At 37.6% G+C, this 144,179-nt stretch overlaps 1 protein-coding gene across 1 annotated transcript; it reads left to right on the top strand.

The window, feature by feature from the left end:
- Positions 1–32,480: 32,480 nt before the first annotated feature.
- Positions 32,481–140,875, top strand: LOC131052164 (protein root UVB sensitive 2, chloroplastic). The gene is made up of 9 exons (XM_057986771.2): positions 32,481–32,841; positions 75,291–75,379; positions 75,476–75,560; positions 75,736–75,795; positions 75,897–75,990; positions 135,115–135,212; positions 135,487–135,666; positions 139,909–140,031; positions 140,159–140,875. The coding sequence occupies exons 1-9, from the start codon at positions 32,716–32,718 to the stop codon at positions 140,618–140,620; spliced, it is 1,317 nt and encodes a 438-aa protein (XP_057842754.2). The 5' UTR covers positions 32,481–32,715; the 3' UTR covers positions 140,621–140,875.
- The last annotated feature ends 3,304 nt before the right edge of the window (positions 140,876–144,179 follow it).

The following is a 144,179-nucleotide window of genomic DNA, read 5'->3' as shown; positions in this document are numbered from 1 at the left end:
GTGGCTAATCAAGGGAATCAAGGAAAGGGTTCCAATAAGAAGCAGAAGCAGTTCACTCCAGAGACACAACAAAATGAAGCACGATCATCCTCTCCACAACAAGGAAATTATTCACCTTCTTCTAAGAAGGGAAATTCACCTAATAAGGAGAATCCAACTTGTTCGTATTGCAAGAAAGTTGGTCATGATGAGCATTGTTGCCACTCTAAGCAAATTGATGAGTTGAAATATATCATTAAGAAAAACAACATCAATTTGTCATCCACCTACAAGAAGAAGGATTCATCTCCTTCCACTTCATCGCAATCAAAAGGAAAAAGGAAATAATTTGTGGCAACAAGTTGTTCTCCATAGCAATGGATACTTGACTTGGGTGCCTCTCATCACATGGGTTCTACAAAGGAGTAGTTTTCTTCATTGGAGCCATCCAAGGTACTTGACATTTTCATTGGTGATGATACACAAGTTGAAGTTGAAGGGAAAGGTTCATTTGACATGGATGATGGAATATTTGAGAATGTTCTCTATGTTCCTATGTTCCTAACTTGAGCACCAACCTTCTTTCAATCTACCAAATCACTCACTATGAAATGGAAATAAATTTTTTACATCTAATTCAGTTGTTGTCAAAGAACTCGAGAATGATTTCTTGGTAGTGGTGGGACAAGCCAATCACAACACATGAATTTATTCATTCTTCCACTTTGTGCCTTGATCTCCTTCTACCTCCTTGCTCACTCATTCAAATTCAGAAAGTAAGCTATGGCATGAGTGATTTGGACATTTCAATTACCACTATCTTCAATAGCTATGCTCCAAGAACATGGTTATAGGTCTCTGTCAAACCATCTTTTCAAATGGTGCATGTTCAATATGTTCCATTGGAAAGTAACCCAAAGAGAAGTTTGATAAAGATAAGTCTTGGAGAGCTTTATAAGTTCTTCATTTGGTTCATTGTCATGTAGTGGGCCCATTTCCAATGGCAACATTTAGCAAGCCCCGCTACGTCCTCACCTTCATTGATGACTACTCTTTCTTCACTTGGGTTTACTTTCTTGTTCACAAGAGTGAAGTGTTTGATATATTTTTAGCCTTAAAGGCTCATGTTAAGAAGCAATTAAGGAAGCTAGTCAAGATTCTTTGCACAAACAATGGAAGGGAATATATGAAGAATAGACTTGAGGAATTTTGTACTCTTGACGGGATTGATCTTTAGCATTCAGTTGCCTACACTCCATAGCAAAATGGTGTTGTTGAGAAAAAGAATATAACCCTTAAGGAGATGGATAGTTGCATGATTCATGCTCACTCTCTTGGTCTCGCTCTTTGGGCATAAGCTATTAGTTGCACCACACACATCCCAAATTGGGTTCTCCACAAAGATTTGAAAGGTATGACTCCTTTTGGGGCTTGGTGTGGTAGAAAAATGATTGTGAGACACTTCAGGGTCTTTGGTTGTGTAATGGTGAAAAGTTAGGGTTTCCACAATAGAGGGATGGAAACCACTATTTTGCCATTACATTCAAAAGAGGGATGAATCCAATAGATCCAATCCTAAATCAAGAATGATAAGGATTGAATACTAATTGGATTTAAGGGTGGTGTGAATTTAATTTCCCTCTTTTGTAAGTTGAAATGCTAGATTAAGATAAAGTGTTGAAAAATGAAGGTAAATATGCGGAAATAGTGAGCTACAGATGCGGGATTTTCATGTGCACCCGGATCTGAGCAATATATGCAAATTTATATCTGATCCCCCAAAAAGCTCCAAAAAATTTGGGACCAGTGTGCCCATCGTCGTGGTCCTCCTATTTTTTCGCACACCAAAGAGGGTTGACTTGTCTCTATAAATAATCCCTATTCTGAAGAGTACAACTCCATACATGTTTCCTACACATAGAAAAGAAGGGAATAGGTTGGTAATAGGAGCTTGCCTTAGGTCAAACCCCTATTTTAGAATTAACAATGAATTTAAGATAAAGATAATTGAAATTATTGTAATGGAAGGTTCTCCTTTTAAGTGAGATGTTGAATAATGACTGAAAATCAAGTGATGTACCTCCTTGTGAAATTTTGTTTGTCTCCACGTGGAATTAGGGCTTGATGAAATATTCAATAAAATAGGATGAAAGATGTCTACTTCAATGCTTGAATCTTGACTTTATTGCTGCTCCAAGGCTTGAAGGAAGAATAATTAATGCTCAATTGCTTCATTGCTTGATTTCATATGTGTGCTTTATTTCATTTGATGATGCTTGTGGATGTTCAAATGAGACAATAAATCCTCCTTTTATACTTTCTCATTAGATAAATTGCTGATTTCCCAACATGAGCCAACATGGAGCAAGAAATCCCTCTCAAATTTAAAATAGGGCCAAGGGTTAAAAGGGGGCCCAAATAAGGGGAGACTCGACTGTGGCGCCCTAGTCCCACCCCTATTTAGGGCTAAGATAAGATGCCAAGTGAATAGAAAAAGAAAAAAATGATGCAATTCATGAGGGTTATGAGCATAATCAAGTCCCAATGAGGCCAAGGGGTGCAAACACTAAGGTAGGGACCCAATGCAGTCAAAATTGTACAAGGGTGTAATTTCAGGATACTACATTTAGTCCCCACTTTATTGGGAGTATGAACTCAATCATACTCTCGGTAAAGTAAAAAGGGTTTTGTAGACACATAAAAATTTCCATTAATTTGTCTGCATTTAATTTCAAATTTCTCTGAACATCGGGCGAGTCCTTATTATTACATTATTATTTCTCAATGATTCATTATTCATAATTCCCATCTTTTATTATATTATTATTAATATCATACCATTTATCCATTAAATTTATTAAATAAAACATTATATCATATTTATGCATTTACCTTATACATGTTTCTCTATTTATTTAATAAAACCCTTAAATATCCCCTCCTACCACTTACCATTTCCCATTTACCACTCATCTTCCCTATACCACTCATCTTGCATTATCCTACATTCATCCCACCACATGAACTCACCCAGAGAAATTCTATTTAAACAAGCCCCTCTCTCTTATTTGGGCATCTCATCTTTATGCGTCGAACTTATGTCAGTTTGTATTCTTCAACATCTTGGCACTTCATTTTCTTTAGCTTCCTTTGCATCAATATCTTGAATCTCCAAAAAACCATAGCTTCTTGTGTGTGCTTCTGAGAGCAATATTATCTACATAAGATCTTGGTTTAAGGAGTGCAATGGAGTGGATTATGTAACATACATGTGTGTTCTTAGTTCAGATTTAAAGTTGCATGTGTGTTTTTGACAGGAAAAACTTCATTGTTGGATGTTGGAAGATTGAATCTTGTGTTCAAATCCATTTCCTCCATCTACAATTGGCACGCCCGATGGGACATTCCCCATTATTTTGTTTTCACATAATGGAGTTTTTGATATTCTAATTTGCTCCATTGCAGATTTGCTTGCAAGCCATTAACATTTTCTTTTGCAGGGTGTTTGAAGGTTTTCTTTTATAATCTTGTTGGCAGGTTGTTTTATGGTTATGTTATTTCTCAAGTGTGTGGATTGTCTTCAGGTTCTCTGCATCTCCTTATAGCTTCTGCACCTTGCACACCTATGCTCCCATCCTTCAACACATTCCTTGCCTGGACACTTCTCTTTGTGCACTCCCTCTATGCAACCATCCCACACTTTCTGAGCCAAAAATCCACTTTCTAGGCAAGCTATCTTGTGTGTATCCTGCAATCATTGCCACACAGAGGTTTCTGTCAAATAATAAGGTGTCTATCTGTGCTTCCCATTTCACATGCCTTACTTGTGTGTTGCATTTGGCATTAAAAGTTTCTAAAACTCGTCACATTTGTCTGAGGCAATCTGTAAAAACCCGTATTTTCCATTGTTGGTATTGGCATCTCATGTTGAAATAGTTCCCACGTTTCTGCTATCCATGTTTTGGCATTAAAAAAAACAATCCATAGGCTTTGTCCATGCTGCAATAGACTACATTGTGTTCTGCCAAAACAGTGTTACGTGCTTTGCACGCACTTACAAAATGCACACTGTAAAAAAATAAAACAATGATAAAAATGGTTTAAGTTTTGTTGTCAAATAGCCTATGTGCCTTGCAAATGAATCCATATATACTTTCACATGCCTTGCTACCACATTTTCAGTTCATGCAATTTTGTCCATGCTTTCACATTTTGCATATACGTTTTGGACATACCTTGCAATCATTGCAGCCATATTACTATTATGTGTTGCCTTCTCCACATGTTAGTGTGCTTAATTTGTTGTCCAGGCTTCCATATTATCCACCCATAATTTGTCAATAAATCTGCTCTTTTTCCTTCTTTATGATTTCACATTTTGTAGGTGTATGTGCCACGTTTTACTTTTTGCATAGGAGTTAATACTTTTTCTCTTTTTAGCTTGTGGTGAGTTGTCTAGGTTTTTCTTATTTAAATTACATGTATTTCGTTTTAGCTTTAGGTTTTAGTTATTAGTTTTAACGTATTTCTTAAATTTTTTTAGTTTTAGTTTTTTTTTCAGTTTTTTTTTAGTATTTAGTTGTTATTAATTTAATATTTAGTTGTTATTAAATTAGTATTTTTAGTTTTAGCTTTTCTTTTCTCTGTTTTTTTTATAGTTTAGTTTTTAACTTAGTTTTTTTTGTTTTTTTTAAGTTTTAGTTTAGAATTTTTATTTTTTTTAATTTGTTAGTTAATTTCTAGATTTTATAATTTGTTAATCAGTTTAGAGTTTTTTATTTTGTTAATTAGTTTTAGATTTTTTTATTTTTTTATTTTTCATTTGTTAGTTAGTTTAGATTTTTATTTTTTTAAGTGGATTAAATTTTTAATTTTTATTAATTAGACTAATGTTTAGTTTGGTATTAGTTTGTTTTGATTTCTTTTGTGAACTAATCTTTGTTGCTTTGTGTGTTTGTGTAGGTTCTCTCTTGTGGAATCCAATCTTGTGTGTCGAAGGCAATATCTTGAAACTACTAATGTCATCTTGATGCAGGACGCATGTCGAAGAAATGGTGATTTGAAACTGATTGTCTGATTTTTACATTAGATCACATTTCGAAATGGAATGGTGATTTGAAACTGATTGTCTGATTTTTACATTAGATCACATTTCGAAATGGTGCTTTAAAATTAACCAGTGTCTTTCGTGTTTTGAGCATTAGGCTCTTTTGTGTTTACCTTTTTAGAGGGCCTGCCTCCCGAGAAGCCCTTAAGGCTCGGTGAGAGGGAACGACCCAAGTGGTAACGGGCTAAAGCCACTCAAATGGATGCCCTTACTAGACACCTTTTGTGTTAGAAGCCAAAAACCTTCTAGTTGTTGACACAGGAGGTCGGACCTCTGAAGCGGCTCACATTCTTACGGTTCTTAGTAGAGATACAAAGTTCGCCATAGGGAGTTTTCGTGGGGACTGATGCTTGGCTGCCCCGGAGAAGTGAGTGTCGAGGGTGGAGCCAGTGGGGTCAAGCATCTAAGTATCCTCTCTGAATTGCATAGCTCAGGGTAACCCCCCAAGTGAGATTCAACAACTATTGTCTTGGCCAGCCTTAGGATTGTGCTTGAATGTGTTTTTATTGCAAAATCAAACAAACATTTTATCTACCAATTTTTTCTGAATGTGTGCACAAACAAACAAGAACATTTCACAATCAACACCACGCTTGAAATTGAAACACTTTACAAAAAACCTTGGTCTAAGCTTTGAATTATCCATCCACATTGTAAAACAACATTGTCCTTGAAACATTGAACTTGTATTCTCAAAACAATCATTTCAAATCTCTTGAGAAATCGCTTTTGAAGTTCTGATCTTTTAGGTCCTCACATAGTCACATCATTCTAGTTTCCCATACCCTTTTAGATCCTTGCATAGTCTTCACCTAGTTGCACCTTTCATCCTTACATATCTTATTTAATCATACCTAGTCTTTACATATCCCCCCTAGATCAAACCCATGCATAATCCCCTTAGATCATACCCATAATCTTTGCATAGCCTTCCATCATTCCTTTAGGACATAACCTTAAACCCTGCACAAGTTCCTTAGGTCATTTCATCATTGGTCCTAGCATTTCATTATTATTTGCATACCAAAATCCAAAAAAAAATCAAAAATAAAAAAAAATCAAAAACATTGCTTGCACGTAGGATTTCTCATCTTAGGTCTGACATCAACTTTTGATCATCAATCCCCCTTATCACTTGAGGTGCATCTTCCTTGAGTGAGGGAATCTATCAATATCTTTGAGTTGGTATTCCGCTTGGAGTTCATAATCTCCTATCATAGCATGCCCTCTCTTTGATTGCTTATCCTTGTGTCTATCCATCATAGCACAAGTCAAACCTCACATTGCAAATATTTCCAGGCCTAGAGTATCCTTAGTCCTTTCATCAAACATCCTCATATCTCATTTAGGGTTTAGTTGCACATCACTTTCCTATCATATAGATCGCATTTTGCATCAATCCTTTAGCACATTCCCATCTCAATCATGTCACATAGATTACATTTTTACATTAATCCTTATCACATCCTAATCTCACTCATATCATATAGTCCCCCCTTTGCACTTTAGGGTTTGCATCATATCTAGAGTCTCATACATTGTCCTAGGTCAAAGATCAGAACTATCATAAATATCTATGGCTACCTTGGCTCAACAAATTCAAGATCTCAAGAGAGAAATATATGACATTCAAGTTCAACAAAATGAATCAATGACCCCTTTTGAGAAATAAATTCATGATATCAATAGTGACAAACTTCAAGGAATGCTAAAATGACTATATAAGGTGGAACAACAAATAATTGAAAATCAAAAGCCAAATCTCAAGAAAGATCACATGAATTCTTCACTAAGACAACAAGACATTTGTTCTAAGTATCCCCTAGATAGGCAGTTTACACCATTGGGGCAATCTATTGAGTCGGCTTTGAAAGAGCTTCTTGAGCACAATCTTATCATACTGCCTAACAAGACTACATGGGGATGTGAATTTTTGAGCAATTATTGTGAATATCATAGACATAACAAACACAAGACTTCAGATTGCATGGAACTAAAACATAAGATTCAAGACCTCTTTAATAATGGTATCATTGAAATTGAAGATCCTAATGACTCATCTATGGAGAAACAAGGCAGTACTCCTAAGAATGATCAAAATAATACACCTATGTCTAGCAAGGCTCCATATGTGGCCTCCATCTCTTCCATGATGCCCTCATCTCCTAAAACTTCTCAACAACAATCCATACCATCTCCTTCAAACAATGAACCTAATGGTGAAACTTCTCATGTTGAACCTCCAGGGCTATCAATAGTACAAATCCAAGCTAACCCATTATTTTATACAAATCCTTTATATGATTCAGATATCTTAGATCCTATGTCATCATGCACTCCAATTCCAATCATACCCACTCTAGAAGGCCCCATCCAAAATGCTTCACCATCATGCAAAAACATGAACACCTTCCAAGGATCCCCCATGCACATCGCAAACACTACCCCTTCCTTAGAAGTGGCTCCATGTCAAGAGGATAATCTGAAAAATGAAGAAATGAGTTCTATCATAAATCAAGATCAATACACCAAAACTCTCCAATCCCATCTGATTGTTAAAAAAGATCCTACCTCCCTAGAATCCCATGATGAACCCCTTATACCTTTCCATTTCTTCCAAGATGATCCCCTTCCATCTCAAGAGCAAAGCATCCTTCCAAATCCTATTCCTAATCCACTTCCTAAGCAAGATCATGATGCCTCTTCCACCTTTTCAAATGATCCTATTCAAAATGAAGTGTCAAACACCCTTCCTACGCTATCCAATGGTCCTCTTTCATGTCAAGATAAAAGTATCTCTATATTCCCTTGTTATAATTCTCCATGTTTTCCTCAAGAGTCCATCATGCCCATAAAGCCCTCACATGATCCTATCATTCCTTGCAAGCCACCTCCACCTCAAAATGGACTTGCCTCTAGCATCAAAAGTAAAAAGAAACCCTTTGTTAAAAAGATCTTCCAAAGCATGCATTATCAAAGAAAAGGGTTAGACATTCATAAACATGGTATATTAGAACCCCCTGATATAAAAGAAAATCTTGATTATACTAGCTACATGGCTCACTCTCAAGATGTTAGTATCCCTCATAAATCCTACATTTCTCCAGTTAAATCCAAATACATTCCTTCCCCTTCCCCCCTTCCATCTATTTTAGGTCCCTATATCCCTCCATCCCTTATGCGAGATCAACAAAGGCACACATCTTCGGGCACCTTCCATCCATCCAAAATACCTTCATATCATTCCTATCCATCTACGCATTCTTTTCCTTCTCCAAGAAATTTGGATGCCAAGCATAAAAGTCATGAGTCAAACAATCCACATGCATTTAAGGATCAACATGTCCCATCTAATCGACATGTAAAAACAATGGAAAATGTGATCCAAAAAGAAAAAGAGATATACAAAAGGCCACAAAGGCCCATTGAGAAAAAGAAAGAAATTTCAAAAATCATATGGGTTCCTAAGGTGCTTGTAGAAGCAATGCATTCCAAGGGACTACAAAAGAAAGAAATTTCCAAAATGCCACAAAGGCCCACAAAGAAAGAAGAAAAGTCAAGATGTGTATGGATTCCCAAGTCTTACATTGAGACAATGCATTCTAAAGTATCACAAAAAAATGAAAAATCAAGAACCATGTGGATTCCCAAGTCGCTCATACAGGACTTGCACACTAAAGAAAAATCAATATTGGCATTCAAGTTTGCTACCCCAGCTTCTCCCACATCCACTATCCTAAAACCTATTTCACCTCCTTCATCCATTTTGGCTCCTTGTGTCCTAAAATCCACCTCAACCTTTCCATCAAAATCACAAACTCTGAAATCCACTATTCCTCCACTAGCCTACCACCCCTCAAGGTGCGTGCCAATGTTGATCTTGCCAACATTTCCATCTAGCCATGCACAATTCTTCCAACATCCCATCCATTATCCAACACCTATGTTATATCCTTCCATCCCTCTTATCCAATCCTTTGCATAAATCCGTATAACCTTTCCATCTTATCATCCATTTCATCTCCCTTTACCATCATCCTATCGACATCTTTGAGCATACCTTCAATAGCCATGGATCGTTATAGAACATATTTCAAGGGTACTCAACTTGATTCCTGAGTCATATCTCCTATCATGTATCCATTATCTTTCAAAAGTTCAAAAAAGTCAAAAAAAAAAAAGAAAAAAAAAATGAAAGAAAGAAAAAAAAAATGAAAAAAATGAAAAAAAAAGAGAAAAAGAAGAAAAAAAAGAAAAGAAAAAAAAGTGAAAAATCAGAAAAAGTAAAGAGAAAAAAAATTCATCCACTGGTGAAAACTTGGCAAACAAGTAGCTTGGGTAAGTACCGTGATGAAAACCTGGCAAACAAGCAGCTTGGGTAAGTACCGTGATGAAAACCTGGCAAACAGGCGTCATGTGTAATCCATTATCTTCTTGCACTATTCACTGGGGGCAAGTTCCATCTCTGTGCATCCATCTATTATCTCTCATCCTCCATTATCCCTCATTCACTCTATATCCATCCATATCCCTTTTTCCACCTTTGATCTTGACAAGGTTAAGGATCTTTACAGGCTTTTGTGTGTCCTATCTATTGCACTTGATCCACAACGTTAAGCTCCTATCCATTATTTTGTCCATTGCTTTCTTCCATCCATCATTACCCTCTTTTGATCTTGCTTATCATATCTACCTCCTAGCCAAATCTATCCCTTGATCTTGATCTGAACTAAGGACATAAAATGTAACAAACCTCTTGACATGGTCCATATGACATTAGTTACACCATACCCTTGCTTTATATTGCTATATTTGGTCCTTGAGCTTGGATTAACATGCTACCCTATTCTGAGATAGTCCTTGACAATCACATAAGCTTTCTCCATCATTCGCTTATCCATTCATGTCCTAGTCATTCATTCATCCACTCAAAATCCCTTTTACCTTGCTAGACACTAGGGGTAAACATTCAAAAAAATCATAAAATGTCCTGAAAGAATCATTAAAAATCATAAAATGTCCTGAAAAAATCATTAAAAATCATAAAATGTCCTGAAAAAATCATTAAAAATCATAAAATGTCCTGAAAAAATCATTAAAAATCATAAAATGTCTTGAAAAAATCATTAAAAATCATAAAATGTCCTAAAAAAATCATTAAAAATCATAAAAGGTCTTGAAAAAATCATAAAAATCATAAAACTCCAAAAACATGCAATAAACATTGCGATGACACAAACACTCCAGACAAGCATGCAGCTTTGGAACTTCAATGAACTCATGATGGGACAAGATGTAAATTAAGCAAACAGGACAACATCTGATCAACTTATACACCCGAACCCATCAATTGTGAACAAAAAAATCATTCGACGTGAAACATATTATTTGCTTATTTTCTCTTGGTTGTTTCTAATTTTCCTTTTTGGTGACATGTCTTTTAGCTTTTCCAGGATGTCTTTGACTAGAAAGGTGAGGATGGGGCATGTTCACTTGTTTGCTACTTGCAGGATGTTCCTTAGGAATATGATGACACGTCTTAGGACATGATTGCTTAAGATCATCGAGGACATATTGGTCTGATACACACTAAGGCATTCCTTTACTGTCTGATATGGTTTCTTTCTCGCAATTTGTGTGACTGATCCATTTGGATCTAATTGATATCGAAATATTTTTTGCCTTTTGCTATAATAAGCTCGATGATGATACAAGCACTTAAAAAAGCACAAGAATTCTCATCCCCTTTCATATCCTCTTTCTTATCATTCTTCATAATCATCACTTTTCTCTTCTCATCCTCCTTTTCATCTATCTTTTTCATCATTTCTTTCATCATCTTCTTCATTCTTCTTATTGCAGTGAGATCGATCAAACACTTTATCCAACTGATGCATGTCTTTGAATCTCTAATCTCTTTTTCAACCAACGTGCTTTGTGCAATCTCAATACCCCTAGAGTCAATCAATCAATCAATCAATCATTGGATCACCTTATCTTGCGCTAGCATCAATCCCTATCAGCTTAATCAGCTCAATTAGCTCAATCAGCTTATCAACCTGGCTATACTATTCATTTCCATCAATTGTTCAGTTACACCTCATCAACTGTGCATTTCAATCAAATGTACATCTCAATCTAATTACTTGTGCAATATCAATCATCCAATCTTTCTCTCCCATGATCTATCGAGAGACCAATCTCCATCAATTTGTTCAATCAATCTCTCGAGGGGGCATAACCAATCAATCATCACCCTTACCAAGACACCTCTGGGGCATATATCAGTTGATCATTTTCTTTGAAACAACACGACAGGCTGCATTGTCTCAAAGAGGGGCAAAATGTAGACACATAAAAATTTCCATTAATTTGTCTGCATTTAATTTCAAATTTCTCTAAACATCGGGCGAGTCCTTGTTATTACATTATTATTTCTCAATAATTCATTATTCATAATTCCCATCTTTTATTATATTATTATTAATATCATACCATTTATCCATTAAATTTATTAAATAAAACATTATATCATATTTATGCATTTACCTTATACACATTTCTCTATTTATTTAATAAAACCCTTAAATATCCCCTCCTACCACTTACCATTTCCCACTTACCATTTCCCATTTACCACTCATCTTCCCTATACCACTCATCTTGCATTATCCCACATTCATCCCACAACATGAACTCACCTGGAGAAATTCTATTTAAACAAGCCCCTCTCTCTTATTTGGGCATCTCATCTTTATGCGTCGAACTTATGTCAATTTGTATTCTTCAACATCTTGGCACTTCATTTTCTTTAGCTTCCTTTGCATCAATATCTTGAATCTCCAAAAAACCATAGCTTCTTGTGTGTGCTTCTAAGAGCAATATTATCTACATAAGATCTTGGTTTAAGGAGTGCAATGGAGTGGATTATGTAACATGCATGTGTGTTCTTAGTTTAGATTTTAAGTTGCATGTGTGTTTTTTATAGGAAAAACTTCATTGTTGGATGTTGGAAGATTGAATCTTGTGTTCAAATCCATTTCCTCCATCTACAGGTTTATATTGAAAAACATTCACCAAGTCATAAAGGAGGCAAGATACACCAAGCCCCCAATGGAATTTAGGATCTCACAAGTTCGATAATAAGATAAAAGGAATATGGTGAAGGAAAGAGAAAGAGATAACCATGACTGCAAGCCTAGTAAGGTTCTCTTACTATGAGTCATGAAAGAAAAATACCCAAATTACAAAGCAAAAGACTGAGTTTGCTAAGTAACTTGAGTATCAAGATATGCAAGAGAGAATCATTACGAGGATTGTATGCCCCCATGTTAAAGAGATTGTGTATGCCTCATTGGGAACAATTGCTTTAAGGTAGGATACACCCCAAAAAGATAATCATGTTATCACAATAATAAACCCCCAAGAAAGGGCAAATCAAAGGATAATGATCACAAGACATAAAACACAAGTTAGTTTTGCTCAACTCTGGTGTTAGTATGCTTTTTATTATATATATGTGTGTGTGTGTGTGTGTGTGTGTGTGTGTGTGTGTGTGTGTGTGTGTGTGTGTGTGTGTGTGTGTGTGTGCATAGAATTGTCATTATGGAAGAAGGACACGTTTCTTTTGAGTCAACATGGGAGAGACTAAAAGAGATCTCAACACTTTTCATTGTCTTCAAGTAGACAACACTAGGGACAACAAATAGAAGAATTGAGAGACAAATAGAAGAAGATCACAAGCAAGCAAGAGAGGAGAGAGAGAGGGAGAGAATATATGACACAAATGAAGCTAATCAAGAAATTCATCCACCTCCCAATCTTGTTGATCATTATTTTGGGTAGGTGGATGACACACCAGAGGAGCAACTTCGATCATAGTAGATGGAGTCGTCACAAGTTCCAAACAAGGACCATGCTCTAATGATGAGTTACTTTGTCTATTATTTAGAGCTAGGATTAATAATTTTGAGAATTGTTTAGATAAATCATTGTCAACATCAACATAATCATATTCATCATCTGAAATATTAGGATCATTTTCATCATTAACAAGATTCTCACCTATTTCTTCGTCAAGATTAACATAAATAGGAGACCTAATTGGAATAGAACTTGAACCATCATTTGTCTTAATCATTTTGCATCTTGGAGAATTAGGTTGAACCTTTTGGTTAAGAGAAGGTTGAGCAAATGGTATTATGTCAACAGTTTGTGTCTTGGGCGAAGAAATGGTTTGGGAAGCAAGTTCCTGAGCTCTAGCATGGCGTTTGCGTTGGCGTTCTCTCACACAATAATTTCATTTAATTATAGCTGAAGGTTGTGAAGTTTTATGTTCATTAGGTGTAGGATTATTTTCATATTTTAAGGAAGGATACATAGGAGAAGGTCTTTTAGGTTGAAAAATAGGAGATGTTGAACACTTCCCTTTGTAAGACTTAGGAGGCGGAACCACACCATATAAAGGAGGAATAGGAGGCTTAGGAAAGATAATAGGTCCATCATGAGGAGGAGGAATTGTTCTATCCTTAAGAGGAGTAATATGTTTATCCTTATAAGGAGGAATAGATTGACACTTAGGAGGAAGATCTTTTCTATCACTGGGAGGAAGAATAGACTCATCCTTAAGAGAAGGAATAGATTCTTCCTTAGGAGAAAAAATATCTCTATCCTTAGGAGGAGGAATAGAGCTATCCATGAGAGGAGGCATATGATCATTAGTTGGAGGAAGACTAAGTGTTGGATTTATAGGTTTTCTCAAGGATAAGATCATCTTATTCTTCCATTTTTTATAAGATTGGAAAAGAGGATCACTTCTAGGTTTAAGAGGTTGGAATTGTTTGGACCAAAAATAATCAAGACAAACATCTCTTTGCATAATTGTGGGTTGGTACATGCTATGATTGACAGTAATGATCTTGTCATCAAAAGGGAATTTCAAGCATTTGTGCAGAGCAGAAGGGGTTGCATTCAAGGAAGAGAGCCAAGGATGTCCCAACATTACACGAAATTATTCCAATGTAGGAATTATAGCAAAGTTAACATCTAAAGCCTTAGTACCAACCTCAATGGGAAGAGAAATAGAACCAATGATGGGATAAGAGAAAGCATCAAATATTTTAATCACCACATCAACTTTCTCATATGTCACTTGATGCAATTGTAAGGTATAATGAAATTCTTTAGTTATCACATTAACCATACAAGCCGGATCAATGAGCACCCCTTGAGAGGGTATGGCTTTGATTCTCATGATGATATATAATGAGCCATTAGGTGCTTCAATGGTCTCACTAGGATCAAATGCAATGCATAGACCCTTAGGAGGTTCATTTTTATCAATAAGGTTCACCGCATTATTAAACTCAAGGCCAACGTCATTGGGAGAGAAGGCAAGACGATTAGTCTCAATCACATTAGTGGAATGGGAAGGTAAAGGATTAGTGAAAATTTAAAGATTTTTGACTTGGAGGAGCTCTTGATTTGTTTCCTTTATCGTTCACACCAACCACATATATGGTATTGTTATCAATCAAGTCTTGAATCTTACTCCTTAAGGAATAACACATTTTCAGTGTTATGACTGGGTTGACGATGATATTGGAAAAAGGCTTTGGAATCAAAGGTAGGTTTCAAAGGATTAGTTGTATCAATTGGTTTAATAGGGGGAAGTTGTTAGGAACCAGAAGGACAACTAAGAGGGGAGGGGGGGTGAATCAGTTGTCAATGAATTTCATCCCAATTTAAAATTAATTCAACTTAATACTTAATACCAGTAAACCAAACTTAATGTCAGTAAACAAATTAGCAGTTAATATCAATAACGATGAAACTTAATGCATGAAACAGAAAGAGAAACAACATCCACAATACATAATACATATATTTTTGATGTGGAAACCATGTAAGGGGAAAAACCATGGTTGGAAACCTTACCCACAATCAGATGATACTACTACAGATAGTATGTGTATACAAATGGGGTCTGCACATCTAGAAAGGCCAACCGCCTAGAGCACATTGCTCAATAATGGGAGTCGCACTGACTATAGTAGGATGGTTAAATCTTAGAATAATGTACTGCTTCAAAGTGCATCTGCAATGCTAGATTTAGTACCGGTTTAAGCTCTGATAAACACCTTTAAACCTTCCTTTAACCTTCAAATGATGTCTGCTTGATTCGCTCTATGATCTTCTCATATGATCTTAAATATTCACACATACCATGACCATGCCTTCATCTCACAAATGAGATCTTACATTTATACAAAACCTAAGACCAAATGTTTAGGTCGTCTAACTAAGAATATTACAACTAAATCAATTACAAACAAGTCTTGATGCGATACAACATGTTGGCTCAATACATTTACAACAATATCCAATCAATAAATCATCTCCATAACGTGTTGTGTTGATCTGGAATAGATAATGTATACTGGTCCATAACCTAGACCTATCTGTCGGTAACAACAAATATGTCAACCCGATTATACTAATAACCAAAATACCAAAACCAAACATCAAAACCATGTCTTTGACATAATCAAGTGATCTCTAGATGATAACAAGTCATCATCAGTACCAATGAACCATATAACCTGTCAGTGAGCATATACCAGTGGTTGTGCATAAGTCACTGACCCTGTCGGTGAACATAATGTGTCGGTTCAACAGTAAACCAATATAACCATAGTGCCAAATCAACAATGTAGATCTCCAGAAGGCTAAGTGTTGACATCAATTACAAAACCAATGCAACACATCCATAATACCAACAGAATTTTCAACACATTTCTTTGTAACAATTGTGACATAATACTATGCAAAGATTCATTAAGAGGAGTGAATTCTTTTCTAAAGTATTTAGACAAAGGAGGCACACTTGTTGCGACTGCTACTTGAGTGTTGTTGTTGTCATTGAATTTGATGAATCCCTTATTCAATTTGAACTTCCCAAAAGGTTGTTGAGCACTTTCACTTTTATCAATCAGATCCATTGAAGATGATTGTTCCAATTGATTCACAGTAAGGCAATAATTATGAAGTACTACACACAACTGCATAAAGGAAGTAAACTCAAAAAAGAGAAGTTTATCCCTAATATATTTTTGCAAATTAGAAATAAAAATCTTTGAATATCTTGATAAGACATGGGAAAATAAATTTGAGAATACAAATGTTTATATCTACCAATAAAATCAGTCACTTTTTCTTTATCAACTTGTTTAAAATGCATCAAATTAGTCAAAGTAATCTTAGGACCAATATTATTGTAAAATTGTTGAATGAAAGCATAAGGAAATTGTTGAAAAGAAGTAATAGAATAAGGAGGCAAATAAAAATACCATTGCAAATCTTTATCCCTTAATGTTCTAGTAAACAATTTAGCCAACAATCTTTGGTCATGAGCAAAGTCACTACACAAAGTTTGAAATGTTTTACCATGAACCAAAGGATCACCTTTTCCATTATAAATCTCCAATTAAGGGACTTTGACATGTTTAGGAGGGACAACTCAGACAATGTCATTGGATAATGGGCTTGCTACATCAAATGTGGGCACATTATACTTAGATTGATTCATAGAAGCGATTTGTTTTTGCAAGGAAGACACTGTTTGGGCTAGACTATTGATGGTAGCTTCGATGGAAGAGTTAAAATTGGACATGTTGGATGGGGAAGGAGGGGTAACATTGTTGAATGAAGAAGGAGCTTGATAATAAGGAGGGATATTGTTATATGAAGGTGGGGGTTGAGAATAAGGAGGTGGAACACTATGATAAGTAGGTATTGGAGAAGATTGGGTAACAAATGGAAGATTCATAGGAGGTATGAAGGAATTGTGATTAGAGGAATTCCCCCCTTGACTAACATTTGTAGGTTTGACATTTTGTGTAGAGGTAGCCATGATGTTGGATGTAAAATTAGGAACACTAGTCATAGGGGTAGTCATAGGAATGGAATGGTTAACTTGATTAGGAGGTTGTGTATAGCCAAAGGCATCAACACAACTCTTCATATGCATTATATTAGTATCAACAATATGAGAAATACCACACAAGATATCAACACCAAGTTTATCACTTTGAACCATTCTTTTTAATCCACAATCAATGGTAGAGCCTCACTTTCTAGGTATTGTTGACTCATCCATTGTTGAATATTTTCAAATTGATTGTCAATCTTCTACAATTGGTCAGTAGAAACCCTAGTTAGTGATTCATCCACATCATGAGAATTATGTAAAGAATGAGAATAAATGGCATCATTTGTAGGATTGGAAGAACCACCAACATCCTCACGGAACAAGTTATCCAAATTAGGCTCAATCTCCTCGTTAATTAAAGTTTGGGAAGCCTTAATTCTACACTTTCTTCTCATGGGGATATTATAGGTTGGACTAACAGTAGTAAAACTCCTACACTAAGGGAGGGAAATTGGAAATTTGAAGTTTGAGTTTTGAAATTTGAAATTTTAATTTTAAAAATTGAAAGATAATTGAATAATGCAAAATTCTAGAAAAAATGATTATTCAATTCAATAAACAAATTGATTTGTGATTTTGAGAAGATAAATTGTGAAAAATTATGCAATCCCCTAGGAAATTTAAATTTAAAATTAGGAAGGGTTTTGTAAAAAGAACCTCTTAATTATCTAAAATTAAAATTTAAAATTATCCAAAAGAAATTTACATTTAAAAGTAGGGCCTTGTAAAAAGAACCTCTTAGTTTTAAAATTTAAATTTAAGATTAGATCCAAGGTTGAAATTTTGAAATTGAAATAATTAATGCAAGATTAGATAATCTACAAGGTTAATTTAAATTTAAAAATTAGGGCTCTTTTAATTAACCACTTAGCTCTTTTAATTAACCACTTAATTTTAAAATTTAAATTTGAAACTTGATCCAAGATTGCAATTTTGAATTTGAGACAACTTTAAAATGATAAATTCAAAATTTAAACAACCCACAAGCTCAATTTTTGAAATTTTAAAAATTAGGGTTTTTGAAATTAACCACTTAATTTTAAAATTTAAATTTGAAATTAAACTTGCAAGTGAAAATTTGAATTTTGAAATTGGAAAACACCTAGATCTGAAATAATTAATCCAAATTAAGCAATTCATACCTCAATTTTTTAAATTTAAAAATTAGGGTTTTAGTGAAATTAACCTCTATTATTTTTAAAATTTGCAAGGAAATCAAATTTGTAAATGAAAACTTGAATTTTAAATTGCATACACACTCAAATATGAGGACATAAATCAGAATTAAAGGTGTAAGGAGTCGGGTTCATCAAAATCTAATGGTGAAAATATAGGGTTTCCACCATTAAAGGGATGAAAACCACTAATTTGTCATTACATTCAAAAGAGGGATGAATCCAATAGATCTAATCCCAAATCAAGAATGATAAGGACTGAATAATGATTAGATTTAAGGGTGGTGTGAATTTATTTGCCCTCTTTTGTGAGTTGAAATGTTGAATTAAGATAAAGTGCTGAAAAATGAAGGTAAATATGCGGAAATAGTGAGCTACATATGCGAGATTTTCATGTGCACTTGGATTTAAGCAATATATGTAGATTTGGATATGATCCTCGAAAAACTCCAAAAATATCAGGACCGTTGTGCTTGTCACCCAAGTCTTCCTACTTTTTTGCACGCCAAAGAGGGTTGATTTGTCTTTGTAAGTAATGCCTATTCTAAAGAGTACAACTCTGCACCTATTTCCTGCACACAAAAAGGAAGGGAATAGGGGATTGCCTTAGGTTGAACCCCTGGAATTAACCATGAATTTGAGATAAAGATCTAATTTAAATTGTTGTAATGGAAGGTTCTCCTTTTGAGGGAGATGTTGAATAATGACTAAAAATCAAGTGATGTACCTCCTTGTGAAATTTTGTTTGTCTCCATGTGGAATTAGGCCTTGATAAAAACTTCAACAAAATAGGATGAAAGATGTCACTTCAATGCTTGAATCTTAACTTTATTGTTGCTCCAAGGCTTGAAGGAAGATTGATTAATGCTCAATTTCTTGAATGCTTGATTGCTTGATCTCATATGTGTTCTTGATTTCATGTGATGATGCTTGTGGATGTTCAAATGAGAGAGGAAATCTTCCTTTTATACTTGCCCATCGGATAAATTGATAATTTTCCAACATGAGCTGACATGGAGCAAGAAATCCTGCTCAAATTTGAAATAGGGCCAAGAGTTAAAAGGGGGCCCAAATTAGGGGGGACTAGAGCATGGTGCCCTGGTCCAAATTAGGACCAGAGCATGACGCCCTTATCCCACCCCAATTTAGGGCTAGGATAAGATTCCAGGTGCATAGAAAAAGTAAAAAATAATGTAATTCATGAGGGGTATGAGCATAATCAGGTCCCAATTAGGCCAAGGGACGCAAACGCTAAGGTAGGGATCCAATGCGGTCAACATTGTACAAGGGTGCAATTTAAGGATGCTATAGGTTGTCCAACATGGGCTTGCACACATTCCTCTATAGAAGTGTAAGGAATTGGAACCTCGAAGTAGGCCTTGCATATTTGTTGGATATATTGAGGGTGTCAAGTCATATCAACTTGTGGATCCAAAGAAACATGAGGTGCTCATTGAGAGGAGTATTCACTTTGAGGAAATATCTCCTAGCTTGGCCTCTCATCCTCCTCATCCTTCCTCCATAGTAGAAAGTGATGATAGTGACTCAGATGATGATCCCACCTCACCTCTGACTGGCAAGATCATACCTTCGCAAGGTCCACTTGTAGCTGAGGAATCTCATCCTTCATCTCTTATGAGACCTCATTGTGCTTGACAAAATTTTTAGTCAACAGGTTCTCTTGTTAGGGATCCTTCAGACACTTGAAGGACTCAGTCACAACATCAACATCTTCCACATACTTACATTACTTCAGCTTTCCACAATCCTTTAAGTAAGCATTAGGGGTTCCCAAGTGGGATGCAACAATGGAAGAAGAGTATAGTTCCATGATGAGGAATAACACATGGGAGTTAGTCCCTTTCCCTAAGGGGAGAAAAATGGTTAGATGTAAGTAGATCTATTAGACTAAGTTTGCAGTGGATGGTATTATGGATAAGAACAAAGCTTAGCTTGTTGCAAAAGGTTTCTCAAAAGTTCCTAGTGTTGATTATACTGAGACCTTAGCATCCCTATTTAAGATGAACTCCATTCACTTGACACTTTCTATTGTTGTAGGTCATGGTTGGGATGTACATCAAATGGATGTGAAGAGTGTATTTCTTCATGAGGATCTAGAAGAGGAGATTTACATAGAGCAGCTACAGGTATTCATTCAGGATTCTTCTTTGGTTTTGAAGATCGAGTAAGTTTAATTATGGCCTCAAGCAGGCCCCTAGGGCTTGTTATGCCAAGATGGATTCCTTTCTTATCTCTGCAGGATTCACTAGGTGCCATTTAGATCCAAATGTTTACATTTTATAACAGGATGACTCTTATTTTAGCTACTTGTTCTCTATGTCGATGACTTGATCATTATGGGGAGTACCTCACACATTATTGGCAGTGTGAAATCTACTTTGCATGAGATATTTTATATGACTAACTTGGGCCTTTTGCACTAGTTTCTCGAGTTTGAGATCTCATAGTCTTCATATGGGATTACTCGTGCTCATCCCAAGTATGCTCTTGATCTTCTAGCATGGTTCCATATGGTTGATTGTAAGCCTACATCGAATCCCTTTCTTTTAGGATTCAAGATTGAGGCTAAGTGTTCCATTCCACTTGTTGATGTCACATTGTATTGTCAACTTGTTGAGATTCTCATCTACTTGACTCACACACACCCTGATATTTCCTTTGTGGTTGGCATGATTTCACGCTTTATGTAGGAACCACATGACTTCATTGGAAAGCTTCCAAACACATCTTATACTACACACAAGGTACACATCACTTTGGGATTCACTATGTTGTTGGTCCCAATTGGTGCTGAGAGGGGAGGGGTGAATCAACACTTTACCAATTTTACAGAATTAAAACCTTTTTACTCAAGTCTGCTCTAACTTAATATTCATCAATACAAACAGTTACTGCAGGAGAACATGCATGCATGAAAAGATACACAATAACACCAAGAATTATCTCGTGGAAACCCAAATGGGAGAAAACCACAGTGTGAGTAGAAACTCACAAAATCTGCACTCTTCTGGAGTATGTTCGATGAGGAGCCATCCCTGTTAGGAGATTACAAAGACACTATTAGGTGCCATCCGGTTAAGGGATTTTCTTTAAGGCCTATTAGTGCCTTTACCCTGTTAAAGGTAGACTTGTTAAAGGACTTAGGATCATCAATTAAGATGTCACCCGGTTAAGGGATTTTATAAAGGGACCTGTTAAAGTCCACTCGGTTAAGGGATTTTGAGTTGCAATGGTTAGAAAGCAACATGAAGTTGATATGCTAGAATAGCTACTAATAGCTTGATCAGATCACAATGAATCTCATACTCTGTTTGCACCGGTTGTGTCTACTCTGCACTACACCAGTTCTCTACTCATACCCTCAGCTCTGCACTTTATCAGTCCTTTGCTCATACCCTCGACTCTGCACTTTGCTGATCTACTACACACACACTTTGCTCTGCTAAATCACTTAGCACTTCCTCACTCTTCACTCTGCACATTGGATCGCCTCTCACAGGATTTGCACTTTGCAAATTTTATGATCAAAATGTTTTGCATGAACTCAAAACACTTTATACTTCCTCTGTTGTCACCTTTAGGTGTTTCCTTAATCAATGCAATTGGAGATCTCGGTAGATTTCAAATTCAAATCTTCCCGCTCTTTCTCTGCGCACCCTGCAATAATTCCACCAACTACTCATCCAAATCTACCACTGCATCCCCCCAAAATAGTGACTTTTGGGTCGAGTTCAGTCTTTTAAATGCGAACCAGAAAATCTGCAAGAAATCATGGCTTAATTGCATGATGATTGACGTTGACTTCACCAACCTTTAGTTTGTTGTTATCATAAACTAACCAACTCACCTTTTTCCATCACAACTTTGTAACCGATCGCTGCTCCTAGATTTATGGTGACCACCTATCTTCCTTCTACTTCACCATCCTACTAGTATTCCTCTGCACTCTTCACTACCGGTCCTTCTGCTTCATCAGCCTACCGGTATACCACTACGCTCTTCACTACTGGTTCATCCTTTGCTACCGGTTTGCAGTAATTCAATCAAGCCTCTTTTCCTATTTGCCAATGAGGTTCTGGTTTGTATAGGACCTCAAGCCTTCTTGCCTAAGTCACTTTCTATGACTAAATTATCATCAGAATCGCCAACTTGAAGATCTAAACTTAACACCAATCTTCTTGAATGACAAATTGGTTGGCTTATTCTGTCTTCCCTTGAACTGATTGAATCTTGATCATCTGTCTCTACTTCCATGTTGCTTCTAACATGTTATTTGCAAGCCATAACCTTTGCTACTGAGATACACCACTCCACCGATCAGTGTTAGTCATCAATGACAAATCTCAGCTAATATACCGGTTCACTGGATTAACCGATTATGTCAATATCAGTAATGCCAACATATATAGTAGGCACAAGAAATACCTTGGTTGGTTACATAAACTCCAATTGGGCTGACAATATTGATGACCGTAAGTCCACTTCAAGCTATACTTTCATCTTGGTTTCAACCCCATTTGTTGGCAAAGAAAGAGGAAACATGCTCTTGCTCTTCTTCAACTGATGCTGAGTATCGAGGGGTTGTTAGTGCAACTGTTGAGGCTATTTGACTTCAGAATATCCTATCCGAGTTTGGCTTCATCACTCCACAACCTACGATCCTTCATTGTGACAATCAAAGTAACATTCAAATATCGAAGAACCTAGTTCACATCAGAGGACCAAACACATTGATATCCATATGCACTACATCAAGGAGTTGATACAGGAGTAGGTAATTTATTTGAAGTATTGGATCCTACAACATAGTAGGTTGCAAACATCTTCACCAAACCCTTCACTATGAGTAAGTTTCATCTATTGCAAGCTCTCTTGGGGGTGTGAAATGTTTCATCAAGTGGGCCAGTTGACTTCTCTATTCTCTCTTGTGGGGGGAACTTTTTCCTCACATGAGGTTTTGTCTGTCTCATTCTCCTTTGAGAGTTATTTTGTGTATTCTTTTGGGGGAGAGCTTTTTCCCACTCATTTTTCTCCCTTTCTCCATTTGTGGGAGATTGCATTGTATTTGTACATGGGTACCTATCGTGGCCTAGTTGTTGGGACCCATCTTGCATTGTTAACTTGAGTCTACATTTCCCTAAGTTGCACTTAAAGGGGGGTGTTGGTGTAATCTATGTCTCATGTAATTAGACTTTACTTAAGCTAACTTAGGATAATGCATATCATAGTAATTTGTATATGAGACACTTAGGGAATTGCATATCTAGGGAATATGGTTGTAGGGGAAATTTTACTTTTGGTGGTGTTATCTTGTTATCACATTTTCATATCCACTTATAGTGCAATAATAATTCCACCTCAATGGGTGATCCACCTTTTGTGGAATTATCTATTGTTTCTCCTACCTAACCCTACCTACCCTTGCATCTAGTTGGGCCACATGTCATGATTGTGTGCTCTCTTTTCCCCGTGGCCTTTCCTTTATAAGCAGGCTCATGTACATTCTATGATTGATCAATTTTTGCATCTTGATGAGAATATAGTTTGTTCTTGTCTACTTTGTTCTCTCTTGCATTGTGCCATTTAATTAGCCTATAGATCTTGGGTTGCTATTCAATTCTTATAGAATAAATGATTGCTTTCTCACTTGAATTTGTTAGCATAGGAGATAAATTGATCGATTAGGTTTAAAATGAGAGGGGTAGACCTCCTTTTATATTTGACAATAAAAAATCAAGTTGAATTTCTACAACAGGCTTACATGGGATCCAAATTTTCTCTCATTCACGATGACCGTTAAGGGGGTGCATTTTGGGGCCCAGGGAGTGGTATGCCCTGGTCTTGATTTGGGACGAGGTTGTGGTACATCCTGGTCCTATAAATCATGACTTCAAATTGGGGGTTGAACTAGGAAATAAATTTGAAAAAATGGAATAGGTAAGTAGTGTGAGTAGAATCAATATTACAATCAGGCCTTGGAAGATGAAACACCAAAGTGAGGCCTAGGTGAGGAGAAAATTGTAGGTGAGTACAACTCAGGATGCTATAGGTACATGTACTTTAGAACCCAATGATTGAGAGATATTTATATAGTAGAAGTGTGTATTTAGAGAAATTAAACCTTCTTCTATTATATTGTTGTGAGAAGAGGAAGCTAAGAAAAATATAGTTCAATTAACCCCAAAGACTAGGAAGGTTGAACCAAAAGCTCATGAAAAACTTGAAGAGGATGAGAGCTTAGATAATTTAGCATGTATTCTTTTATGTAACTATTGTCACAAAAGTTTGCACCCTTGTCTGAGCCATCAACTCAAACGACCTTGTAAAACATAGAAACAACCTCCAAGTGTGGGACCTTGCATATATGAGGTTGAATAACTGGAGAAGGTTGACTTCCTTTCCAATCAAGGTGTAGTGTTGAACCAATCAAACACTTGCAAAACCTATTTTTAAGCCTGTTCTACTAACTTAGAGGGAAAAGGGGGGAAAGAGTACATAAAAAATGAAAGAGGTGATGCACCAAGATTAGAATTGGCCTTCCCCTTCTTATGGTTGCAAAAAATAAAAAAATAAAAACTACCCAAAACATACACAAATCTCTAACTTGTCTAGTCTCCTAAATATTCATATGAAGGTTACAATTCATAAGGTGTTAAAAGGAAAGAGCATCCACAATGTAACATCTATGAGCTAAATTAACACAATCATACAATATGGAAACAAATAAATGTATTCAAATATAGAGGCAGATCAATCTTACATAAGATATTTGAAAGAGACAAGTTAAAGTGATTAGCTTTATTAATGTGATGTAAGGGAAAATTATAGATACATAAAAACATTAATTCTATATGAGAATTGAAGGGAGAAGAACCCTCAAAATATGTTACTGAATTGCCTTTACAGTGCAGGCATAACTTAGATTGTGCATTGAATTTAGAAATCCTAACCAACTAGGGTTAGGTTACAGTAGGGACCGAATACATGGATCAAATTGAAGCTCTAATGTTGTGTGGTAGAGTGGATCCATTCCATTAGAGAAGGACAAAAAGAAGTATTGTTGGAGTCAATGAAGTTAGGAGGCATTAAAATATGGGTGGCTCTGTCACTGGGATAACATTTGATTGTGCTCTATTAGGACAAGAAAGTCTTCTATGAGCGATAAATGAGCATGGGTAGCATTGAGAAGAATCTATAAAAGTGGTTGAAGTCATCCTATGTCATTTGGAAATGGCTGGGATAGGAGCAGACCATATTTAGATTGCTAAAGAGGTCAAAATTGATGTCGACCTGCTAGTCGGTAACCACCCTACTATAGCCATTTGAATTCTAACGTTTAATCAGGTTTGAACATGGGTTGTCACATTTGGTCCTCAGATATAGATGGATGGCTAGGATCGAGTGAGGGGCCCCACCATTCACCTTTCAAGTTATCTTAATACATTGTCATGAGGTAGAGGGGGGCACTTATTCCCTTATTGTTTTACCCCTCTAGCCCACGAGGAAGATCCTTCTTCTTTTCCTTACCTGCAGGATAGAGGGGAAGAAATTCCTTTAACTAATTTCCCCCTCTTTCTCTCGTGCTATCTGCCCTTTGACTTTTCTCCCGCGAAGTAGAGTGAAACTTCATTCATCATTATGTCCTCACCCCTCCATCTTGTGGTAATTTTTGACTTTGAATTTACTGTGCGAGGATGAGGGGAACATCCTTTACGACATAAAATGCCTTCCCCACTACCCTGCAACACATACTTAACTACAACGACATCCTTGCGAGGCCATAGGATAACCTTCTACTAAAATTATCATATGTTACCCCTCCACCCTGCAGTGTGTTTGGGGTCTTGGAAAAGACTGCGTGGGAGGCGAGGGGTAAAATAAATCTTATCAATTTGGCTGAACCGATGAGTGAATAGGAAGAGGCTGATTGCAGAAACAATTAAGGGACCCTCCAACCGACCAACCTTAATGATCTAACTGATTGAGTAGGTCAATTTGAAATTAGAAAAGGCTGAAAATGACTAAGGCATGATGGCATGGGGGTTAGGGTTTATGTCCTTAGGTCAGATGCATAAGGGTTTAAGATATTGAGAATTTCTCATATCAACTGTAATTGATGGATTAAGGTTGACATAGAAATGTCAACAATAACATTAATTTTTTTTAACAATTAAAGTACACCAAATTTTGACGAGGTCAAAGATAACCGTCTTGTTTTTATAAGTATGAAAAGTAGAAAGATTAGGTAGGAGAAGAGAACCTGTTACCGCCCATGTTCCAATTATCGTTCACTCCTTGCTCACCCAATCCCCCAACGACTAACTTTAAAGAAACAAAAAAAAATGATAACTAAAAGCCCATTAACAAATTTCACATGTACAAATAGCCACCCATTCCCCTAGTAGTTAGAAATTTTGGACTTTAATTGGAGCAGTTGTACAACTTTATTGGTACCCATAACACACAACTACTGGGGTATTTGTGCATAAGTATTGACCATTTTTGAGATGGTTGCGATGCACAGGTATTGGGGCATGTATAAGTAGGTATCAAGCATTTGTAAGTAGGTGTCAGATGACACTTTGAAATGACCACTTTTTGACCCTTGCACACATAATGGATCCCATAGTGTGCATTGTTACTACCTAGAAGCCAAAACAATAGATATAAGTAATTAAGTTGCATACAAAGACAACCAAAAAAAGGGGGAAGAGTACCGGTTACTACCCATATTCCAATTACCATTCACTCCTTACTCACCCAACCCCTCAACTACTAACTTTAAAGAAACCAAAAAAATGACAACTAAAAGCACATTAATAAATTTCACATGTACCAATATCTACCCACTTTACCTTTAGTAGTTAGAATTTGTGCAACTTTATTGGTATCCATAGCACGTGACGATTGGGACATTTGTGTATAAGTATTGGCCACTTTTAGTGCATGGTTATTGGGGTATCTTTAGCTAGATATTGGGTGACACTTTGAAATGAGTACTTTTTGACCCTTATGCACAAAACAGGGCCCACAATGCATGTTGTTACTGCTCAGAAGCCAAAGCAATAGCTATAAGAAGTTAAGTCACATACATAGATAACAAATTTTTTTTGTCAAAATCCAATGTATCATTTAGGATCCACCGGTGCACAAAGTTAACTATAACAACTATGTTTCCCTTATAACAACCATTGATATTCATCTTTTAGCACAACTCATATACAAAGAAAGGTTGTGAAGGAAGATTGTGAGGGTGACTATAAGGGGTGGAGATAGTGGAGGAAGTTGTAAGGGTGGAGATAGTGCCTATTGCATATTTCGACTCTAAGTTTCAAGAGATTTTTGTGGGTGACCAAGGGTTTTGTTGGGTTGTATCAAAGAGGAGAACAATGTTGAGAAGAAAGGCAAATGGTTTGTAGGACCAATGTTTGGGTCACAGGGAACAATAGGCTTTCCAAAGATAGACACTTGAATAAATGTCTAGCTGCCAATTGAAGTGGGTCCTATGGCAAAGGTTTTGTGGGTTCCATGATAATGCTTGGGTAAAAGAGGTAAGCCAATATTGTTGCTTCCTTCAGTAACTGGTTAGACTTGTCTTTGTTTTTCAGAGTTGCCTCCTTTTGTTATTTTATTTTTTCTTTTCCTTGGAAATGAAAAAACTTTTAACATCACTCTTATAAAATGGACTCAAGGTCCCTAAGAACATTGAGCCAAACCATTTGGGGCAAGTAAAAATTGCATCATCTGTAAAAATAGGAAAATGGATCTGGGTTAATGCCAAACAATTTAGGGGTATATTAAAATGTAGAGTTGCCCATCTAAAGTGTGCACATGAAATTAAAACACTCTTAGAGGGTGAAAAATCAGAGCCTCAGTCACAAGGGTAACACTAAGAAGTCCCCTTAGCATGTGGGAAACAACAACATATCCAGAGGCAGTAGAAACTCTGAAGATTTTGCCATTTATAGTCCTAATTCCACTCCTGTCACTTGGTCCTCTAACTTATATGTACAAGGATCGTTGAATGCCAAGAGGAGGTTGGAGGTTTGGAGGTTAAAGAACAAGAAAGAGAGCTTAAAATGCATGTGTTGGTAGCAACAAATAAATCCCTAGTAGACAATAATAAAGTCTTAAAATAACAAGTGTTAGTATTGCAAGAAGAACTTGTTGTTGGGAAGTTTGAGTGGCAAAGCATGAAGGGCGAATGAAATTTTTTGAAATTTTTAGTAGCAACAAATAAAGACACGTTAAATGCTAAAGCATATCATGTTGAGGAGGAATCACTACACCAAGAATTCTTACATGGAGAGACATCAAAGGCAAAAGGTAAAAGAAGTTTCTCAAAAGTTACCAAGACCTAGGCCAACATCAACAAGGCGTCTACGAGCATGGGGGAGTAAGATAATACTTAGGTTTGATGAAACACTAGGTAAAGAGTTCAAGAAATGCAATGTAGAGAAACACATATAATTATCAAAGGAGTGAGAGATTATGTGACACACTCTCAATCTTGCAAGAGACTTCTTAAGGGACATGTTGCTTTGGCAGGCTCAAATTTTTCAAGTGTGGAGGGTTGGTAAGCTATGTGAGGAGAAAAATAGGCCTATAAAAGTTATCTTATCAAGTGTTTGTGACAGGAAAAATTTGTTAAGTAAGAAGCAACTCTTGAAGGGTTCTCATTTTTTCTCAAATGAAGATTTAACTATTAGGTAGAAAGAGGAGAGAAGGATTGAAGGGGCAAAAGTTAAAGGAGCTAGAGATGAGGGTAAGAGATCATGGTTTTTCAAAGGTAAAGTCGTTCTTGTTTATTTTGGTCCCCATTAAATGACAGAGTAGCAATGAGCAACAAATGTAGTTGGAAACAATGCAACAAGGTTCATATGGTCACACATGGATGAAGACTCAACTTTGAGTCTTGCATGCCAATATAAATAGCGATCAAGTTCTACTCAAGATTCCTTAAGTTTAGTTTGCTGGAATTATAGAGGTTATCCTTGAAGACATCGGTCTAGGTTATGGCCCATTGCAGAAGGAAGAGACATTATTTGTCTCATAGAGACTCATGAGCACAAAGTATTTTAGACTCCCATGTTTGAAGGGCATTTGCAAATGGTAGTGTGGAACAAAGCAATGAGTAATAGTAAAGGTCACGGGAGTATAATGGTGTTAGTGAAAGAAAAAGGTCATTTCATTTTACTTGAAAAAGAGGACTCCAATAAGAAGTTTCTATGGTTCAAAATATCTAAAAATAGTAGTCTCGTTAGGATTGCAACATGTTATTTCGCTTCGTAAGCCTCCAAAACATATAAGTGTGGCCTAGACCACAAAGACCCCTTTGCAGGCTTAAAAAAGGACATTGATGTGTTTCGTTAACATGGTGATGTCCTCCTTGTGGGGGATTTCAATGTTAGAACAAGTGAACAAGCTAGTATACTCAACTGTAGCTGATTGTAATCCTATTTGGCTCACAAAAGAGGGAAAGCATCATTGAGAAAGAATTTCAAAAGACACCAAAGGATGCAACCAGTTTGGGGAAGAATTGCTCTCTCTTTGTGGCACTTTTGATTTAATCATTCCAATGGTTTGATTAGATGGAGAAAGTTGGGTTGTTTCACTTGCAACACTTACAATGGGACAAGCATGGTTGACTATGCAATTTGCTTGTATAACCTATGTGAGAAAATTGAAGAAGTTGTTTTTGGTGAGTATCTATGTGATCTAAAATTCGGTCACAAACTAATTTATTTAAGTCTTTTGTAGATAGAAAATAAGTAGTATGAAGTGAAAACTCAATGCTCTTAGCAACCACATTAAAAGTGCAAAATATTTTTAACTCAAGAAAATGGGAGCATCTTCAAGGCTATGCTTGAGAGACTTTTTAAGGAGTAGAAAATTTCATTCATGGTTTCAATAGTCACAAGTTAACAAATCAGATCCATGGGGCTCTTACAAAGTGCAAAAGAACAAAAATTAAAAAATCCAAGACAAATTGTTTTCCAGCGAACACATGGTTTAATGAGGAATGCAAAATGGCTAGGAATTTTTTAAGAGAGTCAAATAAGGAAGAGATAGACATCAAAGCTTACAAGCAAATTCAAAAAGAAAAAAAACAAACTTATTTTATAATCACAAGGAGAGAAGAGCTAATTTTTCCTAGCAAAAATAACCCAAAGCTATTTTGGAAATAACTTCAACCAAGAAAGAAACAAACTGAAAATAATATCACAACTACTCAATGGTTTGACTACACAAGGCAACTTTATGAGCAAGATTGAGGTGGTCCCCCCACCCTTGGTCAAGATTACTACAAATCTTTTCACCATGCAAGAGATTGAGATGGGTATCAAGAAGTCAGGTGTTGGTAAAGCTAAGGACTTGGTTGAGCTTCATGTAGAGTATCTTGAGTGGGACATGAAAACCCTTTTACCTCACATTATGAAAATCTTCAACAACATCATCCATCAGGGGTTCCTTAAAGATTGGACAACTAGTCTAACTATACCTGTTTTTAAAAGTGGTGATGCCAATAACCCTTTTAATTATAGGACGATAATGATTAAACCTTTGTTTGCAAAATAATTTGACAGCAAATGGGCAGAAGAAAATCATAAACATGCAAATGATCAAGCTAGTTTTAGACCTAAACATTCCACAGTTGACCAGGGTATTACTTTTGATACATATGAGAGAAAAAAGAAAGAAGTCTTTTGTTGCTTTGTTGATTTCAAAAAGGCTTTTGACATGGTTCTTAGAGATAAGCTTTAGCATTCCTATACATCTCAGAGCAACTGTTCATAGGCCATATAAGGAGGTTAAATTCAAAATCAGAACTTCAGCTGGCATTTCAAATAGCTTTAAGAGCAATAATAGATTTAAACAAGGGTGCCCTCTATCTCCTACCTTGTTTGAGTTATATATTGACAAGCTTGAAGAGTGGTTAAATATGCAAAATGGTGAAGGTATTCAGGTGGATGAATTTGTGATAAGGTTGCTCCTTTATGCGAATGATCTCATTTTGATTGCTAAATGTGCCCTTGGTTTGCAAGAGCATTTATTTGCTCTTGAGCATGGCGGGAATGCAAGTTAACATCAACAAGACAAAGTCATGGTTTTTTCCAATAGAAGAAAACAAAATCAACATAAGTTTTACTTTGTAAGCAACATTCTTGAAGAAGTTACAAACTACAAATGTATTGGAGTTGATTTCAACAAAAATCTAAGTTGGGAAGGCTGCAGGAAGAAAAAAACTTTAGGAGGTTGGAAAACATTTTATACTCTTTAAAGTAGATGTAGAGAGGTAGATCTATGAGATTGGAAAACCATCCAAACTCTTATAAGGTGTTTAGTGCTACTGGTTGTTTTCTATGGGTGTGAAATTTGGGTCAGTAGTACCTCAATCTCATAATGGAATCAAATTGAGAGAATTAAAAAAACATTTAATCACAATCAAGTTCAAAATTAAAAGTATAGTCCCCTATGATACCATGTTAAGTGAAATGGGAGCTACCCCTATTGAAGCAATTGCTACGGTACACCTCATTAACTATTTAAAAGGAATTGAGCAAATGGGAGAAGGTGGATTGCCTAAGGTTGTTTTCAATGACATATTGTGCAAAAGAAAGAAGACCTGGATGCAACAAAACATCAAATAGATGAGTAAATGGAACATTATTTGAATATGTGCTCAACAAATAACAAAGAGGTAAAGACCTTCGTTATGAATAAGTTCTACAAGAGCATATGGATTATTGGGCTAGGAAGAAAGAAACAATACTATATCAATGAGTTCAATCTCACCTGTGATCATCTTCAAAAAGTTTACATAGGGGCTAATATCCCATGGACAGTTAAAATTCTTATTGTTCAACTTAGAACTAACTCTCATCAACTCCGTTGTGCGATCAAACGGTGAAAAAGGCAAAAACAAGTTTATGAAGAAAGAGTTTGCATTTTTTGCACCTTTGAGAAAGTAGAATCTGAAAAGCATTTTATCTTAAAGTATGATGTCCTTGAAGAAAGTAGAATAAGTTTATTATTAATATCTTAACTGCTAGCTCGTAGTGTAATTTATTCAAAAGAATATATTGAGAAGCTGAAAACACTTATTATCAACTTGTATAAACCAAAAACTGATTTGCAAAAAATGGTTTGATTGGAAAAGCTGACCATAGACGATACTTAGCCTCATAGAAATAAAGACTTCCTTTCATTTCATTGCTATTCTAAAAGTAAACGAGTGGCCGTATTCTATCGAAGTACACTCCTGAGATTCATAGAGAAGGGAGGATATTCTTTTACAGAAGATATTCTTTTACACAGGAATATTGTCACTAATTTATCAAGTAGATTTGGTGGAAAGAGTACAATTATTCCAGTTTCGTCCTATCTCCTTCAACCGCCATTGTTCAGAAATTTTCAAGAAAGAGGGTGAGGAGAAGAAGAAAATGGTATCATCCAATGAAAGCGATGAAGAACACTCGATTCAAACGGCAATGCATTCCAAGTTGTGGATTGAGAGTGGGGACGGTAGAACTAGACAATACTCATTTGATTCCAGTGGTGCTCTCACAGTAAGCATTACTGTTTTTCTGCTAGCTTTTCCTTCACGTGTTTTCCGTATTTGGGCTTTACATATTTCCTGGGCATTCATTCCTTTTTGGGCTTGTTTTTGTTTTTCTTGATAAAATTTGGCTCGGTTTATTTTGCTTATGGCGTGGTTATACGTGTCTAACCATTATAAACTTCCTCGCTGCATGCTTGGTGAAGTTACGGACCACCCTATTGCAGTGAGGGGTATTTGAAGAGGCCACACAGTTACCATTAAACTACAACTCTACACAGTTGAATCCAGAAGATTTACAAACATACAACTCCTTGTACTGTTTTGATAGTTTTGGTGCACAGGTCTGAGTCACTGCCTAACTCTCCAGTAAAGGTAGTCATTTTGGTTGGTTAATCCAAATTTTTAAAGGTTTCCGAGGTGTTTGTGTCTATATATATATATTGAGTCACCGCCTTACATCTTTAGTTGGGCACGCTTTTAATTTTATGGGATTTTTCTTCTGGCAGAATTTTCCGTGAACTTGTCTTTGCCGAGTGAGAATCACATTAACACCGGGAGCAACGCCCAGTATAGTTTGAACCCAAGATGTATTTTCAGCGATTTCTGGACCTTCCTGCTAAACCATGGCCCGATGAACAATTTTATAGACTTTTTCATTTTTTCTCTTGACAATTCTTAAAGTTAATGGAGTTCCTTTACCATGATGTGAGTTACGCTTGGATCAAGTTCTTTAAGCTTTGTAATTGTTTAAGGGAACCTCATTCTCATTACATGTTTCTGTGAGTTATGGGCTGCCTTATTGCAGTAGGAGAATTTAAACGTAGGAAACACTATTATAATCTTCCAGTTACCATTATATCACAACCCTCTGGACAATTTTATAGATATGCTAACGCGTTTTAGCTTTTTTTCTTTCTTTTAAAGTCTACAAATGACAAAACTTAAAAAAAAGAAAAAGAATTAGAACATTCGATTGGGAAACAAAAAAATTGCGTAAAGTTTTATCTGTTTAGGGCAGAGTAATCATTGGATAATAATCTACTTATATTGTACCACATCATTCTCAATAAGCTCTTTACATGCCAAAGAAACTCAATTATAGAAATATTAGCTATAGAAAACACTAAGAATATGACATTGTCAACCACTGGCATTCATCAGCAACTTTGAGCACTTGCTATGTTATTTAACAATGCAGCAACCACTGGACTGCGGCATTCATATTCAATTCTTGTTTGTATCCTAATCCTATGTGGCCTGTATCTTTGCCAATCCTGTAAATGTCGTTCCCTGATTTGGACTCACCTTGACAACAGAATTACTTAAACTAGAATTTGTTTGGTCTATAAGTCAAATGACTAAATTTCTTCACACGGCTCTGTGTTAACTTGGGTTTGCTGTTTTTTGTTTGTACACTTGTTTTTTAATGCATGGGTATTCAATTTCATGCAGTGTGTTCCATCAAGCAATATTAGGCATTATGTCACTATGGAAACTACTGTTGTTTTCTATCCTTTCGTGTCAGGTGTATATAAAGAAGTATGCAGGTTTGATTTTTTAAAATAAGTTTGCTGAAATCAGCCCACAGATTTGTTGCTTCCATGGTGGACAAATTAAAGTTCTGTAGTTGCATTATAAAGCATCTTATGAAATAAATAGAAATTAATCAATATGCAGTGTGGGCTTCCAACCTCATGTAGCATGTTCCATCACACAACATTAGACATTATGCCACTATGATCAAAATACGGCAGTATTTTATTCTTACAAAAATAAATGGAAGTTACATCAGGGAAAGCCGCTTGCTGAGGATTATTTTTCTCTGTTTATCAAATTTTCATAGGCTGAATTGTTGTGATATTAATTGGTGCCTAGCTCTATAAAAATTTAATATCAAAAAAGATCAACAAGGTTTTTTTATCTTTTTTCTGAAGGGATATAGACACTGGTTTCTAATATCTATTCCCCGATGACATCTGTTTATGTCTTTGTGGCAGTTTGTGCACGATAATCTGTTCACAAGTGGTAGCAGCATCCAAGAAAATTATGAACATATATGGGTGCAGTATAGAATATGGCCATGTGAATGTAATCACAAAGCAGAAATTTGAAGCATAATTGTTGATGGGTGTTTTGTGACACTATTTAACACAGAATAAAATTCTGTATTCTATCCTCTCTTGAATAAAGAAACCTCAAATGCTGAACAATGTGATCAATTAAGGTAACCCCAAGGTTCTTGTTGTCAGGTCGTTACATTGCAATGGATAGACTCAGTGAAATGATGTGATTTACTATTTACAAAGGGACTTACGCTTTTGACTTCTACAAAGCATTTGGAACTTGAACATCTGATATAGCAATATAAGTGATGCTTTCTTCCTAAACTAACATAATCTCCTACCACACAAAGATCAAAAGGATTGGGGTTAGGGAATCTAATCTAAGACCTATGAACAATGATAGTAATGGATAGTGCTCTAGATAAATGGAATCCTTATGTAACTACTTTCTACTTAACAAGAGATAGCTCACAATGCAATAGAAAGAGTGCAATCTTCTAAGGATGGTTAAAGATTTTCACATTGTAAACATCCATCCAAATACCCAATACTGGCACAATCCAAATCAACATCCACAATTGAACTATTATCAAAATGATGTTCAGACTAACTATGCATTGCAATTTGCAATCAACTAACTACAAATGGTATGAACCAATGAATTCATCGAATATCTTCACATTTCTCCATTACAATCAATGAACTTCAACTAAAACTTAAGAAGTAGAAACCATGCAAAACATTGAAACTTCATACAAAGATCCACCATATCTTCAATGAAAATTATATATTGATTTCAGCAGTCTTGGCAATAATTTCTAATCTCCTCCTCCTCCTACTACTATCACTATTCCTGCCACTATTCTTAACTTCTAACCCTTACAAATGAAAAGGCCAAGCCTTTTATAGACTTCTCAATTACAAAGCAAGGGCCCAAATCGATTATAAATCAATGGCCGAGATAATTCAATAAAATCCTAAGTGGATTTGGTTATAACTACCACCTCATACATTTAATGTCAACCAATGAGAAAATGAGATATGCTCCTTGGCACAATTTGTGTGGAGCAAGAGCAAATAAGAAAATTCCACGTTTTGTAGAATTGTGTGCCCATTGTCTTTTTTTTTTTGGATGAGTTAGGTTCAATGAATCTAGACATGATGTCTTTAATTATTTGATTGGTGGAGGTGAGTAGGCACCACCTCAGCTTGTGCATATATTGCAAACCTTATTTTCTCAATTCGTGACTTGTGTCTTTCAACATGTTTATCTCGTTCTTCATTCCAGATTCCCATCTTTGCACTTGATATCCTTCTTCTTCATTCTCCATAGGATGAGTTTCTAACTTTGATTAACTCTTTTGAAACTTCAAAATGCTTTCTTTACGCTTTTCATTTGCATTTCATCTTCATCTTTGGAATCCTCCATGATGTCCTTCTTTGTCATCTTCTTGAGTATCTTGATCTTGTCCTTCCTCACGCTCTTGAGTCCTCCTTTATTTGCCACCATTCCATGTAATCATTCCTAAAAAGAGAGAAAGAATTCTTGGATAAAAGTTGTAAATGAAATCCTATGTCAAATCCATAATTCCTTGAGTGGATTGCAAGAAATTCATGAAAAGAAAATGAGAGTTAAAATCTTGCATTCCTATTTCATCTTGAAGAATCTAAAATTTTCATGACAATCTTTCTTCAAGAGAAAGCTGTAAACGAATAGCAAACATCAATAGGTCACAATTTTTTTTTCTCAAGATGCTTCATAACTCCTTCCAATAATCTGTAAATGATGCTCCAAATCTGGAAAATGCATAAATGGTGAAGAAGTTTGCTCAGATCTGAATGTGGATTACTTGTATTTCCTTCACAAATTGCCTCCCTTGTTCCAGATCTGATCCTTACTAAATTTTGCCGTCTTCTTATTCAATGTTTGGGTTTGATTCTGATTTCTATTGATATTCACAAATTCGTCCTTATCTGCTGTAAAATTTGCTCCTTGTATCTGTTCTTTATTCGTTCTGCCTTTAAATTTGTTTTGAATGATATGAAAATGACTCTCCCAACTTGTATAAATAGGCACTCAAAAGGTAACAACAATCTCTTGCCGGGGTCGACTAGGCAAGGTTTTATTTTGTTCTTCCAATTACAAATCGCCCCTACTCCATCTCAAGTTGGCCCTCCCTCTCATGAATTTTGCATTTTAAATTGATTTTATGGAGGGAATTTCGTGAGTCTCAATCCAAGTTGGCCTCCTCCTTACATGTTTGCGTTTAATTTGAAGGGGTATATAAAGACAAGATTGAGCGCTCATTCTTCCAAGTGGATTTTTGACTTGTGCTCATGCTTTCCCAATTGAATTTCTGCCTTGTGCATGGATTCCTTGGTGGATTTCTGCCCTAGGTCTGGATTTTCCAGTGAAGATTGACCTTGCATATGGATTCCAAGGCAAATTTTCACCTTGCTAATGGAATTATCGGTGGGATTTTGACTTGTTCATGGAATTCCTAGCGGCATTTGACTTGGACAAGGATTCTTAGGTGGGATTTAGCGTTCGACGTGATTTTCTTAGTGGGATTTGACTTGGACAAGGATTCTTAGGTGGGATTTAGAGTTCGACGTGATTTTCTTAGCGGGATTTGACTTGGACAAGGATTCTTAGGTGGGATTTAGAGTTCGATGTGATTTTCCTAGCGGAAATCTACCTTGTGTTGGGATTTCCCCCCATCAAATTACATGAAAAATTAAGCCCTTTCCTTTGTTAAGTTTTGGAAAATCTCTTCTTCAAACTTTCATTCCTTGGAATTTTTCCAAATTTTATTCTTACATCAAGGATAATTTCCTACTTTCATTTTCATTCTAAGGATAAAATCCTCCTTACAACAATTTTCCTTAACTCCTTTCTCAAACCTTGGAATTTTCCCATGATCCCCATATCTCAACTTCGGAATTTTCAATCCTTGACAATCCTTCACTTATCCTTATCGAATTCCATGCCTTGTCAAGTAAGTTTCCACACGATCTTTCATTCTATTCCTCATTTTGAAGGTCCCTCATTCCTTGGATTTTAAACTTATCATGTTTTATTCTTGGATTCACCATTCATTCCCTGCTAAAATCCTGGATTCTCTTGTCTTCCTTAACGATTGATTGCACATTCATTGTTTGAATCTTGGATTTTCCTAATTTCTTTAAGGATTGATTATTCATTCCTCATCTTGGACTTGGAATTCTTGACACGACCTACCCATTCCTGACTTGAACATACCCTTTCCTGACTAAGTCGTTGCACTCTAGGGTCATTCACTCAACAAGGATTTTGGGACTCTCATTGATACTTAGGCAATTTTGACAAAGGAAAATGAAATTGCTTCCTTATTCCAAGGGTTGTCCTTGCTCACTTCCGGATTGACAGGGACCTTGCTACCTTCCTAAAGGCTAAGAGACCAAAACTATTGCTAAGCTAAGCAAACTAAGCAAAAACAACTAAGCTAACAAGTAGAAAAGAGGGGTCCCAATTTGGAATGGGGCGTGTGTGTTTACAACACAACAATATCCTTAATTATATATCTAATTCTTAGTGGTTTGCACTTCACTCTTAATGACAGGCTGAGAACCTTCAGAAAAAGATTGAATCTTCTCACGATTGATGGTCACCGTGGTCGAATTCAGTCAGTTGAGGAAGTTTCAAGTGAAAACAGTATTCTAACTTTTGAACCATCTGAAGTGATCTGATCCTCCATATTGGGTGGCAATCATAGGACCTTTTATAGATGAGCATCTAACAATCTCGTGATTCAGATTGCACAGTCAAATTTAAAATGCATGGCGATAAACATCTCATAAGCATTGCGAATTAATGAAATAGAAGCATTATACGTATGATGTAAATTTTTGAGCTGTCTAGCAGTTACAACATGTGATTTTATACAATAGAATACCCACAAAAAGTTACTTCAGATTTACAAGCATCCATTTACATGTCATTGGCATGAAGTGTAAGTGGAATTCAATTATGGGTTTAAAACAGGAAAAAATTCCAAACTAAAAAAAGACAAAATATTTGTGAAATAGAAAAATATAACTCCATAGCCATTATACCAAAATAGTAAATGGTAGTTTAAAAAAAAAAAAAAGTAGGAATAACTTGTGAATCTGAATCAGTCCTGACTCCAAGTTATTGAATAACTTGCTAGTTTTTCCCAGCATTCTAAAAAACGGTGAGTTTCAGGTTTGTCTGCAGAACAGTAAGGTGGTTTTAACTGGTATGGTAAAACTGGAGAGCTGCCATTACTCACAAGTTTTTACCAATTTGTGCTAAGATGCTCTAAATAATGAGCATATTTTAAGAATATAATTATATAAACTGTAGCATTTGGAAATATAGATGTGTTATTTTGGAATGATCACAATGAACAATGGACATATACACAATGTTATACTTAGCAAAAGAGACATCACAAATGGATTATAAGTTCTTTGCGAGATTAATTTTTCATGGGTTGATGATCATATCGTTCCTTGTTATTGAGTAAAATATCCATTAGAAATTCTCATATTTTTCTTAAACTGCAGTAGGTGATTCTCTGGTATGTAGTATATCTATGTATTCGTTTCCAAGCCCTAATGTTTCCTCTTGAACCCTCAATGAGTGTTCACTAGCCTCTAGCAGCCAACTATTAACCAGTGTTTCTTATTGCCCCATTTTCCAATCTCAGTGGAATGACATCATGGCCTTATGAATGACCATGCCTAGCCATTTCAGATCAGATGAAAGGCCCTGTTTCATTGTGCACATCTCTCATTGTTAAGCCTCTTGAAGGATAAGGTATGCAAATAGACCTAACAATCAGTTTTGAGAACTAACCCAAGATAAAAAATTAAGGATTAATCATACTACCCTTTTAAATTGTAGAAGGATAATAACTCCGTGTTAAACTTTGATTCTTTGGTTTTCTTTTTTTTACTGTGACCATGCAAAATGATCATAAAAAGTTGTTGACATCTATATCTTCCTCTAAAATCAGCTGGCATCCTTGGTAAATTTTGGTGGAAGGATGTGATGTGGTTGATAAAATTTTGTTCTTTGCTCATTTCTTGAAGATTTTCTTCACCTGGGCTTGCTGACCTGTTGGGTGGCATGCATCCCATGTACTTACCTTGTCATTTCTATTGGCCTTGCCCATTATGTAATGCCATTTTTTAGGTGATCCCTGAAACCAATCTATTACTCCTTGGATTGTGTCATTGTTTCTCTATTCATTAATTGTTGATGTTATGTCAAAAGTCTGTTTGATTGATGCAATCTGCAAATTTGTTATCTCTCTTATTGTTGGCAGCTATATATGCCTTTTGAATCATAGCCATCAAAATTTCAGCCACGGCTTGCCATTATTAAATATCTCAATCTCATCTGCGCTGTGTGTCCTGTGTGCATTTGGGACAACTGTGAATGTAATTGGGCCATTCCTTGAGCTTCCTCTTCTCCTCCCATGTAATAAGCTGATCCACAAGTGCAAATAAATGTCAAAGCATAGGTTCTTCTCTTTTGGTGGAATACGTTTTGAGAGGGCTATACTTGCTGATGGTGCATCTTTCGCAAAGTTATGAGTGGTGGTACTGTGTGCCTAAACAGTCACACTCAGAGCTGGAAATCACTGGAAAAGTATCTGATTGCATGATATGTAAATTTCATATTGTATTCTGATCTCCACAGATCCCTTCCTCAATTTCATCAGTTGAAGCACCATGGATATATTTTCTGGTCTGAGGTATTATGATTTTGCTGCCATTTTGCCAAAAAATCCCTTTCATCTTCATGGGTCTCCTCTTCTATAATATCCTGTTGGCTGTTGTGCAGGTTCTGCACTGCACTTCATTGTTCCAAATTAATCTTGGCTTCAACATTTATGCTGTTTAATTTCTTTGTTGTGGGGTTGTCTTTTTTTGCCCTTTGTGCCTCAACATTCTCTGAAGTATATCCCTCGCAGTTAGTCTAGGGAATTTCATTTTCCTTAGAAGGCACCATGATGGTTGTTTTTATTCTTGTATTATTTGCTTCCTCTCTTCTGTTGATTTTTTTTCTCTTGTATTAGGGTTTCAAATGATGTTACAGTTCCATTTTGATGAAATATAGCTTTGGTTAGTGTTGACGTGTTTTTTATGACAGCGTCGAACACAGAATAAAGTTACCAACGGTCATCTTAACCTCTCTTGATCAAAATTAATTCGTATGCTAAGATTGCACAAAAGTTCAAACGGCTAATTCCAAGGTTCCTCCAGTGCGTGGACATGACTCAGTTGATTGATGGGTTTGCTATTAACCCAAGGGGCCTTACGTATGTTCAATTGAAGAGGATAATAAACTCATGCAAGTTCAAGGATTTCTATATGAATGATTTGCAACGAAAGCCCTAATTTTGGATTTTCGAAATATGCTGAAAGTAAATGAGAGTAGGGTAGAGAGAACTATGCTAAAGCTAATCTAATCCTAAGAACAAGAGACAAGATTACTCATGCAAAATCAAACCACGCTTCGCTTCGCCAGCAGATCACAACTATGCGAAGGCGGTGCAATCTTCAAAGGGTGTGTAGAGGTTTTTCAGATCACCAGTGTGGACCATCGAATCGAACAATCTTCATTGATAATTGAAGTTAAGTGTACACACATAACAAAAGGCTCAGGCTAACTTTACACAGTATGCAACAATCAACTGCACACCAAAAGTATGAGCTCGGATTCTGCAACAAGTAATCCTATCAAATCCAGTTCTCCTAACAACATGTAAACAAATCTAATCTAAGAAGAGAGCAAGACCATGCAGATTGCTAAAATAGAACAAGAATACACCATCAAAATCGAACAATGTATTAAGTTGGCTACTTCAGCAATCCTGATGCAACAATCTCAGATAATAATCTCTCCTCCCTTACAAATGAGGGGGTCACCCCTTTATATAGGCCTCAGGCCATGCAAATCCTAATTAGGGTTTCACCCTAGAAGATTCCCCACTCAAGATGCAACAAGGTGGGAATCAGCAATAAATACCCCATAAAGCCCATATACAATTATTCCATGAGCCCAAAATGGCGCCCATAGTGCATTAAATGCACCCCATTACATCGAACATGCCCAAAATACAATAAACACTCCCATGCAAGAAATAAATGCCCATCATTCTTCATGCGACGACAACATGCACGGTGAATCTGTCATAGAATCATTAATAAGGCGGCTGCATGCAAGAAGATTCCTCATGCATTCAACATGCATTGACCGGACCACCACTTAGTCAAAAATATCAAGTAGTAAATACGCCACCACTATTCAACTAAAAGATTCTCGTTCAAGAATGGACGACCATTATCCCGTTCATTTATGGCGTATGTAAAGAATTTGTTGACGATTGCTTCTAGCTCTTCGATGGAGACACTTGGCACATTTTCAATAGCGAATTCCATCAAGGCAATTTCTTCCTCGCTCTTGGAAAAGAAGCTTTCCCATTCCAACATGATTTCCTGTGTCTTCTTCATTATACTGGAAAATGAAGAAACATTTGCAAAATGTTCTTTAGGGAATGAACCTACGAAGAAGAACTCGTGCAACTGAGATTTTGGTTCACTGTTATTCTACTGTCATTGAGTTTCCTTACGAATAGTGCCTCAATTGCACCCCTATGATTGAGTCTTTCAAAATTAAGGACTCCACGTTGAATTTGTTGAAGGTGTTCTTTCCTGAGCAAACGACGTAGAACCATCGGGGAAAGTCATAAGCTTCATTCTCCTGAATTACTTTCCCATCAATTAGAATTTGCCTTGGAATCTTTGTCAGAGCCCTGAGCCACGGAATGGTTAAGCCTTGGTATATGTACACATCTTCCCACAATCCTTCCGTTGTCTCCAATCTACTCAGGAGGGAAACGAACTTTGAATGAAGCTGAGCCAGGTCTTCGTTGAATTTTCCTGCTTCAGTGTAAACATCTTCTATCCATTCCCTGGAATTTTGTGCCATTGCTCTAATTACTTCCGCATCATCAACAACTTCCTTAGGAAGGGAAGGAGGAATGAATGAAGGACCTGCCTCCCTGAGTGGTCTTTTAAAACTTTTGATGTACTTGCATAGTGCTCTATTTTCTTCCCTCAGCCTCTTACACTTTGCCTTTGATTTCAGCATCTTTTCCTTCACGGCTAAGGAAGATTCTTCAAAGTCTCCCATTACTTGACCTGTGGAAGCATGACCAAGATCAATCTGTCTGATAACATAACCTTCCTGCCCGATTTCGTTCCTGTCTTTATCCACTGCAGGTTCAACAATGTGCAGGGTCCGGGATCCAAACTCATCCCTCACAACTTTGGAAAATTTCCAGGGAGCCTTCCTTTCTGCTGGCTGATCCATCTTTTTCAACAATTCTTCTAATTCCCGGGCTAGATCAATTTTTTTTTCTTGTTCCTTCCCCAGCCTTCCTATCAACGAATTTGGAGTGGGAATGGAGTGACTATGAACTTCCACGTGTTCCTGCTTCTGTGATTCTTCTTCCATTTCGCCAAGGATGACTTCCACAAAGCTATCCTGACGAATCTCTTCCTGGTGTGGGGGACTTTCTTGTCTTTGACTTCTTGGTTGATTGGGTCCATGCGAAGCATTAATGTTGAATATATCTGGTGTCGGAGTGTTTTTTGGAGGTGGATCTGCTGGATGTGCAAACATCTCTACTTCCTGTACACTCGAGGAACTCGTCGGTGAATGCTCCCTCTCTATCCTTGCTCTCTTTTGCGGAGGTTCTTCCTGTCGTACTTCTTGTTGAACCTCATGTGGAACTTCCTGCTGGATATCTTTCTTCCTTGCCGCCCTTGGTCTCTTTGGGGCACTTTTCCCTTTATCAATCTAGACTTCCCCTCCTGCCTAGGCCTGTGAAGAACCTTCGGTTGCTTCACTGTGGGAATCTAGACTTCCCATTAGCTGATATGTCAAATGAACATTTCCTTCTGCCAACTTCCTTATCTGCCGGTCAACCCAGTGCCTAGTGAATTTCAGCACTAGTTTGGCCAGGACAGTCAAATCATAGATGAAAAACTCGGATTTTGCAATAACTCGGCAAGGCCAAAAAATTTTAAAAACTCGGGACTCGCCAAAACTCGGCAAAAAACTCGGCAAAACTCGGCAACTTTATCGAACATTTGAAAATACATTTTTTTTTATATATAATTCAAAAACACACATTTACACCAAACTTGTATAACATATATGATTTGAAATGACTGTGTATTACACAGTCATTTGAAAATTGAAATGACTGTGACTGTGTAATACACAGTCATTTGAAATGACTGTGACTGTGTAATGATGACTGTGTAATACACAGTCATTTGAAAATTTGAAATGACTGTGTATTACACAGTCATTTGAAAATTGAAATGACTGTGATTGTGTAATGATGACTGTGTAATACACAGTCATTTGAAATGACTGTAAATTGTAATTACTAATGATTGTGTATTACACAGTCATTTGAAATGACTGTGACTGTGTAATACACAGTCATTTGAAATGACTAAGACTGTGTAATACACAGTCATTTTCAAATGACTGTGTATTACACAGTCTTAGTCATTCGAAATAAAACAATACAAAAAGATACCTGGTCGTGCGTGCAAATGCAAACAATACAGTCATTTTGACTGTGTAATACACAGTCATTTCAAATGACTGTGTATTACACAGTGAAAATGACTGTGTATTCGAAATAAAACAATACAAAAAGATACCTGGTCGTGCGTGCAAATGCAAACAATACAGTCATTTTGACAGTGTATTCGAAATAAAACAATACAAAAAGATACCTGGTCGTGCGTGCAAATGCAAACCCTATGCAAATCGCATGGCGTTTTTTGCCTTCCGGAGTCGCGCAAGCCGCGAAATGGAATAAAGACTTCGGTTTTTTTTTTGCCTGCGACTTAAGTCGCATTTTTCTCGCATTTTGTGCCGCGTTTCGGGCGGGTTTTGGCCATTAACGGCGATTATTTGCCAAAAAAATCGCGGCGAGTATATAAAAAAATCGGCCCGAGTATTTCTGCGATTAACTCGCGCAGCATTTTGGATCACGATTACTTGCGAGTTTTTGAATTGCTCGTCGAGTTTTGCAAGTATGAGTCAAATCATCAATTTCGGGCTCTGACCAATCTGGCAATTGAATGGGCTGATCTTTTACTTTCTCAAATTCAGGTTGCACCAAATTTGAATCCTCCTTCACCTGATTCGGCACCTGGTAAATTTCACTTATCCTGATGGTGTCAAGGGGCAATCTGGAATGCATTTTCTTTCGGACCTCAAGGTCATCCTCGACACCTGTCCAATAATCTTCTAAGTGAAATTTGTGTATGAATTTCACGCCATCAACCTTCTTGATTTGGCGGTAAGGATCACACTGGGCCTTGGATGTATAAAATGGTAGGCAATAGAATGCTAACTCCCTTGCTGCACTCTCAGCGGCTTCCAAACCTGGGCACGTTTCCATGAAGTCGCCTAGGACAACTGGGAATTCAATTGATTGCTTCTTCTTCTTCTTCTTCTTCTTCTTCTTCTTCTGTAATTGATCTTAAGCTGTTAACTGCCTCATGAGCTCCAACAATATGAGCTTGTCTGATGGATACCTCGGCAACTTGTATGACTGGAATGAAAATCCTTGCGTCTCGATGTAGGTGAATTTAGGAAATTGTAAGAACGTGGCTCCATACTTCTAGACCAAGGCTCTTGCTTGTGGCGACACCCTTATGTGCAATTGCTTTTGCATAAGCCGTGTCATGTACATAGTGAAGGTGTCATTCGCCAGCCTGTAAGAACTAACATTGTGAAGATGCAGCTGGGGATAACACTCATGCACTTTCAGTTGTACTGGTCCGCAACCCATGATTCCACTTGCTGGCAGACTATCAAATCCTCCCCTTCGCGCAACCATATGGATTAGGTAGGAGCTCATGAAGAAGGACTGAGACTTTCTTTCCTTTAAGTTTTTCAGTTGTTCGTGCAAGTAATGACTATTTAATCTGGCCCAGTCAACTAGCCCATTTGCATTCATGATCTCGCCTATGTAGAAGAACATCCATGTTTCAAAGTTCATAGAATGTGAACACCCCATTACTCTGCTTAGCATCTTTATCAGGTCCACATACTCCTGCTTGAACTCAAAGATAGTGAGTCTTTGGCATCTTGGAGGCATGCATCCTAGGCTTCAACAATCACTGTTTATTAATCAAGTCAGCACACCTGGCAGGACCTGCTTCATATACTGTTTTAGTTCCGTTGCTGGTCTTGTATGTCATGGAATTGTGTTAAGGAATTTCGAAAGCCTCACCAATTGACTCCGGGGTCAATGTCGCCAGCAGCTTGCCATCTGACGTTGAAATTGTCTTCCGCTCCAGATTATAATGCTTTGCACACTCCAGAATCAATTCTGGACACTGAATAGTAGGAGGAAAACCAGCTGCCGCAACAATTCCGCTCTTGACAAATTTGACAATTGTTGGTGATGGACTATGCCCTGCTGTCCCAAACATTCTGATCTTGAATGCAGCCAGATTGAATGTGCCCAAATTTGTATTGCTGATTTCCTCCCATTTGGAATTCATCTCGGAACGAGGAAGGAAACCTTTCATCTCTGCCTTATCAATGCCTGCTTGGTGAGGGTAGCTGCCTTGCTTGATTCTGCCATCCTGAAAAGCACCTTGGAAATGATGAAAAAAAAGACTAAGTATGACCTCTCTTCACTTCTCCAATTCTTCTTTCTTGAATCCTGCATGTGAGAAATGAAATGTCTCTCCATGCTTATATACAATCCTTCAAATCGTACTGCTAAGTTAGGAGGCATCAATTTAGCAATTGAATTTATTATGCGTCATACTTTCCCAATCACTATGCTATGCAAAAGAAACTTCCCTTGTGAGAGTGAGTTCGAATTTAGAACTTTCACTTAATGCACTAAGTTATTTGTCATACTTGGAGGATCCCCTTAATGCACTAAGTTATGTGTCATACTTGGAGGATTCCCTTCGCCAACTCATTAACTTCCACTCTTTCAAATTTCGGAGGGAAATTGAAAGATTCTTCAAGATTCGCTTGATTTTCATTCTAACTTGTCCTCTTCTGCTTCTGAAGGATTTTTTACGCTTCTTCAACATCCCCTATTTTTTAGGGATTCTCCTAAAATTTAGGAGCCAGGTTTATTGAATAGACAAATTCCTCATGATTCCGAATCCATAAAATAGAAAATTCAAAAATTTTCTCGAGGGGAATTTTTCTTTTGATTCCTCCTTGGCCCTTAGACTTTCATGCCTTCGACAAATTTTCAATTTTCAAGCTTAAGCATGGAATTCACTATGTCTTGGAATTTGATCATTTTCCATGTCTTAATCATTTAGGAGCACATCTCTGTGCATGGGCGTGGATTCCACTTGGGAAGGAAAATTCATGCTTTTCACATTTTCCATGACTACCTAGGCTTGGCGCCTTCACCATGCCTTGGACGAAATTTTACCTAAGGCAAGGAATTCACAATATCTTCAATCCTCGTTGCACACTTCATTTTGGCGCCTTCCATTCATCTTGGGCGATGTTTCACTAAAGTCATGGAATCTCACATTTTTCCTTCCCTCCAAGCACCCCTCAATTTGGCGCCTTCCATTAGTCTAGGGCGCAATTTCCCATGTGCAAAGGAATTCAACCATCTTGAAATTTTCTATGCTACCTTCACTTTGGCGCCCCTAACTTGGCATGGGTGCAAATTTGCCATAGGCATGGAATTCATGATTTTTCAAATTTTTCCATGAGTGCTTTAGTTTAGCGCCCCTATACTCCCTAGGGCGGAATTTTACACTAAAGGAGGAATTCACACTTTGTTTGGGATCTTCCATCACTTCCCTGTTTTGGCGCCTTCACCATGGCTTGGGTGATATTTTACCTAAGGCAAGGAATTCACAATTTCTTCAATCCTCCTTGCACACTTCATTTTGGCGCCTTCCTTCTCCTTTGGGCGCTATCTCACCTGAGGAAGGAATTCATTGTGTTTTGGATTCTCCATGGGTGCCTCACTTTAGCGTCCCCCATCCTTGCTAGGTGTAGTTCTTCATTGAAAGAGGAATTTTGACATTTCTTCCTTCTCTGATGCCAGATTTTCTTATCACTTTCCAGACTTGGATGATTTTTTTTTTGAGCCTCTTCCGGATCGGGCCACCATATAAGAATTTGGGGTGATTTCCCAAACAGAGACAAATTTCTCAAGCTTTCCACTTCAGGAATGGGCTTCCAACACTTAACCATTTTCTGACTCTCCTTGTCTACTTTCTGACTCTCCGGAATTAGAAGTAGTCGCGAATGCTTGATCTTTGTCACCTTGCCTGAATGGTCTCGTTAGAACAAACTTTCCAAAAATAGAAACCTTTAAAACGTCAGCGTTAGATCCCTAGACAGGACACAAGAATGACTTACTATAAATAGAAACTTACTAAAAATAGTAAGTTTGATTTTTGGCAAAATGACGACATTCCGGGACTCAGTAAAATCCCTAAAAAATAGGAACTTTCTAAAAATAGAAAGTTGCTCCGTTTTGGCTCAAATTTTACTGGGAGGTTCCTTGAAGGGTCCTAATTCCAATTGTATGTTTAGTTTCTTCAAAACCCTAACAGAAACCCCTAAAATCTAGGACTAAAGGCAAAAACCCTAAAATTGACAAAACAGGCCCTAGACTTCATCAAATTTGCTCAAACGAAAAGCAGACTTAATCAAATTGACCCCCAAACACTCGCAAAACCAATTGACTAACGAGACTGCCACCAAAACCCACAAAAAACAAGACCAAACGACCAAAAGGGCCTAAAAGGTAAGGGGGTCCCTATCTGGGATGGTGTGATGTGTGATTAGGTCACAACAGTTAGGCCTTTAGGGCTGTTTGGGATTATGGAACCTTAGATGCAAGGTTTTAGCCTCTGTACATATCTAGGCAATTGGTATTTTTTCAAATAATCGGGTAAGCTTGTTTCTAATTTTTTTGTTTTGTTGTAGTTGTTTATGCTGCTTGTTTTCCAAGTATAAAATTCTGTGAAGGCTTCTTGTTTGTAATCCTGTGGAACAAATCCTTTGCATTCTTATGTTTTTCTTAACTTTCTATAGTTTGTTTGCCAGCCTTGCCTTTGGTTTCAATCATAGTAGCATTCCATTTTTATGTCATTGACACCGCATGTCAAAAGTCAAGTTGGATTCAAAACTGGAAAAGTCTTGCAAAAACTCAGGAAACTGAAAAACAATGTAATTTTTCTATAAATAGAGAAAATTACTGATTTTGTTATTTTGTGCCAATTGTATTTCAAATGACAAAAATAAGCATCATACAAAAAAAAAGCCAATTGGAGCAAAGTGCACAAGGTTTTAAAAACTATTTTACTTTTAGTAAAGAAGTTCAATTTGAAAAACAAAGGAATGGTCCTACTCCTAAAGTCAAAGGCCACGCTGATGTGGAGCACATAATACTATTATAGGGGATGCCCCGTCTTTTGTAAATGTAATAGTATGTCATTTTGTGAATATTATACATCTAAGTTTCATGTTTTGAAATTTTGAATTGAAAAGATAATTGATAATTTTAAAAATTCAATTTTATTTTATTTATTTATTTTTAAAGCAAATTTCTACTAGAGGGGGCAGCTCCCTTTATATTGAAATAAGGAAAATATTATATTGCCAGCCCGTCAGTCAAGGGTGAAGATCATGTGAATGCCTTCAATGACCTCTTGTAACCTTTCAATATGAGCAGGGAGAAAAGATTTTCATTGAAATTTACAAATAAAGCATATGTTTCCATGTTTCTTGACTGAAATATCCCCTTACTTTTTTTTCAATTATTTCCAGTTACAAACATCACAAGCACCCGTTAAGGTTAGGAAAGATAATCACAATACTGTTGAAAGATGACCCTTCCACTTTCTGATCACCAAGAGCCCAATGTGGGAAGGTGAGAGCATACGGTGAACAGGGGATCTTTAGCTCCATTAATCAACTGAAAATACAATGTTGGGCGGCAAGCCAACCCCTTCCGCTTGTCCAACGAGCAAGAGCAACTTAAAGTAGAATCACTCGACCATTTTTCAGCGGGAGGACAATCATTACAATTCTGAAAACTAGATCACTCTACCACTTTCCAGTGGGAGGACAGTTATTACAAACATGGAAATAGATTACTCAACCACTTATTCAATGGGAGGACAGTTATTACAAACATGGAAATAGATCACTCAACCACTTACTCAGTAGGAGGATTATGAAAACTTTTGAAAGTAACAAATAGGCGGCTAGGCCATCCTCTTCCACTTTTCAGTGGGAATACAAAATGTAAAATGCAACTAAATAAAGGCCGATTAGTACTACTGAATTCAACTTTACAATGAGAGCATTAGCTTGCAGATTACAATAGGAAAATGATATCCAGACACACCAAAATGTTAGGAATCAATCCTCTAACAAATAAGAACTATTCAACATATGAAACTATTTAAACAAGTAATTAACCTAGGTCTGATGTGAAAAACAACAATCTGAAAATACAGACTAGCAAGACTAGAATTTACCTAAATGCTCATAACTTCGTCCTCGCAACTCTGAATGATGTGAAATCAAATGCAAAGGGGCCCAAGAGACAAGGTGTCCACTCCCAAACCAATAGACCGCTGCAACTCGGATCAAATCATCACTGCACGCTTTCCAATACACTCTATAGCATGGTACAGCCTGGGAAGTAGGGCGAGTTTTTGTAGAAAATCCAAATCAACTCCAAAACCCACGCAACCTAGCAAAATGAATCGCCTAACACAGAGGAAGACATAGGAAAGATACCTAGAAGCGGCGACTGGATTCCCAAAGACTTATGAATGATTTTCATGATCAGCTCCATATCAAACAACAAACTCTAGCACTAAAAACAACACTCCAAAAATCAAAAGCATCAAATAACCTCATCTTCCTTAAGCTCAATCTGCTCCTCTGAGGGAGAAACAATCACAATATTTAGCTAGGGGCTATCTTTCAAGCTCGATATTGAAGGAGGCTTGGAGGTAAGCATCCCTCGAAGCAAAGTCTGAAATGATTTCAGTAGCACTTCGTTCTGATAAGCAATAGATAGTCTCAAATGAAGACCAAGGCACTTATTTATAATTTTCTCCCAAATCAAACCTTCTTTTCCCTCCAATGTGGGACTAAACAATGACATTCAAATTCACTTTAATTTGCATTTCATTTCATCCCTTCACCAACTCATACCATTTTGCCTAGACAAGACACTTTATTAAAATGCAAATAACGCATAATGTGAGCGCCCAACATATAATTGAGAAAATGACTTTAATATAACTTAAGCAATCCCTTTAATAAATTGTACATATTGCTTTAAGTTGTAATCCAACTTTAAACAACAATTTCCAACAAATCGACCCCCTCAAGGTAGCAAATATACTTCATAAAAATATCAATAAAGTGTGTTATGGCGTCCAAGGTAATAAAGTGAATTATTTCATAAAATTAACTTATTTTTTTCTAAGGCGTCCATCATGCCTTATAAATAATTCACTTATAAAATATTTTTCCTCAACCATGAAGTTGCGCAACATAAGCTCAAACTTGCCAAAATAGCTCCAAAAATGATGGAAGACCAAATGCTCAAACTGACTTGTCGGAAATAGCCATTTGAATTGCCCTGCTGAAACCCTGCTAAAAATAGCACTTACTAAAAAAACATATTGCTAAAAATAGTGTGTCCAATTGCATTTTAACCACATTCTGAGCAGCCGTCACAACTTACTAAAAATAGAAGTCCGAAAAAGTCTTCGGTTTCGTTTGCATGTTACACCATTGCGAGGCTCTTTGAAAACCCAGAAAAATAAGCTGTCCTCGCCCCCACTTACTAAAAATAGTAAGTTTGGAAAAGTCCTCTTGCTAAAAATAGTGTGTCCAAATGCATTTTAACCACATTCTGAGCAGCCGTCACAACTTACTAAAAATAGAAGTCCGAAAAAGTCTTCAGTTTCGTTTGCATGTTACACCATTGCGAGGCTCTTTGAAAACCCAGAAAAATAAGCTGTCCTCGCCCCCACTTACTAAAAATAGTAAGTTTGGAAAAGTCCTCAGATTTAGTTGCATGTCACACCATCGCGAAGCTCTCTAAAAACCTAGAAGGGATCTACCAAAACTGCCAAAGCATCCTCCTAGAAAATAGGAAACCCTAATTTCTGCCCTTGATTGACCAACGGGTCTCAGAATTGGCCAACAGTCCCCAAAACCAACTAGAGCGGAAAAGGGGACATTACATTGACAGTTCATCTATCATTAGAATTATAGCTTGTTTCATGTCTTCATTTTTTGTGCTATAAGAATGCATATTGCATCTCCCACCAGACCTTCTTTGGGATCTTTGTTTAAGCATGCAAGTGTCTTGGAGGCCTTCGCTTTGTGTGCAGCAACCACATATCTGTTTATGGCTTGTTTGCCCCATTAGAAGTTTCTTGATGTCCTTACTATGTTGTAAAGAAACCTCTCTAGAATCTCTGCATTGTGAATGTGTGTGTGAGCTAGATGCTTCTTGCCGATTATCATACATACTGTCGCCTTCTCTGTCTTCGTTTGTAGAACAAATACCTCCCTTAGTTGGTCCAGCCAAGCTTGCTGGTTGTAGTTGTAGGCACATCTTGGAATAGATACAAATTTTGCCATTGTAATGCTTGTGAGGCATGCTACCAAAATTGATCATTTATGTTTCTTTTTGCCACCGCATGACTTTCGATCTGTTTGGATTCACTTTTTCCATGTGAATGTTGTCCACACAGTCATCCTCAAGATTGAGTTGGATTTTTTTCCAGAACACCATTCTCTTTCATATACATTTAAAAATGAAATTGTCCAATTATTGTGCCATAGGGATTTTTAAACCGTAACTCAGTCATTTTGAAGTGTCCTCTTCCCATGGTGTGTTTTTCCTTAGTATGTTAGCAAGGTCCTTCCAATCCTCGAGGCGATTAGAGATTTTGAGATTTTCATCCTAATCAATCGCTTGATTATATAGGTATTCTGCGTTCGAGTTGGCTTCTCTGTAACCATGTCTTATCGTGTACTCACTTATCTTCCCAAGGAGAGTATAAGCCTGGTCTACCAGAATTCTCTTGGTTATGATTGCACAAATAGTGATTAATGAATCCCCTTCGATGTCAATGGAGGTGAGGCCTTTCTTAGCACATAATTTTAAACTTTCCTGTAATGCAACAAATTCTGCAGTGTAATTAGTGCCTTCCTGTAACTTAACTACTCCAGTCCAGCACATGCAACCTCTGTCATCCTGAATTATGAAGCTAACACCAAATGCTCCCAGGTCCCTGTGTGATGCTCCATCAAAATTGAGCTTCACACGCCCATTGGACAGTAGCTACTGTTTGGCCATTTTATGCTCCATATCCTTGTTTTGATTTTTGAGATTGTGGCAGGGTGGAACCTTTGGGAGAGGCCATGTGGAAAGGATGTTATTATCCCAGCAAGAGAGTTTCCACTTTTCTTTTTTGGTGTTCATAGATTGAAATCTCAATTTTGTTGATCAGCAGTCTTGTGATTGAGGCTTTGCCCTTAAAAATACGTGCGTTTTGTTCCTTACATATGTGCTAGATGATCATAGCTAGAGTGGATTTCCATAAGACTGCTCATAATGAAGTTTTGTGTAATCTTGGCCAACATTGGAATAGGGAGTGGATCAGGGATTGGAAAGGACCAAGCCATCTCATTTTTGAATGAAGAAAGTGCAACATTCTATAGCCATATCACATTGTAGCAAGAGATGATCAACGTTCTCTTTGCGAGATTTGTACAATGACCATTGATGGGGCCCAAGAAAACCATTTTTTTTAGAGTTTGTCATTAGTGAGTATGTGATGGTGGAGGGCAACCCAAGCAAAGGCCTCAACTTTGGGGAGAATACTTGATCCCCAACATAAATCCGTAGGGCAATCTATTTTGTGAGCCTCTTTATTTTGGATTTTGTATCCTAGTTTGGCAATGTATTTCTTGGATTCAAGGCACAGCACAAAAAGTAATTAGTCCTTATCATAAGTATTACTATACTTGCAGACAACTCTTTCATGATAATGTCTCTGATCAAGCTTGGTAGAGTGCTAAAGGATTTCCATCCTAGGAGTCATGGCACAATAAAGTTGCAGATCCTGAGTTAATCTTCTAGGTCAAGTGGTTCGTGATAGTGTGTTTGGATCTCATCATGAAGTTCCACATTTGTGATTCACATGGAGGATTGGCCATAGTGAAAATGCACTTGGGATCGTCGTTATCTAAATTTTTTCCTCTTAGTATTGTACACCAATGTGCATTTGGGCTTTCAAACATCTTTAATGATAACTTCGCACCCAAGGCTAGCTTTTGTTTGTGAATATCCTTCATTGTTGCGCCATCAAATTGTTTACCTTTCTTGACTGTATCCCATGCAATTAGCAGTATTCTCTTTAGGTCATTTGATTCCTCCCATAGGAATCATTTTTTAATTTTGTTAAAATTCGACCTCACTTGAGTTTTTAAGTCAACACATGATAACATGTATATATAAATTGTAGCAATTACAACCTCTATCATCACGATTCTCCCAGCAAGAGTCAATCAACGTCCCCTCCATGATTTCGATTTTTTTGTTGCATTTAGCGATTACAACCTTTATCATCACGATTCACCCTACGAGAGTCAACCAACGTCCCCTCCATGATTTCTATTTTTTGCTGCATTTGGTGATAGTATTTGCCCAACGAGTGGATCGATTAGCCTTGCCATAGAGAGGAATGCTAAGGTAAAGACTTGGTAGAGAACCAATGGAGAAGCCTATCATTGTGGCTAGTCTTTGTTGAATAGATCTTTTGGTATTAAAAAAGAATATCCTGAATTTGTCGTAGTTTATGGATTGGCTAGTGCATTTTGTATATTCCTCTAAGGTGTTTTTGATTACCTCAATCTCTCCAATTGTCGAATTGCCATATAGGAGGGTGTCATCAACTAAGAGTTGATGAGTTAGAGGGGAAATTGTATTAGTGGCAGATATGCCTTCCCACTAACCTAAGTCAGCCTTTTGAGCAATCCGTCTATTGAGTGTGTCCACAATGATCACAAAGAGAAATGGGGATAGTGGATCCCTTTGTTGGATAGCCTTACTCCCTTCAAAGAAACCGCATGGAGAATGATTTATGAGCACAAAGTATCTTAGGGAAGTTGTGCACGCATTTAGCCATTTAAGCCATTTGTGGCCAAAGCTGAACCTTTTGAGGATTGTCATGAGGAATCTCCACTGAACTTTGTCATAGGCCTTACTAAGGTCAAGTTTTAGGATCATAGCTTTCAAATTTTCCCTTCTGATGGTGTTAACCACCTCTTGTGTGATTATGAATGTGTCTAAAGTTTTTTCTTGGAATTGAACTGTTCTATTCTTGAGATATGAGAATTGGAAGGATCATCTTCAGTTTGTTAGCAATCACTTTAGATATCACCTTATAGACTGTATTGAACAGAGATATAGGCCAATAGTTTGAGAAGGAAGAGCAATTATCTTTCTTGGGGATTTATGCAATATTCGTATTGTTTATTTTTTATATCTTGCCTAGTTTTCAAGATTTCTCCACCACCTCACAAATTTCTTTCCCTATGAAATCCCAACATGCTTGGAAGAATGATGCAGGAAAGTCGTCCGGCCCGAGGGGCTTCGTCTAGGTGTAGTTGGAACAACATTGATTTTATCTCTTCTTTCGAAACTAGAGAGACTAGAAAATCATTATCTTCATCTTTAATAATTGGAGGAATGATCCCGACAAGACTATTGTGAGGGGCTCCGCATCATTCCCACCAGAAAGAAGACTGCTGAACATCTCGTATGTCTTGATTTTCAGTAAGTACTATGCCTTCACTATTTTTTATTTGAGAGATTCTATTTTTCTCTCTTAATTTTGGTAGAATTATGGAAGAATTTGGTATTCAAATCCCTCTCCTCAAGCCATATTTCTCTAGATTTAGAGCGTCAATGGCATTCTTCCCTTGCTAATATTTTATTATGTTTTGCAAGAAGCATTTTATTTCCGACATAGTCCTCTTGAAACATTCCATTTGCTATTATCTTTTGGTTTAGAACTTCCAACTTCGCTTCTATCCTTTCTTTCTCTTGGAATATGTTTTTGAAAGATGTTTTATTCCAAACATTTTCTTGAACCACATTTTCTCAAATTGGAATTGGCTCTTTGGTAGCAGTTGATCTTCCATTAGGTTCAAAATGATTGGGAAATGATCAAACATAAATGCTGGTTTGATGTGGGATATGGGGAGAGTTGAGGAATGTAGCCAATCTAGGGAGAGTAGAAAACAATTTAATATATTGACGATGTTAGTAAATCTAGCCCTCCTATTATTCCATGTGAATCTTCCATTATTCAACACAATGTCAATTAGGCCATTATGGTTGACAAATTTTCAAAATTTTGTTTGAGAGTGAGAGACATTGTCGATACTTGTCAATTTCTTAGAAATATCCAAAATCGCATTGAAATGTCCCCCAATCACAACATTCTTTTGATCTATCTTGCTTAAGTCATTCTCAATTTCAATCCAGAGTAATCTTTTATCCATTGGTTTGGACAACCCATAGATATTAAAAATGATTTTTTTTTTGGGTTAAAATTGGAGCATAAACTTTGTACCAAATGCAAATTGTTAGTTGGGCCATGTACAAGTGGTTTGATTGAGACTTTTCGTGGCTTCCACATTAAACTGAGGCCTCTAGATGCTCCATTTCCTTTTGTAAATAAATTTGGCCAATCTTTGCAATGCTTGAAAAATGATTTTGCCTTTGATTTATTTAGGTTTGCCTCTTCTAGGAGTACACAATTGATCAATTGATTATTTAAATGGTGCTTGATCATGTGTCGCTTGTTAGGGGTGTTGACTAGGAAAATGGGTTAGAACAAACATGATATAATAAAACCAACCACGAAAAGCTAAATATCATGAAAATAACATCCTAATCACATCAATGAAACTATGAAAACGAAATGTAGAAACGACATATCAAACCCTAACAATTGTTATGCATCTCCTTCATTCCATTCCATCGTTTTTCCTTCTCTAATTGATGCTGCTCTCAAGTAGATGAGTGCACAAATATGACAAAGCGGAGGTAAATTGACACCATGATTGCAAGGATAATCAAAAGATTGTGGTTGTTGAAATTGAGGATTTGATTGGTTTAGCTAGAAAATTTGGATTTTGATCAATGGCTAAGATTGATTTGAAACTTGGGAAATGAATGGACAGGATTGATTGAGAGAATTAGTTAATTGGAGAGAAAATGAGAAAGTTAAAAATAAATAAAGAAAGCATTTATTTTCATCAAAATCTACCTTTTTGAAAGTGGAGGAATGAAAGAGTGAAGAATGAGATAAATGGAGAAAGAGATGAGTTAATTGATAATAAATAAAGAAATTGTTATTTTCAACAAAAAGCTACCATTTTGAAAGTGGAGGAATGAAAGAGTGATGAATGGAAAGGTGGAAGAGTTAAGTGAGAGGGAAATTGGAAAGTGGAAGAGATAAGTGGGGTCATGTTGTGACCTATTTCACACATCTCCCAATCGCAGATGGGGACCCCTTGTTTTTGCTTTTTAGGGTTTTGTCTTAGCTCTGTAGTTTCATTAATCCATTTTTTCTTTGAGAGTTTTTGAGTTAGAGTTTCTAAAGTCATCCCAAGCCAAATAGAGAAATCATGCTCGGATTTGTGTTTGAACGTTGTCAAAGTGCTTAGAAGGTCTGAAGGACAAGGATCGCAATTGCTTTGGGTCATTTCTGACAACTTTCTATTTTTAGGAATTTTTGCTTTTTTTGCTTTTTTCTAAATTTAGAAAGTTTTGTTTTTGACACTTTGGGCACAATCTGGGAAGCAGCTTTTTTTGGCTTGCTTTTTGCTTTTTTTTGCTTTCTTGAAAGTAGAATTAGGGTTTTTTTCCTCAAGTCATATTATCACTGCCCATGTTGTCAGAATTGAAATTTTTTGCCTCTAAGTGTAAATAGAAAGGCAAAAACCCTAATTAGGGTTTTGTTCCAGAAGATCATCCCTCAAGCCATATGATTAGTGCCCATGTCCTTAGAATTGAAAAATATGTCTCTAAGTGCAAAAAGCAAGGTTAAAACCCTAATTAGAGTTTTGTTCCAAATAATCCAGCATTAATATGGCAGACCCAAGTTGGACATGGCAGGTTTGAACATTGACATGGAAGATCAAGTTTTTGGATATAAAGGTAAAAAATTCACACAAGGAAAGAACATGGCTGATGGTGATCAAAGTTCGCCATGTCTTGCCTTCCTCCAAGTCCGCCATGCCATGGAGGGGATGGCAGCTCATTAATGAACTCCGCCTTGAACATGTCCAACGTACTGCCAAGTCTGCCTTGGCATGAAGTCTTCCAAGCCCGCCCAAGAGGTTTGGAAGTTGAAGTGGCAAAGAAAGGATGAACTCCGCCCAAGCATACCTGTCTAAACATCTTCAAACCTCACCTTGGCCAATGATGTGCAAAGTCCGCCAAGACACAAGAGAGCATGGCACAAGAGGCATGAACTCCGCCTTGTCCAATTAGTGTCAAAATCCGACTTGGTCAAAGGAGAGATTTCCAAGCAATTTCAAACTCCAAGCTGCAGTTAAGGGGAATATCCTAAGGTCAAGTAAACTCCACTCGTGAGTTAGGAGAGCATGGTTGGCATGAACCAAAGTCCGCCTAAGACATGACAAGGTTTGGAAGTGGCGAAGTAAACTTCAAGTTCGCCAAGCATATGGAAACATGGCAAAGACACATCAAACTCCGATCTGCAGTTTAAAAGAGGATGGCAAGAGTTAATTAAACTCCTACCTAAGGTTAAGTCAGCAGCATGTTAGAAGGAAGAAGAAAAGCAAGACAAGTTTGAAAGGAAAGATGTCCAAGCAAGACCAAGTTGGAAAAGAAAGGTAAGAAAAAGCACATGTCAAGACTTCTTCAAACTCCGCCTAAGGGATATTGTCCACACTTGTGCCATGTCTACCTAGCATAAAAGAATAAAGCAAAAAGAGATGGATGTCTAAGGCTGTCCAAAATCCGCCAAGGTTTGAAAGATAAAAGCCAAAACAAGGTTAGCAAGCAAACATCCAAGTCTGCCCTCCTAAATAAAAAAGCTAGCCAAGCTCCAAGTCCGCCAAAAGCAAACACAAGTTGGCATAAAGCATGCCAAGTCCACCTTGGCAAATGGGAAGTAAAGTCCACTAAGCATGGAAAAAAGATTAAACCTAAGACAAAGATGGCAAGAAGGCTTTCAACTCTGCCCTAGCAAGCCATCCATGAAGCCCGCCATGAAGCCCGCCATGTAGACAAGGTTGTAAGAAGAAAGCAAAGCAAATAGAGCAAGGGGAAAGCATGGAAAAGATGAAAGTATTAAAGCATGATAAAGGTCTTCCAAGTCCGCCAAACACAAGGAGTAGAGCAACATGTCCAAGAACATGTGTAGTGCGCCTTGGCATGGAAAAGGATTAAAGCTAAGCAAAGGTGGCTAGACAAAGTTGCAAGAAAAAAATTTAAAAGAAGAAAGATTAAAGCACATCTAAAGGCACGGCTTAAGATGATCCAAGTCCGCCTTGGCTAAAGATCTTCCAAGTCCGACCTAGACAAGGAGAAAGGTTGGCAAGACATGATCAAAGTCTGCCCTCTCTAGCAAGACATTGACAATGAAAACATGAAAAGTTCGCTTAAGGAAATTAAAATTTCCCAAGGTAGATTGTCCAAGCACCTTGAAAGTTTGATCCAATACAAGTTGGTGAAATGAATTACACCAAGATGGATAGACACTGACCAAGTTAACCTAGCCATAAATGGAATATGTGAAGATGCCTAAGCCAGCCATGAAAATTTGCCCAAGACTTGGAGATTAGACATAATAATGATCAACTTGCCATGGTGAAACACAAAAAATTGGCTAAAGGAAAAATAATTTTGACAAAAAAATTGCACACGAAATAAAGGGCCAATCAACGAACGGGTTGGAAATAAATTTTGACACATGAAATATTTTTTTGAATATTTTCCAATACTTAGAATTATTTATTCCAACACACAAAAAGATTTTCGAAAATTCAAGAATTTTGGAATTTGGAAGAAAGATCTAGAAGATTCCTTGCTTTTTTGGAATTTTGAATGAGAAATAAAACTTTCCATTTTGGAAAGATTTAAAACATAAAAACAGAAAAAAATAATAAAAAATTAGAAAAAACAAAAAAAAAAGCAAAGATGAAGCTTCTAAGTTTGAAATCCTTTAACTCTATATATTTTCAACTAGTCACCTTCAAATTCATTATTCAGGTTGGAAATTTGGAGAGCAGTTGGGAAGCAATTTTCCCTCAGATTTTTGTAAAAAATTAATTTTGAAGAGAAAATTTCAAGAATCAAAATTTTCTAAATGTTGGGAAGATAAAACAGAGTGCTTTTTTCTGATTTTAAGACAAAATTTTCAGAATTAAAGGTGAATTTCAGTCACAAAGTGCAATTTCAATGATCAAAAATCTGAATTTGACTGAATTCTTCTACCTTTTGTCTTATTTCTCTTGAAATTCATCAATTTCTAGACCAAATCCTCCACTTATAGTCTGCTTTTTCACAGAAATTTAGCTTTTTGACAAGCTGAAAGTTAAATTTTCCAAGTAAAAAGGTCTAAAATTAGGATTAAAATTTTAAAAATAATATTGATTTTTCATGTGTTTTGCAGGTTAATGACCACCAAAGGAGCACCTTCCAGAAAAAACACCGATGAAGTTTGCCAGTAAAGGAGTGCAGCCATAATAAAAAATCAAATCCAAGTGGAAGAATGCCATAGATATTGACCTTGGGCATGTGGATTTGGAAGAATTCAAAAAGAGAATGTGTAGGCATGATGGATACATGCTGACAACCATTGCTCCCCGGATGATGAGAAATGGCATCGTCCAAGCAGTTGGATTTCCACTGGCTAAAGAATGTGTTGAGCTAATAGTTGAGTGTGCTTTACCCTACAACGCAAATCAAGAGAGATCATTGCACCTGATGGAAGGGTTTTAGCTAATATTTCAGAGTTAGCCATTCAAGAGACGTTTGGAATACCAAACTACAATAAAACCTCATACAAGACTAAAGAAGATGCCAAAGGATCTATGATAACCAGTCTGAGCTCTATGCGGCAAATGTCTTTGGTTGGAAAAGAAAAGACCCCAAGGGAAAGTGCCAAAGAATCTGTTGCGCCCATACTTAAAGGAAGAATATGGTGACATCGTCTTACTGCTAAATAGAGTAATGGGCAGTCCTCAGGGTGCACCATTTGAGACATGGATGTACTATTTCATTGATGAAATCACCTCGGGAGTCAAGATGTTCAATTGGTCCCGCATAATCAGTAACAATCTTCATGAACAGTTGATAAATTTGGAGAGGACAAAGTCATTCTACATGAATTCCTACATTGTCTACTCATTGGCCAAAAATTTTAGATATTCTGGACGAATCTGCAAAGGCGTAGTTGGCAATGGAGAAAATGAATTCAAGTCTTATGACTGTTATCCTCAACTACAACTTAAGGAGAAGAGCTATTTCAAGCGTGTGAATGATGCATTCCTAATGTATATCACAAGGACACTACAAGGAGGAACTCACCAGAGGCTGTCTCCTGAAGCTAAAAGTCTAATCAACAAGTATGGATCATGGTTTATCCTGTTTCCAAAATTTACATACATAAGAATTCAAGGTTTTGGCAGTCGTCCTTATTGACTTCCGATCTATCCAACCAACAGGATGGTCCTACTTGAAGTTCTCAAACAACTGGAAACATATTAGGGCTTCAAAAGAATAAGACAAAAGGCAACAATTACCTTTCCATTCTTTATTGGAAATATGCAAGTCTTGTTCGATAGCACAAGCAGTTGAAAGTGCCAGGCTAGAGATGCAATGATATCCTTTCACACTCTACTGGTCCAAGGCTAACTATGCTCCTCACAACAATATTGGGACGATAAATGGTGAAAGATTTAGACACAAAGTGGACTTAGAGAAGATTTTTGGGCAAATGCTCCCGATGAGTTTGACATCAGGAAAAGACTATGGTCCAGACTGCTAGTAAGCTTGATTAGAACGACTGAACCTTTCCTTGTGCTCGATCAGCTAGAAGATAATGCAGAATATACTCAGCCTAGCTCTGATGAGCATGCACCTCTTTCTCCTATCAAATGGTCAGAACCGGAGCATGTAGACTTGACCACCTTAATGCGGCCAGTTGTCAAATATTCCAAGTGGTGGGTTGATCAGCAAAGTCATAGATTAAGATGGAGAAATATAACCTTTACTTATGACCTGATGGGTGAAGCAGAAGAATGTTCTTCAAATGCAGATTCATCTCAAAGTGCCAGGCCAATGAAAGTGCTATGAATGAAGGACCTGCTCAGAAGAAACAAAGGCTAGAACCATCTCGTTTTGCCGCATCAGCAAACATAAATGACATATTGGCCATTGACGAGTCATTGGCAGAGATGGAAATTCCTTCACTACTTCATGAAGAAAACGTAGAGTCAATCCATCAAGAAGATGGGCAGCCTCTGTCTCCTACCGGTACAAAAATATCGGAGTCGGACAATGAAATGGATGTTGTGGAAGGTTAATTTCAAGAAGGAATGATTTCCGCACTTCAAGGTATCCCATGTGAAGAAGGCAACCGGGAAGTGGAAGGCATTGAGCAACCCACTGTTCTTGATTGGTTGAAGGAAAGATTGAAAGTAAAGACACAAGAAACAAAAGTTCAAGAAGAGGGTGATATGGCAGATTTCTTGGCCAGATTAGAACAAGTTGTAGTAAAGAAGCCAGCCAAAAGGTTTTACATCATCCAGAGAGATGAAGTCGGCTGCAGGATAGTGCAGATAGCTGTGCCAAAGGTTGACAAAGCAAAAGAGGATACTGCTCCTCATGAATATGAAATTACCACGATCAATTTGGGACCAACTACCAAGAAGCAGGAAGCTGAAGACTTGGATAATTCGGTTGCTTCCATGAAGGTAAGACTGGACAAGGAAGTAGAAAAGAAGAAGGAATATAAGAAAGAAGTTGAGCACCTAAGGGATATATTCAACATTTGACTAAGCCGCTTGATCAAGCAAATCCAGAAGCTCCTCCACTCTTGAATTCACAGGAAACGGTCATAAGTTCTAAGGAAGAAGCAGTGACAGCTAGAGAGACCAAGGCATGGATGCAAAACATAAGTAAAGAGGCAGCCGCATTTGTGGAAGGGTTAGCATTGACATATGGACAAACCTCCTCTTTACTCTACAGGATTGCAAGCATGGAAGAAGCATGGGTTGACCTTCAAGACATTCAAGACAAAATTATCCCATGCCTTAGAACATTAAAAGGAGTTCCGAAATAAGAGTTGATAGATGGGAATATAATTGAAGCAGGGGCAGCATATGATTTCAGCAGTTGGCATTGGACATTGGTTGCACGGAGTGAGGTCTTGGAGAAGGTAAAGGCTGATGTCGATAGAGCTGAGGAGCAGATAATAGAAATTTAAGACAAGGTTTTCCTTGTAGCTACGGAAGTGCTTGAGAAAGAAACCATTCGAGAGAAGGATATGTGATTGGAAAACCTAAAGGTCAAGACACAGGAAATCTTCTCCATTGAACCAATCTTGAAGCAAAATTTGTCTAAGGCATCAAACCTCTTGTCCATCAGAAATGCTTTCCAGAAACAGGTACTAGATTGGGAAATCACTTTTGTTGTATGTGTAGATGATTTGGAAGGATTAGAATTCAGGGTCAGTATATTGCCACATGTCACAATGGAAGAGGTTGATAAGACTGTTTCCAAGTTCATTGAACATTCTGCCTCTCAATAGGAGAAGGGGGTGCAATCCTAAAAGATAGTACCTTGTGCCACTTGTCTTACATGCACTGGATATTAATTTTATTTTAGGAAATCCTAATCAAGGTTAGGTTGTCTTAATCTCGACTGTTAATCTTAGATTAATCTTGGCCTTTCATTTGTTTTCAAAAACTCTAGTTAAACTCATTCTCTCATTTCATTCGGTGTGAAGAGATTTATGAAATTGCTGCTCAGAGATACTTGAATAATAAAAAGTTCATTATCAAGATTGTTTTGAAATCTTATTGTTATCAAGTGGTTGCATGGTTGCATATTTTCTTCAACACTTAAAAGATTTGCTTTAAGTAATTTGCTTTGAAGTTGCTAGATGAATGAAGGATTGATAGTTTAGATTGGTGAAACTTTGCTCATACTTTCTTTGGATGGATGATTTTTATTCAATGTGTAAAGTTAGCCTGAGCTTTTGATGTGGATGCTTAACTTCTACTTTGAGTAATATTGTTCAATTGTTGGTATTATTTATAAGTGTGAAAATATTGAGCACAACCTTAGAAGATTGCACATGCTTTGCGTAGTTGTCCAAAGTGTGGCGAAACAAAGTGTTGTTTATTGGTTTCACCCAATCTACATCGTCTCTTGAGTTCTTAGCGATAGTTAGAATTCCTAAACCCTTATCCTTTTTATCTTTTTTTTTTGAAATCCCAAATCAGAAAATCCAAAAACAAAGAGCATTTATTGATAAATTCGCCTAAGTCCAGCTTGTGAATGATACTAGCTGAAGCGTAAGTCCCTTTGTGTATTACCAACATATCACAACGCCCATTGAGCTTATCCACATGTCAAGACTTGACAAAAGAAACCTTGGAATTGCCATATGACCTTCTCGCAATCTTAGCATAAGCGGTGATTTTTCAAGAGAGGATAGAGTGTCATTGGACATTTTATTCTGTGTTCGGTGAATGATAAAACAGACACCAACAGGTCATAAATAAATAAATAAATAAAATTTATTTATTTCACCCACACATGGTAATTAAATAAATTTAAAACTTATTTAATTAGAATAATTTGGAAAAAGTGATTAAATAATTAAAATAATTACTTTATCTTGGAAGAGTAATTAGTTTAGAATAAAGGGATTAAATAATTAAGTGGATAAATTAATCAGAGAAGAATAGTTAGGATTAGGTGATTAAGATCAAGTTTAATTGATTAGAAAGAGATAATGATGAACATTAATTAAATAATGAAGATTATTTAATTAATGGTTTAGAAGAACAATAATTAAATGATCTTAATTATTTAATTACAAAGAATTAGAAGAAGAATTTTAGTACTAATTAATTAATAAAAAATATTTAATTAGTTTAGACTAAAGGTTAGTGAAAAGTGTCCTCGAAGACTTAGGACAACTTTCAGTGTCTATAAGGGGCATTAATGCTCGTAACATTCCATGTATTAAGCTTCATTACTTTGCAAGGGAGGGAACTCCTCCCTTGGACCTCAACAAGTAAGTTTTGATGGATTTCTGATCCTCATTGAGAGCTTCCTCTTCTTTCTTCTCCTTGTTGGATTTTCAGCTCCTTGAATCTTTTCTTCTTAGGCGATTGTTCAATAGCTTAGATGTTGATTGACTAATCTGTCTCGGATTGACCATGTCAATTTCATCCTGTATATCTGCCTCATCCAAGTCCAATCTTTCATAGGTTTGTCTTCCACTTATATCGCCTCCTTTATAGGGAACAATTGCCATTGTTGGGCGTTGTTTTGAACTTAAGTCCCTTGGGGAAGGGGCTGTGGATGACGCACTTGCAATGTTGGTGGGTTTAGGGTTGGATGGATGGCCCTCTAGAATCTCCTTGAATTTTGCATGACCATTTACCACTTTAGATTCAATAGTTTTTTAAGGCACCCACCTTTCAATTGTAGCGGAGGATGGCGACAACACAAAGCTTCATTATGGTTTCGACTTTTATACTTAAGGGTTTTCAATTTCCAATTCTCGAATCCATACCGCTAAGGATATTATCAGCTTGATTGTTTTAGGGATTTTAATGAAAATTATTTTGATTTGTGCATATATTAGGGTTTCTCCATTTCATATGTCCACCTTTAGCGTCCTTTCGATACTGTTGCCAATTTTTGATAGGCATTCTCCTGACTCGTATTCAAAGGACATATTATAAAGTTGAATCCATACCAGACCATTTGATGGAATTGTGTCTAAGAGGATTGAAGTTTGGTATCCATCTTTAGATGAAGAGCTCAGAGTTTCCATTCATCCATGAATTTGCCTTTAGGATGTCCTCCCTATTCACCTTGGTTTCAAATATCAGCATGAAAAAGCCTTTATGGAGAAAATTGAGAATAATGTTGGATTTCTAGTGCATATCAACCCAATTGTATTATTCAGCTCTTGTATGCTTCTTCCCAATGAACTTGCCAAAGCTCAGAGTCTTTTCCAGCTCCATTATGTTGCCACATACTATGGAGGATCCATCAATGATAGTGTCCTTGGTGCAATCAGAATTAGCACTCTCATTTTGCTATGCATCCTTCTTCCGAGCCTCTCTACTTTGCATATTTTGCACAATTTTCCTTTGGAATTCAACAATGCTGTAGCTTGATATTATCATATAATATATGGATATGTCAAACTCAAAGAGTCAAAGTATTACACAACTTGAAAATGAAAGTTTAAATACAATCAAACAATTGTGTCTTCCTAATCCTCCCCATCATAAGAATCTAGATCAAAGTCATTAGTTGGTTCAGCTTAAAATTCATTTGAATGACAAGTAGTTGCAATTCCACTCCCACTAGGTGCATGAACATCGTGTGTAGAAGCCTTGTTGTCATCTATTTTGGCTCTGGCAAGCTCTAAAATATATGCATCCAAGTTGGCACACTCAAGAGCTATATCCCAATTCTTTGTTGCCCCTTCCTTGTAGTCATCTTCCTTTTGTGATAGGAGATGCAAGTTGGAATGAACATAGACCAAATCTTTTGCTTTTTTTTACAGCCAACCAATGGCGCTTAATTGAGTGAATAAAGGAGTATGTATTCCAATTTTGCTTAACAGAAGAAGAACTTGCAACTTATTGAAATTGGATAGAAAGTCAATACAACTTAAAAACGTGAAAGAATGGTAAGAAATAATAATGTGTTGAAAATAAAAAATGAGAAATACTTGTGATATAATTTTGATTGCAAGATGTTGGAGGAACATATAACTTTGCCCATGGAGGTATCACCATGTATGAGCATCGTGTGATGAATGTACTAAATTCAGTCCTAACATTATCCACTACTTTCAGATTTGAGAAGATTTTTCAAAATGTTTTTTTGTACTCATCACCAACTTCATTGTCTTTATATGATGTTGTTCACCTAGGCAAAGAAATTATTTCTATGCCATAACATTTGGGCGATAATGCATATGCAAGGATGTGGTCATCTTGTTCTAGTGGTCAAGAATGGATTTTTTCACCCTAGGAAAAGTTTTTCTTTGAGGTCATCCCTCTTTGCTATTATGGCCCGTATTTTTACTATCTTGAAGTCCATGCCATCATAGTTTTCTTCTAAACACTGTGGATTTGTATTAATGAACTTGATCATACTTATGATGTGCTTAGTGAAACTCAAGACATAGTCTACATGAATTCACAACTCACTCGTCATCTAGGATGAATGATTTGACCTTTTGGGTCTGTTTTGAAACTTTTGAATTTGACTACCTCCACATACTCGATTGGTTGCTAATGACCGTGTTGCTTAATGCCTCTTGCAGCTTCACAAGTCATCTCAAAATGATCAACAACCTAATGTATTGTAAAAAATGAATTAATAAGTTAATAACAAATTAAAATTTAAATAAGTAAATATGTCATATAAATTATATTTAAAATAAATATTTAAATTCCATAAATTTATCTTCAGTAAGTCCAAATTGGAGAAAGTCTTGAAGATTCCTTATGACATATGATGATTTATCATGAACATTTGGATCTCCTTAGTGTTGTGACGTCTTCACACATCGCTCCATTGCAAATGGGGACCCCCACTTTTTGCTTGCTAGTCATAGGTGTTTCTATTAGGCTTAGTGTTTTTCTTAGCTTGGCGATGGTTGTTGTCTAAGTTTGAAAACTCGGACTCGACATAGACTCGACAGCTTAAAATAGGAATCAGACTTGAGACTTGACACAAACCCAGCAAAAAACTCGGCTAGGACTCGACAAAAAAGAAAACATTAGTTTTACCATTAAAAAAATAAATTAATTCATTTAGAGAACATGAAAGCCTAATTTGACTATCAATTTATCATAATTCAAATATTACACGTCATATGATCTTCAAATACTCAATATTTGAAATTTCATAATTCATACTCATAGTTTTGAACTTTTCAATCAGCATCAAAAATTTATAAACGTTTGCATATGATAATATGTCAAAATGAGAAAAACAACCAAATACAATCAATATCTTCCTCTTTCCCCTTCTAATGTAACTCAATTTGTTAGGCGTCAAACTAAAAGGTGCTACAATATAAAAATGATGATGAATTGTGTCTTCAACATTGTCTTTTTGCAGGAAAACAGACCAACCATGGAGTTGCAGGATGTGGAGTGGTCCTAAGGGATGAATGGGGAATATGTAAAATCATAAAATGTATTCCTATAGGAAAACAGACCAACCATGTTGCTGAAGCCATGGCGGCTTATCATGGGATCATCCTTGCCAAAGAAGCCAAATGCACTAAAGTTTGGTGTGAAGGAGACTCCTTAAACATTATCAATTGTTTAAATATTAAATTCCTGTCGTCATGGTCGATTAGTAATGCTATTAAAGCAACAAGGAAAATCAGTGAAGAGTTTGAAATGTGTGTTTTTACACATGTTTATAGGGAGGCCAACTCATGTGCTGATTGGGCAGCCAACCTGGCTTGCCAATCAGAAAACATCATCACTAATTATGGTGAAAAGGAGATTGCAAGTGAAATGAAATCCTTACTCAATCAGGACCGAAGCTATACAAGGCAACATGTTACTTTTAATCATTATTTCTAATGACCTTTCTGCCTTTTTCGATGCAGGGCTTGTTTGAAGATAATGAGCTATTAAATAGGTGTCATATCATCATTATTTGGCACGGATTATGGGCGCTCTTACAGAATAACCACAGAAACCGGAGGAAAAGTTATCAAAACGAGAGAAGCATTGCAAGGAAGGTGCTGGAAAAATGGGAGGAAACAAGAAGAGATTTGAACCTGCTTCATGCGCTGAATGGAGAAAGAACGAAGAAGTATGGAGTATCCTTCAGCAGGGGGGGCTCAATGTTTTCATGGAACGACTGAATGGGAAGGACCCCACAATTACCAGCTACTTCATTAAGAACTGGAAAAATGGAAAAGTTCTGATTGGATCACATATGATGAATGTAGACGAAGAAGTTATCGCTGAGGCCACGGAGATGACTACCGAGGGTATGAAATTTTACAGGGATAGAGGGATATCAGATAAGGCTGCAGACAAGTTTCTTGTTATGGATGGTGAGAGAAGAAAGATGATCAAAATTGACAACTCCTACCACTCCCCGAAGAGAATTTGCAGGCCATGGAGGTTTGTCTTATTTGCCTCTATTGAATATATTACCTTAGACGGTAGGTTTACCAGGGCTTATGGGCATCACTTCGTCCTTCTTAACCATTTCCGTCATGGTGAAAGGGTTAGCCTTCCCTATTACCTGGCCTGTTCAATGGATCATACTATAAAGGAGATCTAGAAGGACCCTAAAGCCGATCATGCCCTCCACTAGGGGCTCATGGTCCTGGTTTACAAAATGCTAAAGGGGAAGTGCATTGAAAAGCCTATTAAAGGCAAAAATGCCAGAGATGAGACTACGGAAAGTAAGGATAGTGGTTTCAACTTTGATTCTGAGACCGAGGGACAGTTGGAAGAAACTAGCAAAAAAGGGAGGATTAGGGCTAAGAAGAGGAGGATTATTGTGGAATCTGAAATGTCGGACTCTGAAATTGATTCCCTTGAGGAAAAACCTGTTAAAAAGAGGAAAGGGAAAGCCTCTGGAAAGAAGGCTCAGAAAAAGAACACTAAAAAGGGTAGCAATTTTGATCTCAATTATGTTCTGGTTGAGTCTGAGGAGGATGATGATAATAAGAGGATTGATAGTCAGGACAAAGAAGGGGAGGGTAACCCGGTTAAGGATAATTTGGAAACCGTGGAGACCGTGAATACCACTGGACTGCATAACAAGGAAAAAGGGGGTCAAAGTGATAGTGGTGACAAAGATACCATTAAGGCCTTCTGTGAGACCATCACTACTCTGGTGAAGGATATTAATAGCTTGAAAACAGATATATAGGCCATGGCAAAAATTACAGTTGGTGACAAGCCCTTGGTGGAGCATGTTAAAGAGTTAGTGGCCGTTCTGCATAATGCGCAAGCTATTGAATGTATGGTTGGAAAAATCTTAGCCACGGAGAAAAAGGTCAATGAGATGGGAGATAGAAAGGAAATGGACAACAAACTGAAAGATTTTGGCAACAAAATTGACAAGCTGGAGCACAATGTCAAGCAGATTGCTGATCAAAATTTCCAAATTCTTAAATCTTCGGTGGACAACATGAACATCTTTATCAACAGGTACGAGAACACATAGAAATTAAGCATTGACTTCATAAAGGTGATGAAAGAAGATAGTTTCAAAAGATTTAATCAAAGTTACAAACTTCATCAAGATGAGGCAATTTGGGAATATGAACCATGAGGTTGAGTATGAAGAGATATTGCCAGGGATACGTGCAAGTTGAGGTGGCGCCTGATCATCATCGACCAATCAAGCGATGTCGAGTTAGCATGTTTAGGTGCATTGAACCTAACTCATCAAAGGAGGAGCAAGTGACATGTGAGACCACATCAAATATCATTCAATGTACCTAACCTCATTTCTTATTGGTCGAATTCAAGGGAAGGACATGCATCCAAAATGTTGTAATTTTCTCATTTGTCAATGAGGTGTTAGTTGTAACTAACCCTAATTAGGGTTTCTCTTTAATTATCATGGCCATTGATTCTAAATCAATCTTAGTCCTTGAATTGTAATGGGGATCTCTATACAAAGGCTTGGTCTATTCATTTGTAAGGGTTAATAATTAGAAATTAGGAGGTAGAAAATTCAAGTTAAAGTAGAGTAGGAGGAAAGAAGAAATTGTTGCCAAGAGTATGTTGAAATGAATACATGATTTTCATTGAAGATATGGCGGATTTGTGTGTTGTGTTTCTACATTATGCATGGCCTCTTGTTACTTCTCAAAGTTAATTGAAGTTCATTGATCATGGTGGATGCATGCAAAGATATTTGATGATTCCTTCGGTTCATACCATTTACATCTTGTTGATTGCAAGTTGTTTTGCATGGTTAGCCTGAACCTTGTTATTGTGGCTATGTTTGATTGTGGATATTTGTTCAAGTTGTGCCAACATTGGCTATTTGGATGGATGTTTACAATGTGAAAATCTTTCACTACTTTAGGAGATTGCACTCTTTCTATAGCGTCGTGAGCTATCTCTGGCCAAGTAGAAAGTAGTTCCATAAGGAATTTGTCTATCCTAGCATCATTCATTATCATCAGTGCCTTTAGGTCTTAAATTTGATTTCCTATCCCTTTATCCATTTTGATATTTCTTTGTTTGAGTAAAGTTAGTTTCCAAGTTCCGGTCTTTTTGCAGAAGCGTAAGTTCCTTTGTGATTACCAGCATTATCACATCATATACACTGGGTCTATCCATTTGCATTGTCAAGACCTAACTAAAGGAACCTTGGGGTTGCCTTATTTGATCACATTGTCTAGCATTTGAGGTTTCCTTGTTCAAGAGAGGATAGAATACTTGTATTTTATTCAGTGTTCGAAGTGCACAAAAAACACATCAACACTCAGCTTTGGTGTATATATTTTTCACCCACTCTATCTAAGTGCCAATCTTTTGTATCACCAAGTTGAGGGAGTAGACAGTAAATTGTGTCCAAAAAATGTGCTCATATCTTTCCTCAACCAAAGCTTTTGCTGTTGTACAATTTTTTGCATTGTTCATTGTGACTTTAACAACATTCTCAACACCCAACATCTCTGTGGAATCGATGAGGATTTTGGAAATGAAGTTTCCATCTTTCACTTGCCCCTCATACAATGAACTGCCTTTAGAAACTTTGCCCCTCCAGGGGACATTGCAGTGACATTTATCAAAGGTTGATTTCTACAATTTTCCCATCCATTAGAAATGATGGACACTCCTATTTCAACCCATGAATCCTCAATTGGTTTTAGCGATGTTTCTACCATTTTTTTTCCTTTTGCCAATAAGTTGGTGTGCAACTTCTCATACCTAGGACTTGTGTAACTAAAGGGTATTTGATTGATTGTTGTCACCATTACCTGCCAATATGGTTATCTCACCAAGTTGAAAAGAAGACCATTGGCAAAAATGCATGTGCAATGTGTTCATCTTCTAGGTCCCTTGTCTCATTTTGAAATGCCTTCTCCTGTGGGCCTCTATTGTAGGAAAAACCAGAGGGAACTTCTTCTTGGGTAGACAATGTCTTCTAGAAAGGATGTGGGGCAGCCATTGTTGAAGGAGATGCTGCAGGTTGCTTCCCTAATCCGTTCTTTGCTAAACGATGAGATCTTAATTGTTCTCTCTCATTCAAAATATTTGCTTCTTTTGTTCTTTATTATATGCCATACTTTGATCTTTTGACAACCCCTTCTTGTTTGACCCTTGATATACTTTAATTCCTTGGCTGGACATAGCATGAAGGTGAGCTTATATTTGAGTATATGAGCTCTTATACTCGACTCCATAGTCACTACAATGCCAAACACAAGCCCCACCTCCTCCAAGTTGTTCAATCACCTTAATATAATTCCTTAGGTGATCCTCGATCATGTTTGAATTGTTTACTTTCTTGAGTCCCTAGGGGCCATTGAACTTGAATTGGTAACCATTTTGAATAGATTGCTGTTATAAGCAAAATGAAAGAAAAAGTGAAGATGAAACTCTTACAATACATATAAATATAATAAAAACAAAAAGCAATTAAAAGGAAAACATATAAAATGTTTCTTGGAAAATCTAATTTTTATTTTTCCAAAAAAAAATTGAAAAAATTCTTTAAAAAATTGAATTTTTTTCAAAAACATGAAAGAAATTCACAATATATTTACCTTTGATTGATAATTATTATTTGTGCAAGTTAGTTCCTTCCCATAGCTCCTACGAAATGTGTTCAACACTTTGGGAATCCTTCCCATTTTAAAAAAACTGGCTAACTCAAAATGACAAAATGGAATGATATTTTGCTGTTTTTGTGCTTTGAAATTGTGAAAATGAATGTTATTTGTCACTTTTAGGTTTTATATTCACGTTCTAGGGTTTTTTTCAGGGTTAAAAATGCTCTATTTTTTGAAGTTGAAAAATGTTAAAAAACTTTCAAAAATGCAGGTTGAGTGTTGGACATGATTAGGCATGGTTGGGAATGCTTGGACATGCATAGGGCTCAACCTCTCCTCATTGGGTACTTCGTGGGTATTTCATTCAAAATGCATTTTTTTTTCTTAAGTTTAAAAATGTTTTAAAAAATACAAGGTGGCCATTAGACGTGATTGGGCATGGTTGAGAATGCATGGAATTTCTAGGGCACAACCTTGCCTTGGTTACCTTATGGGTACATCCTAGAATTACCCATTGGGTACTTGGGGGGAGGGTTGGGTGTCTTTGTGCAAACTCGAGCCTATTCTTGAGCCTGTTTTCATCTGGCCCTATTATACCAAGGGTAAAATGGGACGTCTGGTAACTTAGCAAAATACTAATAATGAATTAGCAACTAAGTTACCAAATCAGCCTAAAACCTAGAAGATTTTGGTTATGACTTGTTTAGCAATTGGAATCAGATTCAACTTGCTTGTAGATTCAACTAGGGTATTTTTTTTCTGTGGGATTTGTTTGGAAATGTGCTTTGGCATACCCAACCGATTCCAGCTGTCAAGACTTGAGGTAATTTCTGGGCAAATCCAGGTGACAGATGTCATTTTCAATGCAGCAGATGTCTTTTGCATACATTTTACTCTTTCTATTTAATGTTTTATATTCTACCGTAACATGGAACAAAAAATGAATTCTCGATTAAAACAAAATGCACATGTTCAATGAGTTATCTGCATTTATGCCACATTAGATAGCATGTTCTACACCCAGTTATAATTGTTTGATTGGTTGTGTGTTGTTGGGTGGGATATTCTATGTTGCTTTTGGTTGGTGTTTGCCATTTTATGGCAAAACTGCATTGAATGAACGATGAAGAAAATCAGATTTGTGGTTCAGCTATGCCAATTTTTTGCTTCCAAATTGTCTTCGTTTGTTCATGTTTTCTGTACATGTTTTATCCCTGCCTGCATGGCACTGAGAGATTTGAGAAGCAATAAAAATGGGAGCATTTAAGTTTTGTCTTTGTACCTTTTTCTGTGTTCTTTTTTATGTTTCCTTATATTACCTCACTTTTTGTCTTTTCAATTTTGCCTCTTTCTTTATTGATTTTTGTTTTTTTTCATTTTTATTTAAATAAATGAACAAATGCTTATTTAAAGATTTGTAACATTTATGGTAGTTTTGTTTAGCATATGCATGTTATGAGGTATTTTGAATTTAATTCTTGTTTTTAGGCTGCAAATATGTTTATATTTATGGTTTTTATATGTTTTTTATGGATGTTCCCAGAACATACCTGTACTTGATTCCAATTTGGCAACTTAGATTAACATTAGCATCCATGAATGGTATTGCCAATATACTAAAGTCTCAACATATGAGAGTGGCTTGATGATGATGGAGCTGACAAATGACAAAGAAGGAAAGTTCTGTAAAAAGATTCAAGAGAACAATGATGTTCAAATATTATTGATAATCGTAATCTGTAAACATACATGTTTGGAACTTATGAGCCATTTTTCAACTAATCAAAATGAGCTGACTTGATTATACCTCTAATTAAAGTAGTGATTACAGGTACTTAGTCCAAACTATGGTTTTGCATGACCCACCAACCACTTTCATCTTTACCTATCATGTGTAGTACATATAGTCTGTAGATTAGATGTGATTTCTTAATATGGGTTCATAACATGTGTGGTGACATTTTAGTGCAGTAAAAGATGTAGTCTTTACAAAATTGGAGGAAAGAGTATGGTTATAACATGTTAAGTGCAACCTTCCTGCTTAATAATTTAATTACTGGGCTTAATTTTTTTACTGGAAATTGTGCAGGGCCAAAACAATCATATGAATCTATATATGTAGTGACTTTTACTTAGAAACCATATCTTTTATTGTCTTTTGGAGTAACTGTTAGCTGGTGCGTCTCTCTTGCAGGTAAAGGTTCTGGAAGATTCAAGGCCGATTGTTCAGAGAGCGGTTGACTCATTTTTGAATAAATTTTTCCCTTTGGGTTACCCTAACAGGTTAATTCTCTTGACTGAAACAACTTTGGATTATAAGTCATTTGTAAATTACCTTGCAATTGCTGTTGATTTTCATGATCTTTGATGAAAATACAGTGTGGGAGAGGGATACTTGACATATTCAAAATTTCGTGCACTGCAACACTTCTCAAGTGCAGCACTCTCAGTCCTATCTACTCAGGTTCATGAATAATGATTATAGTTTATCCTCAAATAGTATTCATACTTTTGGCTTCGAAGGTGGTTCAACCTTACAGTTTTTGAGATCGAGCTTAGACACAATGATTATGTTTTTCTAATTGTGGTGGTTCATAAATTTGGTTGAATAGGTAACTAATAGTGTTGCCATTGTGCAGTCCTTACTATTTGCTGCAGGCTTGCGACCAACTCCGGCACAGGCTACAGTTGTAAGCTGGGTATGATTAACCTCTCATAATACTTAGTGAAGAGGTTCTTTAGTGAGAAAGTAATTTCAGATTAGTTGATAGGGAAATAATTATTGGGGGTATTTGAGCAGGTTTTGAAGGATGGGATGCAACATGTGGGGAAACTTATTTGTAGTAACATGGGTGCCAGAATGGATTCTGAACCAAAGCGGTGGAGGATCTTGGGTTTGTTCACCATAACATCTTCAGCTTTAGTATAAATATTTTCTTTTTGGCTGGTTTCTCAATGCTAAAAACTTTTAGATTTTTCACTCGAAGGAATGTTCTTTTAGGACTTATGTTGTAATCTCTTTAGCTTAGTTTCAATTTCCTCTTTAAGTAAATGATAGGTGAAAATTAAATCTTTTGAATTTTCAATTGGATGCAAATAGAAGAAAGGGAATGCTTGCTTCAACAAAACTGCTAAACTATACATTACTCACCTAAACATGCTTTTCATTTGTAGCGTCGTAAATTGTACGCACTTGCTAGGGTGGTACAATTTCACACCTAGTTTAGCACCCGCCTTGGCGCATTTTGTATTTTGCATTGCATTTCCCCTTTAGCACTTAATTAATTAAATTAATTAGGTCTAAGGTCCTATTTTATCATTTCCTACATCATAAAGTTGGGCCCTTTCATTAAAGTGTGCCCTTTTCATTTTATTCCTCCTATACATCATTTAATCAAAAACCCTAATTAGGTCCTATTTTGAACTTGGGGGCTTGATTTCGGGGGTCAAAACATCTCGAAATCACCTGTAACTTCGGGATTCTCTCTAAAATCATCATATCCGACGGCCCTGAAAATTTGGTGAAAAGTTGTCGGGACCGTGGCGCCCGGTGCACATGGTCCCGGACATTTTTCCCGAAATTTTGGGAGCACGATCCAATCATAAAATAAAGCTTAACCCCAAGAAATTGGCGGGATATTCAATCTCTAAGTCGGCCTAAAGTTGAAATTAAGACCTAGGGTTTCATACATAAGAGCTCTCTTTCTTCATTTGAAGGGATCCGATTTTTGGCTTTCGAGGAACTTCATATGCAGCGAAAGAGCAGATCTTTGAAGACTTCAACAACATTCAACATCCTTCTATCAAACATTTATCAATTTCATTCATCCATTTAGGGCTTGGAAGACATTGAAGAACAATAGGAGATTACCGACTGAAGATTGGCTTGTACTCCTGCCTTGAGGGTTGGGTATGATTTCATGTTGTTTTCATGTCTTTGCATAAGCTTCAAATATCCTTTATTCATGCTTTAGATCACTTTGCATCTTGATTTAGAGCATTTACATTATCATTTACAAGCAATTAGGGTTTACTTTCTAGGTTGCTCTAGTTTGCTTTCTTGCATTTTAGGACCTTGCACACACACTAGGTCTGCACACACAATACATTTTACAATACAAATTGGCTATTCGTGGAGGTGGAAATCACCGAAGCGGGGGTTTGACTAAGGCAAAACCCTATATAGCCGCCCACAACACCTTTTCAGATATAAGTGCAGGTTTCGGGACTCGGACGACGCCGCAAGTTGCAGATCCGGGAGAAGCAGATTGAGACCGACCTTCCCACCAAATTTCAGAGCAAAAGACCAGGACAGGGGCGTGGGGCGCCCTGGTCCCTGGGACAGGGGCGCTGGGCGCCCTGGTCCTCCTGACAGACAGCATTTTCAGCATTTTTTGACAGCTTTTTCAGAGTGCAAAACAGCAGTTTTCGGAGCAGTTTCAGGGGCAGATTCAGGACAGTGGCGCCCGCGCCCCCGTCCCGAACATTTTCATTCATATTTTAACACCGGGTACGCATTTACATTCTTGTCTTGTCCTTGTGTTTACAGCTTTCCATCATTTAAGTTCAATTCTGTAATCTTGTTATTAGTTCATACTTGCACTTTGGGGTTAGGGATTGAACTTGCATCATTTCATCTTTCAATTACAACAAAGGAATAGAAATCCTAATAGGTAGCCCGTGGCTCTCTCTTCCACAAGAAGAAGTAGCCAATTGTGTGATACCTCTAGGCTCTTTCGTATTCCACAAATGTGTGATTGAAAGTGAGATTAGGGCATGTTTGCTTAGTGTCACTTTTTTCTCCCACACATTTTGGTGAACCTGACGTGAACTCCAATCTTCTCTAATTCTGATTTATGTTTTCAAGTTTGAGTGTTTATGCTATTTACAAGTTTTAATTTCTTGCAAGATTCAAAAAAAAATTTAGAGAAAATTTTTGCTAAAACCCTAATTTTTCAATTCAAAATTGAACTTGTGGATAGCTTAATTGGGATCAATAATTTCAAATCTGATTTAGGAACTCATTTGAATCATAAATTTCATTTTCTAAATCTAAATTCTAAGTGCTTGCATTGGTTAAAATTGAACATTTTCTTCTATTTTGCATGTGTTATCATTTGAAAGAGAAAAATTATTGTCATGATGCATTCATTCCATAGATGTGATAATGGGTTAGCTTCCCTTGTTTCAATTTTTCCTTCCTCTAAAGAACCTCCCCCCATCTATAACAACATTTTAGTGCCTAAAAGAGTTTCTACCAATCCCTTTGAGACTCTCCCATGCTCTAAGGATGAAGTCTTTAAGAGTGATCTTGATAATTCTCCTAAAATGTGCCCTTCCTATTTAGCTATCCTAGAGGAAGAGAATGATATCATAAACACTTTTCTTAATGTTACTTCACCTTCCCTACATTATGCCTCTCTAAGTGAAAATGTATTGATGGACATTGAATTATTTTCTCCTAAAGTCGGTCCTTCCAATGGGGGCATGTTAGTGCAACAAGAGGTTATGAACACTTCTTTCAAAGATCTCCTTCCTAAGCATGAATCTTTGGAGAAATATGTTCATGTTCCTCCTAAAAAAAACTCCCTTAATGAGGATCCTTTTGTGCAAGAAGATGACATTATCCCTACATTTCCTAGTGATGGCATTTCCTTTCCCAACAAAATTCCCACTAGAGATGATGAATTAGTGATAAATGCTTACCCTTCTCCTAAAGTTTGTCTTACACATAAGCATCCCTTAGAGAAAGAAGATGAAATAATAAGCAATTTCCTTAATTCTCTCTCCCCTAAAGATCATATTGAACATATTTTGAGGAAAGAGGATGAGTTTAACACATCTATTGATGCTCTCCCTTCTAAGGATGAGGAATTAATAAACAATGTTATCTCCTCTCCCGAAATTGACAATACTTCAAACATTCCTTTCAACAACTTCACTATTTGGGACGAACCATTAGAAGAAGGTGTAGATTATTCTCTCTCCCTTGATAATTTCTCACCTTCCTTGAATCTCAATTATTCTCCCTCTAAAAATAAAGCATCGCCCTCTCCTCAACTTGGTTCTACTCATAAGGAAACCCTAGTTCAAAGCAAGATGGTTAACATCTCTTTCAAAGATCTCCCTCTCAAAAGTGAGACTTTAGAGAGTAATGTTGATCCTTCTTCTAGAGAATTTATTCCCCATGTAGATCCTGTGATGATAAAGGATGATATGACCTTTCCTAGTATTACTCTTCCTACTAGAACATCAATGCCTATCCCTTGTCTCTCTCCTAAAATTGATTTAATCCATGATAAGATTTTAGTGCAAGAGAAGACTATCAATAATTCTTCCAACACTTTTGTTCATTCCTCTGAACCATCCTCAATCAATTTGATACGTGTGAATGAAACACCTAACAAACCTCTCTTCACTGTCCAAGGTGCTTGTCCTTCTCAAAATTCTCAACCTTTAAATAAGCCTATCTTAGTGGTTCAAGGTGGTTATGCTAATGATTCTTTTTGCACTCCTAAGAAACCGGTTATTACTGTGCAAGGAGGTTATTCCTCTAAGAGCCCTTATGAGTATGCTAAGCAATTAACTAGAGAGAGTTATCATGTGGTTGCCCATACTTATAATACTAGAAACAATAGGCAACCTAATCCTCCTCCAGTTATCCCAACTTCACTTCCTCCTTCTCAACCTGTTCTTCCTCAAGCTCCTCGGATTTCACAAGTTCTTGGTAAGGAATATGATCTCATAGAACAACTTAAAGCTACCCCTGCTAAGATATCCCTCTGGGATTTGATCCAAACTTCTTCCGCTCATCATGGAATGTTACAAGATGCCTTGAAAGATTTGAATGTTCCTCCACCGAATACATCTAGTAATATAGCATCTTTAGTTAACTTTGTGATGAATCCTAAAGCTCAAATTGTGTTTTCCCAAGATGAGTTGCCTACTAGTGAAATTCAAAATCAATATGATCCCTTGATGATTGTGGTTATCATAAATGACACTGCTATAAGACGAACACTGGTAGATAATGGTTCTGGCCTTAATGTGTGTAGCATTAATCTATTGCATAAGATGAATGTGGATACATCCCTTATTGAGCCTGACTCTCGTCCCATTCGAGGCTTTGATAATGTGGCTAAGTCTTCATTAGGTATTATCACCTTACCCATCACAGTGGGACCTGTTACTTTGCCTACTCCTATCCATGTTATGTCGGGAAATCTATCATACAACTTGTTATTAGGGAGACCTTGGATACACAGTATGCAAGCTGTCCCCTCTACATTGCATAGACAAGTTAAATTCATTTATAACAATAAGACATATACCTTGATAGGTGATACTAAACTTCAGGCTTGTTTGCAAACATCTACTTCCAAAGGGAGTTCTTCTAAGCCTTCCTCTTCTAGTGATGACTCGTTAAACAAGATACCTATGGATCAATCATTACCCTCTAATAATCAAAATTCTTTGGATGAGTCTAAAGCTCCTGAAGAAGATTCTTCTCGACTTGAATCTACACATGAAAAGGCTTTTGATCCTGAGAAGGTTCTCGCAGAAGACGATTGGGGATCCCTTGATTTTACTCCCACCTTTGTAGGTGAATATAGGGTTCCTCGTAGAGATCTTAAAGGTAAAAAGAAGGAAGAAACTAGAGATCAATCAGTCTTACTTGAACCTATGAGCAATAATTTTGTGGCCACCTCTCAAACTTCTTCTCCTCACACCTCTAATTATGAAGAGTTTGATTCTTTGTCTTATGAAAAACCACCCTCTCTTCCTGAAATGGCTGATCGTTATGGTCGTGGTTTTCGCATTTTTGCTAAGCATGGGTATCATGGAAATGGTTGTGGTGCTCATGAACAAGGGATAAAAGTTCCTCTAGAGACTAATTTTCACAATTATGCCTTTGGACTTGGCTATAATCCCTGCAAACACACTAAAGCATCTAAAAGACCATCTCTCAGTGTGAATGCTATATTTAGTAGTGATGATGATCTCACTTCAACTAAATCATCTTCTACTTCTATCAACTCTCATTCCCTTCATAAGGAAATCTTGGCGATGAACAAATCTCTTTATGACTCCCCTCAAATTTCTAAATCCACTTATGAATCTTTATTTCCTATTCATCATAAAGTCCTTTCCTCCAAGGATAAGGCTCTAATAAATTACACTCATCCCTCTCCTAAGATTTCTTGTGACTTTTCTTGTTCAATTTTTATCATTTTACACATGTTTTTGATCTCACTTATAGTTGAGCATTTAGCATGTCATATTCAAATACCTCATTCAATCTATCATGTCTTTAAATAACATTAATGGCTATTATGTTGCTCATCATTATGTGACATTGGTAGCTCATTTACTGGGGGCTCATTGTCATTCATGATGGTACAATTCCAAGTGCAATCATATTTTTGAAGCAACATAATAGCCTAATTTTCTTGTTCCTATGGGGACAAGAGTGATTTCATACATCTCTTCTTTTGCTTATGTCCAAATCTCTCCCTAGAAGATTGTGTAAGTCCTCCTCATTGAGGCAATGATCTTTCCTTATTTTTATCTAAGGATCCACTTTTTCCTATTTTGTGGATGGTGTGGACTTTATTACTTGGTGTTATGCCTTGTACGCATTTGTTGTTGTTTGTTCAAGGGTTCTCTCTTGCAAGAGGTGTAAGTCCTTGACTACAACCTCTTTTGCACTTGGTAAACTACATCCATAATGAATTCACTCTCCCAATTGGGTTAAAAAGAGCGTCATCCTTCATTAAGAATCACTTTCACCTCGCAAAAGAAGGAAGTATTGCATTCTTATTCTCTTCTTTGTCTTATTCTAGAAGATGTTATATTTGTCTAAGACAATTTCTCTCAGGGATAGGTGTCTTTTGTACAAATATCTCTTCTCCTCTAAGGATTTCCTTTACACATACTACAAGATATCCCTTTTCAACTATCTCATCCTTGCTTAAGGAGTGCAGAACTCTCTTGCTTGGATCTATGACATTGTTGCATTTTTGGGGTATCTTCTTTTGTGATGAAGGTAGGTATCCTTGTTCTACTTTGCTTATGACATAAACATTACACTTTTTGAGCAATGGGTCATTCTCGGAACCAGAGCACAGACTCTTAAAGCGAGATGTCTCCATTTTTCTTTTATGCAATAGGTCATTCTCGGAACCAGAGCACAGACTCTTAGAGTGAGATGTCATGCTTTTGTACTATACATATACAGGTTGTAGCATACTCGGGCATAGACTCCTATGAGATGCTTCTAACCTCCCTTACACACACATGCACGAGGTTGAGTGGAACTAGCGGCATAAGGCTAGACTTTCTCACTCTCCTCCCTTACATGGATCACCTAGACAGACTCTAGGGGCTAGTTTTCCATGTCCTTTTCCCATGGATCACCTGGACAAGATCTAGGGGCGAGAAGTCCATGTTTTCTATCTCACTGTTCTTCTCATGGATCACCAATGTGTGTATTCATGCTTTTTTCCTTTCTTTTCTTTTCTTTGCATTTTGTTTCCATTTACATCCTTCATCTTGTGTTAGAGAACTCTGAAATCCTCACACTCTTTGTTGTGTTGGAATTGAGATTTAGTCCTCTTTCTTACCAAATGATTCTCCATTAGTTTTTGATCTCATATCAAATCTTCTTGTGAGCATTTGTCATCAATTTTCGTTAACAATTCGAAGTGGTAAACATGATACCCTGTTTCAACTCACTAAAATTAGCAAGCCGAAACAGGGGGGGGGCATATAGCTACCCTCGAATTTTCATCACCTTCCTTAGTAAGCATTAGGTGATTTTGTGATCTAACGTGTGTTTTGTAGGGTGCGGTTCCTAACTGTGTACTGCAGATACCGCTGGGGGCTTCGTTCGACAGATTTATGGATATATCCTTTTTCAAATAATGTTTACTTTTCTGTACTTTAGCTTGCATATGCATGTAGTGTTCATATGATCGCTAAAGTGGGGGCTAAATGTAGCATCGTAAATTGTACGCACTTGCTAGGGTGGTACAATTTCACACCTAGTTTAGCACCCGCCTTGGCGCATTTTGTATTTTGCATTGCATTTCCCTTTTAGCACTTAATTAATTAAATTAATTAGGTCTAAGGTCCTATTTTATCATTTCCTACATCATAAAGTTGGGCCCTTTCATTAAAGTGTGCCCTTTTCATTTTATTCCTCCTATACATCATTTAATCAAAAACCCTAATTAGGTCCTATTTTGAACTTGGGGGCTTGATTTCGGGGGTCAAAACATCTCGAAATCACCTGTAACTTCGGGATTCTCTCTAAAATCATCATATCCGATGGCCCTGAAAATTTGGTGAAAAGTTGTCGGGACCGTGGCGCCCGGTGCACATGGTCCCGGACATTTTTCTCGAAATTTTGGGAGCACGATCCAATCATAAAATAAAACTTAACCCCAAGAAATTGGCGGGATATTCAATCTCTAAGTCGGCCTAAAGTTGAAATTAAGACCTAGGGTTTCATACATAAGAGCTCTCTTTCTTCATTTGAAGGGATCCGATTTTTGGCTTTCGAGGAACTTCATATGCAGCGAAAGAGCAGATCTTTGAAGACTTCAACAACATTCAACATCCTTCTATCAAGCATTTATCAATTTCATTCATCCATTTAGGGCTTGGAAGATATTGAAGAACAATAGGAGATTACCGACTGAAGATTGGCTTGTACTCCTCCCTTGAGGGTTGGGTATGATTTCATGTTGTTTTCATGTCTTTGCATAAGCTTCAAATATCCTTTATTCATGCTTTAGATCACTTTGCATCTTGATTTAGAGCATTTACATTATCATTTACAAGCAATTAGGGTTTACTTTCTAGGTTGCTCTAGTTTGCTTTCTTGCATTTTAGGACCTTGCACACACACTAGGTCTGCACACACAATACATTTTACAATACAAATTGGCTATTCGTGGAGGTGGAAATCACCGAAGCGGGGGTTTGACTAAGGCAAAACCCTATATAGCCGCCCACAACACTTTTTCAGATATAAGTGCAAGTTTCGGGACTCGGACGACGCCGCAAGTTGCAGATCCGGGAGAAGCAGACTGAGACCGACCTTCCCACCAAATTTCAGAGCAAAAGACCAGGACAGGGGCGTGGGGCGCCCTGGTCCCTGGGACAGGGGCGCTGGGCGCCCTGGTCCTCCTGACAGACAACATTTTCAGCATTTTTTGACAGCTTTTTCAGAGTGCAAAACAGCAGTTTTCGGAGCAGTTTCAGGGGCAGATTCAGGACAGTGGCGCCCGCGCCCCCGTCCCGAACATTTTCATTCATATTTTAACACCGGGTACGCATTTACATTCTTGTCTTGTCTTTGTGTTTACAGCTTTCCATCATTTAAGTTCAATTCTGTAATCTTGTTATTAGTTCATACTTGCACTTTGGGGTTAGGGATTGAACTTGCATCATTTCATCTTTCAATTACAACAAAGGAATAGAAATCCTAATAGGTAGCCCGTGGCTCTCTCTTCCACAAGAAGAAGTAGCCAATTGTGTGATACCTCTAGGCTCTTTCGTATTCCACAAATGTGTGATTGAAAGTGAGATTAGGGCATGTTTGCTTAGTGTCACTTTTTCTCCCACACATCATTATTAAAATTTGCTGATCTGCTACTCTTTCTGCTAATTAACAGCATCTTATGAAGAAGAGGCCATAGCCTCATTCCCATCTGCTATGACCTTTTTCTAAACCGAAAAACAGTCATTTTTCATGATCATTCAACTTACTGAAGGCTCGATCTGCTCAAATCCAATGAATTGTGATTTAAACCACTGTTCTTGTGAAGAAAGAAAATGGCCTTATCTGAAAATGGATTCACCCCTCAAGACCTTTTTTTTCTCCAAAAAGAAGTTGAGAACTACTGATGGCTCCTAAAGGAAAAAGCTTTGATTTGTTAGTTCATGGGGGCCTATTTTGACCCAAAACCTTAAGAGCTTGGGTGCTCGAGCAGCTGAAACATGTGTTACTGGTTTTGCCTAGAGAAAGCCCCGGGTCTTAGTCTGGTTCGAACCCAATTCGAGGTTTGGGTTTGGTCCCTTGTGGACTTGGACAAGGTTCCACTAATAGATTGTGGGTCCGGGCTAGACAGACCCGATAAACTCGTGGAGAATTTCATTCGCCAATGTGCCATTCTGCTGAATTTGGCAAATTTTTTAATTTTTGGACTTTTGTTGACTTTTGTTTTTGCTCCAAAAAGCTTTACTCGGTCCTCGTAACCCTAAAATAAGACATACAAAACTCTAAAAGGCAAAAGCAAACTCATTGTTCATATTGTGAATGAAAAAAAAAATATTTTCCTCCATTGCTGAACTTAAATTCTTGCTTGTCATTGTACGAATAGAGTTGAAGATTGATCATTGAACACTCCAAGCTAGTTGTTGTGCTATTCATATACATTTGCAAGTGTTCATATGTTGTCAAGGAGATCATAGGGGAAGATTTCTTCAAAAGAGGTAGCTTTTTTGAAGGTATTGGTTTTTTTCTTCCCTACAAATGAACTCTCTTGTTTTGTTTTCAAGTTTGTGGTTTGTTTTTGTTCTTCTAGGCTTCTATGAACATGCTTATTTTATTAAAATGAATTAACCATTAAGATGATTTTAATATTTAATAGATTTTGTTTTCAAATTTCATTTGATTCAGTTCTTCAAATGTATTGTTTATTGAACTTGTTGCCTTAGGTATTACAATGACAACCATTTCTAGCTTCGTGAACCAACACTACTTTAAAACAGATCCAAACTCTTCCCTTGGGAAATATGTTGAAGTGCTACAACTTCCAAGCGGTGGAGGGTATGTTTGGATTTGTGGTCATTGTAAAATTAGATATTCGAGCTCTAACAGTCGAGTGAAAGGCCACTTGTGCAAATTCCCTCGATTGGGTATCAAATTTGTCCAGGCAAAGATGATAAAGGCCTTCTAGATGCACAATTCCTGGCATATATCGAAGAACAAGAAAAAGCCAACCAAGCATTAGGCCGTAAATCAAATCATCCTTTGCTAAAGAAAGTATCTCAAAGGATGAAGCCCCCTACATTGCCTTCTTATTTTGAACCTACAGAGAGTCATCCATTTTTGTCGATACCTGAAGAACAACTGGTGACCTCTACATATAAGAGATCAAAGGGACCGTTGGAAATGGCATTTTAGAACAAGTCTAGAGAGATTGCTAATCAATAATATATAGCGAGATGTGTTTATGCGAATGGATTGACATTCAATGTTCTTTGCTCACCATATTGACAAAAAATGGTGATCAATTAATGAGGCTCCAAAAGGGTATAAGGGCCCAAGTTTTGGAAAGGTGCATAGCACATTATTGGATAAAGAGGTGAAACTATAGAGCTTTCCTTGAAGCCCATAAGGGATTCATGGATCAAAATAGGGTGTCCATCAATTCTGATGGATGGAAAGATGCAAAAAATTGCCCATTGATCAATATTATTGCAATGCCCCCTAAAGGGGCAATGTTTTTCAGAGTAGTGGATTGTGAAGGAGAGGTGGAGGATGCTGCATTTATTGCTAACATTCTTTGTTAAGCCATTGAGGAAGTGGACCCTCAAAATGTTGTGCAAGGTATAACAAACTGCCAAAAATTGTAGGGCTGCTGGTTTTTTGGTTGAGGAGTGTTATTCACACATTTTTTTGACACTTTGTGTTGTCCATTGCCTCAACATAATGCTACAAAAAAATTGGCACCAAAATTGATTGGATAAAAAAGGTGTATGTTGAGGCTGAAGAGATCCAAATTTTTGTCGCCACCATATGTCACAAGACATATTAAAATAATTTTGAAATTGGAGCTGCTAAAGATAAGTTAAATATAAACATGTTTCGTTTTAGTAAACTTTTTAATTTCATTTTAATTTTAATTTGTTTTTATTTTTATTTTCAAATGAGTTGTTGAGACCTTTTTTTGCCTCCAACACAATTGTGTTGAGACAACTTGTGAAGGTTTGTGAGGCACTTTTTAACATGGTCATCAACCAAAATTGGTCCATATGGAGTCAATCTAGCACTACAAGGGCAACAAAGGTGTTGGGGTAATTAGGATATTTATCTAAATTTTTAAATTAGGTCTTTTAATTACTTTTTCACTTAAGGTAAACTTAAGTGTTTATTTCATCTAGAGTTTGCTTTTCTAGTTGTAGTTCAAGCTATAGTCAAGCTTAATTTATCTCTTCATGCTTTTTCTTTAGTTTTCCTAATTTTAGGATTAGGGCATTTCTTGTTTTCTATAAAGCAAGTCATTCATTCATTGTAATTGTATTTCCAATATCTTGTGCAATCAATACAAAATTCTCAGGTTGTTATGGAGCATATTACCTTTGCTTGATCTCTTTTATGTGACAAGTGTTAATTAGATAGTGATGATGTGGCCTTTGTACCATAATTTCTTGGTGTTAACATCTTCTGTAAACTTTGAAGGAATTGATGTACTCTATTTTTCCTTGGTATTGTCATTGAATATAGGTGCACAATTTGGGCTTCAAGAATCAACTTTGCTTTGAAAATCAATTTCTTGAAGTCCTCTAAAAAAATTTCTGCTTTGTCCCTTTAATAATAAACAATAATAATAAAATTAAAATGTAAAAGAATATAAAAAATATAAAATTTAAATTAGAAATATAAAAGAATCAAATTAAACATAACCATAACTAAAATTATGTTAAGTTTAATGAATGGTCAAAAGGCATGAGATGAAAAGTTGTGACTCCCTCAAACATGAGATATAAAAGGGAGAAGAGAACTTCATTTGAAAAGGGGAGAAGAATGGAGGAAGAAAGAAAGAATGGAAAATGTGTAAGAGGAATGAGAAGAAAATAAGAAATTGGTTCCTTCAATAAGTAGAAATGATGAAGGGTTGTGTCTCTTTCAAAGAGTGGTAATTATGAAAGGTTGTGACCCTTGCAAAGGGGCAAACATGGTGAAGGGGTGTGGTTCTCCCTCACATTGGAGGATATAAAAGGGGAAAGTCTCATTTGTGGAGGACATCCAAGGGAGATCAATTTGGAGAATAATTTATAATTCTAAAAGTGCAACAATGAAGAGTGATGACTCATTTCTTATGAAGAGGTGTGACTTCCCACAAATGAAGATATAAAGAAGAGATTAGTTCAATTGAGAAGGGGGAATTTGAGGAATCATCCTAAGATCAAAGAAGACAAGAAAGTCAATGGATCAATATCTAATACCAGAATTAATAAGGGTGAAAAATCGCAGACTTTGAAATCTACAAGGGCAAGATTTAGGGCAATCCCAAAAGGGGACATTACAAGTGGTATCAGAGCATGTTCTTGCTAGCCTGAGGGAAAAACGGTTAATGCAACTCAGTCAACGAGGAGTTAGGGCTCTAGAAAGGGAAAGAAGAAGGCTACATACCAAAAATAATACAGAGGACTCGCAAATGGAGCATGATTTGAGGGCTTTTTTTTTGGAAAAGAATGAACAGACAACCCAAGCATTACCTCAAACCCTTCAAAACATAAACATACTCAAAGGTAAATCCAGGCAGGGTTTGCATTGGTGCAAAAAGAGGTTTCAGTTGCTGCAAATATAGGGACGATTGGAGAATATGCTGGGCATACAATTACATTGGTGGTGTGAATCTATACTCTTATGCTGAATTCATACTCAGATTGGTAAATCTTTTTGTCACTATATTGACTCCATTGTGAAAGCTCAAACGTGGTAAGGTGTATTCAAGAAAAAACGTCAGGATCATGGTTAGTTTCTAGTCTGCACTAGCTGCTCATATTAATCGCTGGAAATGATTGGAAAAGGTTCACACTGAGTTATCATAGTGTGGTATGTGGATAATGGTTGCTGCTGGGTGATTTAGGATGCAATGTGAGCTCTTCTAAGTCTAGTCGAAGGGTTTTGCTATGCATATTAATATTTGTGTAGCTGGTCACTGAAGCATATGATCAGAAAATTCATACAGTTGCTGTTCTTGTGAATTACCAGTTGCCTCTTCATACTCTTTGTGGCAACAATTGAAGGTTGAGATATACATGTTGGTGTAGGTGGTTGGAAAAGCTAACTAGTGCTTACCTGTTATTGATTGATGTAATGTTTAATGAGCAGAAATTTATATCTGCAAGTCTGCTAATTTCTGCCATCATTTTGCATACACAGCTGCTGCAAGGTCAGATTTGTTTATTGCCTATGGGACATATTAAGAAAATGTTTGAAGCATATTGGAGAAAGTTTACAACACATCAAATGAGCATACAAGAGCAGAAAGATTGGGGTTAGGCCCGCTTTCTGATTCAAAATGGATTGGGAACAAAAGGATTGGGGTTAGGCCCACTTTCTGACTCGAAATAGATTGGGAGCCGAAGGATTGGGGTGAGGCCCACTTTCTGACTTGAAATAGATTGGGAGCAGAAGGATTGGGGTTAGGCTCACTTTTTGGCTCAAGAGGAAAGATTGGGGTTAGGCCCACTTTCTGGTTCAAGAGGAAAGATTGGGGTTAGGCCTACTTTTTGGCTCAAGAAAAAAGGAAGGATCTAACATGTGTATTTGTTTGTATACTTTGTGTCTGCATATTCATGTGTATACTTTGTGTTTTGATATGTATGCTTTGTGTCTTCAAATATTCATGTGTATACTTTGTGCTTTTATGTGTATGCTCTGTGTTTGGTTCATACCTAACATGTTCTAGATGTGAGAATAAGTAGAAAGATATGAATTGCATTTGAGGTCATAGATATGTGTCATGCTTGTAATCCTCATCTTAATATATGATACAAAGAGATATCCATGATATTGAGCAAACATTGGGTCAACCAAATTAAATAAGGAATACAAACATTGGGTCTGCAAGTGTTTTGGTAAAATTTGATCAAGTCTACAAGTCTTTTGAGCAAATTTGGCTAAGTTTGGAACTCGTTTGGTCTATTTTAGGGTTTATCAAATTTTTTTAGGGTTTGAGATCTTTTCCTTAGGGTTTTGGAAAAAATGAGCATTGCAATGAAATTAGAGCCCTTCAAGGAAGCTACTAGTGAAATTTGAGCAAATTCTAAGCACTTTCTAATTTTAGTAAGTTTCATTGCTTCCTAGATTGTCTTTATTTGGCCAAAAATCAAACTTACTATTTTTAGCAGTTTCTATTTTTAGTAAGTGTCATCCTGCCCCGGTTTGCCCTAATTTTGACGTTTTGAAGTACTTACTATTTTCAGTAAGTCTATTTTTGGCAAGTTCATCACAGGTAGAGGTCTCCGCACTGAAGACAGAGCCTTCGTGAATATTTCTCTAAATCCGGAAAGTTGAAAAAGCAGTCAGTTGATCAAAGACGATTAAGTTTGGAATTCCTTCCTAAAGTGGAAAAAGTGTGAAAAATCAGTCTAAGGCAGAGGAATCCACTTCAAATCCAAAAATGGCATCCCAATTTGGAAAGGTGAAAAATGGCTAAGTCAGGGAAGAAATTCAAGAAAAATCCTTTATCTTGGCATAAATGGGTTCCAAAAGAGGAAGGGCACCAAATGTAGGGCAAGGAGGAATTCCTTGAAGATCATAAAATCCTCCACATGATGTAAATAACGCTATAGACCGAGGGTGCCGAATAGGGGTCTTGGAGGAATTTTCCTCCAAGCCAAAAATTCCTCCACAACATAGTTTTCGTGCCCAAGCAAGGATGGATAGCACCAGAAAGGGGTCATGGAGGAGTTTGTATTCAAGCCCAAAATTCCTTCACATCATGGTTTTGGCACCCAAGTTGAGGAAGAGGGCGCTAGATGGGGCTTTTGGAGGAATTCTCCTCCAAACACGTTTTTCCTGTAGCATATGATTCTAGTGCCCAAGGCTTGATGGAGAGCCCTAAACAGAGGATCAGGAGGAATTTCTCCTCCAAGACAAACTTCCTGCACACCATCAAAATAATGCCCAAGTCATGAAGGATAGCACCAAAATGGGGGTCAGGGGGAATTTTCTCCTCCATGAAGAATTTCTGCACAGTGTGTAATTTCCGCCCAAGCAGAGGTGATGAGGGCCAAACTAAGGAGGAGGAATTTCCTCTCAAGGAAGAATTCCTCCATCACATGGAATCAATGCTCAAGGAAGATAAGGAGCGCTAGAAGGAGGTATAGGAGGAATTTTTCCTCCATGGCAAGAATTCCTCCATAAGGAAGAAATGATGCCCAAGGATGAAATTGAGAATGGAATTCCATATAAGGTAGAAATTCACCCAAAGATGATGAAATTTTAAGACAAGAAAAATTGACCAAGAGAGTTTTTTCTCTCCTAAATTCCGGAGCTCAAAATAAAATAAAATTCCTAAAAAATAGGAAAGGTGATGAGTTGATTAGAAATATCCTCCAGAATAAGATGAACTCAAAAATTCAAACGAATAGGATTTCCTTCCAAGAGGAAAAATCGACAAAATTCTTTCAGGAAAGGAAAATCTTTCAAAATATCCTTTTGAATCCAGAATGGAAAGATTTTCACAATTAGTGAGTTGGCAACATGCAAAAGGAATATTCCACATTTATGATACGTAACTTGAGAAATTATGGAAATTTCCATTCTCAAACTCAACCTTAATGGCGGGAACCGTTTGCATGGTGAGTTGTCAAGGGAAACATGACGCATTCTAAATGTGACTGCCAATTTTAAACTTTTGCCAACTTAGCAGTTTGGTAAGGAAATTCTATTTAAACGATAGATTGGGATTCATTTCTCACGCAGGTTTTTGGAGAAATTTGAAGTTAGAGAGAGGTGGAGAAAAATCAGATTCGAAGAATTTATTTATTTCTAAGTTCTTACTTATGGAGGTTCTATTTTATTCCAAATTGGGAATTTACATGCTGGAATTTTTTCTCTATTATTTTATCCTTATCATGATTTTAATGTTAATTTATTTTGTTTTGTAGGAATGCCGAAATCCAGCAAGGCGAAGCTGTCCATTGAATTCCCTATTGTTATAGGCGACTGTGGAAATGTGTTCGACATTGGCGGCGGCTGAAAAATCTATAGAAGAATTGGCATTTAATCACTTGACATTCCATATGACTAGATCCTACTTTGATTCGTATAACAAAATTAGGATAGTCACCAGAATGAAGTTCAGACACAAATTTTACCTGGAGGATTTTGGGGCTAATGCCAAGGATGATCTTATCCTTAGAATCAGGAAAATAATGTTTTCCAGATTGTCCCTTGAGATGATCAGAATTGGTGAAATTATTCAGATGCAAGATCAATGTAATGTCCCCTTCTCAGTAGTGACCACTTCAGTTGGCCGTTAGCCTATTCCGGAGACCCGTAGGCTAGTTGGGAGCAAAAATTAGGGTTTCCTACCTTTGGGAAGATGTTTTAGCATTTTTGGTGGCTTGCATGTTGGAATTTGTCAGTTTGGGTTTTGGATTCCTTCTGGGTTTTCAGAAAGCTTTGCGATGATGGTACATGCATAACAAGCAGCGAAGTTTGGCAAACTTACTATTTGTAGTAAGTGGAGGCGAGGGCAGCTTATTTCTCTGGGTTTTTCTAGGTTTTCAGAGAGCTTCACAATGGTATGACATGCAAATGAATCTAAAGACCTTTTCTGGACTTACTATTTTTAGTAAGTACGACAGCTGCCTAGAATGAGGTGAAATCACTTTGGAAACACTCACTATTTTTAGCAGTATGCTATTTATAGTAATTACTATTCTTGGCAGTACTATTTTTGGTAGGTCCCTGTGTTCCAGCTCAGATGACTATTTTTAGCAATGTAGTTCAGTACTTTGGCCTCAACTCAACAGTGGCAGTTGTCAGTAATTGAAGAAGGTATATTTTAATGGTTAAGGCTTATATTTATTTTATTTAGACTTGGACAACTTGGAGAGGAGGAATAATATTTTTATCCTAAGTCTATTTGGCGAAATATTTTACCTTCATAGTGGGGCGTCAAAATGTAGTTTAATTTTATGACAAAATCAATGATATTTCATTAAGCCTAATGTTCATCATAAGTGGTGGCCACTAAAGGGAGAAAATACATTTGTTGCTAAACAAAATATTTTATTACTTGGGTGATTTGGTGAGGAATTGAAATGAATTGAAATGAAAGGCAAATTAAAAGAAATTTGAATGCTAGTGTTTAATCCCATATTGGAGGGAAAGGAAGTTCGATTTGGGGAGAAGATTATAAATAAAGGCCTTGGGCTCTCATTTTGGGCATCCAAAAATATTATAACGAAGTGTTGCCGAATTGTTGTTGGAATACTTCGAGGAATGCTTATCTTCTAGACTGTATGCTTAGCTTCTCGTTTGAAAGATAGCAACTAGTTGAGATTTGAGACTGTTCTTCACTGAAAAGAATGGATGGATTCATTGCAAAGTGTGTGTTTGAGTTTTCTGATTTTGGGAGTGCTGTGAGTGTGTTTGAGGTTGCTGGTTTTGGTGTGGTTGTAGCTTGTTTATGTTCATAACTCTTTGTCCGGGTGTCAACTCATTTTGTGTAGTGGCTCGTTCTCTTCCTATGTCCCAGGCGATCATTCTCATAAGTTTGTAGTGCTTAATTTTGTGTATTCATTTTTATAATGCAAATCGTACTTCTGCCCTAGCCATACCATGCTGGGCTGCCTGGGAATGCGTGCAAGAATTCATTTGGGGTAATTTGATGCAATTTGTTGGGTCTAGCTTAATCGCCCTTCTTATATCTTTCATTTGCAATTGTTTTGGGGTCATTCCGTTGAGTGTGGGCAAAGTTGTGAGCTTTTTGGTGAGATTTTAGGTTGCTGGTCTGCGTTTTTCCAGTGTGGGGTTTGCATTTCAGAGTTTGAAGTTGTTAGTGTGGAGTGTGTTCTTGGTGTGGATGGTCTGTGTTGGTTTTGGGAGTCTATATCTTTCATTTGCAGTGATGGATAGTGATCTTCTTAATCTAAAATCTCAAGCTCTTATCTGTAACACTGATTAGTAGAACCAACAACTACTTCTTTCTGGATTGTAACATTAGATCCACTGAATAAGTGGAAGAGGCTGGCTTGCCGCCTTTCTTTTATTATTGTAACATTGTCCTCCCACTGAATAAGTGGTTGAGTAGATTGCAATTTCATTCTAGTCCTCTCACTGGATAAGTGATCAAGTAATTGTTGCTATTTTCAGTTCCTTGTAATCTTGTAATTGGCTGGTTGCACTGCCAAACTACTTGTTGATGTGTTTTTTATGCACATGCGAACACAGAATAAAATACCCAGGGTATCTTATCCTCTCTTGAACAAAGTCTCTCAAATGCTATGCTTCGCGATCAAGTGAGGCAACTCCAAGGTTACGAAATGTCAGGTCGACTTGTGGATAAGTTTAGTGCTTTGATGTGATAATGCTGGAATCACAAGGGGACTTATGTAGTACATGAACGCTCAATCTTATCATGAATTAGGGTGGGTATGCTGATAACTTAGGATTTGGCAATGTAGTTCTGGACCTAATTCTAACAAGACTTTCTAAAAAATGACAAAAGGGAATAGGGTTCAGGAAATCTATTCTAAGCCTAAGAATGTAGGAAATGATGAACAAATTTAGTGGAATCAAACTAGGCAAGGCCTTACCATCAAATCGAACAGATTTTGACACAAGCTTAGGGCAATCATCTAAGGTATATATTATAGATTTTCAAATTACCACCATCAAACATTGAGACCATCCAAGTTGATGCATATCAATGGACGTATAATAATTGAAGTTAAGCTTGCATAAATTTCCAGTTGACCACGCACGACGCACTTACAATCAACAAGAGGGTAGTGGTATGGATTAATAGATTCCACACAAATATACTCAACAATTCTTTCATTCAATCTAACAAACATTGAAAGCAAATTCTAATCTAAAATTCTAATCTAACTTGGAGGAATTGAGAACCTTGAATGTAAACAACACTTGAAAAACAAAATCACCATCAAGTCGAACAATGATTTATATTCAAAAAGCTGCAGCTTATACCAACAATTCTACAAAATCTCTCGCTTACAAATGAGAGGCAATGGGGTTTATATAGAGCCTCAAATGAAATGAATGGCTCAGATTGATTCAAGATCAACAACCAAGATTACAAGATAAAACCCTAATTAGGGTTTGTTACAACCACCCTTACATTGGCCAATGAGAAATGAGGGTAAGTAAGATAAATAATATTTCATGTAGTGCCATGTGTCACTTATTCCCTCCTTGAATGAACGTTGACTTGGTACCCTATGATTGAACGAATGGTGACTAGGATGCCACCTCAACTTGCCTTTCACACTTAATCAATTTGCCTTGTACATTCCTCTTCTTCATGATGTTTGGAATTCCTTATGATACTTTGCATTCCATCCTTATGTAAAGGAATTCCCCATGAACTATTTCCTCAATGTTTGGAAAATTTTCCAACTTTGGAATCTTGAAATATTTCCTTCCTTGGTGCTCTTTGATATTGGAATTCCTTGATGTAGTTCCGGATTTCTTGATGCACGAAATCCCTTGTGCTCATGTCTTGAACTTGCTTTCCTTCTTTTGTTCATCATCAAGGTGAAGTTTTCTCTTCATGTTTGATCTAGTCCTCATTTTCGTCCTTGGAAATCTTTGTGTCGAAATCCTCATCCAATCTTTGAAGTATTGATCTTCCTTATCCGCATGTGTGATGTTGTCTTTGCAATATGCATCCTCCCTCAAGCATTGATCATCATGCTTCCGTTCCTCGTAACAACCGTGCAAAACAAATAAGTATTGAATCAAACACTAGTATGATAAAATTTATTTCAACCTTGGTGGGAAATCCATCTGTATAGAGATGGATCAGTCCTCGAAACATTTGCATTATCCATGTTCATTCTTTCACTTGGTGGAAATTTGATGCCTATCTGGACAACTTCCTTCCTTTGTAATTCCACCCTTCAGTGGAAATCCGACCCCCATCCGGACTCATTGTCCTTGAAAATTTTGTGTGACTTGATCACCATTCGATGGAGTGGACATTCAGACACCATCAGGACTTTGTTTCCAACATTTGATAGGTAGTCTTAGATTCCAATTAGAAAATTGTAACACCAATTCTAAAAATGTGAAGGCCCAGATTCAAATTTGGAAAATTCTCCCTAAGAAAACCTGATTTTCAGACTTAGGATAAGTCTGATTGCAATAAATAAGTCCGAAGACACCCCTTTGAAAATCTGAAAATGGCTCCAATAAGTCTGAAGACATTGAAAATGATGAAAATCAATGGCTTGAAGTGGTCACAGCCTAGTCACATGCTTGCATTTGAATTTATTTTGTCCCTCAAAACTCAGAAATGGTCACATTTGGGCACAACTATGTGGCTGGAAATGAAGTTTCAGTCTGAAGACAACTTGGTATACTCAGAAAAATGTCAAAATTAGTGCCAAGAAGTATAACACAATTCTGAAAATGCTTGGAAAAGGGTGTGGAAAAGTCTGATTTTTAGTTCTTAAAGTCTGAAGACACCCTTCCAAGGTCCAACAATGGCTGCCCAATGTCTGAAGACAACCTGCAACTTCAATAAATCAGTATAGGAAACACTTGTATTTGATGGATTTTACCTTCCAAAGTGAAGATTACCAAATTTGGGCACAAACAAAGGGCTGATAAAAAATATCTAAGTCTGAAGACAAATCTGAAAGTGAAGTTTCCAACTTATATCAGCAATGGAAGCTCCACCAAATGCCCAAAAAATTCATAAGGATGATGCGCAAGTGAAATTTCCCAAGTGTAGAGGTGGCTGGAAATGATGGATAAGTCTGAAGACAACCTGAAAATGAGGTTTCAGACTTTACATCAGCAATGGTGTACTCAGAAAATGCTCATAAAACTCCTCCAAAAAGGCCCCCAAAATGAAATTGCTTAGGTGTGTGATGGCTGGAAATGAAAAAACAAGTCTGGAAATTGAAGTTTCTAGCCAACAATGGAGTTCAAATCACTACCAGCAATGGCGTCAAACTCTGATCTGAGTGTAATGGCAGCCTCCCAGCAACAATGAAGCTCAAGAGAATCACAAAAATCACCCAAAATGAAGGGCAATTGTAATGTCCCCTTCTCATTGATGCTCTCTCAGTGGTCCAATAGCCTATTCCTGAGACCCGTAGGCTAGGTGGAATGAGTAATCAGGGTCTAGCATCGATGAAACGAGGACTTACTATTTTTAGTAAGTCAGGGAATGACCATTCTGGTGCCACTGTCCTACTGAGTCCTCCTTGCTTTGACTTTGGACGCGATGATCATATTTTTCTGAGCATTAGTTCTTGACTTACTATTTTTAGTAAGTGGCTGTGTGGCACAATTCTATTTTTGGCAGTAGACAGGGTTCTGAATTATGCAGCAGTCTGTGGTCGTCCGGGCTCAATTTCATCCTGGTGGTGATAATAATTAGTGCGGGAGACAATTGCAACATAATTAAATATTATTTCGTTATCCTAAGGTTAATATTTAATTAATCTATTTATTGGCTACTGGTTTATTAATTTGGGGTTAATGCCTATTTAATCCTAAGTTTGGCGAAATTCAGTTGTTTTATGGAATGTGAAATATTTTTAAAAGGGATATTATTTCACTTTACATCACCATTATGCGCCTAAGTGTGTCCAACGTGGGTCCTCCCCCTTCTTGGGCGTGAGTTTTGACTTAGGAGAATGGGTGCTACACTTGGGTCCACATGTAAGTGGAAATGAAATTCAAATGCAAGCGTGGAATTTGGAGGGATGTCATTTGAATTTGATGAATGAAGTTATAAATATGAGGCTTGGGTTCTGTTGTGACCATTTCACACATCGCCCCATTAAAATGGGGACCCCCTTTTTTTTTGCTTTTGTTTTGTCTGTTCTTCTCTCTGCTTTTAGGATTTTGAGTAAGTGAGTGAGTTGTCTGGACTAGGGTTAAGTCTTAGGAGTTGCCTTTTGATATTTTCAAGCCGAGTCCAGTCTAATTTTGAAAGATTATTAAGCATCCTCGCTGAGGTTGCAATTTTGAAATAGCTTGAGTCTGTCAGGAAGTTGAGTATGTCTCAGGATGAGTCTAGTCAAGATTTTGAAGGCAAATTCAAGTTGGGTCTAGGGGTTAGCATTTTAATGATTGAATTATGCATTTTGTCTAGGTGAATTTTGACCAAATTTTGGAAGCAAGGTAATCGATTCTTGGCCGTGGAGACGACCTAGCCCTGCATGATGAAGTGATCTGAAGACCTAAATTTTTGATATTTTGGCTTATAAGGGCAAAATCGCTCCTGTCCCTCTCCCAGGGACCAGGGTGAAATTGATATTTTGTGTATCTTGGTTATTGACTTGTTTTAATTGTTTTATGCAGGGTCGCCAGGGGATACAATTGGACGTAAATTGAAGATTTTGAAGACTCAAAATGACAAGTTTTTAAAGTTTAAAGCCAAATCGCTCCTGTCCTTCACTGAAGGACCAGGGCGAAATGGCTCATCTAGATCGTTTTGGGCCTCATTTGATCGAACAGACAGAATAAGGACGCAATGAAGGATGAAACAAGCATAAAGGAGTATCTAGACTTGGTCGTTGGCAACGAAAGATTGAACTTTGGGCCTAACAAGACAAGTTCGCTCCTGTCCCTCACCCAGGGACCAGAGCGATTTTCCTCAAACACACCTTCTTGGACATTTTTTGGATTTGGACTTTTGTTCATAACTTGTGAAATGATGGTATCTTCCCCAGCAAAGGAAATTTGAGATGAAAATTATGAAGATTTAACCTTAAGGACCAAAATCGCTCCTGTCCCTCACTGAAGGACCGAAGCTTGTTTTTCAAAGTTGCACTGTCCTTGCAGGACCAAGACAATTTTTTGATTGGAAGAGATCAAGGAGGGCATGTTTTGTCCATTGAATATAATTTGAGCGACCAACTAACAAGGAAATATGCTAAAAATGACAAAATCGCTCCTGTCCCTCACTGAAGGACCGGAGCTTGAATTCCAAGTTTGCCTTATCCTAGCAAGATTTAAATGATTTCGCGATTTGGAAGATAACAAGGAAAGTACGTTTTGCTCATTGAATATAACTTGAATGGACCACGATGGAGAAAATCGACCCAAATTGGCTAAGGCGCTCCTGTCCCTCTCTCAGGGACCAAGGCGAATTTCAAAGGGTAGCTCCTATCCCTCTCCCAGGGACCAGAGCGATTTTCCCTCAAGACAAGTTTTTGGCAAAAGTGAAGCAAGTTTTACGTTTGGGATGAGTAAAGGAAGGCGTAATCGCTCCATTGAAGATAATTTTGGAAGATTGCAAAACACAAGTGGAGCCTATTTTGGCCAAGGCGCTCCTGTCCTTCACTGAGGGACCAGGGCGAAAAATGTATTATCAAGACTTCCCTTCCAAGTTTGATCGAATCCAAGCCAAGGCACATGATGGAGATGATATTGGGAATGCTTCAAAGAGGAACAAAGTTGCAAAGACCACGAGAACTTGATGGAATTGACTGAGGCGCTCCTGTCCCTCACCCAGGGACCAGAGCGAAATCTTCAAATTTGCCTTATTGCCTAACATTTTGGAGTGCTACTTTCGTTTGCAAGACTCGAGATGGATTAAGGAACAACATTTTACGCCTTGAGGACAATTTGATATCGATATGATTGAGAATTTGCGCCATGGACTAAGGATCGCTCCTGTCCTTCACTGGAGGACCAGGGCGATTTCTATAAAACCAGTCATTTCTTTCCAAAACCACGTCAAGGCGAAGTCATGCAAAGTCCAAAATATCTTTAGGAAGACGATGAATAAGGAGTTAACGTCAAAAGTCGACAATTTTAAGCTCAAAAGCAAAATCGCTCTTGTCCTTCACTGAAGGACCAGGGCGAATATCCCTGGAAGAGCTCATTTAGTATTGAAGAAACGAGTTTAACATGCATAAAACAAACAAGGAAGATCATCGATTGCCTTGCAACATGAATTGGCGGTTGGAAAAGACAAGAACCAAGGCTAAATGTGAAAATCGCTCCTGTCCCTCTCCAAGGGACCAGGGCGAAAATGTTCCAAGGTTCGCCCCTTCCAAAGATCACATGAATCAAACCCAAGATTCCAAGTGAAAATGCTATTTCGAACATCAAGGATGAAGTTTCAAACGTAAAAAATGAAAGATGGAAGACTAAAATGAAGGAGCGCTCCTGTCCCTCTCCCAGGGACCAGAGCGATGTTAATAGACGCCCCTTATTCCTCCCATGTTTAGGCGCCAACATTTTTTGAATTGCATTAAATGCTAAATTCGATAAAACTTTGAAATATTTTTAATTAAAATGGGCATTTAATGAGTTCGCATAAGGCATTTAATAATTAATTAAGCCTTTTAAAAAATCGAAATTTAATTGCAAAGACATTTAATTAATTAATTATTAAATTAAATAAAAAAGAGAGCGCTTGGGGTTTTATTTTAAATATTTTAATAAAGGTCGGCCTCCTTTTTATTTAATTTTTGTTTATTTTTGCCTATTTTCTAAGAAGGCCTATGGGCAATTTCAAGGCATAAGCGCCTATATATGGGAGGTACTTTGAGGCATTTTAATCCATCATTCAATCATTGTTTACATGCGATTTGGAGAAGCAATAGAAGGAGCGAAATCTCATCCAAGGGAGGTGCGAATTTTGATCCAAAGGGAGGTGCGAATTTCAATCCAAGAAGGAGTGCGAACTTTGTTAGAGGTGGAGCAAGTTTCCTTCAAAGCGTTGAAGACCCAAGGTGATGAAGTTGATGAAAGAGGCGCCTTTGCTAGAAGACTTCGATCTTCATTTTGCCTAGCAAATTTCTTAATTTTTGCATCGTTTTTTAGAGCTAGTTCTCAAAGAGAGGTATGGCAAGATCTCCCTTGTTTAAATTTTGAAATTTTGAATTTCCAATTGCATAATCGTATTTAGGAAATGATAATTCAAAGATTTATCATGAAGTTTCCTAAATTTAAAGCTTAAACTTAATCTATATTTCTACGTTCCAAGGTATATTGCTCATTATGAAATGTTGTGTAGGTGTCAAGATGGCGACCCCAAAGGCAGGAGCATCCACTAGTCGTCCAGCCCTCATGAAGGAAGATCAAAGGAATGAAGAGATGGAGACCAAGATCGTGTCAAAATGGAGCAACATTGGAGATACCAACTTGGGAAACTTCAGTGTGAAGAAGTTTCGAGAGGTCCCCTACATTGGAAAGCCATCACCTGTCGCCAGGAGAATAATTGAAAGTGGCATTATCAAGGCGGTCGGCTTCCCTCCAGCAGTCCAGTGCCATGAGCTGATGATCGAGTGTGCCCGCCATTATGACCCACAGTCAAGATTGATCGTGTCCAAGGAAGGAAACACTTTGGCCTATCTTTCAGATGAGGCTATCAGTGAAGCTCTCCATCTGCCAGAACATAAAGACATGATTTACAAAAGCTTGGAAGGAGCTAGATCCATGTACGAAGATGATCCAGACACTTGCTTGAGCATCATCAACAAGAATTGGTTACTCAAAAGTCGTCCTCGCCTGAGCAAGATTCCCAACACACCACATAGGATCGACTTCCAGGAGGAGTACAGAGATTTGATAACCTTACTCAATCGAGTTACAGGGGCTCCTCAAGCCTTCTATTTTGAGAAGTGGATGTTCTTCTTCATCCAAGTGATAGTTCAAGGAAAAGGAACAATTCATTGGGCTAGAATTATTAGCCATTGCTTGGACGTGCAGTTGAGAAGACTGAAGGCTACCAAGTCATTCCACATGAGCTCATACATCATATATGCCTTGATCAGAAGTTTTGAGTATGCAGGACTACCTCACAGAGGGGCGATTGGAAGAGGACCTGGAGAAGTCAGAGTTTGTGACTCTTATGTTCATTTGCATCATCCACCTGGGAGTAATTACAAGTTAGTCAATGATACCTTCACAATGAACATCACCAGGACACTGCAAGGCGGGATTCACAATAGGCTATCTCAAGAGGCACAAGAACTTGTAAAGAGGTATGGTGCTTGGTTTATCCAATTCCAGAAGTTTACATATATCAGAGTTCATGGGTGTCCTTCACCTCCATATATGTTGCCAAGATATCCGACAGACAGGATAGTACTACTTGAGGTGACTAGGCAGTTGGCAGCTTATGCGAAGGCATTCAGACACAGGCATGGAAATGGGATTCCTGTACCGATCATACTAGGGAATTCAGTTGAGGTATGTCCTAATGTTCCAACTTTAGATGATGCAGAAAGGGAGTTGGCCTTATATTCATTTTCATTCTTTTCATTGAGGGAGAATTTTGATCCTTATGGATATATAGAAGAGACGGTAGGAAATACAAGCATGAATGTCAGGTAGAGGACTTTTGGATGAATCTCTCAGATGATTTAGAAGTGAAAAGAAAGATGCATTCCAGATTGCCTTTGGATTTCATCAGGAAATGCAAAGTTTACAGAGTGGCCGATCAAGCTCAGGACAGTGGCAGGCACCTCCAGTCATCATATGATAGAGAAGACAAGGCAGTAAAGATAGATTGGAATGAACCTGAGGTTGTGGACTTAAAGGCTTTGATGGCCCCAGTTTTGTCCTGTAGTCGCAGATGGGTTGATGTGCAACATCAAAAGTTGAGAGAGCAAAACATATCTATGACTTTTACTTTGGAGGAAAGGACGACAGAAGGAGGAGCAAGCGCAAGTGAAGGCCATCCTCATCCTAGATGCACAAGCGAAGGCAATCCTCACCCCACAAGTGTAAGTGAAGGCAATCCTCATCCTAGAGGTGCGAAGAGGAAGGAAAGACCTGAGAAAAGAGAATCTTCCAAGAAGAAGCAAGAGGCCAATCGAGATTGCTCATCTGGCACATCTTCTCGATAGGAGAAGAGGACACTTGAAGTGGAGGAATCTATGGAATCAATGGTTCAAAATGATAAACATGAAGGAGGACAGGCATCTCAACGTTCATCAAGTCAATCTCCCCAGGTCAATGAGCTACATGAAGACCAGAATGACGATGAAGCGACATCTCCTCTTCGGAAAGAAGAACCACTACCTAAAGAAATACAAGTTAGAGAGACAAGGTCCGCCATTCCAGATTGGTTGAAGGAGAGACTAACAAGGGTGATTGTGATCGAAGACAAAGATAATGTGATTGATTTAGATAGCCTTGTCGGAAATTCTCAGGGAGTAACAGAAAAGAAGAAGGCCACCAAAATGTCCAAGATGATCAGAGATGAGACAGGGTCCAGGAAGTTGCAGATAGCTACACCGGCAGTGGACAAGTACGAGGGTGAAATCCTTGCAGAGGAATATGATGTAGAAACCGTTGAGCTTGGTCCACTCATCACCGAGCAGGCATTAGATGAGGTAACCGATTCATTTGAGGCACTTAAAGACAAGCTTAGAGGAGAAATGGAAAAGAATAGAAAACTTGAGAGAGAGGTCGGTGCTTGGAGAGGCTATTTTAGCCACCTTAGTTAGCCTTTGGGACGGCAGGATCCAGTAGTATCTCCTGTGTAAGCACTTCCCCTTGAATCAGTTGGTGAGGCAGAGAGAGTTAAGAGCTTGGTCCAGCTTATGAGCTCTTGGATTGACAAATCCCATACAGTTGCCGTTGAGTTTGCAACAAGAATGATGCAGACCATTCATCGGGCTATCCAGGTCCTTGAGATCATCCACAACCTAATGATAACAATAGCCGCCTTTGCTCATACTAAAGATGTTATCATTCCTGTTCTTCAAGTAATCAGGCAAACATCAAGGAAGACCTTAGCACAAGAAAAGATAATGGATGGAGGAGCTCATAATTTACTCCTGTGGTCTACTTTACTCCAGATGAAGGAAGTTCTTTTTGAGGATACCAGCGCCAAAAGCAATCAAGTGGAGGAGGTCATCCATCCAATCCAGGACAAGGTGTTTGGGGTTCTATGCACTATTCTTGGTAGAAGGATCGAAGTTGAGACAGATGTGGATCTTCAAGAGTTGGAAGAAAGGGTGAAAGTCATCTTTTGCAAAGATGAGAATGTTATTTCAGATGAGCAAAGAGATCAAATGTTTGCTACTATGCTCCTGATTGAGAAAATCAAGGAACTCGAATCTGAATGGGACGCAGCTCTTCTCAAGGCCTTTGATCAGATCATTCACTTGGAAGAACGGATGAGGAATCTTCCCGAGATTCCTATTGCTGAGATTGAGGGAATCGTGTCCAGATTCATTGCATATGCTAAAAATGAGCATTGGAAAGGGAATAAGATTCTAGAAGAGAGGTTGTTATAGATGACATGGCACCTTAATTATCATTGGTCTATGTTTCCTAGATTTTTGTGCCAAATTAAATATTTGGCTATGCATTTAATATTGTGCAATAAAAAGGGAACTTTTGTAATAAAACCCTAATTAGGGTTTAGGTGTCAGAATCTCAGCCGTTGATCTTCTTTTGATCTGGGCCGTTCATTGTAATTGAGGATGCTATTTATACCCTCATTCATTTTCATTTTGTAATTAGAAAGAGAGCAATAAGAAATAGTTAGAAGATTAGAGCTTTTTCGAGAGAAGAAAGTTATTTTGTAGCAAGATTGAGTTTTGAAGAAAGAATTTCAAGCAATTGTTGCCTATTTTGGCTTTGAGATCAATAAAATATTGAAGTTATGGTGTTTTATTGCATTTCTTGTGGCTATCTTCATGGTTGTTTGTTTTCTTGAATCATTCTCAGTCGAAGTAGTATTTAAGTTTGAAGGACTAAGTGTTGGGCTTGATCTTTGGTGAGATTCACGTTCCAAACCACTAGCTTCTTACTGATTGTAGGAACGCCTTGTGTGGTCAACTGGAGAGACTTGAATTGCTTAAACCTTCAATCGTCATTGAGCTTTGGACATGTGCCTTTGTGGTAGTGTCCATGATCCTTGATGAATTGAAAAATCATTTGTTACCTTAGAAGATCGCATCAATTTCAGTTGGGTTGTTACTTCATGGCAATATTGAAATTGGTAGAATCTTGCCAAGTCTAGCCTACATTAGGTCATTCATAGGATTAGATTAAAATTTATCCCTTGCAAACTCTACCCTTTGATCTTTTTTGAGAACTTGTTAGTTTAGAGAAATCTTGTTCCTACAGCTTAGAGGACGTAAGGCCCCTTGATGAAACAACATTCACAACGACCACTGGTGCTTATCCACACGTAGAGACCCTACATAAAAGAACATTGGAGTCACCCTGATTGATCCTTTTTTGCGACATCTTCAACAATCAGAGACTTTATTCAAGAGAGGATAAGGTACCCTTGGGTATTTTATTCTGTGTATGATTGTGTACAAAATACACGTCAACAGGTTCCCATTTGCATCATCTTGAAAATCTGTAATGTTATGCTGTCGGATTGGCGACAAAACTTGAGGCTTCAGAGTGCGTCTCCCTAGTGCTACCCGGTTTCGTACTTGAAATACAGTACCTAGCTGTGCCTTGTATTCCTCTACCGTTTTCAGAGCTTTGCCATTGACATCTTGGTGTTGCAACGATTTTGTACTTGCTGGTTTTGCCTGTGGCTGAAGCATATTTTCGCTCACATCTCTCTGCTGGAGCGTCTGACAGTTATGGGTATCAATCCTATCTTCCTTCCCAGCATTGGCGAATAAGTTTGTAAGTTTTTAGCACGTTTGTTTGAGTTTTGAATTAATTATGCAAAATTGAAATTCCTAGTCTAGGCGTGGGTTTTCTGCCTTGCATTGGGATGCGTGCAAAATAAATAAGGGTCTTTTTGGGGTGTTGTTTTGATTGGTTAGCATTGCATATGTTGTACGGTGGGTTTGGGACTGGTTTGAGCTAAATCGGATGTAAAATGAGGGAGATATGAATATTTTGGCATTTATCTGGGCTACTGGTCTGTGTTTCCAGCCTGTAGATTTGGTTGTAACAGAAATTTATATCTTTACTATAGAAATCTGCATTACTCTCCTTCTATCATTTCTATTATTGTAAGGTTAGGTAGTAGTACTACTAACCAGTTCTCTCTTTGTAATTCTCATCCCGCTGAATAAGTGGAAGAGGTTGGCTTGCCGCCTGATATGCAATAATTTGTAATTTTCAGTCCTCCCGCTGAATAAGTGGTCGAGTGATAAGTTCAATGTTTTTGGTCCTCCCGCTGAAATATGCGGTAGAGTGATTGAACGTCTGTTTCTTGTAATCTTTCCCTTGGTCGGTTCACCGCCAAGAAGTTTAGTTTCTATCCTGCTGGATAAGCAGAAGGGGATGGCTTGCCGCCCATGCAATTGTAATTTTCAGTTTGTTTATTGATGCTGACGATCCTCGGAACACCGTATGCTCTCACCCTCCCAGTCTGGGCTCTCGGTGAACAAAAGGTGGAAGGGTTCCCTTTCAGTTGTTTTGTTTATTATTCTAACCTTAACGGGTTAATTGTTGTGGATGAATTGCTATTGGCCTGAAAAAACAAAAAAAAAAAATTAGTGGGATATTACAGCAATCTGCCTCACAAACAAAATCGCAGCCCCTCCAATCATGGTGCCATCTCCCAAAATCGCTATATGTGGCTTAATCAGCCATTAAACATGTTGTAGCTCCTCTCCAATGGTGGCGCCCAGGTCTGATTGAGCAAACAAACTCTTCAAATCTGCAACTTAGCTTCCAAAAATGGTGTCCAATGGACACTTGGGCAAAAATCGCCCAGCTGGGACCTTCAATTTGCCTTCAATCAGCCACTTAGCCATCACCATCAGCACTTATAATAATATTTTAATACTGGTTGGGTTCTTTTATTCTTGTTCTCTCCTTCAAACTTCACCACACAAGCAATGTGGGATAAAAACTTGCCTTTTATACTTGCTTGGGAAAATCGATTTGCATTAGGAAAATAATTAATTATTAAATGATCATTGCAAATCATTAAATAATTGTTTTTATTTTTAAATAATTGCCAACGTTTGTAAAACAATTAAATGTGGGGTCAATTTATTCAAAAGATTTCAAAAATTAAATCAAATTGACCATTAGAGGGAAAATCGATCCATATTGGGATAAAAATCCGAATGAAAAATTATTAAAATCATTAAAAATGCCAATTAGGGGAAGTTCGATCCCTATTAGGATAAAAAGCCTAACAAAATTTCGTCAAACTTGCACAAAATTGTCTCCAGTGGAAATCGATCCTAGTCTGAACAGTTATTCGGACCCAAAATCATTAAAATCATCACTTGTGGAAATTTGCCTAAGGTTTGGAATCACTATCCACATAAATATCCACAAAAGTCGTTATGAAAAGCTTTGGTGGAAAATCGATTGTCATTAGGAATCCTCACTTAAGTCATCCATAACTTCATCCACACTCCCTAGGGGAAATTCAAAGGTAGTCAGGAAAATTCGCAACACTTAGACAAAAGTTAATCATCCTGGTGGAAAATCACCCCTAGTCTAGAGTTTGAATGGAGGAAAAATAGGGCATATCTGGATTTTGAGTGGGGGAAAATCATGGGTTGTCAGGAATATGAGGGGAAAAGCACCTTTATTTTGAAACTTTGACCTTTTGACCCTTAGAATATGGATTTTTATCTGGAATATGATGATTTTTCCACTCAAAACCACTAGGAAACTTCAAAACTCAATAAAACTCATTTGGACTTAGGCAAATTCACCAAAATTTGAGCGAAACACAAGGAAACTTATCGGGATAAAGTGCAAAATCAACTTGAATAACCTCCTAGGAGCGAGAAAACAACTCCAAAAGGACATCTTGACGCTTAGGCACAAAAATATCACTGACTTGCAACACTTACGCAAATTTACACTCAAATGTCAAGGCAAAATTAAAACTCAACACTTAGCAGGAATAAATCAAAACCCCAAGGCAACCCCTAGATTTAGGCAAAACTTAGGATCACTCTAACATTTTAAACACATGATCCTATTCAAAATTTAAAAACCCTCTCATAAGCAAAGGCAAATACTAGGAAATTAGGCAAAACTTCTACTCTAAAAGTGAAAAGTGGGGGTCCCCATTTGCAATGTGGTGATGTGTGAAGACGTCACAACACTGCTGTGAAAGTTTCTATCACCCGCTGGATAAGCGGAAGAGGCTGGCTTGCCGCCCAACATTGTACTTTGCATTGTAATTTCTAGTTGATCATTGAGCTAATGATCCCTTTATCATCGTATGCTCTCACCTTCCCACATTGGGCTCTTGGTGATCAGAAAGTTGAGGGGTTACTTTCAGCAGTGTTGTTGATTATCATTTTCTAACTCTAACGAGTGGTTGTGGTGTTTGTAACTGGAAAAAATTGGGAAAAAATTAAGGGGAATATTTCAATCAAGTTAAAAAAGATCAATATGTGGTTCAATCGGAATTTGAAAAGTTGAAGGATAGGCCTATTCAAGCCTCGGATTGGTCAGAACCAAAAATTGATGATCTGGATGTTTTGTCTAGACTAGTTTTAAAATTCACAAGGCATTGGATTGATCGACACCTCAGGACGCTGAAGGAAGGAAATGTTTGCCTGAATTACCAATTGATGGGAAATATGGATTCCCATAGTGGAGCCACAGAGGGGGTCATCGTAGGCCCAAGCTGAAGAAGGACAAATCCAGCAGGAACGAGCCGGGCAAAGTAAAGAGAAGGATGTTTCTAAGAAGGCTCGAATGAACAAGAGAAAAAAGCTCAATTGGAAGAGCCGCAAGAAAAAAGGCCAAGGTGGAGAAAGCACTATCGCCAACTAGCTCTTCCAGTTTACAAAAGGTTGAAATGTTTGCACAGGAGGTCCCAAGGAGACAACCTCAAGATAATGTTCCTGATAATGCATAAGCACAAGATATGCTCAATATCGGTGCTTCTCACAGACTAGTTCAGCCAAAAATTCAAAGGTAAGAACTTCCTCCCGATCCAGAACAACAGGAGCATGATGGTTTCATAGAGACAATTTTGGAAGAGTTGGAGGAAGTTTCGCAAGGATAGGTACACATGGAAATTTAGGATCAGCCGACGACCGCTCTAGACTGGCTAAAGGAAAGGATGAGAAGAGAGCCCGAAGAAGAAATGGATCTGACGCAAGAATTGGAAAGACTTCTAGGCAAAATGAACAAACCAATAGAGAAGAAGGCAGCGGAGAAGTTTTCAAAAATCACAAGGGACGAGTTAGGATTCAGAACATTACATTTGGCTGAGCCCAGAGTGGATAAAGATAGAAGTGAGATCACACTTGATGAATATGTGATCAGAGAAGTCAATTTGGGGCGTGCTTCCATGACACAGGTGGTGGAAGATTTTGAAGAATCTTCCTTAGCAATGAAGGAGAAAATGAAGATGATGAAAGAAAAGATTAATTCACTAAAAAATGAAAACGAGGTCTTATGTGAATACGTGCGGGGTTTTAAGCACCCACTCAGAGAGGAAGATCCATTCTTTGTACTGCCCTCCTCTCTTTCTAAGGAACTATTGATGGTGCTGAAGAAGTTAGGAAAAGAACACAATGCTCTAAGGAGTGGGTAGAAGATGTTTTCACTTCAGCTGGAAAGTGTATTGATGACTCGGCTCGTTCTCATTCTAGAATCCTTTCTATCCTGAACAAGCTGCAAATTGCAGATAGTTCATGGGAGGATGTGCATATTTACCAAGACTTGACTATCCTACAACTCAGAGCGTTAATGAAAATTCCTAGGTAGACGTTGATTGACGGGAAAGTTGTCCAAGATAATGATGTTTATGACTTCACGCAGTGGTTTTATGCTGTTTGCACTAGAAAGGGATCTTTTGAGAGATTCAGGAAGGAGTTTGCTTCTTTGGAAGACTCAGTCAAGAAAGTGCAAGGAGAAGTTCTTAATGTAGTTGAGGCATTATTTGCCAGAAGATTGACTGAGGAGGAATTGATGGTTGACGTTCCGAGGGACCGGTTACATGAATATTTCTTTGTGGAATCATTTTCCAAGGCACATCTGGAAAATGTTTCCTTGTTTTCCGACACGATGTGGAAAACTTAGGAGGCAACGACAGATTGGGAGAAGTTTTTCTCCAAGTGCAAAGAAGAAATTTCCTTGCTAGAATTTTAGATGGAGAATGTGCCAAGTGTCTTCATAGGAGAATTGGAGGCCATCATTACAAGATTCATTGCATTTGCCATTAATGAGCGAGATAATGGTGGTTTGTTTCTAGACGAGAATCTTTTGACTGCATGAGGTAGTGGCACATTCATTGTTGGAATATTTGACCAAGTGGCGGCTGAGTCAATGCATGGTGGAGATAATGGAGCATTTATTACATATTGTCAATTTTGGAGATGGTGGAGCATTCATGGTATAATTGGCGATTTATTGCATGATGGAGCATGTACTACACATTGGGCTAATTTTGGAGATAGTGGTGCATTTAATGCACAGTGGATGCCATTTTTAGCTGAAAGGAATTAATCTAAGTTACCCGTTCGGGTTCGGGCACCGGTTCGGGTTCGAAGAACCCGATACGCCGGTATGACAATTTTGAAAAGGGGTTTGGGTTCGTTAGTACAAAAACATGTAAATTTTTTTTATATATATATATTGATATTTATGAAGCCTATAAGCATGAATTAAAATTTGCATGTCACATAGCATCATATAAACAACAAAACAAACATAAACTTGTAATCATAGCATCATGATCATAATATAATAGCATCATATACATCAAGTTTAATATCAAAATGACAAAATATTCAAGTATCATTGTTTCAACTTTCAACAATATAAACTTAAAGTTTAATCATCAAATGGATCATCTAATTCATCCTCCTCCTCCTCCTCCTTATTGACATTGACATTAGATGAGCCAATGCCACTTGCACTTGCACTATAAGTTGGCTCAATTTTCAAGTCATCAAGTGTCAATGCAAGAAGCTGAGAAGCAGGAGCATCCAAATCAGTATGCTCTGGCTCTATATCCCACATCTTTGTTTCCCCTTGTGTGTAGTCATGTTGTTTGTGTGAAAGAAGACGTAGGTTGGAATGCACATATACTAAATTCTCCACTTTTTTTGATAGCAGCCTATTGCGCTTTACTGAGTGGATGAAAGAGTATGTGCTCCAATTTCTTTCTGAAGCAGATGAACTAGCAACCTATGAAGACAAAGTAAACTATAAATAAACTAAAACTTGTAAATTTAAAATTTTAATTAATTAAACTTACTTGTGATAAAACTTTTATAGCGAGGGGTTGTAGGCATTGGAAGCATGTGCCATGGAAGTACCACCAGCTATGAGCATCCTTCTTGGATCTATGACGAAGTGCATCAACACTTAGACCATTCCCATTTTGGAATTCTATGAACTCATTTATAACAACATCTCGCAAATCATCATCGGGATATAGTCTAAGAAATGCTGCCTTGTACCCATCAGATACTTCTAGATCTCTCCATGGTGGAATCCTTCCTGGTTTATCAAGAAACTGATTGCTATAGTACTTAGGTGTCAAGGCATAGGCAAGAAGGTGCAAAGGAGTGGTCATCTTATTCCACCTTTCTACAACAATTACTTCCAGTTCTTTGAAGAATTTCTCCTGAGGATCATTCTCTTTTTCATTTATAGTGACCTTTATTTTTTCAAGCATTGAGTCAATGCCATCATAAATCTCACCTATGCAAGGCCTATCCATGTTTGTATAGCGAATCATGCTCATGAGGGGCTCAGTGATACTTAGGAGATATGTAACAAGATCCCACCATTTCTCATTCAATATTCTATCCCTAATTTTTTCTGCCCTCTCAGTGCTACTTTGCTTCCATATAGCCCAATTGGTGCTGATCACCATATTGCATAGTGCCACTCACTTTCACAAGTTGTCTTAAGATGATTGTGTTTGATGCAAAACGGGTCTCAACAACCTATAAAATGATTAAAAAATAAAGCCAAACTTTAAAGAAGAATACACAATATAGCTTACACAATGATATTATGAACATTGAAAATTAAAAAAAATCAGAAAATGTAAAATTAAATTACTATTTCACTTACCTTCAATAGCTCCAAATTCGAATAGGTTCTAAAAATCCCTTGAGACATGTGGTGGTTTGTGATGAACATCTGGATGTCCTCAGCCTCTGCATACACATCTCTGATCCATTTTATTTTTTGCCCAATCCTTTGTATGTAATGTCCCCTTCTCATTGATGCTCTTTCAGTGGTCCATTAGCCTATTACTGAGACCCGTAGGCTAGGTGGAATGAAGAATGAGGGTCTAGCATTGATGAAACGAGGACTTACTATTTTTAGTAAGTCAGGGAATGGCCATTCTGGTGTTACTATACTACTGAGCTCTCCATGTTTTGCCTTTGGACGTGATGATCATGCTTTTCTGAGCATTAGTTCTTGACTTACTATTTTTAGTAAGTGGCAGTGTGGCACAATTCTATTTTTGGCAGTAGACAGAGTTCTGATTCTGCGGCAGTTTTGGTGGTCGTCCTGACTCAGTTTCATCCTAGCAGTATTAATAATCAGTACCAGAGTCATATGCGAAATAATTGAATATTAATTCCTTATCCTAAGGTTTAATATTTAATTAATCTGATTATTGACGACTGATTTATTAAAAATTGGGATTAATGCTTATTTTTCCTAAGTCCTTGGCGAATTTCATGTTATTAAAGAGATATCGAAATATTGAGAAAGATATTATTTTTTTTATAACTTCTCTAATATTCGCCAAAGTTGTGGGTCCTTGCCTTTGGCGTGAGAGTTGAATTGTGGGAAATGGCGCCACTCTTGGGGTCCACATGTAGTCGAGCGAAATGCAAATGAAAAAAGCATGGAAATTGAAGGAAATGGCATTTGGGTTTGAGGTGTGTGGAGTTATAAATATGAGGCTTGGGCTCCCATTGGCATTACTTTTGAAAATTGCATCGTTATGTTGTCGGTTTGGCTATTGAAAAATTTGAGCTTTGAAGTTGGCTTCTTAGCTGAGTCTCAGTTTCGTACTTGCAATATAGTACCTAGCTGTGTCCTTGTGTTCCCATTGCTGATTGGTGAATGAGTTGCAGATTATGGAGTGTTTGATGTTGGATTTGAGTGTTTCTGGTTGTTGGTCGCGGGATTGCTGAAAGTGAATTTTGCTCACACCTCTTAATCAGGCGACTCCATCATTCTGGGTACCGGCTCATCCTTCCTTCCTAGCCATGGCAATAAAATGTGTGAGTTTTTAGCTATTTTAAATGAGCAATGTTTATATTAGATAAAATCGAACTTCCCTGGTATAGCATGGGTTTTTGCATGCCTTGGGATGCGTGCCAAATGAATAGTGGTTTGTTTAAGTTGTAATTTGGTTGGGATGTTGTTGTTAGAGTTATATTGGGGGATCAGGATTGATTTCATGTGATTTGGGTGAAAAATGAGGGAGTTATGAATATTTTGATGTTTCCATAGGCTGCTGAATTGTACTTTCAGCCTATAGATCAGTGTAACAGAAAATTATAGTCTTGTTGTAGAAATCTGCAATTATTCTTCTCATCTCATCTCAATATTGTAAGGTTGTTTCAGTAGTACTGATCATCCCTTCTTTCTGCTTTCATTTGTAATTCCCACTGCATAAGTGGAAGAGGCTGGCTTGCCGTCTTCAAAGTTTTGTAATTCAGTTTTTGTACTCAGTCCTCCCGTTGAATAAGTGGTCGAGTGAAAAGTTCAATACAATGGTCCTCCTGCTGAAATATGCGGTAGAGTGATAGCTTAATGTAATGTCCTCCCGCTGAAATACGCGGTAGAGTGATTGAATTTCAATTCTTGTCATTTTCCCTTGGTCGGTTTACTGCCAAGAGTTTGGTTTCTATCCTGCTGGATAAGCAGAAGGGGCTGGCTTGCCACCCAGGCATTGTTATTTCAGTTTGATTATGGTTGCTAACGATCCTCGGAACACCGTATGCTCTCACCATCCCAATCTGGGCTCTCGGTGAACAAAATGTGGAAGGGTTCCCTTTCAGTAATTTGGATTATTCCTCTAACCTTAACGGGTTATTTGTTGTGGATGAATTGTTATTGGCCTAAAAAACGAAATTTTTTTTACTGGGATATTACATTGTAGCATAAGATTGAGTGAATGTACCTCACAAGGTGTCCAAAAAATGTGATCATAGTGTTGCTCAACCAACAAACCAGCAGCTCTACAATTTTTTGCATTGTCCGTTATGACTTGGACAACATTGCGGGGTCCCACAGACTCAATGGCAGAGATGAGAATTTCTACAATAAATTGGCCATCTTTTATTTGGCCCTCACAATCCACAGCTCTCAAAAACATTGCCCTTTTAGGGGACACCGCTATGACATTGATCAAGGGACGGTTTTTAGCATCTTTCCACCCATCTGAAACAATTGTTACACCTGTCTCAACCCATGAATCCCTTATGGGTTTCAATGCATCTTCAACCCTCTTCACCTCTTTCTCCAATAATGTTCCACGTACCTTCTCATAACCGGGGCCCTTATATCCTCTTGGTGCTTCATTAACACATTTTATCATTTGCTTTCAATATGGGGAGCGAACAACATTGAATGACAACCCATTTGCATAAATGCACCTTACTATATCTTGGTCAGCATTGTCTCTACTCTCATTTTGGAATGCGGTTTCTAAAGGCCCCTTTGTTCTTTTACGTGTCAAGGGTGGTTCACTTTGAGGTTCATTTGTGGCAAAGAAGGGGTGGTCTTCTACTACAATACTGAGATTAGAAGGGCCTTGCATTCCCTTTGTTTTCTTTGATGCGGTTTGGTTCAATCGACGGGCTTCCCTCTCTTCTGCCGCCTCATGCTCCCTAATATATTTCATCATTGTCTCATCTGGTATAGGTTTACCATTTTTTCTAGGGCATTTTTTGATGCCTCTTCCTTTTATTCCACACAAATGGCCTACCACCCGATAATATGAACTATTACGTTCAATATCACATCTATGGCATTTCCAACGGATTCGCCCACCTCTTGGAAGTTGTTTTATAATGTCCACATATTTCCATAAGGGAGAATTTGGATCATTTCTTTGTTTTGCAATTATTTGTTCATTGCCAATGGAGGAAGATGTAGATGCCATTCTAGTTCCTATGGCAAGAAATAATATAAACATATTCAAAAACAAAAACTAAATAATGAAAAAAAATTCAAGTTTCATGTTTGACAATTTGTGAAACAAAAATAGTTGGAAAAAAATGTTTTAAAACCTACCTCTTGTAGCCAATGGAAGCTTGAAAATGTATGGAAATGATGCTGCAACACTTGTTGAAGCTTCAAAACTCAGTCTTCAACTCCTCTTTGATCTTGGAAGCCAAATTTTGTTCACCCTTTCTTCAACCTGCTCTCATAAAACTTTGTGCATGTTGGAGTTTTTTGCCAATAGAAAAATATCTCATGAAGGGTTTTTTGCTGATTTTGTGCATGTTGGAGTTTATCTTGTAGAGTTTTCAACACTTCTTGGCTTTGCTGCAATAAGTCTTTGGCTCTTGGTACATGGCTATCACAAAATTGAAAATAAGAGATCAATGAAGCCAGGAGCTTTGTATCCATACAATGCCATGAAAGGTGACATTTTGATTGACATATGATAAGAAGTATTATAACAATATTCTCCAATATGAAGCCATTTTATCCGAGCCTTCTGCTGCCTTGAAACATAATTCCTTAAGTAACCTTCCACTCATTTACAATTTCAGTTGGGTGGGGGGTGGCATAGTCGGGGTGGGGGGCTAAGATTCTCCCACCTACCACAACCTATAGAATAGTAGGGGCACTGCATGCAGGGTGGTGCATGGGGAACTATAGTGGGTTGCCCTCCCACCTAGAATTATAGCACTAAAACTCCTCACCCACCTATTGATGTGTTTTTCATGCACATGCGAACACAGAATAAAATACCTAAAGGTACCTTATCCTCTCCTGAGCAAAGTTTCCTGACTACTGAAGATCTCGCCAAAGGATCAGTCTAGGCAACTCCAAGGTTCTTGTATGTAGGTTCTCTACTTGTGGATAAGCTCTTTGTGGTATGATGTGATTTTGCTGGAATCACAAGGGGACTTACACTTGATGACTAAACGTCTGATTTGTTTTGAATATTGCTGGAACATAGGATTTCACTAGCCTAGATTTTTTGAAAAAAAGGAAAAAATGATGAGGGCGAGGAAAGGATTTAATTCTGACACTAAGAATGTAGGAGCAATGAATGATCTTTGATGAAATTCTAACTAAGTCTTGTTTTGACATCCCAGGACCATCTCCATAAGGTTAGTGCGATCTTCGGAGGAAAACTTTATGATGTTCAGATCATCGCTACAGGCATAGACACCATCAGATAATTTTAATTAACTCTTCTGAAACTATCCGCTTCCTCAATGAACCCTTGGTTTAACCTCTTTTGTCTTTGATGTGCAGGATGGATGGTGTACCTTTCCTTGAAATGTTGTACTGGAGAAGGTCGTCCCTGATGATGCTGGACTGGAGAAGGTCGTCCTTGTCTTGGCCTGGTCTTCTTTCAATTGCAAGACAAACCAAAAGATGATTAAGGACACATAATAAATTCATTTCAACATAGTATTTTACACCTTAAATCATCAACAAAAGATATTAAAATGAAGCTTGCTCGAGATTCTCCCCAGGGATAGGCCCTATAAGAATTTCGCCCTGGACCCTCTAGAAGGGTTAGAAGCGAAATTTGCATTCCTAGTCAATTTAGACCTTTTTTCAACATTACCTCACAACTAGCCCTTTGCTTGGCCCGAACAAGGTGAAAAATAGGAGTTTCAAAAGATTTTGCCTTGGACCCTTTGGAAGGGTTAGGAGCGAATTTTGTATTCCAGGATGATTCTATCATTTGTTTACTCCAAAACTCCTCCCAAGGCAAACATATGATAGTTTTCCTTCAACGCCCAGGGACCCACGCCTTGACCTCTATCATGAGTAAATTGAGTGAAATTGGGAATTTCGCTCTGGACCCTCTGGAAGGGTCAGGAGCGAAATTCTTGTTTTAGACTTATTCCTCCATCTTCTTCACTTTCAATTTATCTTGCAAGGCTTAAATAATCTCCCTCCAGTCTTTTCATGCCTTAGGAATCAAAATTTTGTCTAGACACAAAGGGGAAATAGTGATTTTGAAGAATTTCGCTTTGGACCCTTTGGAAGGGTCAGGAGCGAAATTTACTTTTTGCTTGCCTATTCACACTAAATTTCACTTTCTTCACTTCACTTCATCTGGACTCCCTCATATTGAATCCACTTCTCAACTTGGCAACATTGGTTTGATCTTCACAAGGTCCAAAAAGGAGAATTTGCTCAAAAAACTAGCTAGGGACAGGACCTATCCAGAATTTCGCTCTGGACCCTTTGGAAGGGTCAGGAGCGAAATTCTCATTTTAGCTCAAAATTCACACTTTTGATGGTCAAACATCTTTCCAAGGCATTCCAAATAGCTTCTCTCACCCTAGTCTAGGCCTGACTTAGCACAAAATTTGGAGAAAATGATGGTTTTAGTGTTTTTCGCTCTGGACCCTTCGGAAGGGTCAAGAGCAAATTTCTTGTTTTGAGCTCATTTCTTCATATTTGATGACTCTTGGCAATTCAAGGACATGCCTAAGGACACCTCTAATCTTGATCCACACTAAACTTGGCATAAATTTGAGGGAGCGAATTTCACCTTTTGCTTGTTTATCCTCACTCAATTCCATTCTTTTCACTTTGTTTACTTGGACTCTCATCCTTGGATCCCTCTCCCATGCTTGCAACATTTTATTTGACCTCAAAATGACTAGAAAAGAGAATTTCGCTTGAAATCATGGCCAGGGACAGGACCTATAATGAATTTCGCCCTGGACCCTTTGGAAGGGTCAGGAGCGAAATTCTTCCTCTAGCCCAAAATCATCATTTTTGGAGACAAAAATCCATTCAAGGGCAATCTCAAGGGCTTATATCATCTTTGTCTAGGCCTGGCTTGGCACAAATGTGAAAGAAATAGGTGGATTTTAGAATTTCGCTCTGGACCCTTTGGAAGGGTCAGGAACGAAATTCTTGATTTGGCTCAATTCCTTCAATTTCAATGATTTCTAGCAAGTTGAAGTTACTCCTAAGGACCTCTCCCATCTTAATTCACCTTAGTCTGCAATTGCCCTGGCATAAAATTGAGGAAAAAAGGTGGTCTAGTGAAATTTCGTCCTGGACCCTTTGGAAGGGTCAGGAGCGAATTTCCATTTCTAGGCTTGATTCTTTATCCTTTCAACTCTAATCCTCTCTAGAAGATAACTAAACATCATTCTTCACCCAAGGGACAAGGTTTCAAGCCTAAGCAAGGTCAAAAAACTAGGTTTGCAAGGAATTTCGCTCTGGACCCTTTGGAAGGGTTAGGAGCGAAATTTCCCTCTTTTGCTAAATCTTCACTCTTCAACGTTTTCAAACATTCCCAAAGGCAACAACATGTCCATTCTTCCTTTCAAGATGTCTTGCAAATCAAAATTTGGTCAAACTAGGGAGGAAATGAGCCTTAGGAGGATTTTCGCTCTGGACCCTTTGGAAGGGTCAGGAGCGAAAATCTTGATTTAGGCTTTGATTGCTCATTTTTCAAACTTCAATCTTCTCTGGAGGCAAACATAGATCATTTTCCACCTAAGGAACAAAGTTTCAAGTCCATTCAAGGTAGCAAATGAGGTTTATAGTGAATTTCGCTCTGGACCCTTTGGAAGGGTCAGGAGCAAAATTCATCTCTTAGGCAAAATCTTGATCATCCAAAGCATCCAACTTCCTCTCAAGGCAAGAACATACCCATTCATCCTCCATCATGTCAACGCCTAGCCAAAACAAGGAAGAAAACAAGAGATATATGGATTTTCGCTCTGGACCCTTTGGAAGGGTCAGGGGCGAAAATCATGTTTTGACCTTGATTCTTGATTTTTCAAACTCTAATCTTCCTTGGGAGGCAAACATAGACTACTTCCTCATGCATCTCCACCAAGATCCTGACTTTGGCTAAGGGAGAAATGAGTGCTTTCAAGAATTTCGCTCTGGACCCTTTGGAAGGGTCAGGAGCGAAATTCATGTTTTAGGCTAGAATTCCTCATCTTTCAATCTTTACAAGGCTAGAACATTCAAAAACACCTCCAAGCATGCCTTAGAAACTATGACCTTGGTCTTGACAAGTGATAAATTGAGGTGTATAAGGATTTTCGCTCTAGACCCTTTGGAAGGGTCAGGAGTGAAAATCTTGATTTTGGCCAAGATCCTTCACATTTTTACATCCCATCACCTCAAAACTAGAACATTGGTCCAAACAAGGGACAAAATGAGGTGCTTTCAAGAATTTCGCTCTGGACCCTTTGGAAGGGTCAGGAGTGAAATTCCTACTTTAGGCTAATTTCCATTATTTTGTAACCTCAGATCTCCTCTCAAAGACAAATGTGCATCAAAACCTTCCCATCATGCCCCAAAAGTCAACAAACTTGGTCATATCAAAGGGCAAAGTGGAGAAAATGAATTTCGCTCTGGACCCTTTGGAAGGGCCAGGAGCGAAAATCATCCTTGGGCTCAAATCCTGACTTCATTTTCACATTTCCTAATTCAAACAAGCGTTTTTACCTTCATTCAAGCCTGGGAATGTGTTAGTTCTAGGTTTTGGTCAAAGTAGAATGTCTTATGGAGAATTTCGCTCTGGACCCTTTGGAAGGATCAGGAGCGAAATTTGACATTTTGGTCTCTCCGTCAGGATCATTTTGTGGAATATAACATTTAAGTATAAGTGACATTTCCTTATATCTTTCTTCTTTCTTATACTTTAAGTTATATTTCATATATACTGTCAGGATGTTTGAGAGTGGTTTCGGACCTCCAGGAGCTATATTGCAAAATCTAGTTTTCGGAGGATTCTTCAGTTTTCCAGACTTAGTCAAATTTCAGGATCAGGACATTCCAGACTAAGCCAAATTTCAGGGCATTTGAAGATCAGGATGACATTCCAGACTTCATCACTCACCAACTTGACCTAGCTTGGACCTTCAAGAATGATACTCACTTACCGAGCAAGACACAATTAGCAACAAGAGCAAAACCAGGCCCTAAGGAAGACTTTCAAAGAAACCCTAACCTGGAGCATCTACTGACTCAACCTAGCTCAAGCAGAGCCTGCTATCCAGTGATCCCCCTGACAAGACTCAGCATGCAAAGGCTAACAGACAAACCCTAAAAACCTAGAAAGCAAAAAAAGTAGGGGTCCCCATTTGCAATGGGGCGATGTGTGAATACGTCACAACACCACCCAACTATATCCACCCACCCAGGCACCAGTAGCGTAATGCCTAGTTCCAAATCTTCTAGCGGCAGAGGTGGTGGAGCAACACTATCTATAGTAGCGAAGCGAGTAGAAGCAGTGGGAGTAATGGAGCAGCGGGGTTAGATAGATACAGGAGTGACAAGAGAGTTCATCAGGAGCAGAAAAGACTTACCACCTACTACACCTTTATCGAGACCCAATCACATATCCACCATTTCTATAGGTTCCACCTTGCCCAGTATCTCCCACAGTTCATGAAGCAACCCGCCTTTCGAAGCATCCACTTCCGATCCGACATCTCCTGTTCCATTTCGCCTGAGCCCGTGATACTTCTTATCCCCACCCAACCCGCTGTCTCTTCCAGAAGATTGCACATCCTATCCAACTCCCATAAAATTGTAGGCCCACCCTGGTATGGTCCAGATGGTTCCGTTTCCAGATTGAGATCCATGAGCATATCCCAGTAGCATAGATATAGGCGGTTGGACCAGCTCATACACCACTACCACCTGTCAATTGAGCTAGCTGTCCACCCCCTCCTCCCCAAACCTACTCAATCGAGGTAGGCTCCTTAATATAATAGTAGGGTTCTAAAGGGCTCCGAGTGGTGCATAGGGAATAGTTATTGAACAGATTCTATACGTAACATGCCAATGATTCAACAACTCCTATCTTCATTGCCACCCTGCAGGCCTATTCGCTATCGGGGGTATCCAACAACCAACTTCTTTGCGTGTTGACGAAGACATGAGACGATTTAATTTACTGATGAGGGCAGAGTTACTCTACATGCATGCAAAGGGGCAGGCAAACTGGACTGTCGATCGGGTCCACCCAGAGGAGAAAGAATCATTAGCCTTTGAGTTTATGGATTTGGGAAGGAGGACTTAGAACACACTCGACTGCTCAAGGGAATGCAGTAGAGAATGATTAGTAGGGAAGGAGGAGCGCATGCAATATTTCAGATAGGAAGCCCTACTCCATTATATACGTAACATGCCGTTCTTCATTCCTTCATTTAATTCATTCCTTGTGATTTGGTGCTTTATCTTTATCAAAAAGTATATTGCCCCCCACCCCATTATAGCTAGAGTAGGCCCCCCCCACTATAGATAGGCAGAGGTAGGGTTGGACGTGGTGTCATAATTTAAATCCTGGTTGGGCATTTAGGTGGATCAGTGGGTCACAAGATCCCTAAAAGCGGAAAGGACAATTTGGATTAATGGTTAACCGGAAGGAACCCCCCTCCCTTAAGACATTCTTTCTTAATGGTAGGATAAACGCCAGGGGTAAAGACACGTAGTTGAATACTTGGAGGATCAAGTTAAGATACAAGCCGCTGCATGCACGGGTGTATGATCATAACACTCGACCCTAAGGACAAGGATACATTCACATCTTTGTCGGTTGAACTATAAAGGTAGGGGGGCCCCACCCTTTTAACAACATTTTTTGTACTCAACCTTTGCGGGGGGGGGGACAGTACCTATGGATTTCTCTTTGGGAATACTTTTTACAAAGCAAGCCCCCCTTCTCAAAAGTTCCGACCAAACAAAGATTTAATGTTACGTATAGAATTCATTGAGGATTAGACACCAACATCTTTTCTTCCTCCCAACCCAACTTTCGTACTATTTCAATAAGGCACTTCATTCTTTAGCCGACACCCCCCAAAAACCCATTTCCTCTTTTTATAGTAGGGGCTCTAGATGGGGTGGGCTCACTAACTAGATTGTATTGGACTGGGTGGATTCGCTTGCTTCACCATTCTAGATGAAGCACATGCCCCTTTATCCACCCACGCAATAATACTAGATCGACGTTGCCCATTGTCTTCAACTCGCATATAGCTTCGAAACGACCGGGACTATACTTTCCTCCCCATTCTCTTGGTCTCTAGTTGATCTAATGAGAATGGTGGTTAGTCGATCGTAGTCGTGTCTATGCTCATGACACTTTGTTATCATGTTATGGAAGTGAAGTGTGTAATTAGCCCCTCACTCCCCTACAATTCTATGGGCCCCACACAGAGGTAGTAGGCCACCCAATTGGTAACCAATTCATTCAGTGCGTAGATTGACTAGTCGGAAACTCCGGCCACAAACAACACCACCCCTATATAGAAAGGAGGGGCTTACGGGAACCAAGAACTATCTCCAGTACCTTCCTGATAAGAGACGACCTTTCTTTCTTCTTTAGTTTGCCGAATCGATGGATCTGGCTGCGTGATTCATTTTGTTTCTGACTCAAGTGGAGTGCTCCCTTAATCTCTGTGGTGAGCACATAATATGATTGATCATCGTGATGGATCTTGTTGCTTGAAGCTCCGCTATGTGTGCATCGAGAAACTCTGTGATATGGCCTGGTTGGGATCCCAACATGGGTTCATTGGGATTTCGATACGGTTCAGATTCACTTGGTGCTGTGAGCCCCTCCTTTCTATATAGGGCGAATGAATAGGAGATCTAGCCGCGGTTTGGGATGAAGAAACAAAGTGTTTACTATTTATTGAGCGCTTACTAATAGAAGGAACGTAAATATATACTCGTTTGGTTCGGCGACCATGCGTGTTTCTTAGAAATACTTAACTATTAGCTGGGGGAGGGGGGTCGTGGATTCGTTCTTTTGTTCCAGTTCCAGCCAGATCGTTTAGTTAGTCGAATGTGGCGCGCGTAGTGTCTTCCATCGGAAGTGTTGGGTAGTTTTTTTTGCAGGCATATTGGATCGTGTTTGTTGGTTAGTCATTGTCGGATTTTCTCCACCCTCACCGAGGTTAAGGCACTTGGCGACGACTTCTGCGAGATCGTATCGAAGTGTCTAAATGGTGGCGATGAGATGGATGGATTCATGCCAGTTGTTGCTACCACTTCCCTTTCCCGAGAGGCTATAGTTATATGCCTACATTGAACTTACCCCCAGGCAAGTAGTTTCATACCTTCTTTTTATCGTCCCGTCCTTTCCTTTCTTGTTCCCGTCTCGGCCTTGGAGTTCTCACAACTATAGTTAGGCATGCCAATCGGTAGAAAGTTAGCTAGGCAAGCTTCTCAAGAAATCTTATCAGAAGGCCATAAGAGGAATTGAAGCTGTAAGGCCCTGTGGGAAGTTGATCCTCGTATAGGGTAGTTGGAAATATGGATTGGTCGTTCAACTGCCCCAGGCAATATCTGTTGGGCTCCAGTTTGTTTAGCTTTCTCTCTGCATCCTGAACTGAGGGTGTAGGATAGGGCTGCATCACGACTAGCCTAGAGCTCAACTATAGTTCTCCAGGGAGTTGGGAAAGACAATAAAGGGTGGGAAGGTAGTTGAAGGTTCTCAGAAAGAGCCTGGTTTAACAGTCTCTCCCTTTTTCTTTGAGGAATAAGTCAAGAACTTGAGAAGCTTTGTAATTTGAAGAAACAAAGAAGTTTGCAAATTTTGTCAATTGTCAACAACATATATGCAATCTTTACCTTGTACTTTAGGCAACTTGGTGATGAAGTCCCAAAATATACTCACCCATTTGTGATTGGGAATAGGCATAGGTTGCAATAGACTAGCATGAAAATTATGTTCATTTTTGTTTTGTTGACATACTTCACATTTTCTAATATGCTTAAGGACATCATACTTAAGCCCTTTTCATGAAAATCTCTCTCGAATCTACCTATATGTCTTGAAATATCTTTGGTGAGCAACCAAGGGAGCTTCATGAAAAGTTCGCAAAACTTTATCTTTTACCTTAGATTTGGGCACCAAAATGAATCTTCCCTTATGGAAGACTAGCTTATTCACTACTACATACATACTCATCATCTTGCAAGGTACCCTCCAAAAACTAGTAGCAAATTGATTCTTAGCATATTGAATAAGAATTTGTTCCTTCCAGTCTGCTATAATTTCTATCATAGAGGTCAAATGTGGCCTTCTTGCAATGCATCAGCCACTACGTTCTTCTTACCCCTGACATACTCTATGCCAAGATCGCAAGCTTGCAGCTCACTTACCTGCTTTTGTTGCCTCTCATTAAGATCTTTTTGGCTGAAACAATACTCAAGATTATTATGATCAATTTTAACAACAAATTTACCTCCAACTAGGTACTTGTGACATTTTCACACATCGCCCCATTGCAAATGGGGACCCCCACTTTTTTGCTTTTAGCTTAGGTGTTTTAGTTGAGTTGTCTTAGCCTAGCAGTGGTCATGGTTGTAAGCCTTTTGCTTGTGAGAGAGTGTGTTGTGAGTGTCAGGGTTGAAAAGTTAAGGTCATGTTGTCAACATTGCAAAAGTTGTCAAAATTGCTAAAGTTGCTAAGTGTTGTCGAAGGGTAGCTAAGTTGTCATGTTGTCAGTAATAATGAATTGTCAAGTTGCTAGGAGTGCAGGGTGTTATGAGGATGAGTATTAGGTGAGTAGTGGAAAAGTTGTCAAAATTGCTAAAGTTGCTAAGTGTTGTCGAAGGGTAGCTAAGTTGTCATGTTGTCAGTAATAATGAATTGTCAAGTTGCTAGGAGTGCAGGGTGTTATGAGGATGAGTATTAGGTGAGTAGTGGAAAAGTTTGCTTGTAGTTTAGTTAGGAATTGTTGTTAGCCGCATTATTGTATACGGGAATACAACTAGTTAATTAAGTTGTAATTGGGTTTGTTAGTTGGCAGCCGAGCGGTGGTAGTTGCGGTGCGACGGTTGGCACTCGCACCCCCTCGGTATCTTTATATACTTTAGAATGTAACTTGCCACACACGATTATGAAGGGAATAATATCTCTTATACTTGTCTGATATATATGGTGTTATTATTCTGTATTACGTGCTTTATGTCTTAAGTTATTCACCCGAGAGGGCAAACATTTGGCGCCGTTGCCTAGACGTACTCGAGAACGGAAGATGCGGATGGTGCACGGACACAATGGGCCTACCCGTTGGTGAAATAAACCCAGAGGCCGACGATGCTCGAACAGAACTTTACACAGGAGAATACACGGCAACGCGAGAATTTTCAATTTTGCTCCAGGTAGCCATCCAGACCTACGTCCGACGAGAGGCGGTGGAGGCGGAAATCCCACCAAGTGCCGTGTGGACAGCGCTGGAGGTTAGCCCGGCAGTAAACCGGTTGATGAACCACCTCCCCCGGTTGCTTGCACAGGCATCGCTGGCACAATAGGCCCGCCTGGAGGAGATTGCCTAGGAAGAGCGACAACAACAAATCCTGCAATGCTATGAAGAGAACAGCCGATGGGAAACGGAACGAGATGGCGCCAGGCCAGGAGGGAATTGAACCTTGAACTTTTTATATTCAAATAAAAGTGTCATTGACACGAGTTGTATTGGAGGAAATGAATTAATAAAGACATGTTTTGATTTATGTATTGTGAGTTATGGAAATGTGCGACAATTAATGCCCAACCTATTGAATAAAGATAGAAATAAAAAAGCAGATAGGACCGATGAACAATGAAAGAGAAAAACTCTTGACTTGGCTTCACTAACTTTTTGCCCTGAAACAACACTATATAATTGCAGGGCTCTTTTAATTACCTTTGCCTCCCTCATCGAAGTCTCCCCAAATAGAAATGTATCATCTGCAAATAAAGAATGTGTAACCACTACCTGAGTTTGGGGAATATGTATGCCCTTCCAAGAAGAGGCATCATGAAGGGCTGTTATCATTCTACTCAAAGCTTTTGCCATAATGATAAAAAGAGAAGGAGATAAAGGATCCCCTTGTCTCACCTCCTGAGAGGAAGAAAAGAAACCTGTTGGAGAACCATTAACCAACATTGAAAATTTGGCCACTGATAAAAAAGATAGAATCCATTTACACCATAACTTTGAAAAGCCAAATTTAATAGAACTTGATGCGAAAAATTCCAAATAACCCTATCATACGCCTTCAACATATCCAACTTCACCATCATTGCTTCTTCCTTATGTTCCATGATTGAATGAAGAATTTCATGAACAACTAGTGCCCCTTCAGCCGTTTCCCTCCTAGCAACAAATCCTCCTTGCTGTTTGGAAATGATTCTTGGAATAAATTGAGCCAATCTTAGGGAAATGGTTTTAGTAACAATCTTATAAATTGTATTACATAATGAAATTGGTCGAAAATCCACAAAGGATTAGACATCTTAGGGATTAAAACAATAAGGGTAGTGTTGAATTGCTTCAACATGTTACCATGCTTTCTAGACTCCTCCACCAACTTCCAAACATCTGTACCCAGAAAACTCCAACATTTTTAAAAAAAGAGGGCTGGAAATCCATCTAGACCTGGAGCCTTATCAGGATGCATAGAAAAAACTGCAGTCCTAACCTCATCCAAGGAGAATGGTTTCAAAAGAAACAAATTGTCCTGATTTGTAATCAAGGTCGGACTATGTTGAAGAATGTCTTGGGTCTTCCTTCTTAAATCCTCATCTTCAACAATTTTGTTAAAAGAGAGGAAAAAAAAGTCACAGCTGCCTCTTGTATTTTATCATTCTCCCTAACCATCTCCCTTGCACTATTCCTAGTTTGAGAGATCAGGCTGTTTGCTCTCTTCATTTTAACCGATGCATGAAAAAACATTGTGTTCCTATCCTCCTCTTGAAGCCAGACCTCCCTGGACTTTTGTTTCCAAAATAACTCCTCTCTTTTCAACACTTCTTTTAGCTGCTCATTCAACTGATTTTGTTTCTTGTAAGACTCCTCATTTATACCATTTTGAATAATTTCCTCATTTAGAAGTTGAAGATTCTCCTCAAGCTGCCCCTTAGTCTGAAAGATATTCTTAAAAACTGAAGCATTCCATTCTTTTACCCTATGTTTGATCCATTGTAATTTCTTACAGAACTGAAACATCCTCGAGCCCTGCACATATGGGGCAAAACTCCATTTTTGTAATTTAGCTAAAAAGGTCACATCCCAAACCACATCTGTTGAAACTTAAAGGAAACAACACCCTTCGTCGAAGAAGAAGTCAAGGGAATATCCACTTGAAGAGAAAAGTGATCCGATCCTGATAAAGGTAAAATCTTAGAACTAGGAATTCCAAATGTCAAAATCTATAGAGGGTTCACGAAAAACCTATCCAACTGTTCTGCAATATGTAGAAACCCCTGCCTCCTATTGGACCAAGTAAAGGAGCCATTTGATGGCACACAATCTTTTAAAGCAAAAGAGTCTACAAAAAGATTAAAATCTTGCATGGTCTTTGAAGGTGGAATGATCCCTTCAGACTTATCTCTTGAAGATAAAACAGCATTAAAATCTCCACCTAAGATAAAAGGATCTTCTGAAAAACTCATAACAATAAGGCTAGACCATCCCAGGCTTCTTTCTTACCTGTTGTTGAAGTTGTACCATAAACTGAAATCAAATGGAAATCTCCAGAAGGTGTTAAAGCCTTAACATGAATGAAATTAGCTTTGACTGCCATTACTTCCATTTTCCCCAAACTTGACTTCCAAAGGATGGCCAAGCCACCAAAAGCACCAATGGATTGGGATGCAATATATTTCCAGTTTTTCCAACCTTTAAAGGGTTGATCCTCTACACTCTCCAAAATTTTTGTTTCTTGTAATAAAAAAATATCAGCCCCACAATTCTTCATTTGAGACTTGATAAGGCGCCTTTTGTTAGGGGCAAGTCACAGTTTTCATTGTTGTCCCGGAGAGATATTCACTCTCCAAGAACAAAATTTATCATCTAAAGTAGTTTGTATCCCTGCTTTCACCTCCTCTTTAGTCTTCTTTGCCACTCTCTTCTTTCGAGGCCTTCCCACATTCCCTTTTGTCTTCCTAACAACTGCTGCCTTCCTATATCTAGTTTGATAATTAGAAGCCACTACTGCAGGAGAATGCTGAATACCCTCATCTGAATGGTCACTGCACAGAATTGATTGTGAGGCCTCTTCAAAATCTTGCATGTCTTCACTATCACTAATAATCCCTGTATCCTTTAATAATTCTGAACAGGTAAGAGAAAAGTCTGTTAAAGGGTTTGAAATGGACTCAATCCTCTGATCCACAATGTGCCCATATGTATCTCTCAGACCTTCAATCTGCATCACACTGCCCTCTTGTTCTATTTGTTCATCTAAAAACAAAGAGCAGGCATTTAACAATTGATCCTCAACAATCTGATCTTGTTCACCTATCAAAAAAGAAGCTTTAAACTGCGTTAAAAACTCTCTATTTCTATTCAAGGAAGATACTGCAGAAGGTGGAAACAACGTAGACTGGAGCGGCTCTGAATTTAAGAGCTCAAGAGGAGAGTTTCTACAAGAGATGAAGCTCTGCAACCACAACACCACTTTGATAGGGACAGAGAACTTTAATCTCCCCGAATCTAAGAACAAAGGATCTATCAGTAAGCTTACATGTCTGTTTGCAACCTGTATCCTTTGCAGCCCCTCATCTCTCAATAAATCCACACCAAGAGGGTCGTCGATCCCCATATGCTTATTCTGTCTTTTGCCCCATGAATCTTCATAAAGTCCACCCCTGCTACTGAATTAATCACAGGCATTGGATCAAAACAATTCAGAGCTGAAACAAAATCTCTTTCAAATTCAGCCTTACAAGAATTTGGATTACACAATGAATCTGCCTTCGCCACCATCTTGGGACAAAGGTGGTTGATCTTCAGAGCTAAACCTACTTACCGACTTAGTCCTTTGTTCAAGAGGAGACACCACACAGTGAAAAGCATTTGAAGAATAATCCTTGCACACCCGAATATTTGGACAATCAGGCCCTTGACACTCAGAGGTTAGATGTCCCAAAGAATCCAAATGAACATCCACCAATTTTGGATCTTGCACAACCAGAGCTTGATTCCACTGACCAAACTTCAAATTGATTACCAAGTGCTTAGGAAAAGGCTTTTCGAGGTCCAAAAGCAAACAAACCCTTAATGGGAGCTAGGGAACTTCAAAAGGTATATAGTCATGATTGACAAAATTCCCCACTTGATTAGCAAAAAGATCAATCAGTTCTAAATCCCTGTACTCCAAAGGCATACCTGGAAAAGAAATCAAGAAGGGCACAAATCTAATCTCTGCTAACTGAGGATTGAAATTTGGGGACCATACCAAGGTTTAGAGACCATATCCCTTATAAAACCAGCCCTTGAATTTATGAACCTTATCTCGACATTCTTTTGAAGCAAATATAGTAATAAAAAAGTCTGATTCCTGCTCAACAAAAAACACCTCCTTCACCCCATCCCAATGCTTTTTTGCCCATAACAATAAATCAAGGGAAAGAGGAGAAAATCCCCAAAACTTACCAATCATCGCCCGATCCCTCAAGTCTGAAATCTGGGACTCCAAAAAATGATGTGGTAAGGAAATGTTGATACTCTTTTCTGCTTGATTTTGATTGACTTTGGATTGAGCATTTCCTTTATCCGATTTCGTTGAATGGAGATCTACCTCTCCCCCTATCCTTTGAGAGGAATGTTTTTTCTTCCAGACTTTAGTGGAAACCCTCTTTTGGAAACCTTTTGAGGGTTGAAAAGCTGTTGACTGTCGGGAACCAATCGAATGCAGATCCCTCAACTGCTGCCCACCAAAAGAATGAGCTCCACCTCTAGAGTAACCCCTATTAATTGGCATAACAGGAGTTTCCAACGACATATTGTTTGGGAAAGTAAGAACAAAAGATTTACCCTTCCTATTAAACCCATTCTGATTCTGTAATGGAATACTATTTGGGTAAGACAGAAAGCCTGGACTCAACGAGGAATCCCCATCATTGTTTATAAAGAGACGATCTAAGAAATTCGACTTCTTATCCTGCTGCTGGAAACTAGATCTCTATTGCCGACCACTACTATCTGGTAAAGATCTATCATCCGAGCAGATATCGAAGACTTCCTGCTTAGTCTTATTTAGCTTTTTCGGCCATTTAGGAATTTCCCAGTTTGGTTTTGCAAATCTATAATAACTATTTGCACCAAAACGCAGCCCTTGCCAATATTGTCCGTCTCCATCAATCCCTGTCCTGCACTTTGCCATTGAATCTCTGGGAATTTTGAAATTTTTTTACCGCCCAGAGCCATCCTCCGTATGCGGACCCCATACAAAAAAAAAATCCCTTGGTTAAGATTAATGTTATTTAATATACTTCTAGTTTTAGTTATTAATATTAAATGGATTTAGATTTTTTTGTTGTTTTATAATTTTAATTTATATTAAATTTACATTAAAAATTCAATATTTAGTATATTTAATTTTTTTTTAAGATTAATGTTATTTTAATATACTTTTAGTTATTAACGTTAAATAGATTTAGATTTATTTATTGTTTTATAATTGAATTTATATTAAATTTTTATTAAAAATTTAATATTAACTTTAAGTATATTTAATTTATTTTTAATTTGTTTATAATGCTTTCAAATCTATTTAGCAATCTTAAACTATTTTAATAATTTATTAGATATATTACTTATATCAAATAAATAAATTTATATAAGGCGAATTTAATGCCGATTTTTTTTTTTTTTTTCGAATTTTTTACCTGTGCTGAATTTCATCTGAATTTTATGGTTGCCGGAACCGAATTTGAATTTGAACATGGTGACTCAAGGTATATCAGAAATAGCAGAGTTAACTCCATAAGTGCAGATTGGAGTTTAGCAAGAAATCATCATTGCATAATCCACTATAGTCTATATCAGAGATAGCAATGATTACCCACCTTATTGCAGATCTGAATTCTTTATTAACATACAGTGATTAAGATTATCAAAAGATATTCATTTACAAGTGGTATATCATATAGTGATCAAGATCATCATATTATAAGTGGTATTGATTGTATATCCTAAGGATAAATATTTATAAGCAGATCATAATATATCATTTTTATACTAAGTGGTATCAATTATTGTCAATATAAGTTTATAAAGGATTTTTAGAGTCTTTGATTGGAGAGAAATCTCGTTTTATTGGAGTTGAGAGTTATTAGTCCCTCATTCCATAGAATTTACATAAGGGGGCATTACATAGTAGTTGAGAAATATATTCTCTCAGTTGCTTCACTTCAATCTTAAAGGTTGCCACATCCGCTCCATCTCTGATTAGTGATTACTTTTTCCTTTATGTTTTCCATGACGATCTAACATATTGACATCATTGCGCCAAGTACATGGGCTCAAATTGGTTTCGAGAATCTGAACATCAGTGGGCCCTGCATTTTGAATAGATTTTTTTTAGGAATAACCATTTCAATGATCAAATTTTCCTTTGCAGTTTTAGTCTTCCTAGATTGGTGCTTGGAATTTTTTGCTATAGTTTCTCCAACTATTTTGTCGAGAGTACCAAAAACAATTTGATATGAAGGTTTTTCCCTCTTTGTCCCATCTACCCTTGGCACCCACTTAGAAACTGCTCCTTGAACCCTGACTTCATCAATTTTTGAAGGATTAAGGGGTGAAGGAATATCTTGCATTGGAGATTGGGCTTGATTGCATAGGTGAGAATATAATCCCCACAGGGGAGAGTTCTCCAAGTGTTGATGGAGGCATAGGAGTCAGTGTTGGTTGCTCAAATTGGATAAATAGCGATCCCTCTTTTCTTTTGAATCTCCCTCAAAACCCCTACCTTCAGATTGCTCTCTACCCTTTTCTTCTCCTTTTCCTTAGCATCTTTTTTATTCCCTTTTATCTTTATTACTAGTTTTGAAAGAGGTGGAAGTGTCTTTTTTGCTAGCAGCTCTATAAATTGGGGTCTTCTCCTTTGGTGCTGTTGTTTTCTTTGTCAGTTTGGAACCTAGAAAGAATCTACTGGGCTTGAGAACAACATTGCCTCTTTCCTAATTTGAAATAATTTATTTTCTTGACCAATTGACCAGAGGCAAAGGTGGCCACTCTATCTTGTTTCTCACAATATATGGCAATAAGACATTATCTTCATCATCTGAAATACCGTCCACGTCCTCCAATAAAAAATCAGCAATTTGGTGAACTGTTAGCTTACTGAAATCCCTTCTCCATACCTCAAATTCATCTACACAATTTGCCCATCAATCTTCAATCCTTGGAATGTGTATATACTTATTTACAATGTTACCCTGAGTTTCCGGGACAGGGATGGCAGGGGACGGCGGGACGCGTTTCCGGGACGGCAAATTTTTTTGCCAAATTTGGGGATGGCGGGGGACGGCAAAGGGGACGGCTATATAAAATATAGGAAAAATTTAAAATATATAGGAAAATTTCAAAATTCTAAATGTTCATATGAAAACATGGATAAAGCATGCATACATACATTATATTCATATGAAAACAATAAAACATGGATATAGCATGTGTATGATACTATGAAAAGTTGAAGACATTTTAGAATGTAAATTCTGAACATACAACATTGTTAATACTCAATAGACAATATGCAATTATGCATTCATAAATCAGAATTTCAATTCATTCACATTGTCAATATGCATATCATAATAGATATTAAAGAAATAACATACAAAATGTCAAAACAAAGAGGTTAAATTTTCCCTACTTTTATCGACGCGGTTTCCCCCTATATTTTTCAACGGGGGTTTGGGGGCAGCACCCCCAAGGTGGGGTCAAGGGGCATCGCCCCTTGCGCGTTCCCTGTCGCGATACAGGGTGGGGTCGAGGGGCAGTGCCCCGCAAGGCCAAAAAAACTTATTCTTTAATAAAGGCGTTGGGTGTTATTTTTCTATTAACTCGCCGAGTTTGGCGATTTTCTAATCTCTGTGTCAAAATGCCCAAAGGCTACACTGCTGCCATATAGTTTCATTGTCAAAATTATGAATTAAATTAATGTTATCTTTTATTTTTTTTATTTTTAATAACAATTTGAATTAATAAGGGGCCTATATTAGAAAATTAAAAAAAAAAATTGAAAATACAACTTTTTTTATTTTTTAAATATTTTTTAATGGCCTTAGATATGGAGGACGTCTGGCCGTCCCCGGGACGGATTGGGGACGTCCTAGCCGTCCCCAGCCGTCCCCGGGACATACGGACGTCCCCCGGAGCTAGGGCAGGTGTCCCCCCGTTTCGGGGATGTCCCCTCAAAATACAGGGCAATTTGGGGACGGGGGGAAACGTCCCTTGGCCGTCCCCAAGTCCCCCGAACGTCCCCGGGACGGGGACGGGGACGGGGGTTTTTAGGTCGGGGACGCGTCCCCAGGTAACTCTGCTTATTTACCAACCTTTATCACATGATGCCCCTCGTGTTAGAAGTGCACTTTTCATAAAGAAATTAGAGGTTGAAGGAGGCCATTTCCTCATTGATGAATTTAGAATCTGGTATTTTTTTACATTTGTAGATTCCCAATTGGATTAGAAATCTAAAATGCTCTCTTTCTCTCAGTAGAAATTGTATATTGGAGAGTTGGTGAATGTACTCCATGAAATAACCTCATCGCTTGGCTATCTTGGCTACATGTAAGTATGAGATGTGAACCCATATACCCAAATATAGGTGAATATCAATAATGGAATGAACCAATCCATCCAGTCAGATATGATTGCTCTTGCCTTTTTGGAAATTCTTATGTGCATATGAATTTCTAATCTCTTGAAACTGAGTTCACAAGAAAAGTCATTCACTCTCCTATAATGCTTGAGGGACTAAAAATACTCGAATTGTGGGAAGTGACAGTATATGTGAGTATGTTGGTGTGATCCAGTGACATTAATCTGCTGAACTTGCCATGATGAGCTATAGAATACACAAGGTATGATATCATTCAAAACTCATGAGTTGGTTCAAATTTTGTTAGTTAATTATATAAGTAATCAGTAATCAAGTTGACCCAATCAAAATGCTCGCTACTGTTGCATATGCTACTTATGAGATAAAACATCCACAACTTGCAACTGTGAGCTTCTTCTTGGCCTATGATTTGATTTAGAAGGTTGATCATGATTGCAAACTCATCTCTAAATCTTCCTTGTACTAAATTCTTTGGCAAAATCTTCTCCTTTAGTCAACACTTGGATACTTGCTTTTGACATTCTGCCAAGTGATTTTCCCAAGCCTTTTCGCACTCCTCAAGATCGACTTTAAGTGACTCATAATATGGGGGTATGGAGAAGGCAAGCTCAATGTTGTCAGATTTGAGATAGCATAACACATACTCATCAGTAGATCTTATCTCTCTCTCTTTGAGGTTGTAGTGTTTCACGCAAGCCAAAACAAAGTCTAATCTTTGTACTGAAATTGGAAGTGAACCTGCTTGAACAAGGCCACAATTCATCATTTTATTTGTCACTCTGATTCTTCTTGGATCTTTTCTTCAAGATTAGGTGAAATGTGGCATAAGTTAGTTTTCTGCATCTTGGCATACTCATGGGTGAGGATTGAACACTATTTCAAAGAACACTGGCAACAAATCCAGTGACAGCCAGCACCTCTCCACGGTTGGCTCTCATCACAATTAACTACTTTTTCTTCAGGTCCCTGTGCCTGTGACTTGCTCAATTGATCTCACTGCCAATTCTAAAAAACAACAGAAGATCCTACCATTCAGGTCACTGCAGCAAATGGGGATATGAATGCAAGGCTGTGGGAGTTCCAAAACGAATTCAATTGAGTAGCAAATATTTTCTTTTTTCAATATTTTTGATAAAGAAACATGTTTCCATGGAAATGGATTTTAGTAAGAGTAGTAGTTCTCATATATGTATGCATTCTTTCTGCTGTAATCATTTGGTAATGATGGTACTTTGTTGCTGCCCATTTGCTTAAGCTTGACAAGCAGCTTGCATTTTAGTTTCCCTTGTCTAATGTCTTTTCAATATTAATATTTCAGATCTCTCTTAAAAAGGAATTTCTCTTATTCTAATTAAAGTCTTCATGTATTCAGCTGATCTCTTATACGATATAGGCACTGGCCTTGAAGTGTTGTCTCCTCTTTGTCCACAATTTTTTCTTGAGACGGCCGGCCTGGGCAATTTGGCTAAGGTATTCATCTGGCCAGTAGTTTCCTACAGAGGCTTTTCCAGATTTTCCTTTTGTAGTTTTATTAAAATATTGATCAGTTGATCCTTTACGTGGAGAATGGCTTGCATCCTCATAATTTATTCTCCAAGAATTTATGTTGGCCTTTTGATAGTTGCAATTAAAGAATTCATTTAAGTAGGATTTCAGTCATATGTATTCACAGGTTTTTAGTGATTATCGTGTTAGCATATTTTCTGATTCACACCCCTTTTTCATTTATTGGAGAACTTGACAGGGGATGGCAGTGGTTGCAGCCAGGGCAACAAGACTGCCTATATATTCTTCTTTTGCTAAAGAAGGCAATCTGAGTGATCTTTATGCAAAAGGGGAGGCTATATCTACTCTTTTCAATGTTGTGGGGCTGGGAGTGGGTATCCAGTTGGCATCAACTGCATGCTCGTCAATGCAAGGGAAGGTAAAATGGAATTTGTATGGCAGGGTAACTGTGCTTCCATTGTTGTTTTCATGCCCATAGACTGTATATTTTAATGTAAGTTGCTGCATAATATGTGGAATTGTTTTGCAAACGTTTGATTCATTTGTTTTTTAAATATGGGCAAAACATTATAGTATGTTTACAAAAAAAAAGATAATTACAACCTGGCCTTCTAGACAAAGATTCTGCAGGTGCCATTATCAACAAAATATGGCAGCAGCAAGGTGGTATAAAACTGTTCTGACCGCCATTGGTATACTACCTTTTCTATTGACCCCTTTGCTAGTCTGCCTAAAGAAAGAGAAACTGGAAATAGATGTTATGTTTCTTATGTTTTTTGGTTCAATGGCATACAAAAACAGTGCGCATATCTAAGTGTAGGAGAGATATCTGTCCTCCTTATGCTAAGAATAACTGAGCAGAGTTTGGGTGTCCTCCTGAATAAGCACACCATAATATTTTTGCGTCTCACCCACCTCAATCAAAGCCTCACAAAATCATGGATCTGTAGCTGTTAAACTGCCAATCTGATTGCAGATTTGGTCACAGAATGTAGAAATTAAAAGTGTAATGCCATTTGCAACTCTGCCCTGCTTTTTCCCATCAATACTGTATATTTCTCTGCTTAAGCCTCTTATAATGTTCTCAACAGTACTTTTGAGTCTTTGACTATTATTTCCATGTATCCAGCGAGCTGCTCTTCCATGCTCTTAAGTTTTAACCACAGAAGCAATTTTCTCTCCCTTTCTCGCAGCACACAGAATTCTTTCCATCACTTCCCTGCATCATTCATGTCTATAATAAATATTATATAATATTCCTCCAATTCCATTGGCTCAGCACCAAATTGTCCTGCTTTAGAACCTGTTTTCTCAAGAGTATGGCTTATAGGGGTGTGAGATGAAATACCCACAAAATACTCGGTGAGTTTTTTGAAAATTCGCAAGGTTTTTTGCTCGGCGAGTATTTATGCCATTAACTCGCACAAAAACTAAAACTCGCCAAGTTTTCGAGAAAAACTTGCCGAGTTTTTCACAAAAACTTGGTGAGTTTTGCAAAAACTTAGCTGCATAAAAAAAGAGGCCCAAACATCTCAAAAATTTATCTAATTTTTTTTTCCAAGTCAGTCTCATTCCCTTCATCAGAATATATACATGAAATATAACATTTATATCATATTTCAATGTCTATGACTTATACTTTAAGTTATATTTCTTGTATACATTGGCAGGATGTTTGAGAGTGGTTTTAGATCTATAGGAGTTATAATGCAAATTCTAGGTTTTAGAAGATCTTCTAATTTTTCAGACTTAGTCAACTTTCAGTAATCAGTAGGCTCCTATCAGCATTCTCTTGCTCTTTCTAACTTACTCACTTTATTTGCCCCAAATTCTAGACCTATCTATCTCCCTATCACTCTTCCTCTATTCCCCCTCTCTACCACTCTCTATCTCACTTTGTCCTCTCTTCCCCAAGATTTAGACCTATCTCTCTACCTGTCTCTCTCTCACCCTCAGACCCCCGCGAGGGGTGCTACCCTCAACCTCATTTTGGTGAGGTGGAGGAGACACATTAGACTCCTAGGACTAGACCCTCTATTTCTCTCTCCCCCCTAGTTTTCACTAGAGCCAGGAAGAGGAAGATGTAAAATGTTTTGATGTAGTATTTACTTTTAGTTTTACAAAAACAATTTGCTATTTCATTTTGTTTCAGTCTATCAGCCATCAGCATTCCACAAGAGGATGCCATTTTGTACCCAATTTGCATTTAAATCAATCAAATATATCTAGACTCGGCTTGTTTCTTTTGTGTACTCATTTATTGACTCGTTGGATGCATCTCCTCACTGAATGTTGCAAAAAAATGCATTTCTAATTAAATTTAAGCATAGTTTAAGTTGTCGAGTTTTTGCCAAGTTTTTTTTTCAGGCCTTGGCGAGTTTTTGTTTTTGGCGAGTAGTTCAACTATGGTATGCACTATATACCTCTCTGGGAATTAATAAGAAACTAGGAAAACAACCTCAAAAAGGCACAAGTTTTATACAAAGCAAAAAGGTTGGTAGTTCTACTTCTAATAACTAACTGCTGTCACATAAAAATATAAACTTCTGACTAATCATGATGTAATAATATCTAACATTCCCCTCCATATTACATCATGTTTCTTACTGGGGTAGGAGTACCAAAAATTTGACTAGGACTAACATAACAGTCCAAACAATCACTAGCTCAACTATATGACACACTCAATACTTCAAGTACTTAAAAATTCATGGACTAGGACAGACTCTATAATCCATGACTTAGATCATTAGATATGCCCAACTGTTCATACCAGTGGGAACGACCTCACTGAATCCTCAACCAAGGATAGAAACATGCTATACATCATCAAGATTGTTTAACAGGGACACATGCCGTCAACAACAAATGTGGATAGGGACATGCTAACCTCAAGTACAACTCACTGCCTGGCTACCAAAACTTCTTTATCTTGGTTACCAAAAATTTTCCTCCACCATCTACCAAAACTTCTCGCTGTCTTGGTTACTAAAACCTTAGATCATAAGTACAAACATAAGGCCCCCTTGATCCAAAGGGGAAATAGTATATAGAAACAAACAATACTTCTAAATAGATTAAAAAACAAACAAACAATGGTTTTAAACAGCTAAGTTTCACACATCTTATTAGCAAAATGTCATATGCATATTTGAAAAAAGATTTGAACAACTCTCCTCACACCTCTGGTAATGTCATACTGCTATATGCTCCATTATCTTTCCAGCTCGAAAGAAGGAAATTGGCCTGGACACATTGGCAGAGAGAAACATGCAGATCATGAAGTAAATAATATTTCAGATGGAACTGTAAGATGATGACATTGGATCTAAATGCGTTGCCTCCAAGCCCAAATATGCTTTCTTTTAATGGATGGTGGAATTTCCCTTTGATCTCACAGTTCATGGGAACTGTAAAAGATCACAATGGTGCACAAAATAATATGGTTATGTTTGGTCCTTGGCTATGAGGCACAATATCGTCAATATGATGGGCTGGATATAACAAGTGCAAGAGCTTCTATGGCATTGAAAGGATCATTAGTAGGTATGCAGCAGCAATCGATCTCAGAATCAATATAATATAGCAGACAGGCATCTTTCTTCCATTATTTGTCACAGTGGCTCTGATACCACTGTTAGGTCCAAATGCTATAATAACTGTATTGCTCCAGCATATGAATTTATACAAAGGAAAAAGGGTGGTAGCTCTGATAACTGACCACCATCACATAAAATGAAAACTACTAACTGAACAGAATGTAATAATACCTAACAATGATTTGAGCTGAAATAGGCATTATCTGGGTCTATCTAAAATAATGTGGTGGTAGCACTGATTTGTCAAATGCTCTAATTTGTTCAGAGAAGCCTGACCTAATAGAGGATCTTACCTTCCTATTTTAATATGGTTTATGTAATGGACCAAATTCCTGTCTTAGTCTAATTTAATTTTTTTCTGATTGGAAGCAAAATGAAACTATGAGGTTGGGATGCCCATTATATAGGTATGGGACTTGAGGACGCTAACGTCAAGCTCTATTACGAATACTAAACTGTACTGTTCCAGAAATCTTGATGGCTGATGGAAATTATTGTATCCTAGAACATTGTCTTTAGGGGCCTAATCCAGGAACCCGTCTAGTCCATCATTCTCCAATGAAAGTTCAAAGGCACGGCTTCATGAATTTTAAGAATAGTTGCCTCTCATGCTGTGTGAAATCACTTTAGATAAGAATAACTTTACTAGTTCTGAAAAATGGTTCTTTTTTTATCAACATAAAATGAATTCTTCACCAACATCAATTCCTTAGAGAAAACAAGGTTTGTTCAGAGGCAGAAAAACTTGTTTTCCTGTCCAATACAATTTACTAACAGTTAGTTATCTCATTTTATCTGCTTATCTTATTATATACTTGCCATTTAATATTAGTAATTTTACTGTGTTATTCTAATAAATATTAACTGAGGTATCCAACCTAGATTGGGATTCATGTATTGCCAATATAGGTTGAACTTACACTGTCTTTTACACAATCTTTTAGGCTTTTCATTTTTTTTTTCTTTTTAGCAGCATTCTTAGGTGGTTTCATAGTTAAGTTTGGTTCAAGGAAATTCTTTTTTGTCTAAAGCATTCATCTGCATTATTTTTCTATGTGCAGTTAGTGGCTGCTCCTTTGCTCTCTATACTACACATCTACAGTGTGACTAAAGAAATGCAGGCAGCACCAGTCAACACACTGAATCCTCAAAGGACAGCAATGGTTGTAGCTGATTTTGTCAAGGTTAATGAGGAATCAATATTTTCGAAACTGATAGATAAATTATTTTTACGTAAATCCTTTGTTAAGTTAATCCTGTTTTGATTCTTAACCAATGCATATTGTTTTGTTGCTGCATGGTACATTATAGTCTGGAACAGTGTCCAGACCTGCAGATCTACGCTATAGAGAGAATCTGATTTATCCTTTACAACCAGTTGAAGATGCTGGAAGTGTTCAAGTTGGTAGATCTATAATAAAGGTCATCAAGAATCCTTCTAAGCTTAAGCAGCTCAAAGAAAAATTTCAAAGGGAACATTTTTTGTTAAGTTGCAATGACACATTCACAGACTTATTGCTGGAAAATACTGCATCTGGTGAAGATGCTCTGAGAGGATGGCTTATAGCTGCATATGCAGCAGAGATGGCAAAGAGCAATTATTCATGTAATTCACTAGGAAAAGTGGGATTTGGGTTGTTGAAAGAAGTGGTGCTGGATAAAGCTTATGAACAAATGGAGGCTGTGTTTCCTTCATTTATTAGTGGACTTAAAGAGAGAGGTTGGCATACTGATCTTTTCTTGGATGGAACAGGAAGTCGTTTTGCATGGTAAATTATTTTCAATCTGCTGTCCTGATTTTTTCCTCTGCAACGTAAATTTTCATTAGTTTTCCTCTCTGACATACAACACTAAATGGAACATAAGAAGATGGGAGCAGGTAAACTCCACAGTTAATTTTCTGCCCACTTAATCACCTTTGGAAGCTTGGTTCATTATGATTTTTTTGTGACAAGGTTTAAGCAACACATATCGTTGTAATGGATTCATCAAAGGATCTATTATACTAATTAGGTTCTCTTCAAATAATGAGCTTTTAATCCATCAGCAAGAAATACCTTGACCCTTAAAAGCTAAATGAGGTTATCCACGAGGAGGATAAGGATACATGCATTGAACATCCAGGTAAGCTAATCTAATAAATGATTATAGTGTAAAAAATCATCTTGACCACTATCAACTTGAGGCTTGTATGAGCCTGAAATATCTTGAATTTAGTTAAATAAAGATAGTCGTAGGCTCTGGACTCCCTAAAATATGTAAGATAAAAATCAAATTATGACAATTGACTGCTGATTTTTGATAGATGTTGATCAATGTGTGAAGTGGTGTGCTGTTTCCAATGAGACCCTATTTTGTGTCATGGGACAATTGTGGTTTTCAGCCTGCTGCTAGATGACAGTTGATTCTGGTCTGCACAACGAAGTAGGACTCTCTTTTGGCAATGTATAATGGACCTCTGTAGGGTTTTTGGGCGGTTTGTAGAAAAAACGATAGTGTTGAGTAGGAAAATCAAATGTATAGAATATGAGAGTGATTCAAGATGTTATCAATCAAAGAAAACAATTATTGTTGAATCTCGATTATAGTTAGGCACATGGACATGAGAGTTGCTAGGAGAGATCGTGAAAGGCACAAATGGAAACAAGCTCAAGAAGATTTTAACTGCTATATATGTGATGCAAAATTGAAAGAGTTCATTACAACTCCCGTGTTGTGAATATCTTTGCCCTCTAAGATTCAGTGGATTTGGATATTTCCCTAAAACACATTCATTTTGTGAGTGGTAGGTATCTTTTGGCACCATTTCTTTCACTTGTTACAAAATTGAATGATGTAGATTGGAGGCACTCGGTATGATTGTTGATGTCAGCATCTGTTCTTTATGAATCTCTAGGAGCGTGTTTTGTTTGGTTTGGTAATGTTTTGTCCAATCATCTTTTTTTAAGACAATACATGGAAAGGTTCATAAACCTGAAGAAGTACAAGGTTAGCTTTAGAGTGAAGACCACTTAGTTTATTTTTAGCATTCTATAAGACCGATTATCTCCAAAAGGTAGTAATTCTTGTTCACGTCTTCCTCGGTCAACTTGTGGATTCATAAAATTTGATGGTAGTTAGATATTTTCTTTGGGAAATCTTAGGATGTGTTTAATTTCTTGTTTGTGTACTTCAGCTAGTTGTATAGCCTTCACCATATTGACATATGAGTTAGTCATCTTATTAATAGTAATTGGCAAGTTTTGTTTGATCAATTTTTAGATGGGTAAGATGAGTTACATGGCTAGTTTTGTGCTTAACCTATTGTGTAAACCTCTCCAAAAGTTGCGACTTGAGAATCATGGTTGTTGATGATTGCCCTTGGAAAAGTAGAGCAACTTTATCACTGTCCAGCCCTTGGAAAAGTAGTGCAGCTTTATCACTGTCCAGAGCTATGGGGTATCTGTTTTTGAATCTTGTTTGGACATCGAAGGGGTGGGATAATGGGTTAATCTATCAAAAATATTCAAAACATTATTCTCTCTGAGTTTAGAAGGTTGGTGGACTTCTCAATACGGTTACCATATTTGATTAGCAATATAGGTGATGGTTGCGATCTAGAAGTTTTTACTATTTTCTCTTTGCTTGCCTTGCATAATTAGCACTACACAAATTATTTACTGGTCGGCTTTTCTGATATAATGGCCTCTTGATGGTTTTTCTCTGTTGACTTTGAAATTGAGGCTCAAGTATATCTAGTATTTTGTATCTTATTGTGACATCGTTGCACACATACCCTAGTTTTTCATGTCCATTTGCAGTTCTTCTATTGGTTAGTATATTAAAGGTACCTACATTACTCTTTATCCTGAACTGCCATGAAGGAATCACCACAGATGTAGAAATCAAGTGCTTCCTACGGTTGTGAAACAAAGTTTGCTACACAATATTCTATGCATCCCTTTTAAAATTGCTTAAATGAAAAATATGTTGATCCTAGCAACTCATTATTGTCATTACTATGACGAGATCCTTTGACTTTGGGATTATGTAAAATAATAGTGACCAGAACTAGAATTAAATCATTTTCAAGAAAGCAATGTTGCCTTTATCATACTTCATGAGTGGCCAACATTTCTATTGAATTTAGTTTTGTTCATTTCTTTTTTAACCTAAGTTTGCCCATGCACCATTATCAATTGATTGCGTCTTCATATCCCTCATATTCTATCATGAAATGAGGAAAATTGCAAGTTATCCATACTAGATTGGTATTTATAATAATAAAATGCTGCTTAATGGCTTTACTCGTGCCCCCATCCCATTTAAAGAAAAACCATTTTTAATAAAATTTCCAAGGAGATGCTATGCTTTCATATGGACAAGCCCCATAGAATTGGTTTGATTTTGTTGGGCTTCACCTCTATCTTTCATTAGAAATAATATGCCTTTGGCTTTCACCTATACATTTCCCAAAGCGACACTTAAATTTTAGCGTATAGACAATCATTTCATTTTGAAGACAAGTCTGGTATCTTAATTACATTTTGAAATGATAATACCGATTTTATATTTTAGATATCAAATAAACTTTCAAAGGTATGGCTGAAATATCTTGATCATGGGTAGTTGGAGGATATCATTCGTCGCCCTAATCTACTCTAATGCTTTTTAATTGAGGATCCAAGCAAGAAGAGAAGGTTGGTCTATTGAAATAATTGTTAAAATTTGAAACAAAATGCAATTTGATTTGGATAGTTATATGGTCATGGGCCCAGGGAAACAAAATGACCTTAATGGTTTTAATCTTGATAACAATAAGAGAATTGATAGTATCCTCAAGTTTTGTTTGCCTAATATATGAAATCATTGTTGAGTATATTTACAGTAAGCCCTTGATGTTTAACTATTGAATGCTATAGATATCATTCACTCCTTCAACATCTACAAAATAAAACTTGTCTATTAGGTTGTTATGAAGCACTATAAGATCATGTTTATGGACCACATTTAAGCACAAAACATTTAAGTGGCCTTTCATCATATTAGGAAATGTCTATTATCACTTATATGAATATTCAATGTATAAACTTATTTCTTATATAGAATATTGTGTTGTTAAGACCTATAATGTCCAAATCCTTTGTACTTTTTGATATAGGCATTTTCTTGGAAGGTATCAAATTGTTCAACCCTATCATTTGACAATTCAACTATTTCTACAAGTGGAGTTTGGTCTTTGGGTTAACACTCACCATTAGGTTTATTAAGGACATTATTGTGTCAAGGTTTTGCTTAAACATTGAATGGCCTTCACCACAAGGTTGGGAGCACACTTGTGGCAAGGATTATG

Source organism: Cryptomeria japonica, chromosome 2, assembly GCF_030272615.1.
Source record: "Cryptomeria japonica chromosome 2, Sugi_1.0, whole genome shotgun sequence".
NCBI classification, from domain to species: Eukaryota; Viridiplantae; Streptophyta; class Pinopsida; order Cupressales; family Cupressaceae; genus Cryptomeria; species Cryptomeria japonica.
The sequence above is the reverse complement of the archived record's forward strand: the minus strand, read 5'-3'. Positions and strand labels throughout refer to the sequence as shown.

What these genes read in the sequence shown, in the direction of transcription:
- LOC131052164 (XM_057986771.2), top strand. Translation starts at nt 32,716, where the DNA reads ATGGTATCATCCAATGAAAGCGATGAAGAACACTCGATTCAAACGGCA. An exon ending in ATTCCAGTGGTGCTCTCACA is followed by an intron (nt 32,842 to 75,290) that starts GTAAGCATTACT and finishes TCTCTCTTGCAG; the next exon opens with GTAAAGGTTCTGGAAGATTC. An exon ending in AAAGCGGTGGAGGATCTTGG is followed by an intron (nt 75,991 to 135,114) that starts GTTTGTTCACCA and finishes TCATGTATTCAG; the next exon opens with CTGATCTCTTATACGATATA.